Source organism: Triticum urartu, chromosome 5A, assembly GCF_056163025.1.
Source record: "Triticum urartu cultivar PI428250 chromosome 5A, HENAU_Tu73, whole genome shotgun sequence".
Lineage (NCBI taxonomy): Eukaryota > Viridiplantae > Streptophyta > Magnoliopsida > Poales > Poaceae > Triticum > Triticum urartu.
In genome coordinates this window covers 372,486,364-372,630,542 of record NC_141877.1, presented here as the reverse complement: position 1 = coordinate 372,630,542, position 144,179 = coordinate 372,486,364, and positions in this window count along the sequence as shown.

The window sequence follows — 144,179 nt, the reverse complement described above, 5'->3', positions numbered from 1 at the left end:
TCAACTAGGCGTATCAACGGGCTATGGAGATGCCCATCAATAGATATCAATGTGAGTGAGTAGGGATTGCCACGCAACGGATGCACTAGAGCTATAAATGTATGAAAGCTCAATAAAAGAAACTAGTGGGTGTGCATCCAGCTTGCTTGCTCACGAAGACCTAGGGCAATTTGAGGAAGCCCATCATTGGAATATACAAGCCAGGTTCTATAACGTAAAATTCCCACTAGTATATGAAAGTGACAACATATGAGACTCTCTATATGAAGAACATGGTGCTACTTTGAAGCACAATATATGAGACTTGCTATATCATGGTGCTACTTTGAAGCACAAGTGTGGAAAAAAGGATAGTAGCATTGCCCCTTTTTATTTATTTATTATTTTTTTGGGCCTTCTTTTTTTTTCTTTGGCCTTTCTCTTTTTTTGGGGACAATGCTCTATTGAATGATGATCATCACACTTCTATTTATTTACAACTCAATGATTACAACTCGATACTAAAACAAAGTATGACTCTATATGAATGCCTCCGGCAGTGTACCAGGATATGCAATGAATCAAGAGTGACAAGTATGTAAGAATTATGAACGGTGGCTTTGCCACAAATACTATGTCAACTACATGATCATGCTAAGCAATATGACAATGATGGATGTGTCATGATGAACTAGATGGTGGAAAGTTGCATGGCAATATATCTCGGAATGGCTATGGAAATGCCATAATAGGTAGGTATGGTGGCTGTTTTGAGGAAGGTATATGGTGGGTTTAAGGTACCGGCGAAAGTTGCGCGATACTAGAGAGCCTAGCAATGATGGAAGGGTGAGAGTGCATATAATCCATGGACTCAACATTAGTCATAAAGAACTCACATACTTATTGCAAAAATCTATTAGTCATCGAAACAAAGTACTACGCGCATGCTCCTAGGGGGATATATTGGTAGGAAAAGACCATCGCTCATCCCCGACCGCCACTCGTAAGGAAGACAATCAATAAATAAATCATGCTCCGACTTCATCACATAATGGTTCACCATACGTGCATGCTACGGGAATCACAAACTTCAACACAAGTATTCTTTAAATTCACAACTACTCAACTAGCATGACTTTAATATTATCACCTCCATATCTCAAAACAATTATCATGCTTCAATCTTTCCTTAGTATTCAACACACTCAAAAGAAAGTTTCATAAATCTTAAATACCAAGCATATTATTATTAGGCAAATTACCATGCTATTAAGAGACTCTCAAATGAATTTAAGTGAAGCATGAGAGATCAATAGTTTCTTTAAAACATATCCACCACCGTGCTCTAAAAGATCTAAGTGAGGCATATAGAGCAAAATTATCTAGCTCAAAAGATATAAGTGAAGCACATAGAGCAAAATTATCTAGCTCAAAGATATAAGTGAAGCACATAGAGCAAATTTATCTAGCTCAAAAGATATAAGTGAAGCACATAGAGTATTCTATCAAATTTTAATTCATGTATGGCTCTCTCAAAAGGTGTGTGAAAGTGCGTTATATCGACTAGAGGGGGGGGGTGAATAGGCGATTTTTATGAAAGTCTTCAAAACGTGGAAGTTATGAAGACAAACAGTAGAGATATGCCTATTACTATGCAGCGGAAGTTAGACTACACTAGGCAAGCCATGGTCAAGTATCAACAGAGTGAAAGCACAGTGACAAATAGCTGTAGTGTAATTAGGATCAGGTAGTAAGATACTATGAAGCCAAACAGATCATACACTCACGTTGTGAAGACAAAAGATAGAACAGACACGCAATGACTTCACAATGAGAGATCAGTAAGTAAAAGGAAGTGAAGATGAAACCAGTGACTCATTGAAGACAATGATGTGTTGGACCAGTTCCAGTTGCTGTGACAACTGTACGTCTGGTTGGAGCGGCTAGGTATTTAAACCTTAGGACACACAGTCCCCGACACCCAGTCCTGAACATGCAGCTCAGGACACCAAGTCCTCACCGTATTCTCCTTGAGCTAAGGTCACATAGTCCTCGCCCAATCACTCTGGTAAGTCTTCAAGGTAGACTCCCAAACCTTCACAGACTTCGTTCACTGGCAATCCACAATGTCTCTTGGATGCTCTGAACGCGACGCCTAACCGTCTGGGGATGCACAGTCCTCAAGTGTAATAAGTCTTGAGATCACACAGACAAGAAGACTTAAGTGATGCCCAATGTTCTCTGGCTCTGGGTGGTTAGGGCTTTATCCTCGCAAGGAATTCTCTCTCTCAAAGGCTTCGAGGTGGGTTGCTCTCAAACGACAAAAGCCGTGCACTGAAATCTGAGCAGCCAACCGTTTATGGTTGTAGGGGGTGGGCTATTTATAGCCACTTGGCAACCCGACCTGATTTGTCCGAAATGACCCTGGGTCACTAAGGAACTGACACGTGTCTCAACGGTCAGATTTCAAACTCTCATGGCAACTTTACTTGGGCTACAAGCAAAGCTGACTTGTCTGGCTCTGGACAAGATTCGCTCTCATTGTCTTCACTCGAAGACATAGGTTTTTGGTTTAGGCATCACTTCAGTCATTCTAACGAGTTCTCCTGGACCCCACTTAACAGTACGGTGGTTCCTATGACTCAACACAAAAGAAAAAGAACTACGAAAGATCTAAGTCTTCGAGCTCCATAGGCTTCATAACGTGTCTTCTTTTGTCATAGTCTTCAATGTGAATATCTTCATATACCACCCTTGACTTCAATGTCTTCATACAATTTTAGGGGTCATCTCTGGTAGTAAAACCGAATCAATGAGGGACTTCTACCTGTGTTATCCTGCAATTCTCACAAACACATTAGTCCCTCAACTAGGTTTGTCGTCAATACTCCAAAACCAACTAGGGGTGGCACTAGATGCACTTACAATCTCCCCCTTTTTGGTGATTGATGACAAACTAGTTGAAGTTTTCAACGGGAATATAGTCTGTGAAATTGTAAAGGATAAGGAATTGTCTTCATAAGTTGCAAGGGCTCCCCCTGAAGATGTGCATATAAGTTAATTTGTTTTTGGAATGCAAATGCACATGGCAGTTTGTACTTGTGGAGATCCACTTCAACTTATGATGACAATCCACTATGCATGTGAAGATATATGAAGATAATGACATGCATAATGGAAAATGGACGTCTGCAGAATGAGATAAGTGCGGAATTTATCATCGCACATGCGGAATTTATCTTCGCAAAAACAGGGTGGCAAACAAGTAGCAGACGACCATCTGGTTTAAGTGTTACAACTCATAAGAACCAAATGTAGCAAAAAACAAGAGTTGTAAGCACGAAGCAAAATATAAGGCACCCGCCCATATGAACCCGCTTGAAGACTGTCAATCTCATATGCTTCTCCCCCTTTTGTCAGTGATGACCAAAAAGGTTTGAAGACATAGAGCCTCTACTCGTTCCCATGAGGAGTAGATGAAGTAGCAGGGTTGTTGGCATTGTTTGGCGGTGCAGAGGAGCTTGGAGGTGCTGAAGCAGGTGGCGGTGAGGTAGCATCGTCTTCTTCATCAATGATTCTGGCAGTGATTGTGCCAGCAGAGGAAGAAAACTCAGAGTCTTCTAGAGATGGAGTCCCCAGCAGCACAACTCTTCGAGGAGGCGTGGAGTCAAACTTGAATCTCTCAGTGAAGCCATCCTCTTGAAGATCAGCTTCAGAAAGCATCATCGTTAGCCCTTTCCATGTGCGGCGACAGGTTTCATGGGCAATGAAAGCGTTCTTGGTGGCAAGATTTCGGATGCGATTTACATCCACCAAGAGGCTCTTCATCTGTCTCTTCAACCAGTCATGATGCCTATCCTGCTTTTGATGAAGGGCCACAAGAAGCTCTCGGTCGTTGAGAACATGAGTGCGCTTCTTGGGTCTTGAAGCAGTGGCACTGTCAGTGGCTTCAGTTGAAGCAGGGTGTGGTGCACGTGTAGTGCCAGCCAAAGGATACACCCTGGAGATGGCTTCAACACCTTCAACATTCTGAGTGAAGCTCTGGTGTTCTGCATTCTGAAGACTCAAAGGTTGCTTGGCAGGCTTAGGATATATAGCTTCAGCAGAGGCATCCACATCTGGCAAGAAGATCTGATGGTTGCGGGCTGAGGGCTGATATGAGATCACAGAGTGAAGCTTGATCAGTCTCATTACCCAAGGAGCATAGAACTTCAAACCAAGTAAATCTGAGCCTGATGCAGCAAGTTGGTGTAAGAAGAAGTCCTGTGTATTGAAGCATTTGCCATGAAGGATACAAAATATCAGAGTCTTCATTGCACCCTCGATCTTGGCATTTGGAGAGTGCCCTTTGATAGGCCAGAGAGTCCGCCGGATAATGTGATAGATGGTTTTGGGCAGGTACTCAAAGTCTTCAACGAAGAACTATGTTGGATAAGGAGCATCGTGGGGCAATGGCTTCATCATGGAAAGCATCTGACTCATATTCGGTTCAGGCCTCTGGAATATGCTCTCAAGAGCTTCAGTGTGTAGTGGACAGCCTTCCTCGAAGAATTCGCCAGGAGTGGGCAGGCCGGTGAGCTCAATGATATCAAATGCATTGGCTTCGTGATGGACATTGCCGGTCATCCACTCCAGGGCCCAAGTCTTCGGATCTCTGTTGTATCCTTTGATGTGGAGGGTGGCATAGAATTGCAGCAGAAGCTCTTCATTCCAGTGCTCTTCATCAGTTACAAACTGCAGCAGACCCATTTGCTTGAAGCAATCCAACGCTTCCTCTAAACAGGGCAGACTATCAATGGCTTCAACATCAAGGCGCTTGTGCGGGAAGATGCGACCTTGGTTGTATAGGATGCATGAATAGTAGCTGTGCTGAGGATAGCTCCAGAACCTATCTGATGAAATCCTTTCCCTTGAATAGGGGTTCTTGGAGCTGTTGAAGAACGTATTATCTGCCTTGAAGCTATTGATGTTAAAGGAGCCAGGTGCTGATGCAGGACCTGGGAACCTCGGCAGCCTTGGGACTGGCTTCTGGACATGAGGCATGTGCTCAACATGGTAATCAAATTGAGGACCTGCAGCAGACTCAGGAACAGAAGTGTCTGGATCAGTAGCTTCGCTGTCTTCTGAAGCTTTTGGTGGGGAGGGCTCCACATTGGCTTCAGTGTTGGTTGTGGCAGCCTCAATATTTTCAGCCTCCGCTTGACTAGCTGGAGGGTCGGTCACAAGCACGTTCTCCTGGAGAACTGCTTCTTGGTGGAGCATAGGAGTGGGCTCTTGTGGTGCTTCTTCTGCGGCTGATGCAGCCGGAATGTCTTCAGCATAGACTTGAGGCCTTGGACCTTTGCGAAGCCTGCGGAATGCAGACGACGCCTGTGGGGTTGGAGTTGGCTGGGCCTCATTTTCTTCTTCCTCTTGAGGGCGATCCGCCCATGAAGCATCCTGTGCAATTGGCGTCAGTGGACGACCAATGCTGATGAGTTCGCTGTGTTCTAATTAAGGAAGGGCTGCATCATCTCCTACATTGTCACGATGACCAATGTCTTCAGCAGCGATGGGATCAGCTGCTGGAATGTCTTCAGGAACAGGAGCCTCTGTGGAAGCAGGCTCATGCACCGTCAGTTGACGTTCTGCGTCAGGGTGAACCATAGAAATAGGTTCAACTATCAAGGGCTCTGTGGGAGCAGCCCGAGATTTCTTGGTCTTTCTCTTTTTCTTGCTGGGGCAGTAGGAGAGGCTTCAGAGCTTTTCCTCTTCCTGGCTTCAGCCTCAGCAGTTCTTGTCTTCTTGAGCTCTGAAGCCGTTGACCGGCTCTTTGGCTTCGAGCCAGTCGTTGCAGTTGGGAAGACAAGCGGAACTGCTTCCTGCCTTGGTGCCTCTTGTTCAGCTGGAACAGTCTTCTTCTTTTTCTTTGCGGCCATCTTGGGGTCGATGCCAGGACGCCCAAGTGCCTTGCGCTTCTCAGCCTCATTGTAGGCCTGCACACATGTGTCTGCCAGAGTCTTCATTCGCTCCCGCGAACCTTGAGCTTCTGCACGCTTCTTCAGAAAGTTTTCCTTTAGTTCATGCAACATGATCTTGAAGCTCTTCACTTCTTGCACGCTGAGCTTGGCCATATGCTTCTTGAACTGAACCTTTTCATGATCAATTTTCTGCTTCAGTTCAACAATGCGCTGGGTAATTGCAAGTTCTGAAGCAATAGCGCCTTGGAAGGCGACGCTGAGGCCAACGGGCAGCTGCAGATCTTCGAAGCTGATGTTTGGTGTGGCAAACCATTCGTCAATGAAGTTGTGGATGATGGCGACATCAAAGAGAGGCAAATTGTTGAAGATTTCAGCTTCTTCTTTGCTCTTGATGAGCTGCTCGAGAGCGTCATCTCCAAGATCTTCATCACTTGACAGATCAATGGCTTCGCTGCGCAGAATGGCAGCAGCTGTGAGCTCTTTGCCGGTGTGTGGCTGAGGCATCTTGTCGTTCTGGGGCTTGGAGACGCGGGATACGTCTTCAGACTGCACACTGTCTTTAGGAGGTGCAGTTGCCAATGGCTTCGCCCTTGAGATTTTTGGTGAAGGGGCCGGCTTTGAAGCTTTTGGCTTCTTCGACTGCTTTGGCTTCGGTACAGCAGGAGCTTCATCAGACTCAGAGTCAGCTGGAGGGTCATTCACGGCAGTCCCTTGGACTAAGATGCGGGTGATGAGGCCCTCAAGGTTGGCATACGGACCGATGATATTGGGTTCTGCGTCGCGTGTGCCATCTGCCCTTGGAGCTGAGGGACCAGGGTTGAAGTCTAACCCAAATTTCTTCTTGTTCTGCTTCACTGATTGTTGGGCAAACTGGAAGTTGCGCTTGAACAGATTGTCATCACGACACCAGAGTAGTGACGACGGATGTGCATCATCAGGCTGTGGCCCACGAACCATGCATGGATAGAAGCTTTGGGAAATAGCTTCATCTCTGGACCTGGGTACAAGGTTCTTGTATAAGATGTCTCCCCACAGTCTTTTGATGGCACTTTTCTCAGCATACTCTTGGGTTGTGAAGCGGTATTTGAACAACTGTTCTGCCCAATAGCGTCGAATCCATTGGATTCGGGTCTTGCACTGCCCATAATTCTCTTCAGGATCTGTTTTATACATTTCTGCCAGTTCATCAGGCAGATCTTTGGATGTTCCTCCACGTCGCTATCTGCCCCCCTTCCTTGCTGCTGTTTCTGAAGCCATAAACCTTAACTTGGAAGGCTTCAAGACGTTCAAAGGCTTCAACGGCTTTCTTTTGCTGGACCAACAGGAACTGGCTTCAGGAGAATTTATGTGATGCTGTAAGAACTCTGCAAATGAATGCAGACTATGAGAACCAAAGGATTCTCCCATGGACATGTACCTGTGACAGCATTAAGGTGCGAGGGAAGGAGAAGAGGTCATATGCATTGTCAGAAGGTTTTGAAGATTAATCAGTTTAGAAGACATTGACCTCATCGTGCGAAGACATTAACTCATAGATAAGAAGTTGGTTCCAGATTTGTACGAACCCACAGATCAGTACAAGTGAGGAATCTAACTACTTCATGAAGCACAAGTGAATATACTAGGCATGTTATGAGATGCAGATTGAGAGATCTAACTTGTGTGAAGAGAAACTTCTTATGGTAGAAAGTGACAGAACCATGAGATCAAAAGGGGCTGTAAAAATAAGTTTTATTTACCACACTTGGAACTGCTAGACGGAGTGGGAGATGATGCCAAGCAGTTCAATCCTCCGTTCCCTAACTTGGCGACGGAAGACACCTACGGCGACGGCGGAGAGGACAATGTCCGCGAACGGCGTGAAGACGGCGTCGGAGAGGTTGCGGCAGCGAAGCGCTTCGTCGCCGGCATCGTCGAGAGCTAGCGGTGGCGCTAGGGTTCGTGCGAGGGTGGAAGAAGGAGATAATGACCGCGGTAAGTGTGAATTTATAGGCGCAGGGGCGGGACTGTGCTATTACACAGGTGCCCCTGGCGATTCACATTTGAGGAACGCGTGGCTAGTTTGCGGAAGTTTGGGGTTTGTTCCACGTCCCACGCACGCCTGGATTGTCGGGTGGTCGTTCCTGCTTCTACGGATTTTATGTGGAGGAATGAGCATTGAAAACGGACTTTATGGTTGTCTCTATATCTTCTGCTGACAAGGACGCAGTGAAGACATTCGACAGTTTCAATAGAATGCATATGACTTGGAGAGATAGAGTTTGAGATGGAAAGCATAGAGAGGTTGGGGTCCGATCACATTCACTTAGTTCAAAAGATTCAACACGAAGATATAGCTATAAGTGAATGCTGTAGAGGACAGAACACTAGCATATACTCCCTCCGTTCCTTTATATAAGGTGTATTTGGTTTTTGATAAAATTCCAGAATGTAAGGTGCATTTCTTCTTATTCCTCATAATTCCCTTGTTAGCCCTCCAGAAAAAGGAAACTATATCTCTCCTGATTGCCTGTATCTCTCCTTGTAGCAAAAGAAGGAAACTATCTCTATGTCGATTGCATGTATCTCTTATTTTCCTGGACTAATTGATTTACTTGCCACTAACCAATAAATTTGCCAAGGGTAATTTCGTCCTAACACATCTATAATTATGTGCCTTGGTCACCGTGCCAAAAATAATACACCTTAGATAAAGGAACGGAGGGAGTATATATCAACATAGTGAAGATAATCATGAAAATATGTTGAGTTCGAAGCCAAACCAAATGTGAAGACATTGCAAGATAACGCCATGAGTGAAACACTTCAAAATAGAACGTTTGGTGGTGGCGTTACCCACCGTATAGGAAGTATTAGACCCAGACACGGCGCACAATTATCGTGGCGCTCCGAAGTCAAATTCCACATTAATGTATTCACACTTAGAATGTATGTCTTCATTGATTGAAGATATACTTTACTTTGTGTGTTGCACATCTAAGTCATCATATGCATAAGTGTTAGGATGTGTGCCTGATCACAGGACATTTGAGGATTCCAGGATATTTAGCTCACACCATAACTTGCAAAACCTCTTCTCATCCAAGGGCTTGGTGAAGATATCTGCCAATTGCTCTTCAGTGTTGACGTGTATGATATCAATGTCTTCCTTCACAACATGATCTCTGAGAAAGTGATGATGAATTTCAATGTGCTTTGTCCTCGAGTGCTGAACTGGGTTGTTGGCAATCTTGATGGCGCTTTCGTTGTCGCAGTAAAGTGGCACTTGCTTCAGATGAATGCCATAGTCCTTGAGTGTTTGCTTCATCCACAGAAGCTGAGCGCAGAAAGATCCAGCAGCAATGTATTCAGATTCAGCAGTGGAGAGAGATACATAGTTCTGCTTCTTTGAAGACCAACATACAAGTGATCGTCCCAGAAAGTGACATGTGCCTGATGTAGACTTGCGATCAACTTTGTCACCAGCATAATCAGCATCCGAAAATCCAACCAAATCAAACTCTGAGCCCTTTGGATACCATAATCCTAGAGTTGGGGTGTGAGCCAAATATCGAAGAATTCGCTTCACAGCTAAGTGATGCGACTCCTTTGGTGCCGCTTGAAATCGAGCACACATGCAAACACTAAGCATAATATCTGGCCTAGATGCACATAGATAAAGTAAAGAACCAATCATGGAGCGGTATACCTTTTGATCGAACTCTTTACCATTGTCGTCAGGACCCAGATGATGTTTGGCTGGCATTGGAGTTGTGAAGCCTTTGCAGTCTTGCATACCGAACTTCTTCAGGCAATCTTTGAGATACTTCTCTTGAGATATGAAGATGCCATTGCGTTGTTGTCGTATTTGAAGACCAAGGAAGAACTTCAGCTCCCCCATCATGGACATCTGATATTGCTCTTGCATCATATATCCAAACTCTTCACTGTACTTCTGATTGGTGCAGCCGAAGATAATGTCATCCACATATATTTGGCACACAAACAGTTCACCATCATATGTCTTCGTGAAAAGAGTGGGATCCAGGGAACCAGGTATGAAGCCTTTGCTCTTCAGGAAGTATTTGAGTGTGTCATACCAGGCCCTAGGGGCTTGTTTGAGGCCATACAGTGCCTTGTTGAGGTTGTATACCATGTCAGGATGTTTTGGATTCTCAAAGCCAGGCGGTTGTGCAACATACACTTCTTCTTCAATCTTGCCATTGAGAAAGGCACTCTTCACATCCATTTGATATAGAAGTATGTTATGATGATTTGCATAGGCTAGCAGTATGCGTATGGCTTCAAGCCTAGCCACAGGAGCAAATGTTTCATCGAAGTCAATGCCTTCCACTTGAGTATATCCTTGAGCAACGAGACGAGCTTTGTTTCTAACAACTTGACCATGCTCATCTTGCTTGTTGCGGTATATCCATTTGGTGCCTATTATATTGTGCTTCCGTGGATCAGGACGCTTAACCAGTTCCCATACATTATTTAGCTCAAACTGTTGAAGCTCTTCTTGCATAGCTTGAATCCATTCAGGTTCCATGAAGGCTTCTTCAACTTTCTTGGGTTCTGATATTGAGACGAATGCGAAGTGCCCACAGAAATTTGCTAGCTGAGTTGCCCTTGAGCGAGTGAGTGGACCAGGTGCATTGATGCTGTCAATTATTCTATGAATCTACACTTCATTGGTAACACGAGGATGTACAGGGCGAAGACTTTGCTCTTGCTGATCTGTGTTGTTGTTGGGAGGAATGTCTTCAGGCTGAGCATTGTCTTCATGTTGATCAGGTGCTGAGATGATAAGTTCTTCTTCAGGATGAGCTTCAGAAGGTATAATCTCTCCAGTTCCCATTAGCTTGATTGATTCACTAGCTGGAATTTCATCTAGCACATTTGGCAGTTGCTCTCTTTGTGAACCATTTGTCTCATCGAACCACACATCCACTGTTTCAACCACTTTGTAATGAAAGAGATTGAAGACTCTGTAGGAGTGTGAATCCTTTCCATATCCAAGCATAAAACCCTCATGTGCTTTTGGTGCAAACTTTGAGGTGTGGTGTGGGTCCTTGATCCAGCACCTTGCGCCAAATACTCTGAAGTAACTGACATTTGGCTTCTTGCCAGTTAGGAGTTCATAAGATGTCTTGTTCAGAAGCTTGTGAAGATAAACACGATTGATTGTATGGCATGCAGTGTCAATGGCTTCAGTCCAGAATTTTCTTGGAGTCTTGTATTCATCTAGCATAGTTCTGGCCATCTCAATGAGTGTTCTGTTCTTGCGTTCGACGACGCCATTCTGCTGTGGCGTGTACGGAGATGAGAATTCATGTGTGATGCCCAAGGTATCAAGATATGTATCAAGGCCAGTGTTCTTGAATTCAGTGCCATTGTCACTTTTGATGTGCTTTATCTTGGCGCCAAAATTGTTCATAGTACGATTGGCGAAGCGTCTGAAGACATCCTGCACTTCAGTCTTGTAAAGAATTATGTGCACCCAAGTATATCTAGAATAATCATCAACAATAACGAAGCCATAGAGGCAAGCAGTAGTAGTAAAAGTTGAGTAGTGAGTGGGACCAAAAAGATCCATGTGAAGCAGTTCGAAGGGTCGAGTAGTGGTCATGATTGTCTTCGAGGGATGTTTTGCCCTCGTCATCTTCCCTGCTTCATAGGCACCGCATAAGTGATCTTTCTTGAACTTTACGCCCTCGATGCCTATGACATGTTTCTTCTTCGCAAGGGTGTGGAGGTTCCTCATGCCAGCATGCCCAAGCCTCCGATGCCAAAGCCAGCATTCTGAAGCTTTTGCAAGAAGACATACTGCAAGTTGTGGCCCTGCTGAGAAATCTACCACATACAAATCATCTTTCCGATACCCTTCAAACACTAGAGACTTGTCAGATTCCATTAGTACCAGGCAACGATATTTTCCAAATATTACGACCATGTTCAAATCGCAAAGCATTGAGACAGACATTAAGTTGAAACCAAGGGATTCAACAAGCATGACTTTATCCATGTGTTGATCCTTTGAGATTGCAACTCTACCTAGACCCAATACCTTACTTTTACCAGTGTTAGCAAATGTGATGTGGCTCTTATCGGATGGACGTAAGGTTGAGTCCATTAGAAGGCTTCTTTTGCCAGTCATGTGATTTGTACACCCACTGTCAATAATCCATTCTGAAGACTTTGAAGACGCTGGTGTCGTACCCTACAGTGCAGTTAGGGGGATAGGCTTCACGAAGAGAATTGTGAAGCAAAAAAATTTGATGAACCAGTGGGTTATGAAAACTTAGATCCAGATTAGGACTAATAGGGAGAGTAGCATGCGATTCAGGAACGAAGTACATAATGATGCCATTCGGGCATTTTATCTTGCGCCCTACAAGATTTTTAAGGTCCCCAGCAATAGCATCAGAAGATTTTGGTTTTCTGCTGGAGACCTTTCCCTTCAAAAGAGAGTTAAGCCTTCTTAACCACCCACATCTTCAAGGGTGGCTTAGAAGCAATAAGTCTAAGTGCAGCATCTGAGAATTTTGGCTTTGAAGCCTTAGCAAACAGTCTTGCAGGTGGACAATAGTACTCATAAGAATAAGCAGAATAATTTTTGGTCATATGAACATGACGGTTTGATGAACTGCTCTCATATTCATATGCCTGAGTATGGTTTCCTTGCAAAACATTTGCGATGGTGTGACTTAGGTGAGTCCTCTGTTTGTATGAAGCCTTTGGACCGTATGAAGCCTTTGGTCTGAGGTTCGTCTTCTTCAAGTGAGGTGTCATGAAGACATTCACAGGAAGATTTTCCAGACACTTTTTCGGAACCCAGATTTTCTTCATAGGCGGTCCATTCTTGCAGTTAGTACCAATGTACCTGGCAAACACTTCACCATTCTGATTCTCAAACAGTATATAGTTTGCATCAAAGGATTCATCAATGATAATGGGGTTAGCACAAGTGAAGCCATATAAATTGGATGGATCTGCTGAAGGTTCCTTTGCAGCAACCCACTTGGTTTTGGGGTACTGCTCAGGTTTCCAGTAAGAGCCATCTGCATTTATTTTCCTTACGAACCCAACACCCTCTTTCCTAGGGTTTCGGTTCAGAATCTGCTTCTTGAGGACATCACATAATGTCTGCTGTCCTTTAAGATTTTTGTACATCCCTGTTTCAAGCAATGTCTTCAACCTAGCATTCTCATCAGCAATAGCAGTGGTATCCTCAGCAGAGGGGTTAGTTACCACATCAACAGTTGAAGATATTGCAACAGCAGTAGCAGTGGAACATTCAGCAACAGAAGTAGCATTATCACGCTCAATGCATTTAAGACATGGTGGTTCAAATCCTTCCTGAGCGGAACTGATCTGTTCGGCGTGAAGTGACTCGTTTTCCTTTTGAAGATCTTCATGAGCCGCTCTCAATTTCTCAAGTTCTTGCTTCCTTTGAAGATAATCATAGGAAAGCTTTTCATGAGTTGTTGAGAGAGTATCATGACGATCTTCAAGTTCCTGATACTTAACGTGAAGATTTTTTATGTCTTCAATTAAGGATTCAGATTGAGTCATTTCAGCACCCAATAGATCATCGCTTCTATCTAACAGTTTTTGAATATGTTCCATGGCTTTCTGTTGTTCAGTTGCAATTTTAGCAAGTGTTTTGTAACTGGGTTTTGAATCACAATCAGAGTCATCGTCACTAGATGTTTGATAGTGAGTAGTGCGTTTGTTTACCTTGGCACCGCGTGCCATGAAGCAGTAGGTAGGAGTGGAGTAGTCCTTGTCATTTGCATCGGTGTCGGTGATGAAGTCATTGTCTTCAGTGTTGAAGATTGACTTGGCGACGTATGCTGTAGCCAGACTTGCAATGCCAGAATCAAACTCCTCCTCAGACTCCACCTCTGCCTCCTCAGAAGCGGACTCCTCCTCTGAATCCATTTCCTTGCCAACAAACGCACGTGCCTTGCCAGATGAGCTCTTCTTGTGTGATGAAGACTTTGAGGAAGACTTGGAAGAAGACTTTGTGTATTTCTTCTTCTTCTTGTCGTCAGAGTCATATTCCTTGCTTTTCTTCTTCTTTCTGTTCTCATTGTCCCACTATGGACACTCAGAGATGAAGTGTCCAGTTTTCTTGCACTTGTGGCATGTTTTCTTCTTGTAGTCATGAGCAGAAGCTTCATCATTCCTTGAGCTTGATCGTGAAGACTTTCTGAAGCCTTTCTTCTTGGTGAATTTTTGGAACTTCTTCACTAGCATTGCAAGTTCCCTTCCAATGTCTTCAGGATCATCAGAACTGCTATCAGATTCTTCTTCAGATGAGGAGACAGCTTTTGCCTTCAAGGCACGAGTTCGCCCATAGTTTGGACCGTAGATATCTCTTTTCTCCGAAAGCTGAAACTCATGTGTATTGAGCCTTTCAAGTATGTCAGACAGATCGAGTGTCTTGAAATCAGGACGTTCTTGGATCATCAGGGCCAGGATGTCAAACGAACTATCAAGTGATCTTAGCAGCGTCTTGACGACTTCGTGTTTGGTAATCTCAGTGGCGCCGAGGGCTTGAAGCTCATTTGTGATGTCAGTGAGCCGATCAAATGTGTGCTGGACATTCTCATTGTCATTTCGCTTGAAGCGGTTGAAGAGATTGCGAAGGACACTGATTCTTTGATCTCTCTGGGTTGAGATGCCTTCATTGACCTTGGAGAGCCAGTCCCAGACCAGCTTGGATGTCTTCAAAGCACTCACACGGCCATACTGTCCTTTGGTCAGATGACCACAGATGATGTTCTTGGCAGTAGAGTCCAGTTGAACGAATTTCTTGACATCAGTAGCAGTGACACCTTCTCCAGCCTTGGAAACGCCGTTCTCGACAACATACCATAGGTCGACGTCAATGGCTTCAAGATGCATACGCATCTTATTCTTCCAGTAGGGATATTCAGTTCCATCGAAGACGGGGCACGCAGCGTAGACTTTAATTATCCCTGCAGTCGACATAGCTAAAACTCCAGGTGGTTAAACCGAATCACACAGAACAAGGGAGCACCTTGCTCTGATACCAATTGAAAGTGCGTTATATCGACTAGAGGGGGGGTGAATAGGCGATTTTTATGAAAGTCTTCAAAACGTGGAAGTTATGAAGACAAACAGTAGAGATATGCCTATTACTATGCAGCGGAAGTTAGACTACACTAGGCAAGCCATGGTCAAGTATCAACAGAGTGAAAGCACAGTGACAAATAGCTGTAGTGTAATTAGGATCAGGTAGTAAGATACTATGAAGCCAAACAGATCATACACTCATGTTGTGAAGACAAAAGATAGAACAGACACGCAAAGACTTCACAATGAGAGATCAGTAAGTAAAAGGAAGTGAAGATGAAACCAGTGACTCGTTGAAGACAATGATGTGTTGGACTAGTTCCAGTTGCTGTGACAACTGTACGTCTGGTTGGAGCGGCTAGGTATTTAAACCTTAGGACACACAGTCCCCGACACCCAGTCCTGAACACGCAGCTCAGGACACCAAGTCCTCACCGTATTCTCCTTGAGCTAAGGTCACATAGTCCTCGCCCAATCACTCTGGTAAGTCTTCAAGGTAGACTCCCAAACCTTCACAGACTTCGTTAACTGGCAATCCACAATGTCTCTTGGATGCTCTGAACGCGACGCCTAACCGTCTGGGGATGCATAGTCCTCAAGTGTAATAAGTCTTCAGATCACACAGACAAGAAGACTTAAGTGATGCCCAATGTTCTCTGGCTCTGGGTGGTTAGGGCTTTATCCTCGCAAGGAATTCTCTCTCTCAAAGGCTTCGAGGTGGGTTGCTCTCAAACGACAAAAGTCGTGCACTGAAATCTGAGCAGCCAACAATTTATGGTTGTAGGGGGTGGGCTATTTATAGCCACTTGGCAACCCGACCTGATTTGTCCGAAATGACCCTGGGTCACTAAGGAACTGACACGTGTCTCAACGGTCAGATTTCAAACTCTCATGGCAACTTTACTTGGGCTACAAGCAAAGCTGACTTGTCCGGCTCTGGACAAGATTCGCTCTCATTGTCTTCACTCGAAGACATAGGTTTTTGGTTTAGGCATCACTTCAGTCATTCTAACTGGTTCTCCTGGACCCCACTTAACAGTACGGTGGTTCCTATGACTCAACACAAAAGAAAAAGAACTATGAAAGATCTAAGTCTTCGAGCTCCATAGGCTTCATAACGTGTCTTCTTTTGTCATAGTCTTCAATGTGAATATCTTCATATACCACCTTTGACTTCAATGTCTTCATACAATTTTAGGGGTCATCTCTGGTAGTAAAACCGAATCAATGAGGGACTTCTACCTGTGTTATCCTGCAATTCTCACAAACACATTAGTCCCTCAACTAGGTTTGTCGTCAATAGTCCAAAACCAACTAGGGGTGGCACTAGATGCACTTACAGTGTGTACAACAAGGATGATTGTGGCATACTAACAAACAAAGACACAAATAATACAAGACGCTCCAAGCAAAACACATATCATGTTGGTGAATAAAAATATAGCTCCAAGTAAATTACCGATGGAAGTGGACGAAAGAGGGGATGCCTTCCGGGGGCACCCCCAAGCTTTGACTCTTTGGTGTCCTTGGATTATCTTGGGGGTGCCATGGGCATCCCCAAGCTTAGGCTCTTGCCACTCCTTGTTCCATGATCCATCAAAAGAATTCACCCAAAACTTGAAAACTTCACAACACAAAACTCAAAATAGAAAACTCGTGAGCTCCGTTAGCGAAAGAAAACAAAACACCACTTCAAGGTACTGCAATTAACTCATTCTTTATTTATATTGGTGTTAAACCTACTGTATTCCAACTTCTCTATGGATTATAAACTATTTTACTAGCCATAGATTCATCAAAATAAGCAAACAACACACGAAAAACAGAATCTGTCAAAAACAGAACAGTCTGTAGTAATATGTAGCTAGCGCAAGATCTGGAACCCCAAAATTCTAAAATAAATTGCTGGACGTGAGGAATTTATCTGTTAATCATGTGCAAAAATAATTAACTAAATATCACTCTTCAAATAAAAATGACAGCAGTTCTCGTGAGCGCTAAAGTTTCTGTTTTTTTACAACAAGTTCAACAAGACTTTCCCCAAGTCTTCCCAACGGTTCTACTTGGAACAAACACTAATTAAACACAAAAAACACAACCAAAACAGAGGCTAAATAATTTATTTATTACTAAACAGGAGCAAAAAGCAAGGAATAAAAATAAAATTGGGTTGCCTCCAAACAAGCGCTATCGTTTAACGCCCCTAGCTAGGCATAACGAGCAAGAATAGATCTAGGTATTGCCATCTTTGGTAGGCAATCCATAAGTGGCTCTCACGATAGTTTCATATGGTAATTTTATTTTCTTTCTTGGAAAGTGTTCCATGCCCTTTTTTAATGGAAATTGAAATCTAATATTCCCTTCCTTCATATCAATAATCGCACCAACCGTTCTAAGGAAAGGTCTACCAAGAATAATAGGGCAAGAAGGATTGCAATTTATATCAAGAACAATGAAATCTACGAGCACATAATTCCTATTTGCAACAATAATAACATCATTAATTCTTCCCATAGGTTTCTTAATAGTGGAATCCACAAGATGCAAATTTAGAGAGCAATCATCAAAATTTGGGAAATCTAGTAAATCACACAAAGTCTTGGGAATAGTAGAGACACTAGCACCCAAATCACACAAAGCATAAAATTCATGATCTTTAATTTTAATTTTAATAGTTGGTTCCCACTCATCATAGAGTTTTCTAGGGATATAAACTTTCAACTCAAGTTTTTCTTCATAAGATTGCATCAAGGCATCAACAATATGTTCAGTGAAGGCTTTATTTCGACTATAAGCATGTGGAGAATTTAGAACGGATTGCAACAAGGAAATACAATCAATCAAAGAGCAATTTTCATAATTAAATTCCTTGAAATACAATATAGTGGGTTTAGCAACATCTAGATTTTTATTTCTTTCAATCCCACTTTCATCAGTTTCATCATTAAGATCTAAACACTCCGAATTTTTAGAACGCCTTCTAGGTAAAGGAAGATCATATTCAGTTTCATCAAGATTCGTATTGCAAAATAAAGATTTAATTGGAGACACATCAATAACTTTTAGATCTTCATCTTGATTTTCATAGGAATTGGAAGAACACACTTTAATAAAGGCATCTTTGGAAGCACGCATCCTAGCAGTTCTTTCCTTACACTCATCAATTGAAATTCTCATGGCTTTTAGAGACTCATTAATATCATGCTTAGGTGGAACAGATCTAAGTTTCGAAGCATCAACATCAAGAGCAATTCTATCAACGTTCCTAGCCAAATCATCAATCTTAAGCAATTTTTCTTCAATCATAGCATTAAAATTCTTTTGCGAAGAAATAAATTCTTTAAAATTAGATTCAAAATCAGAGGTCATCTTATTATAATTTCCATAAGAGTTGTTGTAGGAATTCCCATAATTATTAGAAGGATTACTAGGATATGGCCTAGGATTAAAATTCCCTCTATAAGCGTTGTTACCAAAATTATTCCTACCAACAAAATTCACATCCATAGATTCATTGTTATTCTCAATCAAAGTAGACAAAGGCATATCATTAGGATCAGAAGAAACACTCTTAGTAGCAAATAATTTCGTAAGTTCATCCATCTTTCCAGTCAACACATTAATTTCTTCTATCACATGCACTTTTTTATTAGAAGTTCTTTCAGTATGCCATTGAGAATAATTAACCATAATATTATCTAGGAGTTTAGTAGCATCTCCTAAAGTGATTTCCATAAAAGTGCCTCCCGCGGCCGAATCTAAAAGATTTCTAGAAGCAAAATTCAATCCAGCATAAAAATTTTGTATAATCATCCATAAATTCAAACCATGAGTAGGGCAATTATGTATCATTAATTTCATTCTCTCCCAAGCTCGTGCAACATGTTCATGATCAAGTTGTTTAAAGTTCATTATATCGTTTCTAAGAGAGATGATCTTAGCGGGAGGAAAATACTTAGAGATAAAAGCATCTTTGCATTTGTTCCATGAATCAATACTATTCTTAGGCAAAGGCGAAAACCAAGCTTTAGCACGATCTCTAAGTGAAAAAGGAAATAGCTTCAATTTAACAACATCATTATTGACATCTTTTTTCTTTTGCATATCACATAAATCAACGAAGCTATTCAGATGAGTAGCGGCATCTTCACTAGGAAGGCTGACGAATTGATCTTTCATAACAAGATTCAACAAAGCAGTATTAATTTCACAAGATTCAACATCGGTAAGAGGAGCAATCGGAGTGCTAAGGAAATCATTATTATTAGTATTGGTGAAGTCACACAATTTGGTAGCATCTTGAGCCATCGCGACAAACAAGCAATCTAACACACGGGCAAACAAAAAGCAAGCGGATAAAAAGAGGCAAATAGAGAGGGAGGATGGAGAGAGAGAGGGCGAATAAAACGGCAAGGGTGAATTGGGGGGAGAGGAAAACGAGAGGCAAATGGCAACGATACAATACGTGCCTTGCTGCCCCTTCTGTCACTGGGTAAGGACACTGCAAGATCGAACCCAAAGCTAAGCACTTCTCCCATGGCAAGAACTACCAATCTAGTTGGCCAAACCAAACGGATAATTCGAAGAGACTTGCAAAGATAACCTATCATGCATAAAAGAATTCAGAGAAGATTCAAATATTATTCATAGATAGACTTGATCATAAACCCACAATTCATCGGTCTCAACAAACACACCGCAAAAAGAAGATTACATCAAATAGATCTCCATGAGAGAGGGGGAGAACTTTGTATTGAGATTCAAAGAGAGAGAAGAAGCCATCTAGCTACTAACTATGGACCCAAAGGTCTGAGGTAAACTACTCACACTTCATCGGAGGGGCTAGGATGATGTAGAATCCCTCCGTGATGACGGCCCTCTTCCGGCGGAGCTCCGGAACAGGCCCAAAGATGGGATCTCATGGATACAGAAAGTTGCAGCGGTGGAATTAGGGTTTTGGCTCCTGTTCTGATCGTTTGGGAGTATGTGTGTATATATAGGAGGAAGGAGTACGTCGGTGGAGCACCGAGGGGCCCACGAGGCAGGAGGCACGCCCGGGGGGGGGGGGGGGGGCGCCCCCCACCCTCGTGACCACCTCTTTGATCCCTTGAAGTAGGGTCCAAGTCTCCTGGATCACGTTCGGCGAGAAAATCACGTTTCTGAAGATTTTATTCCGTTTGGACTCCGTTTGATATTATGTTTATCCGAAACACTGAAATAGGCAAAAAACGACAATTCTGGGCTGGGCCTCCGGTTAATAGGTTATTCCCAAAAATAATATAAAAGTGGAAAATAAAGCCCAATATAGTCCAAAACAGTAGATAATATAGCATGGAGCAATCAAAAATTATAGATACGTTGGAGACGTATCACACACCCCCCGGAGCCGCCCCACCGACGGCCTCTGATCCTCTTCGCCAACACATTCCTCAACCCTACCGGAGCCGCTTCGCTGACACCATCGTCAACCCTACCGGAGTAGCTTCGCCTATACCATTCTCAACCTTATCGGGGCTGCTTTGCCAACTCACAAGTCCATGGCCACAGATCCTCTTCGTCGCACCCTCATCCAACCTACTGGAGCAGCTTCTGACGCCCCGTCCACGGCCACAGATCCGCATCGTCGACACCATCCTTAACCCAACCACCAGAGCAACTTCACCGACGTCCTCATCCACGTCCACAGATCCGCTTCGCCCACACCATAGTTCACCTTACCGAAGCCGCTCCACAAACACCTACTCGGCGGTTCTAGATCTCCTTACCGGACCCCGGCAGCCAGCGCAGCGTCATCACCCTTGACGTTTCTAACCTGATTCCCACCATTTGGCAAGATGCCAACCATGCGCCACGGCCTAGGTACTTGTCACCTTTAAACCTGTCCAGCATCACCTGCCTGATGTACTTCAAATATACTAACAGGTCACTGTTACCTTTATGCAGCTGGCAAAAACTACAAGGACGATGTTTCTTATGGATCTAACAGCTTGGCCAACCAAGATCCTGGACTGAGGCATTGCTATGATCTTGTAAGTGTGTCTCTCTCTCTTGTATTGTTGTGTGCCTGCCAGCGTGCTTTGCTAGGATTTTTGACCAGTATTCCCTTTGTGCAGACAATGATTTCTACTACCGGCTGCAAAATTAGATATGTAGATGTCATACGTGATAATACCTCGTACCTCCGTTCCTAAATATAAGTCTTTCTAGAGATTCCACTATAGGCTACATACAGAGCAAAATGAGTGAATCTACACTCGAAAATGCATCTATATACATCTGTATGTGGTCCATACTGGAATCTCTACAAAGACATGTATTTAGGAACAGAGGCAGTACATTACACAAAATTGTAGGTGGCATGTAGGAATTCCAGTGCACTACATTAGGCTCCCTTAGAGTGCCTGCTAGTCCAGCACACAGAGTCATGGCTAGTTTATGCTACGCACACAATCATTAATAGGTGGTTTAAATATGCGCACGGGATATGCAATGTATTATCATGTAGAGATGTCTGAAATTAGCTGTGTCAACTTGCAGATAGGGTTACACAATGAGAAAGTACAAGATGTATGTGGCAATTTCATGGAACATCGCAAAAAAAGGAGAGGCAGTGGTGAGCCTATACAGTGTGCTATGGTAGGTCACTCCTCCATTGCAATCATCATGACATGTTATTTGTATGTCAGTTCTATTGGCCAAGTTTCTTAGGGACAGTTATTACAAGTTATCCTAAGAAAATAAGCACCTGTGAATATAAGCTCCAGGTAATAAGCCAACCAGTTCTTTTCATTGCCTTTCTTTTCAGCTTATCTTTGGTATGATTAGTGAAAAGTCTAGATTGCATTATATTTTTTTATTTTGCTTCCCATATGAAAATAATTTGACTTGCAAACATCACAAATTGAACCCAGTGGAATAATTAATATGATAGGAAAACAGACCATCACTATTTGTTCAAAATGCAAATACAAATATACCATCTACTTGGCACAATCTACTTTGGTCAATGTCTTCCATAGAGATCCCATTGCCTAATTTAAACAAAGAACGCATGACCCACATTTAAATGAAGAACAATTATTTATTGAAACTCGATGGTCCAAGTGGCTGGTTATTATCATATAGCAGCACCACCTGAAAGCATCATATAGTAGCAGCAGCAGCACCTCATAGCAACTCATCATACAACAGCAGTAGGAGTGTGCAATTCATCATATACCAGCAGCAGCTCATAGCAATTCATCATATAGCAGCAGCAGGAGCAACTCATAGCAATTCATCATATAGCAGCAGTAGGAGCAACTCATAGCAATTCATCATACAGCAGCAGCAGAAGAAGCTTATAGCAACTCATCATATAGCAGTAGCAGCAGCTCATAGTAATTTATCATATAGCGGCAGCAACTCATAGGAATGCATCATATAGCAGCAGCAGGAGCATCTCATAGCAATGCATCATATATCAGCAGCAGGAGCAGCTCATAGCAATTCATCGTATAGTGGATCAGAATGAAAATTTGGCAAAAACTCAGAGGAGATCCTCACCTTGTTGGATGAGCTCATCCTTCAACAGCACCTCAAGGCCATGGCCTGGGAGGAGGGGAGGGGGAATAAGGTGCCTTCTGCTGCAGTGTGGCATCAGCCGTAGTTGTGCGGCGCCCGTCGGAGTAGTGCATTGGACGGACCACGGTGGAGCAGCTGCTGGAGACCATGAGAATGAGGGACGGTGCCAAAGGGAGGAGCAGCCAAGGATATTTGCCCCTACCTGTCGTCCATGTAGCCTAGCTAGATAGAGCATCATCGAGGACCAGGCCAGATGGGACCAGAGGCGACGGCTCGCTGGAGGAACCCTAGGGCTGCAGGCAGGGGATCAAGGTAGAGGGAAAGAGGAGAGGACATGCAAGAGGGCAGGGCAATGAATGCTTGCGTGTTTGTTTTTACTTGAGGGTCAGGTGTGACGCGGGCGTGAGCAGTTGCATTTTGAGTGTAATATAGGCAGACAACAGAGTCATTTCACTATTCCCCTTCCCTTCAATTTCTAGTGAGCTTCTACCCGAAACACCCCCCTCCAAAGCGAAATAAGTTAAGCCCAAGCCCATAACTCAAAAATAACTTCTTTACATCTTTTATGGCTTATTTTGAAAATAAGCCCTGAAAAGGCAGGATCGAACTGGCCCTTAACCTGCAATTCAATTGTGCGTGCAATGATGAATCACTCCTGCCTGCTATAGTGTACATTTAGGCATCATCATACATGGCATAACCTAATACATGTGCATTCCATTGTAGAATCTAGAATATGCAATGTTTATGTTAGTTCATACGTCGCACATGATGTTTAAATGCCCCTTAAATCTGGTCAGTCAAGTGATGGTCTTTAAGCCTCTTACTTTGCTTCTTTTCTTGATATGTAAGATCTGTTCACACATCTGTTCAATTGTTGTTTGCATCAGCCAGCCATACTAGGACTGTTTGCTTTGATTACTTGTTGTTCTTGACCTAACACTCTAACAGAGCTTGTCAACGATTTAAACACTAAGGGCTGCTGTAGTGGGGCCTTGCCTAACTCATAGGTGACATAAAGGTTTGGCTGTACACTAAAGTAGGCTCTCCAAGAGTACCTGGAGATCGAGTTCGAAGGTATGCCTAGTTTTTACATAGTGCGGACATAGTAAATGCTCATTTCATTGTGTGCAAGTGCAAGAGATGTGGCATGTTTCATTATGTGGTATCGTTTTGTTATAATCTCATCCTTTTGTGTTGTTCACAGACTGCAAAGTATGCATATTTATCTTCCAAGGAGACAAGTAACTAGTTTGTGTGACCTTGCAGAGGGGGTGCAATGAAGATAAGATTGAGGATTTCCAAGTACAAGATGTTAGGAAGGAGCCTTGCAAGGGAAGTAGGAGCTGCACTGAGCCTGTTCAACCAATTAAGGTAAGTCACTGTATCCAACTCAACAGTTCAATTCCTTGTTTGTTTCAGGCATAGTTAATTTGCTCTTTCAATTGCTTTATTTGTCCTCAGTTAATGAGATGCCAAAACAATGATGCCTGATGTTGGGTACTTGTATAACTATTAGTTGACATAATTAAAGGCCTTACCATTTAATTACTCTGGCGAAGTGTGCCTGAAGCTTTGAAGTCTATTAACCAACTATTATTGCATGAGGCTCACAATCTAGTTTATACTAGGCTAATGATTGCATAGTTTTGCTTGTTGTAGTAGGTTTGTATGAATCCCTCTACTATTCATTATGCTCCCTAAGACTTTAATTGAGGTACAGAATGGCCAACTGCTTGCTTACTTATACGCATCATGCTATCCAAATTTGTAACTTGTTTGTGTTTTGGATTGGGCCCCAACATCATGCTCCTCTGTGAGCTAAGAGAGATTTTTGTATGCAGGCTGCACAGACTACCTTTTTTATAATTTTAAAAATATCACTTGCTTATGCTTCATGACGTGTAACATTATTGTTAGTCCTGTTTTGCCATGTACAAAATAGTCTGTCTTGCTCGCTTCACTGTTGTAACTATATTTTTGCCCTAGTCATGTGTACTTACAGACACATTTCAGGATGAAGTGACATTAACACAAAGATCTGCGAGCAGTGTGGCATGGCCATTACCGAATCATTATAGGTTGGAATTGGAATGTGCTGATGATCTCAAGCTTCAACTAGAGGTGGCAAGACAACGTGTACATGATTCTCAACATACAATCAACAAGTTGAGACTGGACATGCAGGTATTAGATGTAGGAGTCAAAAAAATGAAACAAGACACTGAGGTAACCACGAGGGAATTGGAGATTTTGCAGAATGAAATTTGTGCTATCTAAATCCGTCCAATCCTTTTTCTGAAGAGATTATAGTTCAAATGTTAAGTTCTGTTGATGCGTGTCCATGATGTATGAGCTTTATTTGGCTAGTGTATGTAATTTGTTGTTTGTGTACGATTTATAATCACTGGTGCCGAACTATAATGCCCAGTGGGTATATTAGGCTGTAATTTCTTTATTGTATAGTGTAGGCTTATTCTATGTTTCTATGCTTTTTATTGTATGGTATAGAGTAGGATATTTGTTGAATATGCTATATCGTTGAAATGGGGGCCAACACGACCAAACATTTCCTGGACGCCATACAAATGAACAAACATGTGCAGTCAAAGCGGGCCTTAATTGGGCTGGTCAAAATAATATTAAGTGGATCCCAAATGGGCCCACCGTAACAACAGCTCTTAGCAGGTCGTCAACAGCCCTAAAGCTCGATAGGGCCGTATAAATGGAAATGGCCTTGCGGGCCTTTAGCGGGCTGAAATAAATGTCAATTTTGTCTCAACCCTTTTACTTTACGGGCCAATAAGAGGCCAAAAGTGTTATGGGCCAGAGGAGGCCCAATTTGCAAACTAGGCTTTTAACATGCCGAAAGTCGCGTTGGGCTGAAATGATGCCCTGCGGAATGTGGGCCCCTAATGGACCTAAATTCAAAGGCCCAACTGTTGTGCGGGCCCTTAACAGGCCGAGAGACAAAATGGGCTAAGAGTTTGCCCCTTTATCGAATGGGCCAAGAATAGGCCTAAAGTCAGAGCGGGCTAGAATTGGCCCAACTGTAGAATGGGCCAAAAAAAGGCCGAAAGACGTTCCGGGCTGTTAACGGGCTGGAACTGACGATGGGCTTCTAACAGGCCGAAAGAAGCTCGGGCCGCAATTGGGCCCAAAAACGTAGCGGACCGTTAACGGGCTTAAACTGACGATGGTGTCATGGGATTGTCACAGCAGATGTTCTAGTGTGAGGACTTAGTCATGGAGCCATCGCAACTAGGTTAGCTTAAAGGGGTTAAACGGGACAAAGGACACAAGGAGTTTATACTGGTTTGGCCCCTTGCGGTGAAGTTAAAGGCCTAATCTAGTTGGAGGTGGTATGGCTTATGTCTCGATTACCAGGGAGCGAATACGCTTGACCTAGCTTTGGATCTCTTGTTTCTTGCCCTATGCCGCCGTTGGGTCGTCCCTTTATATACACAGGTTGATACCTGATGGCTTATAGAGTCCCTGCCGGCTCATAAACAACGTGTCTGACTCGGTGACTAACTATATGTGCCTTACAATACAAGTTATGCTCTTATGGAGGTTTACACCTACGGGCCTTAAGCCGCCTTTGGGCTTTGGGCTCTTCATAGGTCATCCTCATGAACCGCCATCTTCGATTCCTTCACGGGCTTTGTCTTGTGAGTTGCCATGAGTTAACCCGACCCGTTCTGGACGGTTCACTCAGTAGTTATATCCCCAACATTAGGCCCCAGGTTGATTTGAACTTTGTTCACATCAATCTTCAACACTTAGAAAAATTCCTTCTTCATTACCTTCACGAGAATTTGTAACTCGCCATGACATCATCCTCTGGAATTTTGAGCCAAAAATCATTAATGTATCTCCTCCTTTTTAATGAATCTCCGAAAATCGAGGTGTCTATACTGTCACATATCCGTTTTTAGTCTCCTCGATTCTCACGCTTGTCACTTATCCATTTGCCTTATAAATAGAGCCGGGGGTCTCTTTCACTGTCCCCCCGTGCCTCTTCGTTTGTCTTCTTCCTCGCGACGCCCGAGCAAGCGAACTCCACCGCTGCTGTCAACCTTCACCTCTGCTCCGACAACGGCCGCTGCATCAACTTGTTCGGACCAGATCTCATCCGGGCACCTCTGCTGCTCAACAGCTCTGGTAAGTTCTTCTTCTTCCTCCCCTCATAGATCTGTTAGGGTTTTAACGAGGTTCATCAAAGGTCGTTCTTGTTCTTGGCCGTAGGAGTTTTGATTCACCCTTGATACTCCTCCTACACCGCGGCAATCTTTAGCAATCCCTTTTACTATATAGAATATCTCCTTTGTAGATAAAGACCGATCTGGACCCATGAACTATTCCAGCACTGATACTTTTAGGTCTGAATATTTTTGTATTAACTAGAGTGTGCTAGATCCGAAATTGTAGCATCAATCTGTAAAAATTGTTTTTCTGAACACTTAGCCATTTTCCTCATCCATAGATATGTTCTTTCAACATCGGCATAAGTGGCTTAACTCAAAAAATAGTAACCCGCCAGGTATCATTAGTCCCCTCTTAAGCCGCCAATAGTTCTCCGGTAATCTTGAAATATCAATCTCCAGCTTAATACCTAGCCGTGCTTCATTATTATTTGTCCTTTAATCGTAAGCTGGCTTAATCATGTAACCTTAAACCGACATAATCTTCTTTCAGAAATGGCTAAGACATATACTTCTTGCAATTGGGTCAAATCCCAGATTACGGAGGAAGATCTGAATAATCATGTCACCACTGGCGCTTTAGCCAAAAAGGAGGATATCCACCGGAGAGCTCCTGGTGATGAAGTCCTTCCTCAACCCAAAAATGGAGAAGTAATTGTTTTTACTGATCACTTGGATCGAGGGTTCAGCCTTCCCGGCTCAAATTTTTTTCATGATCTGCTTCATTTCCTCCAACTGCACCCTCAAGACATCGGTCCCAACTCCGTGTCTAACCTTTGCAATTTTCAAGTATTCTGTGAAGCCTATCTTCAAGAGGAACCACGGTTGATCTATTCAGGGAATTCTATTACTTAAATCATCAGACTAAATTTGTTGATGGGCCATGCCAAGAACTTGGTGGAGTCATTATTCAGAAGAGGAAAGATGTCAGTTTTCCTCATGCCAAGCTGCATAGCCACCCCAAAGATTGGAACCAAACATGGTTCTATGTTAGAGACACATCCCCTGCTGGTGAGAATCCTCTGCCGAGTTACAGTGAGCACCGGCTTAACAACAACCATCCACTTCCCCAACGTCTTGATGCCAAGGAGCGGGCCAAGTATGCACCTGCTTTCTCAAAACTCAGAGCCTTTATGTCCAACGGCTTAACTGGCGTCGATTTTTTCTGGTGTTGGCTGTCTTGGAGTATCTTGCCATTAAGCCGTTGCTCCGGCTTAATGTGCGAATATACTGGTGATGTAAAAGATCCTCAACGCCATTGTGATATTCAGTTATCTGAGGCAAAAGTTACTGAAGCCACGAAGAAGTTACCGAATGAGCTTGTAAAAGAGTGCAGCAAAACTGGACTTAGTCCCTTCTGCACTGCCAACTAGCCACCAGCTATAAGAATTGCCCAACACCTATTAAATCCATATTCTTAATATCCTCTTATAATCTTTCTGATTTTAACAGGCTGATGATCCATTTTGGAAGAGGAAACCACAGGATAAGCCGGCCAAAGCACCTCTTGTCAAGAACAAGGTCAACAAGAAGCCTACCAAAAAGAAAACCACCAAGTCTGCCGAGTTAAACTTTGATGATGATGATGATGATAATCATGAGTCAGAGGTAGAACTTGATTCACTTGGCTCCTTTTTCATACATCTTATTGACAGTAATTGTTATCAGGATGACATAGAGGCTAGCCGGGCAGGTGACACTGAGGTATTATTCTTTCCTTCGGCTCAGCATCTCTGCCAACACAGAAAACCCGTCAGGCAAGCCAGAAAGTAAGATTTTCTCACCCTCTAGCTTACTTGGATCCAAAATTTCTTTTGAAGAAACAGCAACATGAAGCTCGCCACACGACCCGGCATAGCGGTAATGTGATTACTTCTTCTGGCTTACCAGACGCCCCGCCTCGCAAACACCGTCCATAGGTCTCACATATTTCTGACATACCTTACCCCAAGGCGGGTTATTTTAGACAACCTCTTAACCCGTCTGATTCAAACTATCAGGGGACTTCCCATTCCTCTTCTGGCGAGTCAACACGAACACAAATTCCAGCTTTCAAGACTGTACATGGGTAAGTTTATTTCCAATTATTCCAACTTGCATACTTGATCATCCTCTTGACTTCCATTTATTGTTTATTTTTCAGGGCCCAAGCTAAACCCAGCAAGAGGGCCAGGCTAAATAAGCCGGTTAATGACTCCAATCTGCCTGAGCTGAAAAAACAACAACCAGAGCTTTCTCAGACAATTACTGACAACATTGTTGACGACTTGCCACCACAAGATCATAATTTTGATATTGACCCAATGAATGATAACCCGTCTGATGCTAATCCGCCAAGTCCTATCAGGACAACCAGTCCTGTTAAGCCGGCGGAGGAAAAAGGTGCTGATGTCACCATTACTGGCCATGGTTTCACAACTCCGAGTCATCCTACTACCTTATCTAGGCACGACGCCAAAGAAGAACTTTCTGCTGAAGATAAGGGCAAGTGGAAAGTAGACCTGGAGAGCTACACTCATTTCAGTGCCCAAGACCTCCATTCCGGCTATTTGAATCGCCTATATACCAGCTCTGACTTCAAAGCCGGCTTAGTGAACTTGATGAAGGAATGCTATGAGGTAAGTATTGCAATCCCTTTCATATAAGTATATTTCCCTTAGCCGCCAAGTTTACTGGACATGGTAGAGTAGAATGTGCGGTGAACTTCAATAGTTGCGTAGATAAAACTCAGTAGTCGGTCTTCTGATAATAGTACTTCAACTCTGCATATGTAGCCCCCAAGGATAGGATTAACAATTATGTTAAGCCGGGACTTTTGAATAGTAGAAGTTAACATTGCATCCGTAGCCCCCAAGGGTCGGCTTAACAATTATGTTAAGTCGGGACTTATTTTGTAGGAATTGCATAATGTTGTTCATAGTCTTCACAAGCCGGATTATTACCCCTTGCCTGGGTCAAGCAATATGCTTATATACTGTCAAGAGCAGTATGCATTAGCCCCCAAGTGCTAAGGATAATACGTGTATTGTGCTTGGGACTTCACAATATTTGAAGAAGCGATAGACATTAGCCCCCGAGTGCCAAATATAATACTTGTACTGTGACTGGGACTTTGTATAAATTCATTGCCATCTCACTTATTTTTTGTCGCTGGCAGTCTGAGTTGAATAGTAAAGACTCCCAAATTGCTGACCTTCGAGAAAATATCAAGTCTCAACAAGCAGAAGCCTCCAAAGCCAAGGATGAAGTGACCAATGTTTTATCAGCGATGGAAAAGTTGAAGGAACACTTGAAGGCTAAAGAAACAGGTTGGGATACAGAAAGGTCAGCCCTGCTGAAAAGAGCTAAAGATGTTGAGGCTACGATTAAGCCGGTAAATGATGAGTTATCCGGTCTAAAGCAGAAGATTAATATCATGTCAATAGCCATCTTTGGTAAGAACATATCCCCCTTGTACTGTATGAATTATATTAGAAACGTCTGTCGGCTTATCCATAAGTTCACTGATATAGGTTCTTGGAGCGCTAAGTTGGGCTCAGATATGTGCATTCAGCTTAAAGTGGTCTACACTCTTGTAGAGCAGCTATATACTGGTGGCCAACGAACCATCGGTACGACAATGCATAATAAGACTCCTTCAACACTTATCCAAGACACTCTGGATCAATTATCAGTGCTGCCCAAAAGAATTGAGGACTTAAAATGGGGAGCCGCTAGAGCTGGCGCGTTAACTGCTTTAAGCCGGGCCAAAGCATGGCAGGCCGATCTTGACCCAGTGGATTTGGCCAATGGTTCCCCCAGTGTGAAAGAAGATGGATCGGACTTCAGTGCTGATGACTTCGCAGAAATAGCAAGAACTATGCGTCCGTTGGCAAGCAAACTAGCTGATGAAACCAGCTTATCCACGTACCAGGCGGCTTATGATGCTGACAACAAGAAGATTGGTGCGCTGGTTCATGAGCCAATAGATATTATTTCTCTGATTCGTAAGCACACCTTTGCCCCTGACATTGATCCATCCAATCTTATTGATGATGAGGCTGTGTTTAGAGCGTTGACCGATATCAACTGGGCTACGCCTGACTTCCAGCCGATGGATAAGCAAGGAGTTGAGGACGAAGAAGAGGCGTAAGAAGATCCTGAAGCTTCAACCCGCCAACAATCATAAGTCGGTGTACTTATCAGAATATTTTACTGTATTGATAACTTTGATGAATGCTTTGGGCCATCAGATGCCTTGTAATAGGCTAGCTTAAACTCTTGATCTGCTATGCCATCATGCATATTTTGCTTTGCATGACACTATTGATCCGCCAATTTAAAATCCGCCACTTGTGCTTATGATATTAGCAATTTGAATCTGTTCCTGCATACAGGCAGATTGCAAGTATCCTGGCGGTTTACTGCCGGACGAGTCATAATGCCCAATCTAAAACCATTGGAGACCAAAATAGTTCATAACCAGGGTCAATTTAACCATAACCATATGTAATCATAACAAAATATATTATACCTTTGATATTTGATGACACTGCCGGCTTACCATACCAATGCAGTAAGGGTGATAACCCAAAAATTTGAACACACAATGTTCTTTCTCAACTGTCATATATTTCCGGCTTATAATGTCATAAGTTGGAAGGGGTAATATCCCGAACCTTAGAGCACAAAGCTTCCAAGTAATTTAATATCATCGTATACTGGCGACTCATAGTCCAAAGCTGGGCCGGGTTGATAAACAACGGATATTTCTTATCATATACTGGCAACTTACAGTCCAAAGCCAGTCCGGGTCAATAAACACCAGATATTTTCTTATCATATACTGGTGACTTATAGTCCAAAGCCAGGCCGGGTTAATAAACACCGGGTATTTGCAATCAGTAAAAACCTCATTGGTTTTTAACATGTCATAAAAGATAATTCTCAAAAAAATTCCAATAGAAAACAAAAGAAAAACAAGGCATTTCATAGGACGCCAGGCCTAAAGATCAAGTGCTTTCAAGGGCTGCAGAGCCACTGAGTTAAACCTTCGTACAAACCTTATAAGTCGGACCTCACATAACCAATTGTCATTTTAGCTCTGACAAGTTCAGGGTCTGTATAAGATTGACTTGTCAAAATTACGGCGGGTCATTCCAAGATTACCTGGGCGAAGTGGCAGACTTAAAAAGGTAGGTTAACCCAGATTTTTAGGTGAATACACCTGGCTTCCAAGCCTGGCTTTTAAGCCTATTACAAGGGTCACAAAAACTCTTGTCCGTTGAACAAAGAGCCCCCAAGTAATATTTTTGAGCTGTGCTCAATGGGCACCTATGTTTGAGTTTTACTTTGTAACAGACTCTGTTTGGTCCCTTTAACCTGGGTAGTAAGCCCTATAAAAATGGCATATAAGCCGGATCAAAGGGAAATCATAGCTTCGCTCAATAAGCCGGAAGCCCCCATGTGACCACGTGAAATTTCCATAGACTCATTATTAAAAACAAAAATGACAGAGGCTCTGCTTTATCAGGGATGTCGGCTTTATTATATTTATCATAATATATACATTGTCAAAATATGTACATCAGAAGAGCCTATGGCTCAGGTACAGTAAGGCCGAAGATGAGCAATATCACACGGCTAGCGGGTTTCCTCCTCCGACGTGCGTGAGGCCTTATGATCTCGAACATCGATAAGGTAGTATGACCCATTGTTTAGATTCTTGCTGACCACAAAAGGTCCTTCCCAAGGCGGGGATAGCTTGTGCATATCAGTTTGATCCTGGATAAGCCGAAGCACCAAATCACCTTCCTGAAAGGTTCTGGTCTTAACCTGGCGGCTGTGATAGCGGCGCAGATCTTGCTGGTAAATCACTGAACGAGCCATCGCAAGGTCACGCTCCTCATCCAACAGGTCAAGTGCATCCTGACGTGCTTTTCATTATCAGCTTCAACATAAGCCGCCACGCGAGGCGAGTCATGACGGATGTCACTGGGGAGAACTGCTTCTGCTCCATAAACCATGAAGAAAGGCATGTAACCCGTAGACCTGTTGGGGGTAGTATTGATACTCCATAAGACCGATGGTAAGTCTTCCACCCAACAACCCGGTGTCCTCTGCAAAGGAACCATAAGCCGGGGTTTGATGCCTCTCAAAATTTCTTGATTGGCTCTCTCAGCTTGATCATTAGATTGGGGGAGAGCCACTAGTGACATGTCAAGCCGGATATGCTCACATTGACAAAATTCTTTCATATCACCCTTGGATAGATTAGTGCCATTATTAGTATGATACTGTGGGGAAAACCAAAATGGAAAATCACCTTTTTAATAAATTGAACCGCGTTGGCGCGCCACATTTACTGACCGGCTCTGCCTCAACCCACTTTGTAAATTTGTCAACTTCTACCAGGAGGTGCGTTTTTTATCTTTGGACCTTTTGAAAGGTCCAACCATATCAAGCCCCCATACTGTAAATGGACAAGTAATTGGAATCATCCTCAATTCTTGAGACGACACATGTGCTTGTTGTGAAATTTTTTGACATCCATCACACCTACTGACCAGGTCTTCAGCATCAGCATTAGCCGTCAGCCAATAAAATCCATGACGAAAAGCCTTAGCCACAAGAGATTTAGAGCCGGCATAATGACCACAATCTCCTTCATGAATCTCTCGCAAAATCTCATGGCCTTCATCGGGTGGAACACAACGTTGAAATGCCCCTATGACACTGCAATGATGTAGTTCTCCATTGACAATGGTCATTGATTTGGACCGCCGGGTTATCTGCCTGGCCAAAGTTTCATCCTCAAGTAACTCGCCCCGGGTCATATATGCCAAATATGGAACTTCCCAATCAGGAATTACATGAAGAGCTGCCACCAATTGTGCTTCTGTGTAAGGAATAGCAAGGTCTTCCTCTATAGGCAACTTGACTGAGGGGTTATGCAGAATATCTAAGTATTAGGTGGCACTGGCTTACGCTGAGAGCCTAGCCGGCTTAAAGCACCACTCGCCTCGTTCTTCCTTCGATCAATATGATCAACCTGATAACCCTTGAAGTGACCCGCAATAGCATCAACCTCTTGATGATAAGCCGCCATGAGTGGATCCTTAGAATCCCAAGTACCAGAAACTTGTTGAGCTACCAAGTCTGAATTTCCAAAGCACCTCACCCGACTTAAGTTCATCTCCTTAGCCATCCGAAGACTGTGGATCAAGGCCTCGTATTCAGCTGCATTATTAGTGCAAAGGAACATCAACCGGAGAACATAACAAAATTTATCATCTCGAGGGGAAGCTAGCACAACTCCGGCCCCCGAGCCCTCCAATTGCCTGGACCCGTCAAAGTGAATAGTCCAATACGTGTTATCTGGCTTTTCCTCAGGCACCTACAGCTCCGTCCAATCATTGATGAAATCCACTAGTGCTTGAGACTTGATGGCTGTGCGAGGCATATACTTCAGACCATGAGGTCCAAGCTCAATGGCCCATTTGGCCATCCGACCTGTGGCTTCTCTGTTTTGAATAATATCCCCTAAGGGAGCAGAACTAACCACAGTGATGGGATGACCCAAAAATACTGTTTAAGCTTTCGACTAGCCATGAACACCCCATATACAAGCTTCTGCTAGTGCGGATACCTCTGCTTGGATTCAATAAGTACCTCACCAATGTAGTAAACCGGCCTTTGAACCGGATATTCCTTGCTTGCCTCCTTTCGTTCCACCACAATAGCTATGCTGACAGCCCAGGCATTAGCAACCACATACAACAACGACGGCTCCTTATCAATAGGAGCAGCAAGAACGGGAGGCTCGGCCAGCTGCTTTTTCAAATCCTCATATGCTGCATTAGCAGCATCACTCCAGACAAAATTATCTGTCTTTTTCGTCATCTGATACAGAGGGATAGCCTTCTCTCCCAACCGGCTTATGGACCGGCTTAGAGCCGCAATACGACCCGCCAGACGTTGAACATCATTGATACATGCCGGCTTAGCCAAAGAAGTAATGGCTTTGATCTTCTTTGGATTAGCTTCAATGCCTTTGTTAGAAACCAGAAAATCCAAGAGCTTGCATGCCAGCACACCAAAAACGCATTTGGCCGGGTTAAGCATCATCTTATAAACCCGGAGATTATCAAAGGTCTCCTTTAAATCGTCTATCAATGTTTCCTTCTTTATGGATTTCACCACAATATCATCCACATAAGCATGAACGTTGCGCCCAATCTATTATGAAGAAAATTCCGTACACATCGCTTGTAAGTCGCCTGGGCACTCTTGAGCCCAAAAGGCATAGACACATAACAGAAGGCTCCAAAGGGAGTGATAAAAGTTGTCTTCTCCTGGTCCTTAACTAGCATCTTTTTCTGATGATAACCAGAATAAGCATCCAAGAAACTCAAACACTCACAACCCGCCGTAGCATCAATAATTTGATCAATACGAGGGAGAGCAAAAGGATCAGTCGAACAAGCCTTGTTTAAATCCGTGTAATCCACACACATCCGCCAAGTACCATTCTTCTTAAGTACCAGCACCAGGTTAGCCAACCACTCGGGATGAAAGACTTCAACAATGAACCCAGCCGCCAAGAGCCAGGCCACTTCTTCACCAATGGCCTTCCGCGTCTCTTCATTAAAACGACGGAGAAACTGTTTCACCGGCTTAAACTTTGGATCAATATTAAGACTGTGCTCAGCGAGTTCCCTCGGTACACCTGGCATGTCAGAAGGCTTCCATGCAAAAATGTCCCGGTCTCACGGATGAACTCAATGAGCGCGCTTTCCTATTTCGGATCCAGATTAGCACTGATGCTGAACTGCTTAGACGAATCACCAATAACGGAGTCAACTAGCTTGGTGTCATCCGCCGATTTAAACTTCAAAGTCGGGTCATGCTCTGTAGTTGGATTTTTCAGAGATGTCATGTTAGCCGGGTCAACATTGTCCTTATAGAACTTCAATTCCTCTGTGGCACAAACGGACTCCGCATAAGCCGCGTCCCCTTCTTCCAATTCCAAAGCTATCTTCTGGCTTCCATGCACTGTAATAGTTCCCTTGTAACCCGGCATCTTGAGCTGCAGATAAACATAATAAGGTCGTGCCATGAACTTGGCATAAGCCGGCCGCCCAAATAGAGCATGATACGGGCTTTGAATCTTGACCACCCCAAAGTTTAATGTCTCGGCTCGGGAATCATATTGATCCCCAAAGGCGACCTCCAAAGAAATCTTGCCTACAGGATATGCCGACTTACCAGGCACCACTCCATGGAAAACAGTATTGGACGGCTTAAGATTTTATCAGTCAACCCCATATGACGGAAAGTACCATTATAAATGATATTGATGCTGCTACCCCCATCCATGAGTACCTTAGTGAACTAGTACCCTCCAACCTGAGGTGCCACAACCAAAGCCAGATGACCCGGATTATCAACCCGGGGCGGGTGATCCTCTCGACTCCACACAATGGGTTGCTCAGACCATCACAAGTGGGAATCGCCGGCTCAACGGCATTCACAACCCTTTTATGGAGCTTCTGATCCCGCTTGCATAAACTCATGGTGAAGACGTGGTACTGCCCACTATTCAGCTACTTCGGGTTATTCTGATAACCGGACTGATGCTGCTGCTGGTTGCCCTGGCTAGACTGTTGATGAAAACCGCCCTGATTGCCGTGATTGCCTTGATTACCTTGGAATCCAGAGTTAGAGCCGCCACCATAACCCGGACCATGAGAGTCGGATCCTGAGCCGCCACCTGGCCCATGGCTGTCTTGAAAAAGATTGGAATTTTTGTACTCCTTCATGATGAAGCAATCCTTCCAAAGGTGAGTGGACGGCCTTTCGCGTGTACCATGCCTCGGGCAAGGTTGATTCAGCATTTGCTCAAGATTGAAGCCCGATCCCGCAAGCCATGGGGGCGGTTTACCCTTACGACGCTGACCATTATTCTATGCATTGGTGTTAGCCACGAAGTCCAAATTGTTATCAACCTTGCGCTTACCGTTGCCTCCCTGATTCGCCGGGTTATGCTACTGCTCTCTGGTGTTGCTGCTCTTCTTTCCCTTTCCCGGCTTTTCGTCATCAGACTAGGGGTCCTTGGTACCATCCGAGTCAGCATACTTAACCAGAGCCGCCATCAGCTCCCCCATATTACTGTAGTGGCGCTTGAGCCGCCCCAGCTTCTGTTTGAGGGGCAAAAAACGACAATTCTTCTCCAACATCAAGACTGCTGAGCCAGCGTTGATGTGATCCGAGAAATGCAAGATAGTTGAGACTCGTCGGACCTAACGGGTTGTTGACTCGCCCTCTTCCTGGATGCAGGCGTCCAGATCCACAATTTACATAGGCTCCTTGCATGTATCCTTAAAATTCTGAATAAAACGGGCCTTTAACTCGGCCCATGACCCGATGGAGTTAGCCGGTAGCCCCTTCAACCAGGTGTGGGCCATTCCGTCCAACATCATGGTGAAATATTTAGCACACGCAGCATCGCTAACATCCAGCAGTTCCATGGCCATCTCATAACTCTAGACCTACGCCTCAGGGGGTAAATCGGCCGTATAGTTAGGTACTTTGTGAGGGCCCTTGAAGTCCTTGGAAAAACGCTCATTACGCAGAGCCAGCACCAAACACGGTACACCCAAAGTCCTGAAAGTCACACCTGTCTCCACCGAAGTTGTCGGACGAGCCGGGGAATGCTGATGAGCTGAATATTGAGCCACCAGCTCCGCCTCTCGACGCACTCTTCCTTGATCCACTACGTTCTGGACATTAGCCCCACTGCCTGCCGGGTTATGTCCACGGGGCGGTTTGCGATACCGCCCACTGCTTGATACATCCGGCTCCTCGATATGCCTGCTATAACTTCGACTTGGGCGAGGGGTTGAATCGATCCTCTCACGACTGTGAGAATAAGCTGCCTATTAGGTCAAAGCCGTCTGAAGTAATTCTCCGGCCTGCCGTATCTCCATTGCCACCGGCGACTCACCCTCAACTGGTAGAGCGGCCAATCGTGTCGCCGCAGCAATCATATTATCCAAAGGGTTAGAATAATGACCCGGCAGCGTCAGCGCGTACTAATGCGGAGTCGTATTCTGACGTGGTGGCGTTGTTGTACGCGGCTGAACCGGTGCTCCTGTCCCAAGTGCTTCACCCCGGTTTACCTTTGGCGGGTTGCTAGATCCTGCTCCAGGCGTGTTAAAAAGATTTCTCGCCTCGTAAACCGAAGGTGGACAAGTCTGATGCCTCCTCCTCATGACTTCATTTGAAGCGTTCTGATCCATCATGAGCCGGAAAGACTCCGACTGAATCCGCTGCACCTGAGCATCTAAAGCGGCCCACTCCGTAGCCATCCTAGCATTCTCCGCGTTCAGCTCCTCCTTGGCATGTGCTATCTCATCACGCAATTTTGCAATTTCCGCATTATGCTAATCCTGATCTGCCAGGTTAACCACCGTTCTTAACAATGTTGTTAGTTTATCCAGCAGGTCGGTTACGATTTGAGCCGGTAGGCGCACAGGGCTTCCTGCCCCGGCAGCTGTTGCCGCTACTGACCCGGAGATTATTGCTGCCGTAGTCAAGGAGTTCGGCGCTGATTGTGTATCGGCCATAAAGATCGCAGCTCTGTTCGGCGGTTCATAGGTGTCCGGAATACTGTCGCCATCGAAATAGCCCCCAAGTCGGCCATCTTGTAGTTGGTACAGCGATTTTGTTTCCCTAGATGACTCTCCATCCGAATAAACGACCATCTCACCGCCAGACATAGATCTATCCTCAGGTTCCGCTCCATGGATGAATCCCATGAAGGCACGCTTCACGGCCGGCTGAACTCGGGCAGGTCTCGCACGCTGAGCCGTCTCGATGATGTCGGTGCAGATATCCGGCTCACCGATCTTGCCGATGAACACGTGGATTCCGTCGAAGGGGACCCGGTACCCGTACTCGATTGAGCCGGCCTCGGGGCCCCAGCCTGCGTCATCGATGTAGAGCTTGCCGCGGTGACTCTTCATCATCCGGCCCATAGCGTATCCCTTGATCCCTTCGAAGTTGCCCTTCAAGAACTCGAAACCACCGTGTGCTGGCCCCACGGTGGACGCCAACTATCGTGGGATTGTCACGGCAGATGTCTTAGTGTGAGGACTTAGTCGTGGATCCATCGCAACTAGGTTAGCTTAAAGGGGTTAAACGGCACAAAGGACATAGGGAGTTTATACTGGTTCGGCCCCTTGCGGTGAAGGTAAAGGCCTAATCCAGTTGGAGGTGGTCTTGCTTATGTCTCGATTACCAGGGAGCGAATACGCTTGACCTAGCTATCGATCTCTTGTTTCTTGCCCTAAGCCGCCGCCGGGTCATCCCTTTATATACACAGGTTGACGCCCGGTGGCTTACAGAGTCCCTGCCGGCTCATAAACTATGTGTCCGGCTCGGTGACTAACTATATATGCCTTACAATACAAGTTATGCTCATACGGCGGTTTACACCCACGGGCCTTAAGCCGCCTTTGGGCTTTGGGCTCTTCATAAATCATCCTCATGAACCGCCATCTTCGATTCCTTCACGGGCTTTGTCTTGTGAGTCGCCATGAGTTAACCTGGCCCCTTCTGGGCGGGTTAACTCAGTAGTTATATCCCCAACAGATGGGCTGGAAATTGTCGAATCTAGAATAGGCCTTTGATGGGCCGATTTTATGTAACTTGTATGGGCTGTATTTGTAAATGGGCCTGAGTCAAGTAGGCCGCTAATGGGCTGGCCCGCTTATTTTGACAGGCTCGGCCTTTTCACCGAAATGGGCCTCTGTTGGGCCGTGACACGTGTCAACATATCATAGGCGCCTCCTGTCCAATGAGTGGATGACATCTGTCTGAACGTTGAGCCGACATGTGTTTCCTCTGGCCAATGAGAATTTTACACGTGGAAAATTCGCATTGGTCCGGGCTGTTAACGGGTTATCGAATCCAAAACCAGACGCGATAGCTTAACGGCGTCCCATTACGGTGGATGCCACGTGTCAGTCACCCTTGATGAAAGCACTTCTATGACGCGCGATTTATCGTCATGGAAGTGGACACTTCCGTGATGATAATTTTGGTAATGTCATGGAACACTTCTACGATAGCATAGGTATGACTATCTTGATTCCGTCATAAATTTGTCATGGATGTACATGCATGACAGAATACGTGACCTATTGTGACAAACACGTATCATCACGGAAGTGTATTTTTTTGTAGTGAAGCCACGGCGCAACAAACACAAGCGTCGAAACAAAAATGAAGATACTGAAGATACGGCGGTAAACGCCGGATTCAGTGGCTCTAAACCCGGTCAGCGGAAGAAGCCATTCAAAGGTAACAAAGATGGCCCATCCAGTTTGGACTGAATACTTGATCGACCTTGCCAGATTCATGGCACCCCTGACAAGCCTGCCAATCATACCAACAGAAATTGTTGGGTCTTTAAACAGACCGCTAAGCTAAACACCGAACATAAAGGGAAGGGCCGCCCAGTGAGGACGACGATGAAGAGCCTCGCCCAACGAACACGAGAGGGAGCCCCCCCCCCCCCCCCCCCCCGAGGTGAAAAAAGTGAACATGATCTACGTCACTCATATCCCCAAATGGGAGCGCAAGCACGCACTAAGGGACGTTTATGCCATAGAGCCAGTCGCCCCAAAATTTAACCCATGGTCAGCCTGTCCGATCACTTTTGATCGCAGAGACCATCCGACTAGTATCCGTCACGGAGGTTTGGCAACATTGGTCCTCGACCCAATCATCGACGGATTCCATCTTACGTGAGTCCTTATGGACGGCGGCAGCAACCTTAACCTGCTTTATTAGGACACTGTCCGCAAAATGGGTATTGATCCATCAAGAATCAAACCCACTAAAACGACCTTTAAAGGAGTGATAACCAGCATCGAGGCCTGTTGCATGGGGTCCATAACGCTGGAAGTAGTCTTCGGTTCACCAGATAATTTTCATAGCGAAGACTTGATCTTCGACATCGTCCCCTTCCGCAGTGGATATCACACACTGCTCGGACGAACCGCTTTCGCCTGTTTCAATGCAGTCCCGCACTATGCTTATCTAAAGCTCAAGATGCCTGGACAACATGGAGTTATAACAGTCAACGGAAACATTGAGCGCTCCCTCCGAAATGAGGAGCATATATACCGTGACCCTCGCAGCCGAAGTGCAGGATGGCCTTATCAAGCCGAATACTACATCGGCAGTCAAGCCACCGGACACCGTTAAACGAGTCCGGTCTAACCTGCATAATGGCAGTCCGGCTCGTCCAGAGCTAGATTAACAATTTGGCCTCTGTCCAAGCTCCAAATTGATAGCGACATACGTACCGCGCGTACATAACTACGCACTAAAGATATCATGGGCAAGGCTGGAGGCACACCACAACTAAAGTTCACAATACGGCTCGACCCTATCTGGAGCCTCACATTCTCCCCTTTTTCTTCCTATTTTTATTTTTCACGTTCTTCACAACCCACATCACTTTTCGATGGTACCAAGGGCCCTCTTCTAGGCCCCTCATGTACACTGGATCGTTGATCCTCTCAAAGGATCATACATTAAGGCGAAAAGCAGCGCAGACGTGCGGCAGAGTGTCCAAAGGATCTTCAAGATCATCTTTTCCTTTCTAGGACCCATATACAGCTTTCCCTTGTGTTCGGCATGTAATATAGACTCGATGCTTATCGCATCCTCTGTAAAAATATGTTTTGATGTATCAATCAGACCATAATGGAAATAGTTTCGCCCAACCCTGTTTGGTATTGGCTTATTTCCTAAATATGTATCCCCTCTTTGTGTCCGATTGTCATATGCACCTCGACACGATTTACATCGCCAAGGGCTCTAGTCAGCCACATATATTCTTTTCTCAAAAAAGAAGACAAGTTCAAACACTTTTATGGTATACTTCGGCGTCCCGAATATGGCATTATGTGCATTGGCTCCGAATCATGTCTTTGTTCAATAGTTGGGTTGCCCGGCTCCTGTGGTTACCACCTTACATTCTGCTTGTTCGGCTAAGGTTGTAAAGGGAGAACTGCTGCGATTGTATTTCTGGTTCGTCCTGTCAAACACCTCAGTAGAGAAAGCCGAAAACTGACTGTCATGGTATGGCGTGAGTTGGTCGGCTATTCGGTGAATTAATGTAAATCTCTTGCGATTTTTTTCGTATTACACGAAGGCTGGCTCTTCCCAATCACACGCTTAAGGCATCCAAGTTCAGATAGCCGCATACGCACCAGGGCTATCTTATAGTCCCATTTTCAAACTCCTATGGCTAAGTGAGAGTGATAAAGCCGCATAGTCCGTTTGCCTGGTTCGCCGCACTGACACCTCCTTCATGGACCAAGACATTGGGGCAAGAGTGGTTACGTGCTATCCTGAACACCCCCGTAGTATCTACGTGGGGGCTGAAGCCGACGACTGGCAAACTCTCAGGGATAAAAACGGCCGCACAGGAGGAAAAATACTTTAAGATAAAAGGAACAAATATATTACAAAAGCCTTGGTTTATAATACAACATCTGGGCAGGTCGGATACATTCATTCGAACAAAATATCCTTTGAGCACTGGCCCTCTATCAAGCGGGCACCCTCTAGGACGTCTTCAAAATAGTGCTCCGGCTTGCGGTGGTCCTTGCCTCCGGGCGGACCCTCAACTACCACGACAACGTACTTCATTTTCGCCCAGTGCATCTTGACACGGGCAAAGGCCAACCGCGCACCTTCTATACATGATGACCGCTTGACTACGTCAATTCAGGGCAACGCGTCGACAAGTCGCTGCACCAGGCTAAAATAGCTGCTTGGGACGAGTTCGGATGGCCACAACCAGACTATGACGTCCTCATGGCCAACCCGGACATCTTATGTAGCTCGGCCCACTGCGACATCTGGTCATTCAACAGCGTTGGGTGCTCCTGCGCCGCGAACTGTGACCAGAATAGCTTGTCCGTCGTGTGTCCCTCCTGGGCCTGAAAAAACTGTGCGACATCAGTGGCACTCTTCGGAAGATCCGCAAAGGCATTTGGAACACTCCATAGTCGAGTGAGCAAGGCATACTTTCGATTGCCGAATTTACTCTGTAAGAGAAAGGGCTTACCGGCTGCTATCTGTCCGCACTGCTTGATCTCCTCGCGCGCCGCTTGGGATTCGGCCCGCGCCTCCTCGGCTTCTTGAAGATCCTAGGCAAGGTTGGTCGCCTGGGCTTTATTCTTCTCTTCTAGGGACTCGCACTTGCTAGCAGCGTCCTTGAGCGCTTGCTCCACTTCGGTCACCCGCTCCTCGTAGTGGCGGTGGACGACCTGTTCGAACTTCAAATCCTCGACCGCTTTATCAGTGGCCGCTTTGTTCACCCTTGCCTGCTCCTTGGCTTGGGCAAGTTCACCCCTGAGGGTCTCGACCGCAACAACACTGCCTGCAATCATACACATAGCAGCGCATGAGCTTCGACTTAGAATCTGCATATTAATAAAGGCATGAATGAGATATTCTAAAACATACCTTGCGCTTCATCCATTAGGATTGCCGCTAACAGTGAAGCCTGCTTCTCAAAATAGAAAAGCACATAATCTCCTGTGAATATTACGGGCTACTATCTATATATAGGCATATTTTTCATATGAAAAGCGGCCAAGAATATTACATCGCCTAACTCGTAGCCTATTAGCAGGCTAGTGAAGGCTTCGTTCAGCCCGCTCTTGGCAGACTGAACCTTTTCAACCACCACACCCATTAGGGTGCGGTGCTCCTCCATGATGGAAGAACATTGCAGTGCCTCCATTAGTATGTTCGGCACCTTCCGATTAGTGGAGTTTGTTGCTGGAGTTGGCGCTCCCCCCTCCGAAGGGGGTCACTTATTCGGTTTCGGAGCCACTTGGGTTTTCGGAATGGTGTTCGGCTGGGGGCCACACTGGTCAAGGCTCCCGCCGTCAGTCCCCATGGGGATTGCTTCCCTCATGTTCTCGACAACCAAGGCATTACCCTCTGGCACCGTTTTGGCGGCCTCCCGTACCGCTTTGTTGCCCAGAGAGGCCCTTCGGGAGAACACTTCGGTGACGTCTGTGGCGACATGCGGGAGGCTCGCGGGGGCGACTCGCTCTCCATCATCCCCGGATCCAAAGAATTCCCCTCTGAAGATTGTTGGGGTAGATCGCGGGACGGACTACATCATACAATGTGTTAGACCACAGTTGTAAAGATCGTACTTATGTAAGGCATCCTTGGATACTTACAATGCCGCAAGGGGCTTCGACCTGGGATGCCACTCAGGGATGGCTTTGGTGTCCGAATCCGAGCCGTCTGGGAGGGATATTTTCCCCCTTTTGGGCGCCTCCGCCCTTGGCTCTTCAGAGGCCGCCCTTTTCTTCTTCCTCCCCTTCGGGGGAGAATTGCTTTCTGCCTCCTCCTCCTCTTCATCTTCATCCTCCTCGTGGGAGGAGTGAGTTTCGGTCTCTGCGGACACTGCGTCCAAGGTACCTTTACGGCGGAGGCCATCTTTGGCCTCCTTGTTCTTCTTTAGCCTCCGGATCCGAAGACAGGGGCGGCCGCCCACTTGGTGCCGTGGGGTTCGGTGATATAGAACCACTCTTGCTGCCATATCTTGACAGTCTCTACAAAAGCCCCTCTGGGCCAGATAACTTGGGGGAGTTTTCTCACCATGGAGCCGCCACAATCTGCGTGCTACCCGTTGACCACCTTCGGCTTCATGTTGAAAGCCTTGAGCCATAGGCCGAAGTGTGGGGGGATGCGGAGGAATGCCTCACACACAACGATGAATGTCGACATGTGGATAAAGGAGTTTGGGGATAGATCGTGAAAATCTAGTCCATAATAGAACATGAGACCACGAACAAAGGGGTGGAGGGGAAACCCTATTCCACGGAGGAAGTGAGGGATGAACACAACCCTCTCACTGGGGTCTGGAGTGGGGATGACTTGCTCTTTGGCAGGGAGCCTGTGTTTGATTTCCGCTGTCAAGTACCTCGACTCGCGGAGCTCCTTGATGTCCTTCTCCATCACAAAGGAGGCCACCCATTTTCCTTAAGAGCCGGATTCAGACATGGTTAGAGTGTCTGGTGGTGATGGAAAGGATTGAAGCTTGGGCGCTGGAGCTCGAGAATGGAAGGGCTGAGGAAGAAGAAGGCGTGGGGTAAAAGGATGGGTCCTTATCCCCTTATAAAGGCAGCGAATATCAAGCGCTCCCTCGCAAGCCTTAAAACTCGCCTATTCCCAAGGGATCATGCAAACGGCACGGTTGGATTACCTAAACCCGTATTGATGGGAATCTCGCAATAAGGGGACACGATCTCTGCTTCGACAAGACGTGTCCATAGAGGTTGTGCCTCGAAACGCGAAGCGGGAGGCCACAAAAGAATAATAAGGCCAAACGTAATGTCTCGCCCGAAAAAGTTGTCAGTAGACATGACCTATTTTGTTTAAGTATTTTGCCCTTGTGGTTCAGGGTTGTAACTGTTATACAGATCCAGATATAGTTCTCTTGTTCAATTGCTTTGGAGTATTCGGAGGAGGAACCCGCCTTGCAATGCTGAAGACAATCTGCGCGCCGGACACATCGTCATTGAAGACTAGTTCAGGAGCTACTGAGGGAGTCCTGGATTAGGGGGTCCCCGGGCGTCCGGGCTATGTGGCATGGGCCGGACTGATGGGCCGTAAAGATACAAGATAGAAGGCCTTCCCCCATGTCTGGATGGGACTCTCCTTTGCGTGGATGGCAAGCTTGGTGTCTGGATGTGTATTTTCCTTTCTTTGTAAACCGACTCTATACAACCCTAGGCCCCTCCCGTGTCTATATAAACCGGAGGGTTTAGTCCGTAGAGGCTAAGACAAATCATACAGGATAGACATCTAGGGCTTAGCCATTACGATCTCGAGGTATATCGACTCTTGTAACCCCTATACTCATAAAAGTCAATCAAGTAGGAAGTAGGGTATTACCTCCATTAAGAGGGCCCGAACCTGGGTAAACATCGTGTCCCATGCCTCCTGGTACCTTCGATCCTCAGACGCACAGTTCAGGACCCCCTACCCGAGATCGGCCGGTTTTGACATTGACACTCGGGAATCATTTTCGTCATCCCTTGCATATTATAGTTCATCACGAAGCCTTTGTAGCTTGGTGGTAGTGACTGAAGAACTCTCTCGATAACACACTCAACTGGAAGATCAATTCCCAGCTGAGTCAAGTGGTTATGTGATACGTCTCCAACGTATCTATAATTTTTGATTGTTCCATGTTGTTATATTATCATTCATGGATGTTTTAAAATAAATTTATAGCAATTTTATATCATTTTTTGGGACTAACCTATTAACATAGTGCCCAATGCCAGTTGTTGTTTTCTGCTTGTTTTTTACTTCACAGAAAATCAATACCAAACGGAGTCCAAACGCAACAAAACTTTTTGGAAATTTTTCTAGACCAGAAGACACAAGATGAGCCAAAGAAGTAACATATGGGTGCCCTGAGGGGGGCACAACCCACCTGGGCGTGCCTGGAGGCCTAGGTGCACCTTGGTGGGTTCTGCCCACCACGGTGGCCTCTCGCACCACCTCTTCTCCCTATAAATACCCCAATATTCCAAAAACCCTAGGGGAGTCGACTAAACACAATTCCAGTGGCCGCAAGTTCCAGAACCACGAGATCCAATCTAGACACCATCACGGAGGGCTTCATCATCCTCATTGGTGCCTCTCCGATGATGAGTGAGTAGTTCATCATAGACCTACGGGTCCGTAGTCAGTAGCTAGATGGCTTCCTCTCTCTCTCTCTTTTGATTCTCAATACAATGGTCTCCTGGAGATCTATTTGATGTAACTCTTTTTTGCGGTTTGTGTGTATTGGGATCCGATGAACTTTGAGTTTATGATCAGATCTATATATCCATGAAAGTTATTTGAGTTTCTTTGATCTCTTATATGCATGATTACTTATAGCCTCGTATTTCATCTTCGAATCTTTGTTTAGTTAGGCCGACTAGATCAATTTTTCTTGCCACGGGAAGAGGTACTTTGTGATGGGTTCGATCATGCGGTGTTCTTTCCCAGTGACAGAAGGGGCAACAAGACACGCTTGTATCATTGCTATTAAGGTTAACAAGATGGGGCTATTCCTACATGAATACATCTCGTCTACATCATCTCATCGTTCTTATTGCATTACTGTGTTTCTCCATGAACTTAATACACTAGATGCATGCTGGATAGCGGTCGATGTGTGGAGTAATAGTAGTAGATGCAGGCAGGAGTCGGTTTGCTAATCTTGGACGTGATGCCTATATAATGATCATTGCCTGTATATCGTCATAATTATTTGAGGTTCTATCAATTGCCCAACAGTAATTTTTTACCCACCGTATGCTATTTTCTCGAGAGAAGCCACTAGTGAAATCTACAGCCCCCGGGTCTATTCTTTATCATATTTGCTTTCCATCTATTATTTGCCTTTGAGATCTATTTTTATTTCCTTTTATTTTCATATCTATATTATCAAAAACCAAAAATGCCCCACTGAATTTTATTTGCTGTTATTTGCATCCACCAATCTATCGCAATTTTTATCCCGTCAATTTGACAATTTCTGGCACCATTACCCGTAAGGGATTGACAACCATTTTACACATCGGGTTGCAAGTATTTGTGCTTTGTGTGCAGGTACCATTTACATAGTGTTGCTTGGTTCTCCTACTGGTTCGATAACCTTGGTTTCATAACTTAGGGAAATACCTACCGTAGCTGTGGTGCATCATCCCTTCCTCTTTGGGGAAATACCGACGTAGTTCAAGCGACATCAAAAGGAGTTTCTGGCGCCATTGCCAGGGACATCATCAACATCTATTGTGTTCCTAATCACAAATCTTGTCTCCTTGCAATTTACATTATTTACCATTTGCCTCTCGTTCTCCCCCACTTCACAAAAATTTGTCATCTTATTCGCCCTCTTTTTCCTTCGCCGTTTGCTCGTCAGATCTATTTTTGTCTGCAATATTTCTTGTGTAGCCATGATGACTCGAGAGAATGCCAAGTTGTGTGATTTTTGGAATACCAATAACAATGATTTTATTAGCACTCCGATTTCACCTCCTGCCACTAGTGCGGAATCTTGTGATATTAATGCCGCTTTGTTGAATCTTCTTATGAAAGATCAATTTGCTGGTACTCCTAACAAGGATGTTGTGTCCCATCTTAACACATTCATATAATTATGCGATATGCAAAAAAATGTGGACAATGATATTGTGAAGTTGAAATTATTTCCGTTTCTTTGCGAGATCATGCAAAAATTTGGTTTTCTTCTTTGCCTTGCAGTAGTATCAATTCTTGGGATAAGTGCAAGGATGCTTTTATTACTAAGTATTTCTGCCCATGAAAATTATTTCCCTTAGAACACAAATCATGAATTTTAAGCAACTTGAGCATGACCATGTTGCACAATCTTGGGAAAGAATGAAGTTGATGCTAAGAAATTGTCCTACTCATGGTTTAAATCTTTGGATGACAATACAAATTTTTTATGCGGGATTAAACTTTTCTTCTAGAAATCTTTTAGATTCCTCCACGAGTGGTACTTTTATGGAAATTACTTTGGGTGAAGCCACTAAATTTCTTGATCATATCATGGCAAATTATTCACAATGGCATACCAAAAGAGCACCCACTAGTTAAAAAGTTAATTCAGTTAAAGAAACTAGTACGTTGAGTGAAAAGGTTGATGCTCTTATGAAGTTGGTTGCTAATAAAAGTGCTCCTATTGATCTTAATGATGTTCCTTTGTCTACTTTGCTTGAGCAAAATAGTGATGCCATAGATGTGAATTTTATCTCGCGATTTTTTTTAATAACAATGCTTATAGAGGTAATTTTAATCCTAGGACTTTTTCTGGAAATTCCTCTAATAATTATGGCAATTCCTATGGTAATTCTTCTTACAATAATAATAGAAACACCTCTGATCTTGAGAATAATATTAAAGAATTTATCAATGCTCAAAAATCTTTCAATACTACGATAGAAGAAAAGTTGAATAAGATTGATGATATGTCTAGAAGCATTGATAGAATTTCTCATGATGTAGAAAATCTCAAATTGAAAATTTTTGTACCTAAGGTTGATGGATCCATTAAAGCTTTATATGTTTCTATGGATGAAAGTAGGAAAAGAACCGCTATGCTTAGAGCTAAAAGAATATTTTGAGAAAAAGCATTTTCTAGTGATTGCTTTCGTAAAAATGATGAATACCTTAAAGTGATTGGTGTTTCTTCTATTGATTCCTTGTTTAGTAAAATTAAAATTGATGGTAAAGGGACTGAAGAAGAGTCAACTTTAGCTAGAAGGCGTCCCGATAATTCGGAGGGTGAAAATCTTGTTGAGAAAATAAATAAAAGTGGGTTCGGAGAGGTCGAAACTTTAACTAGTGATGTGCCCACTCTTTTGGATTACAAAGACTTCAATTATGATAATTGTTCTTTGATTGATTGTATTTATTTATTGCAATCCATGTTAAATTCACCCCATGCCTATGAGCAAAATAAAGCTTTTACTAAACATATCGTAGATGCCATGATAAAAGCTTTAGAAGAAAAATTGGAATTAGAGATCTCAATTCCTACAAAATTACATGATGAATGGGAACCTACTATCAAAGTCAATATTAAAAATTATGAGTGTTTTGCTTTGTGTGATTTGGGTGCTAGTGTTTCCACAATTCTGGAATCTTTATGTGAGCTGCTTGGTCTTACCGATATTGAAGAATGTTCTCTTAATTTGCACTTGGCGGATTCTACTATTAAAAAGCCTATGGGAAGAATTAATTATGTTCTTATTCTTGCAAATAGGAATTATGTGCCCATAGATTTCATTGTTCTTGATATTGATTGCAATCTGTCTTGTCCTATCATACTTGGTAGACCATTTTTACTCACTATAGGTGCCGTGATTGATCTGAAAGAAGGGAATGTTAAATTTTAATTTCCACTAAGAAATGGTATGGAACACTTACCTAGAACAAGAATTAAGCCACCATATGAATCAATCATTAGGGCAACTTATGGATCAAGAACCAAAGATGACAATACTTGAATCTATGCATTATGCCATGCTAGGGGCATAAAACGATAGCGCTTGTTGGGAGGCAACCCAATGAATATTATTTTTCTTTTTTTCTACTCTTGATTGTTTGCACAATTATGCTACTATTATGATTGTGTTTTTTATGTTTCAATTACTGGTTGTGCCAAGTAAAGCCTTTGGGATCATGTTTGGTGATAGTTGATTTGATCTTGTTGAAAAGCAGAAACTTTTGAGCCCAGTAAAATAGTTTTCAATATTCACATAAGTGCGAAAAAATCCTGATTCTTGTACAAAACATTTATATACAAATTGCCTACGTTTTCCTAATTTTTCAGAACTTTTGGAGTTACATAAGTATACGAAGGTTTCAGATTACTACAGACTATTGTGTTTTTGACAAATTTTGTTTTCTTTGCGTTGTGTGCTTATTTTGATGAACCTATGATTTGTATTGGATGGTATGAGCCATGGTAAAGTTGGAATATAGTATATATAATTCAAAATAAATATGAATGGGTTTGCAAAAGTACTTAGAGTAGTGATTTTCTTTGTTATACTAACGAATCTCACGAAGGTTTTGTTAAGTTTTGTGTCATTGAAGTTTTCAAGTTTTGGGTGAGATCACGGTGTATGAAGGAATAAGGAGTAAGAAGAGAACAAGCTTGGGCATGCCCCGAGTGGCATACCCTCTTTGTTCTAACAACCATTGGTATTTTACTTGGAGCTAGATTTTTATTCGTCACATATCATGAGTTTTGCTTGGAGCGTCTTGTAATTTTTTTGACTAACGTCTTGTATTATTTGGAGTCTTTGCTTGTTTTGCTTTTTAGTTTGTCATAAGTATCCTTACTGTACACACCTATTTGAGAGAGCCAAAATTATCTATGATTTGTTAGAATTGCTCTTTATGCTTCACTTAAATTTTTTGAGCTATGGAATTGCTCTAGTGCTTCACTTATATCGTTTTGAGCACGGTGTGCTTTAATATTTTTGAAGAAATGCTCTCATGCTTCACTTAGATTTATTTGAGTTAGTAAATTTTTGGAGAAATTCTCTTATGTTTCACTTATATTATTTTGAGAGAAGAAAATTTTTATGCTCATGTTCTTCACTTAAATTTTCTTTTGAGCTTATCAAAAGCAACATATGAAACTAGTCCCAAAGTGATAGATATTCAAGAGGCATATAATAAAAACTTTCAAGAAGATCATTGGACAAAATAAACTTGATTCTTTGTAATAGTTTTGAGATATGATGATAGTGATATGTGGGTCATGTTGGTCAGTAATTATGCTTTAGTAAGAATATTGGTGTTAAGGTTTGTGATTCCCTATGCAAGCAAGAAAGTCAATAGTTATGCAATGAAATTACATCCTACTTGTGGTACATTATTCGGTGTTAGTTATGCTTAATTCTCACTTATGTGATTTTTTGTTTCTTGGTTGGTTGCTTCTAAATCTTTTTGCTAGCCTTCACTTGTACTAAGTAGAAATACTACTTCTGCATCCAAAACCTTTAAAACCAGTTTTGCCATATGGGTCCACCATACCTACCTATATGTGGTACTTCCATGTCGTTCTAAGCAAATTTGTGTGTGCCATCTCTAATTTTCAAAATAAATTTCCTTTTTGTGTGCTCATACCGCTCATGAAGCGGCAGGGGGTGGCCAATATTTTCCATGCTAGATGTGTTATTCTCAAGGTGAGTGTTTATTCACTTGTCATTGCACGGGAGTGTGGCAAAGGTATTAGGGATGCCCAGTCCCGAAATGAAAACAAAATTTACTTTATGTTGTCAAATAATAAATTCCTTGGGAAGTGTTGGTATGGACGGTACCAGTGGATTCGGCTAGCCATGGAATGTGAAAGAATGGTGGAAAAAGGAATAAACTTTATTTTCTGTTTGGGAAGCGCCCATGATATATCTAGCATGGAAAGTGTTGGGAATTACTCGGTTGTTTTCATTGACAGGAAAAGTATGCCTCTCAAAATATTTTATATCTCAATTTAAGCTTTGAGCTCACCAACTAGGGAGCACTCTGATGATACTTGAGCATTGGATGTAGCTAATATGCGAGTGTGATTCATGAATGGATCAATGATTGAGCATGATGGGCTAGGGATAACTTTCTTTAGTGTTGATATTTTGAAAGACATGGTTGCTTGTTGATTTGCTTGAGTATTGAAATCTTCATGTCAAAACTAGACTATTGGTTTGAATCATATTAAAGTCCAAATGTCCATGCTACAAAAGAAAAGAATATGTGATGAACATGTTAGGCAGCATGCCACATCAAAAATTATGTTTTTATCATTTACCTACTCGAGGACGAGCATGAATTAAGCTTGGGGATGCTGATACGTCTCCAACGTATCTATAATTTTTGATTGTTCCATGTTGTTATATTACCATTCTTGGATGTCTTACACTCATTTTATAGCAACTTTATATTTTTTTGGGACTAACCTATTGACATAGTGCCCAGTGCCAGTTGTTGTTTTTTGCTTGTTTTTTACTTCGCAGACAATACAAAATGGAGTCCAAACGCAGAGAAACTTTTTCGAGATTTTTTCTAGACCAGAAGACACAATATGGGCCAAAGAAGTATCAGAGGGGTGCCCCGAGGGGGGCACAACCCACCTGGGCGCGCCTGGAGGCCCAGGCGCACCCTAGTGGGTTGTGCCCACCTCGGTGGCCTCCCGCACCACCTCTTCGCCCTATAAATACCCCAATATTACAAAAACCCTAGGGGAGTCGACGTAACACAATTCCAGCCGCCGCAAGTTCCAGAACCACAAGATCCAGTATAGACACCATCACAGAGGGGTTCATCATCCCCATTGGCGCCTCTCCGATGATGCATGAGTAGTTCATCATAGACCTACGGGTCTGTAGTTGGTAGCTAGATGGCTTCCTCTCTCTCTATTTTGATTCTCAATACAATGGTCTCCTGGAGATCTATTTGATGTAACTCTTTTTTGCGATGTTTGTTGGGAACCGAAGTACTTTGAGTTTATGATCAAATCTATATATCCATGAAAGTTATTTGAGTTTCTTTGTTCTCTTACATGCATGATTATTTATAGCCTCGTATTTCTTCTTTAAATCTTTGGTTTAGTTAGGCCGACTAGATTGATTTTTCTTGCCATGGGAAGAGGTGCCACTTGTGCATATTATCTATGCGTAGACCTAGCTCTGATATATATGGCGCGTCCCCCCTTCCTTACTTGCTCTCGGGGGAAGGAAAGGGGAGGAGAGGGAAGGCAAGGGGAGGCCGACTCCCCTCCTTCCTTTTCTCCCCAAGGCATGTGGCCAGAGGAGGGGCACGCCAGCCCCTTGTGGACTAGTCTGCTCCCCTAGTTTGGCCAATATGGCCCAGTAACCTCCCAGGGCCTCCTGGAACCCCTTCCGGTGATCCGATAATTATCGGGTACATTCTGAAACCTTTCGGGTGACCAAATAGCATTGTACTATATATCAATCTTTTACCTCCGAACCATTCCGGAGCTCCTCGTCATGTCCGTGATCTCATCCGGGACTCCAAACAACATTCGTTCAGCAACTCACATAACTCATATAATACTATATCATCAACGAACGTTAAGCGTGCGGACCCTACGGGTTCAAGAATGATGTAGACATGACCGAGATGCCTCTCCGGTAAATAACCATTAGCGGGGCCTAGATGCCCATATTTGTTCCTACATATTCTACGAAGATCTTTATCGGTCGAACCTTCATGACAACATACGTAATTCCCTTTGTCTGTCGGTATGTTACTTGCCCGAGATTCGGTCGTCGGTATCTCCATACCTTGTTCAATCTTGTTACTGGCAAGTCTCTTTACTCGTTCTGTAATGCATCATCTTGTAACTAACTCCTTAGTCACTTTGCTTGCAAGGTTCTTGTGATGCTGTATTAGTGAGAGGGCCTAGAGATACCTCTGCGATACATGGAGTGATAAATCCCAATCTCGATCCATGTCAGCTCAACAGACACCTTCGGAGATACCTATAGAGCATATTTATGATCACCCAGTTACCTTATGACGTTTGATAGCACACAAGGAATTCCTTCGGTATCCAGGAGTTGCATGATCTCATGGTTGAAGGAATATGTATTTGACATTAAGAAAGTAGTAGCAATAAACTGAACGATCATATGCTATGCTAATGGATGGGTCTTGTCCATCACATCATTCTCCTAATGATGTGATCCCGTTATCAAGTGACAACACATGTGTATGGATAGGAAACTTTAACCATCTTTTGATCAACAAGCTAGTCTAGTAGAGGCTTATTAGGGATACGATATTTGTTTATGTATCCACACATGTATTTAAGTTTCCGGTCAATACAATTCTAGCATGAATAATAAAACTTTATCATGAATAAGGAAATATAATAATAAGCACTTTATTATTGCCTTTAGGGCATATTTCCAACATGAATTAGGGTCTGCGAAGCCCCAAGGGCCCCACAACCCACCAGGGCGCGCCTGGAGCGGGTGGTGCGCCCTGGTGTCTTGTGGTCAGCCAGGGCCCCCCTCCGGTGGCTCTTGGTTCCAGTATTTTTTATTTATTCTGAAATAATTCTCCAAAAAGTTTTGTCCAAATCTGAGAACTTTTATTTCTGCACAAAAACAAGACCATGGTAGGTCTGCGGAAAATAGCGTCAGTCCGGGTTAGTTTCATTTAGATCATGCAAATTAGAGTCCAAAACAAGAGAAAAAGCGTTAGGAAAAGTAGATACGACGGAGACATATCAATCACATCCATGTTCTTGGTAGATCGGGCGAAGTCTTGTTTCTTTGGTCTCATAGACAGATTGAGGAATTCTAGAGAGCAGAGATCTTGTCTATGGGAGCAATTGGGATCAGAAAACACATAATTATGGACAAGTTCATCGGCAAGTATGGCTCCTTTGCTAAGGCGGGGTTTGGGATGAAGGACTTGTATAATCTGTGCTACAAGGAGAAGATGAAACTGCTAGCAAAGGCAATGCTGACACTGCCATTGGCATCATGATAAGCAAGAAGGACAAGTATCTAGATTTTTTGTTTGATTACACTATTGATCCTGAAGGAAGGCTTAAAAACATGTTCTGGTGTGATTCGTAGTCACGTCGAGACTATTTGGACTACAATGATGTGACCTTCTTTGATAGTACGTACAAGATGAATAGGTATGGAATGCCATTCATCCCTTTCGTCGGTCTGAACAATCATCGTTGCACTATGGTATTCGGCTGCTGTTAGGGCATATCTATCTCTAAGTGGTTTTGGTGTTGATGTGTAACATCCCAAATTTTCAAATTGGAATGTTTTACATTAGATCATCATTGCATATCATATTTTATTGCATTTTGGTTTGATCCTAGAAATTCTACGCAACTCAAGGACCCACGGAGAGAGTTGGGGATTTCGTTATTTCCATATTTGAGTTTTCTCAAATTTAGAAAAAAGAGGATCGTTTGAATTGAATTATTTTCTCTTCGAATATTTATTTTATGAAAATAAAATAGAGGGGATAAAATGACTTCCCCAAAATAAAGAAATATTGGAGATTTAATATTAAAATCAAACAAGATTTTATTTGGAATTTTTATCGCTATTTTATTTGAATTAGGAAAAATATGCATTTTTCAAAATTGCATTAGTAGCCCAAGTAAATGTTCACCTTGTCTGCTAGATTTTTAGAGGACGGGGAAAATTTATTTCAGGATTTTTGGAGTCCGTTTAGTATTTCTTTTCTTTCGTTTTCTAAGAGGAATTTTTTTTTAAAGTCAACCGACTTAGTCGGGTCGTGCCCGACTAGGACTCTGACCCGGCCGGCCTTATAAGCCGCCGAGGCCGCCAGCCTCGCCGAACCCTAGCACCAGCCCCGCCCCGCCCCGATCCGCCGCCGCCCCGTCGCCGCTGCACACCACCGCCCCGCTGCACGCGCCGCTTCGCCGCACCACCGCCGGAGCCACCCCGCCGCCGCCGGATCCCCTCGCCGCCGTAGTCGCCGGACCTCGCCAAGGTAGCCGCCACCGCAGTCGCCGGTTTTCTTCGGAAAACCGATCGGGTTTTTTTGTTGTTGTTGTTTTTTGAAACCCTAGATTTTGATCAGTTTTATTTATTTATTTTATTTTCCGGTTTATTTATTTAGCGAACGCCCGTTCGTACGTTCGTTTTAAGAAGGTTTTCGCCCGTTAGCCACAGACAACGAACGTTCGTTCGTTAGCCTATTCGTCAGTTTTTCTTTTTCCAGGATTTTTCCGCGAATATTTTTGATCGCGATTCCTGCCCTAATCTTCGTTCTATTATAACTTTTCACTCCTTTATCGGAATATGGCGATTCAAGCGCCTAGATCTTCGTTTCGAAGCCCTCTTTTTGTTTAACCAAGTTGAATAAGATTTTGCTACTGTAAAATTTGACTTAAGTCCAGATTAGTAAACGGATCTTGTTTCTTTCGCAGTTTGAGTTTCATTGCTTCGTTTGGTTTGATTCTTTTTGCAAACCGGAGTTCTTAAGTTGAATTTTCTGGTTAGACTTCTTATTTGAGTTTCACCCGTGCTTCTAGTTGAGTGCTTATTGTATGCTTGTTTGTTTGCGATAGAGTACCTGAAGTGCGAAGCGTGCTACTACGAGTCTCTAGGTTTCACGGATCATCGGCAAGGCAAGTAACACTTTGATCATACCCTTTTACTACCCAGTTTTATTGCATTAGATCAATCCTCAAAGAATTTCATGGTTAGGATCTGATTAACTTGTGGGTTTTGGGAAGTAGATGAGGTAGTACCTATTCACCTGTTTATTTTCAAACCCTTGGGAGTTACTTCTATGTTATTCTTATACTGCTATGCTATGCTCGTAGAGGTGGATTGGGTTTGAGAGTATTCATTACAGATGTGAGTTATTAATTAATGGTTCAACTTAAGGTGGCAACTTAAATACACATCTCGGTGGATTGCTTGTGGGAACCTGGAGAATCCAGTGTTGTCCTAGGATATCCCGGAGGACCCGTGTGATCATCCTACGACCCGCCACCCAGGCTCAAAGGGATCATAAGATTTTTCATGCTAGAAACTTCCGTGTGCAGCCACAAGCCATTATGGGCTCTGGCATAGTTGAGTAAGTTGCGTGAAGCTCTCGAAGAGGTAGACTAGCAGATGTAGTGGGTTGTAGGTGGCACGGTCTATCCAGAGTAGAGAGTTAATGCTTCAGAAAGACTGTGTCTCGGTCATCCATTTCTCAAACACCATGTAGTGTGAGAAATCCAACGGAGGAGATCGGGTCTTGTGGGGAAAAGTGCGCAAACCTCTGCAGAGTGTATAAACTAATCATGGTTAACCGTGTCCCCGGTTATGGACATCTTGAGTATCTGGTTCTTGGATTATCATGTTGATCTCATCACTCTTAATATAATTTTATTGGGTTTAATGATGATGTTTAATTGGGATTGAGTTGGAGGAACCTTCTCAATGTTTAACAACTACCACGATAGTTAAACAAATTTATTCCTTTGTTGTAGGAAAAAATTGGCTTTCCGCAAAAACATATTAACCATACAGCCTCCACCAGCCAAATATGCATGTAGTGATAGCATTTATTCTGTTCATTACTCTTGTGTTACCTTGCCAACATATTCCATGTGCTAACCCGTTTCGGGCTGCAACGTTCATGTTGCAGACTTTTCAGACGACAAGTAAGGAGCCATAGGTCGTTGTCTTTCACTCAGTGATGTCGTTGGAGTTGATGGACTCATTTTGTCTTCCAAGCCTTCCACTGTTATCATTTTAGATGGCCTTAAGCCATATTTATTGTAATAGTTTCTCTTTTGAGACATTCGATGTAATAAGTGTGTGATTTTCTACTCTGTTATAAATCCTCAAGTATTGTGCGTGTCAGCATTACCAATCCAGGGATGACACTGATGCACAAAGATCAGACTGTTTGAGGTTTGGTTGCTACAAGATGGTATCAGAGCACACACTGACTGTAGGACACGAACATTAAGCTAAAACCCTAGATCACTACTCTCTTCTCATTTCTGACTCCTCTCCCTTTTCTACTCTTTAGGATGGCGGATGCAAGGAACAAGTTCACTCAACCGGATGAAGATACGCCTTTTGGACGACACTTGAAGGAAGTTACTAGATACCTGAACATCGGAATACCAAGCTTCACCGGGACCTACAATGCCACTTTACCAGAAGGGGAGCACTGGATGATTAGAGTTCAAGTTCTAGGAAGGACGTTCACGCCAGTCACCGAGCCATAGAGTTTTCCTTTGATGCACCAGCCTAGAGTCTAGGCAAGAGCATGGCAGCCCACATCACCATGGGACGCATTGGAGAAGTTTACCACAAGGATCTCAAGGATAACATCTACCAGATTTCTGGGTGCCGAGATGAGCAATTGGAGATGATCAACACCAGGAAGGATAGGTCCATTGCATCTTTCATCCGGGAGTTAAATAAGCACATTCGTCGCCAGGAGAACCAGATGTGTGCAGGCATGATAGATCTAAAGAAGGAAATAACTAGGATCATGGAGCTGGAGGAAGAACTGAAGTCTAAACGCAATGGATACAAGGAGGAAATGATGATATTAGTGGAGAAGAATGACGATCTAACAAGGAAGCTAGGAGTATTCATGGGAGACCCCGCGCCGGGAGGAGAAGATGACGGTTCCACTTGCCCGGAGAACTACATCATCATCAATGACACCGACTCGGACCCCAACGATAGCGATGATGACTTTGTTGATGAAGCTGGAGCAGATATTATGGAGTCTTCCACTGACCATTTTTTTACTGGACCACCATATCAGTAGTAGTATTCCACCATGTATATAGTATAGTCCGAGCACTTTTGTAACAATAGTTAGTCCGATTATATGCCCTTGTTTGAATTGATTGAAGTGATATGATTGTGCTTGTCTCATGTGCATATGGGTAGTGTTTTCTCAGTAGACCTCATTCTATTCTATCCTCTTCCCTCTAAACCCTCAGATGCCTCCGAGACGTGACCCCGAATTTACTTTCCCACCGGAGCTCACTCAGTTGATCTAGCTGCATAATGCCTCGATGCAGTTGTTAGTTTAGAACCAAGGCAACAACAACAACAACCCACCACCACCACCTCCAGTTGACAACTTAGCCCGTTTTCTGAGGTTGCAGCCGCCGGTGTTTTCCAGTAGCACGGAGCCGATAGTTGCAGATGATTGGCTCCGCAGGATTGGGAGGGAGTTGACGACTGTAGGATGCACAGATGCTGAGAAGGTGCGTTTTTCCGCGCACCAATTGGATGGACCAGCAACCTCATGGTGGGAGCATTACACAGCCACTTTTCCTATAGCCAATGTCAATTGGGACCAGTTTCAGCAGGCCTTTCGCACTGCCCATGCATCAGCAGGCACTATGTCCATGAAGAAGTGCGAGTTTCGCAACTTATGCCAAGGAGGACGCACCGTTGGCCAGTATGTGGATGACTTTAGTAAGCTAGCATGTTATGCCCCAGATGACGTTGCCACAGATGCCGCGAAGCAGGAGAAGTTTCTGGAAGGACTGAATGATGAGCTGAGCATGCAGTTGATGGTAGCAACTTTCACTAACTACCAGGAGTTGGTAGATAGAGCTCTCATGATTGAAGGGAAGCAGCAGCAGATTGACAACCACAAGAGGATGTATGGACAAGGGAAATAGAATTATGGAGCTCATCAGAGACCCCGCTTTACCCCGAACTCGGGAGAACCCCTTCAACATAACCATGGAGGTCACAACCACAATGGAGGGATTCCGCATAACCATAGTGGCCCCAGGAATGGGAAAGGTAATGGAGGAAGCAACGGCCAAAACTGTACCAACCCGGCAATGCCCGCCAAGAAGGATCTAAGTCACATTACTTGCTTCAAGTGCGGGTGTCGGTGTCAAAACCGGCGGATCTCGGGTAGGGGGTCCCGAACTGTGCGTCTAGGCGGATGGTAACAGGAGGCAGGGGACACGATGTTTACCCAGGTTCGGGCCCTCTTAATGGAGGTAATACCCTACGTCCTGCTTGATTATTCTTGATGATATGAGTAGTAGAAGAGTTGATCTACCACGAGATCAAAGAGGCTAAACCCTAGAAGCTAGACTATGGTATGATTGTTGTTGTTGGTCCTACGGACTAAACCCTCCGGTTTATATATACACCGGAGGGGGCTAGGGTTACACAGAGTCGGTTACAAGGAAGGAGATCTACATATCCGTACTGCCAAGCTTGCCTTCCACGCCAAGGAGAGTCCCATCCGGACACGGGACGAAGTCTTCAATCTTGTATTTTCATAGTCCGACAGTCCGGCCAAAGGATATAATCCGGCTATCCAGATACCCCCCCCAAATCCAGGACTCCCTCAGTAGCCCCTGAACTAGGCTTCAATGACGATGAGTTTGGCGCGTAGATTGTCTTCGGCATTGCAAGGCGGGTTCCTCCTCCGAATACTTCATAGAAGATTTTGAACACAAGGATCGTGTCCGGCTCTGCAAAACAAGTTCCACATACCACCGTAGAGAGAATAATATTTCCATAAATATAATATGCTGACGTACCCCATAGTGTGACATCATACCACATCCAGGTCTTTATTCGAATCGTTTTTCATAACCAATCTCAGCGTGTTTCGCGAGGCGGTTTCCTTGGCACGTCTTGTCGAAGCAGAGATCATGTCCCCTTTATTACGGGATTCTCATCAATACGGACGTGGGTAACCCAAGCCGTGCCTATTGGTAGGACTCCTAGATCTTAGGCAAGTCCCAAACGTTCATGAGGGGGACGCTTGATATTCACCCTCTTTATAAAGGGGACAAGGCTTTTTCTTTTTTCCCTCTCGTGCTCAATCAAATCCTTCCCCCGCCTCGAGTTCTAACACCCAAAACTCAGGTCAGGTGCTTCATACCTTCAACTATGTCCGGATCCAACCTTCAAGGTCGGTGGATTCCTTCCTCCGTCACGGAGGAGGACATCAAGAGGTTGAGAGAGGCCACATATCTGACCGCCGAAATTTTGCATCGGCTGCCCGCCCGAGGGCAGGTCGCCCCTACCCCCGAACCCAACGAGAGCGTCGTGTTCGTCTCCCACTTCCTTCGAGGACTAGGCCTCGCTCTGGATCCCTTTGTTAGGGGTCTTATGTTCTATTATGGGCTAGATTTTCACGATCTGGCCCCGGATTCCCTTCTTCACATCTCAACATTTATCGTCGTATGTGAGGCCTTCCTCCGCATTACCCCTCACTTCGTCCTGTGGCTCAAGACCTTCGATGTGAAGCCGAAGATGATCGAGGGGCAGCACGTAGCGTGCAGAGGCGCTTTAATAAGCAAAATCACTGATGCTCAATGGCCTGAGGGTTGCTTCCCAGAGGTGTCCGGATTGTGGCAGCGGGAGTGGTTCTACATCACAGCTTCGCAAAGTGCCAAGTGGGTAGCTGCCCCCACCTTTCACTCAGGCCTCCCCACCACAACTGATGTCATGGATCAGCAGGGGGCTGAGCTGGGGTCCAGTCAAGGACGTGCCAATACTGCAAAGCCGTATCCGAGATCTCTTCGAGAGAGATTCAGTCTGGTTATGGTAGTGCAAGTCATGCTAGTTCGTCAAGTCCAGCCTTGCAAATGCCGGCCCCTTCGCATGTGGGAATTCAACTCGGAAGGACCGCGAGCTATTCAACATTTCCTCGTCATGACTCATGAAGAGATGTACAAATTGTTCTTCGGACCACAAATAATGTGTCCGGACATCACCGAGGAAGCAGGTCTGAGCTGCAATCGCCCGGATACCCAAGTAAGTAGCCCCGCATCCGAACACACTGTCCGTTTATTTATAGCATCGTTGCCCTAAAAAGCCGCTCTTTGTCCAGGATTGGATGGCGAAGGCAAAGTTGATCAGGTGTCCGGCCCCCCTCCCTGAGACCTCACCAAATCCCGTGCTAACCAGGATGCTGGAGATCGCGCCTTATCAAGCGCCCTCAGGAGAGGATAAAGGGGGGAACAAGGAGCCTAGCACCTACACGAAGGAGGTTAGCTGGGGAGGAGGAACTGAAACTTCTTCTCCCCAGGGAAGGAAGAGAACCGCCTCTGAGGACCCGGAGACAATGGTCTCCAAACGGGGGAAGAAATCTCCGCCGGAGGGTCCTGCCCTGGGGGATACCCTGGCCGCACTATGCCCTCAAGGGGACCAGCCCTCCACCGAGCTGTAAGTAAAAGGGTACTTAATAATGAAAATATCCCGTTTTACTTCTGAGAAAAATAATCAAAGCATTTATCTTGCAGTTCGGATCTTAGCCCTTCTCAGCAGAGCTCGTCTTCAGGGGATCTTCTTCCAGAGATGATGGAGAGTGAAACGCCTCCCCCTGCCACACCGCCTCATGAGGCGGGCGGCCCCGAGGTGTCGTCGCGGAGGGTTTCTCCTGATCCGGCAAGGCCAGAAGGTAATCCTATGGCCACCCGAAGTCCTCAGTATCCGGCTCTCGAAGAGAGCAATCAAAAGAGTCCGGCACCGTCTGGTGTGCGGTCGGACGTACTGAGGGATCTGCTGGAGCAAGCGACTATCTCAGAAGAGCACCGCACGTTGATGGGTATGGTGATTGAAAGGATTTCGTCCGCCGAAAGCGGGTTGCATGGAGCCTTTATGAGTCTACTGACGGGTTTTGAGGTACGTGAAATGATGTACATTTTTGACAGTACCGCACATTTTTAGATGTGCCCTATGTAGATAGTAGCCCCTGAGACTCTGGTTGTCGTCGGAAACGGTGGCAAACAGAGGATCATAGTCCCGGGGAATAACCAGACCGCCTGTATGTGCAGGTGGTTGAAGCTCCGGTGGCTAGTTGGACTGATGGGTTTGCCGAACTAAAGCGGCAGCTGGATGCGGCACATGCCAACATCGTGCTTGTCAACAAGCGGCTTGACGAGGCACAGGGTAGGTGATTTTTCTGGTGATTGTCACATAATAAGAGCAGCATGATGCCAGTATCTTTAATATGTTGTGACTGCAGATGGATCTGCCACTGTTGAGACCCTTCGGGCGGAGCTTGCCCGAGCCAAGGAGCAAGCAAGGAGTAGCAATGCGGCCGCTTTAAAGGCGGCCGAGGGTTTAAGGGCCGAACAGGCCGCACATTGCGAGAGCAAAGAAAAAATTTCCCAGATGGCCGTGGAGTTAAAAGATGCTGCTGACCGTTACCGGCTTCTTGAAGAAGAAAACCGGGCGAAGGCGACGGACCTAGAGAAGGCTTGGGTGGCTGCCAAGGAAGCCCGCTCCAAAATTAGAGCGACGAAGGAGGAGCTGAATCAAGTTGCGGATATCGTTTCTAGGAAGCCCTTCTTTTTGCGGGCTAAGTTCGGAGATCCGAAATATGCTTCTCTGGACCGGCTATGGAGTTCTGCGGACGAGTACATGGATTTGGCTGCAAGTGCTGCTGATGCGGCCGAGTACTTCAAGGATCAGAAAGGTCCTGAAGTGGAGAAGCTATTCTGGTCACAGTTTCACGCTCCAGTCCGTCCGCTGTTGCTGAATGAGCGATTGACCGGTTGGGCCGAGCTCCATAGATTATCCGGACTTGCCATGAGGTCCGCTGTGGATCATCTTTGGCCAGGAGCGCCAAGGCTGAATAGCTACTTTAGCTTAGTGCAACAATTCCTTGGTGTTGTGCCATGCATCGATGCTGTAAAGAGGTCGGCGTGCATAGAAGGCTCGCGGATGGCCCTTGCCCGTGTCAAAACATACTGGGCGGAGATGGATGCCACCACTGTTGCGGCACAGGATTCGTCCATAGGCCGAGTGGCTGCCGAGCACTACTTTGAAGAAGTTCTTGAAGGCGCTCGTTCGATAGAGGCTCAGTGCTCGAAGAATATTATGTTTAAGTGACATGTATGCCCATTGTAAAAACAATGTTTTATTGAGTTTATCAAGGCTGTATTTATACTTTTGCCCGAAAGTACTATGATGCCTCCTGTGCGGCCGTTTATGTATATATGTATATAACCTGAAAGATGGCAGTCGTCGGCTTCAGCCCCCACGCATATAATGCGGGGGTGCTCGCAGAAGACACATGTTCACACTTGATCCAACGTCTTGGTCCATTAAGGAGGTGATAGTGCAACGAACTAGGCACTCGGACTATAATGCTTTAACACTTTCACTTAGCCAGAGGAGTTTGACAGTGGGGCTACTATATAGCCCCTGGTGGCTTCGCACTCATCCAAGTTCGGGGCGCATACATGCCTGGCCGGGAAACGGCCCTTCGTTAAGGCGGAGGAATCCCGAAGATTCCGCTAGGTCATCGAGTGGTTGACCAGTCTCACGCTATATCATGACAGTCAGTTTTTGGCTTTCTCTACTGAGGTGCTCGTCCGGATGAACCAGGGCACCATCGCAGTAGTTCTCCTGGTGCCGCCCTAGCCGATAGATCGGAATGTAAGGCAGCAAAACACAGGAGCCGGGCAAACCCAACATTTGACCAAAGACCTGATTCAGAGCTGATGCATATAAGGCTAAACTCGCGACGCCGAACACTCCCTAAGGTATTCGGTATTTATGATGTAAACCGGGCTTAAATAGTGCCCTTTGTAATAAGCCCCTGGTGTCCAGGTATGTGCAATATTCTGACGTGGCCACATGCCAATACGTTAGCATCCTTCTCAATTGTACTGAGAATCCGGGGGATGTGTATCAACAAGAGACAGTAAAAAATGTTTGCGCAGGGTCTTAATCTAAAAAGAATCCTTGGAACGGGTCCCTGCTGCACGTCTGCGCCTGTGTCTCCGTTGTGTCGTATCCTGGACGGGTGTAGCACGATGGTCATCTGTAAAAGAGAGGAACTTAGTTGAAAAGTTGTCATGCAAAAAGGTAGGTTATACTAAATAAACCATGTACAGTTCAAGATGAGTAAAATTGAGCCTAATTGTCACTCGTTTACACGCGTTGAGCCCCTTGTACTGTTATAGGGGTATAGCCATCAAACCTGTATCAATTATATATAGTTGCACTGGACTCGTCTAACCGTGTCCGTGGTCTTAACGACCTGTTAGATGCTCTAGTTGGTGAGGCCGTCTAGTGTGCGGCTGCCAAGGCGGCCGCACGGTCTTCCGCGCGCAAGGAGCGCTGAATATTTCCATTTACTGTAATGATGCCACATGGACCGGGCATCTTAAGCATGAGAGAAGCGTAATGCGGTATTGCGTTAAAGCGTGCGAAAGCTTCACGTCCAAGTAGTGCTTGATAGCCACTTTGGAACGGAGCGATGTGGAAGGTTAAATTTTCGCTGCGGAAGTTATCGGGAAAGCCGAATATAACCTCTAGTAGCAGGGAGCCCGTGCAGTGGGCTTCTGGGCCTGGCGTTACTCCTTTAAAGGTTGTATTTCTATGGCTAATTTTTGTTGGGTCTATCCCCATTTTGCGGACTGTGTCCTGATATATCAGGTTTAAACTACGGTCGCCGTCCATCAGGACTCGTGTGAAGTGGTATCCGTCAATTATCGGGTCTAACACCAAGGCAGCCCATCCTGCATGCCGGATACTTGCCGAGTAATCCCGATGGTCAAAGGTGATCGGTTGGGACGACCAGTGGCAGAACTCCGCGGTGATAGGCCCTGGGGCATGTGTCTCTAGGAGTGCCGCTTTATTTCTCCCCTTCATCACGTGTAATACGTTTACTATTTTGACTTCTGGTGGGAATTTCTTCTGTTCCCCAGTTCTTTGCTTGCGAGGCTCGTCCTCTTCTTCGCTTGGTGTATCCCGCCCCTTGTGTTCGGCGTTGAGCTTGCCGGATTGCTTGAAGACCCAACATTCTCTATGGGTATGATTTGCAGGTTTATCGGGGGTGCTGTGGATCTGACATATTTTGTCCAGAATCTTGTTTAGGCTGGACAGTTCGTCTCTGTTGCCTTTGAAGGGCAACTTTTGCTGACCTGGCCAAGAGCTTCTGAATCCGGCGTTTACCGTCGTTCTCTTCGGGCTGTCTTCTTTATTCTGGCGCTTGTTTTTGTTGCGTCGTGGCTTCCCGTTTCCGTCCCTGACTTCGGATGTACTTGGGTCGCTGGTGCTACATCGGGCTAACCAGTTGTCCTCGCCCGCGCAAAAGTGGGTCATGAGGCTTGTTAATGCTACCATTGTTCTCGGTTTTTCTTGGCCGAGGTGTCTGGCAAGCCATTCGTCTCGAACGCTGTTCTTGAAAGCTGCTAAGGCTTCGGTGTCCGGACAGTCGACTATTTGGTTCTTTTTAGTGAGAAACCTGTTCCAAAGCTTTCGGGCTGACTCTCCGGGCTGTTGAGTTATATGACTTAAATCGTCTGCATCCGGTGGTCGGACATAGGTCCCTTGAAAATTTGCCTGAAAAGCGTCTTCGAGCTCTTCCCAACTTCCAATGGAGTTTTTGGGGAGGCTTTTAAGCCAGTGTCGAGCTGGCCCTTTGAGCTTGAGGGGTAAGTACTTGATGGCATGGAGATCATCTCCTCAAGCCATGTGGATATGGAGGATGTAGTCCTCAATCCAGACCCCAGGGTTTGTCGTTCCGTCGTACGCCTCTATGTTTACGGGTTTGAATCCTTCTGGAAATTCATGGTCCAGCACCTCATCGGTGAAACATAGGGGGTGTGCGGCACCCCTGTATTTGGGTGTACTATGGTGTTCGGATTTTTGTTGTGTTGCATTGCGTGCTGGAGCGCGCCTGCTTGGCCCATAGATGGATATGGTTGCGCCGTCCTTTTGATGCGAGCCCTCACGTGGATTGCGTACTGGCTTGTGTGCGGCGTCGTTTGCCGCTCTATGTTGGCCACGAGGTCGTCTATCCGACTGGATGGCTGTTTTGTTTTTTGATTGCGAGGGATCTAAGGCCTCCTCATCGAATTCAGGTAGCAGCTTTCGCGTCGGGTAGCTTTTTATGTGGCGACTACCGCCGTACTTTGCTATAGTATTGAGTACTTTACTCCATCTAATTTCGAGTCTGTCTTGTGCAGTCCTGAGCCTTTGCTTCTGCTTTTTTAGACTCCTCGCAGTGGCGACAAGCCTTTGATGGGTATTCTGTTGCTCCGGGTGCCTGTCCGGTGTGATGTCATTCGGACTGTTATCTTCACGGGAGACGGGTTGTTCAGTTTGATTATCCGTGTTGCCGTGGTCGGACGGTGTTTCAATGTCGTGTTTGTCGTCCGCTAGCACACCCTTCTCTATCGCTGGGTCTGTATGATCGATGTTTCTGCCGAGGCGGGATTTGGAGCAGCGCTTACGCCGCCGCTTTGACTGCTTATCGAGGGAACGATCCTTCACTGTGTCCTTCCGTTCCTCGTCGTCGTTTTCTTTGGGTTGTGTCCACCATGTATACATCATATGATGAAGTGGGCGTCCAGTGCCCTGTGGGCAGTGGCTCCTGTTCGTCTCCTGCATCGTTGTCCATACCGTCAATGTCTTTGGAGTCGAAGTTGAGCATGTCGGTCAAATCGTCGACAGTGGCTACTAAGTGGGTGGTGGGTGGGCGGCAAATTTCTTCGTCATCCGCATCCCAATTCTGCCGGACATAGTTCGTCCAGGACTCTCCTGACAAGGAGAATGACCTTAATAAGTTTAGTATGTCGCCGAAGAGCGAGCGCTGAAAGATATCCGCGGAGGTGAACTCCATGATCGGCGCCCAGTTGGATTCGATAGGCACGGGCGCAGGCGATTCGGAGTCCGTGGCCGGGGAAGAATCCGACAGTTCAGCGGCCCGGCTCCCGTGAAGGGTAAGGTCGGTATTAGGCTCGATCGCCGCTGAAGATGCGGCCTCCGTGGCGAGGTCTATCCACCCGTCCCTGGATGGTGCAACTGGCTCCGAATTGAGGGTCGGAGCGGCCGCCGGTGCGATCTCCCGAACACTGTCCGATGGTAGAGCTAAATCATGCTCATCGTGACCGTGCGGCGCACTCGGCAAGGGCTCGAATCCGTCGAAGATCAAGTCTCCGTGGATATCGGCCGTGTGGTTTATGATTCCAAACCTGACCTGGTGGCCAGGGGCGTAACTCTCGATCTGCTCCAGATGGCCAAGCGAGTTGGCCCGCAGTGCGGAGCCGCCGAATACAAAGATATGTCCGGGGAGAAAGTCTCACCCTGGACTGCATCACTATCGATGATTGAAGGAACCATCCAGCCTAACGATGATGACACAGAGGAACTCTCAATGAAAGCACCAATGTCGGTGTCAAAACCGGCGGATCTCGGGTAGGGGGTCCCGAACTGTGCGTCTAGGCGGATGGTAACAGGAGGCAGGGGACACGATGTTTACCCAGGTTCGGGCCCTCTTGATGGAGGTAATACCCTACGTCCTGCTTGATTATTCTTGATGATATGAGTAGTACAAGAGTTGATCTACCACGAGATCGAAGAGGCTAAACCCTAGAAGCTAGCCTATGGTATGATTGTTGTTGTTGGTCCTACGGACTAAACCCTCCGGTTTATATAGACACCAGAGGGGGCTAGGGTTACACAGAGTCGGTTACAAGGAAGGAGATCTACATATCCGTACTGCCAAGCTTGCCTTCCACGCCAAGGAGAGTCCCATCCGGACACGGGACGAAGTCTTCAATCTTGTATTTTCATAGTCCGACAGTCCGGCCAAAGGATATAATCCGGCTGTCCGGATACCCCCCAATCCAGGACTCCCTCAGTGGGAAGAATGGACATTATGCCACGGAATGTTCTGAAGCAAAGAATGGGAATGGCAATGGAAGCTCTGGGAAGAAGCCCAACCCTTTCAACAGGGGACAAGTGAACCACGTGAACGTGGAAGAGGTTGAAGCGCAACCGGATGCAGTAATAGGTAAGTTTATGATTAAGTCATTTACTGCAATCGTTCTTTTTGATAATGGTGCATTGCATTCATACATATCAAGGGGATTTGTGGAAAAGTTTAAACTGCCAACCCAAGCCCTTAGGACACCCATGTTAGTAACTTCGCCAGGAGCGGAGTATATGGCTAGCCTATGGTGTGATCGGTTACCATTAAGGATTGGTAGCTACATGTTCCCCTCAGACCTAATAGTATTGGAGTCACAAGGACTGGATGTTATATTAGGCATGGATTGGTTATCGAAGTATGGAGGGAACATTGACTGCGCCAGTAAATCAATTTTGCTTACCACCCCAGAAGGAAGAAAGATCAAGTATGTATCCCAGCATGTGCCGAATAGGACTCACGTGAATTCCTTATCAGGAGTTGTACAGGAGGAAGTACCAGTGGTGAAGGATTTCCCGGATGTATTTCCAGAAGAGTTGCCAAGCATGCCACCGGATAGAGACATTGAGTTTTTGATCGAGCTTTTGCCAGGCACAGGGCCAATATCAAAGAGACCGTATAGGATGCCTGCTAAGGATTTAGAGGAAATTAAGAAACAGATTAAGGAGTTACTGGATAAAGGCTATATTCGCCCATGCTCGTCACCTTGGGGATCACCAGTGCTTCTAGTGGAGAAGAAGGATGGATCGTTGAGGATGGTTGTTGATTATCGAGGATTGAATGAAGTGACGATCAAGAACAAGTACCCACTGCCGATGATAAATCACTTGTTTGACCAACTACAAGGAGCTAAGGTGTTTTCCAAGATCGATCTGCGATCAAGGTACCACCAGCTGAAGATTCGAGAGCGGGATATACCTAAGACAGCTTTTACCACAAGGTACGGGCTATATGAGTATACCGTTATGTCATTTGGTCTGACTAACGCACATGCCTACTTTATGAACATGATGAAGAAGGTGTTTATGGAGTTTTTGGATAAGTTCGTCGTGGTGTTCATCGACGATATCCTGGTCTACTCGAAGAATGAAGAGGATAATAAGGAGCATTTGTGTTTGGTACTTGGGAAGCTCAGAGAACATCGGCTATACGCCAAGTTCAGCAAGTGTGAGTTTTGGTTGAAGGAAGCTGGATTCCTCGGACATGTTATATCCGAAGAAGGAATAGCCATAGACCCTACCAAGGTCATCACAGTGATAAATTGGGAAGCCCCCACGTCAGTTGGAGAGATGCAGAGTTTTCTTGGACTCGCAGGATACTACCAGAGGTTCATTGAGAATTTCTCAAAGATTGCAAAGCCCATGACGGAGTTGTTGAAGAAGGACACCAAGTTCAAATGGACTGAAGAATGTGAGGCCAGCTTTCAAGAATTGAAGAAACGCTTGGTTGCAGCTCCAGTGTTGATTCTCCTAGATCAACGCAAGGATTACCAGGTGTATTGTGACGCTTCTCGTCGAGGACTTGGAGCAGTGCTTATGCAGGATGGATGAGTTGTTTCTTATGCCTCACAACAGCTTAAACCCCATGAGTTGAATTATGCTACCCATGATTTGGAGTTAGCACCCGTAGTCATGCATTGCAGACATGGAGACATTTTCTCATCGGAAACCATTGTGAGGTGTACACAAATCACAAGAGTTTGAAGTATATCTTCACGCAGAAGGAGTTGAATCTCAGGCAAAGGAGATGGTTAGAGCTCATTAAGGATTATGATATGAAGTTGCATTATCATCCCGGAAAGGCTAACGTAGTAGCTGATGCGTTGAGCCGCAAGAGTCATGTCAATACACTCATGACCGGAGAGTTACCCAAGGAGTTAGCAGAGGATCTTCGTGAGCTATGTTTGGAAATAGTTCTGAGGGGTTATGTGACAACATTGGAGATTCAGTCTACTTTGATGGTTAAGATCAGGGAAGCTCAGAATACAGACAAGGAGATTGCCGAGATAAAAGAGAGGATGAGCAAAGGAAAAGCTAAGGGATTTCATGAGGACGAGCACGATACCCTATGGTTTGAGGACCGCGTATTTGTGCCAAATGATCCGGAGATCGGGAAGTTGATTCTGCAAGAGGCCCACGATTCGCCGTATTCGATTCACCCAGGAAATACCAAGATGTATCTGGATTTGAAGGATAGCTTCTGGTGGACCGGAATGAAGAAGGATATTGCGGAGTATGTAGAAATTTGTGATGTATGTCAGAGAGTGAAGGCAGAACATCAGAAGCCAGCTGGATTGCTACATGACATCCATTGCCGATACCCGAATGGAAGTGGGATAAACTAGGCATGGATTTCATCACGGGATTACCCAGGACTTGTTCAGGCTATGACTTGATATGGGTTGTAGTCGATCTTTTGAAGAAGGTAGCTCATTTCATCCCAGTGAAGACCACCTACACCCGTGCTAAGTTGGCGAAGATATACATGACCAGGATCGTATGTCTACATGGAGTTCCGAGGACCATTGTATCACATAGAGGAACCCAGTTTACCTCAAAATTTTGGAATCAGTTGCATGAGACTTTGGGAACTAGGCTAGAGTTCAGTACAACCTTTCACCCACAGACGGATGGACAGACTGAGAGAGTCAATCAGATTCTGGAAGACATGTTGAGAGCTTGTGCGCTAGACTATGGATCTAGTTGGGATGACAATTTGCCTTATGCAGAGTTCTCTTACAAGAAAAGCTATCAAGCCAGTTTGAAGATGGCCCCTTCCGAAGCATTGTACGGAAGGAGGTGCAGGACACCGTTGTTGTGGGATGAAGTTGGAGACTGTCAGTTGTTTGGACTAGATTTGATTAAAGAGTCTGAAGAGAAGGTTAAGTTGATACGCGATAGACTCAAGGTAGCCCAATCCAGGCAGAAGAGCTATGAGGATTATAACGCAAGGAGACAGTTTACAAAGTCGGAGACAGAGTGTATCTTCGAGTATCACCACTTCGAGGAGTGAAGCGTTTTGGAGTTAAAGGAAAGTTAGCACCATGTTTTGTGGGACCATACAAGGTTTTGGAACGTATGGGACAAGTTGCTTACAAGTTGGAATTGCCCGAAGGATCGTTAGGAGTTCATGGTGAGTTCCACGTTTCTCAGTTGAAGAAGTGCCACGCAGAGATGGCTGAGATTCCTCTGAGAGATACAGTGCCACTCGAAGTGATTTAGTTGGATACCGATTTGACCTACGAGGAGAAACTAGTCAAGATTCTTGAGTCTGCCAGTCGTGTCACACGCAGCAAGGTTATCAAGTTCTGCAAAGTTCAATGGAGCCGCCATACCGAGGAGGAAGCTGCCTGGGAACGAGAGGAAGACCTACAGAAAGATCACCCTCACCTATGTTCTAGCCAACCCGAATCTCGAGGGCAAGATTCATCTTAAGGGGGGTAGGTTTGTAACATCCCAAATTTTCAATTTGGAATGTTATACATTAAATCATCATTGCATATCATATTTTATTGCATTTTGGTTTGATCCTAGAAATTCTATGCAACTCAAGGACCCACAAAGAGAGTTGGGGATTTCGTTATTTTCATATTTGAGTTCCTCAAATTTTGAAAAAAGAGGATCGTTTGATTTTAATTATTTTCTCTTCGAATATTTCTTTTATGAAAATAAAAGAGAGGGGATAAAATGACTTCCCCAAAATAAAGAAATATTGGAGATTTAATATTAAAATAAAAACAAGATTTTATTTGGAGTTTTTATCGCTATTTTATTTTAATTAGGAAAAATATGCGTTTTTGAAAATTGCATTAGAGGCCCAAGTAAATGTTCACCTTGTCCGTTAGATTTTTAGAGGACGGGGAAATTTTATTTCAGGATTTTTGGAGTCCGTTTCGTATTTATTTTCTTTGTTTTTCTGAGCGCAATTTTTTTAAAGTCAACCGACTTAGTCGGGCTGTGCCCGACTAGGCTCCGACCCGGCCGGCCTTATAAGCCGCCAAGGCCCGCCAGACCCGCCGAACCCTAGCGCCAGCCCCGCCCCGCCCCGATCCGCCGCCGCCACCCCGTCGCCGATACACACCGTCGCCCCGCTGCACGCGCTGCCTCGCCGCACCGCCACCGGAGCCACCCCGCCGCCGCCAGATCCCCTCGCCGCCATCGCCGCTAGCCACCGGAGTCGCCGCACCTCGCCGAGGTAGCCGCCGCCGGTTTTCTTCGGAAAACCGATCGGTTTTCTTTGGTTTTTTTTGAAACCCTAGATTTAGATTGGTTTATTATTATTTTTTCCGGTTTTTTTATTTAGCGAACGCCCGTTCGTACGTTCATTTTAACGAACGGTTTTCGCTCATTAGCCACAGACAATGAACGTTCGTTCTTTAGCCTGTTCATCAGTTTTTCTTTTTCTAGGATTTTTCCGTGAATATTTTCGATCACGATTCCTGCCCTAAACTTCGTTCTAGTATAACTTTTCGCTCGTTTATCGGTATCAGGCGATTCAAGCGCCTAGATCTTCGTTTCGAAGCCCTCTTTCTGTTTAACCAACTTGAACAAGATTTTGCTACTGTAAAATTTGACTTAAGTCCAGATTAGTAAACGGATCTTGTTTCTTTCGTAGTTTGAGTTTCGTTGCTTCGTTTGGTTTGATTCTTTTTGCAAACCGAAGTTCTTAAGTTGAATTTTCTGGTTAAACTTCTTATCTGAGTTTTACCCATGCTTCTAGTTGAGTGCTTATTGTATGCTTGTTTGTTTGCGATAGAGTACCCGAAGTGCGAAGCGTGCTACTACGAGTCTCTAGGTTTCACGGATCATCAACAAGGAAAGCAACACTTTGATCATACCCTTTTACTACCTAGTTTTATTGCATTAGATCAATCCTCAAACAATTGCATGGTTAGGATCTGATTAAATTGTGGGTTTTGGGAAGTAGATGAGGCAGTACCTATTCACCTGTTTATTTTCAAACCCTTGGAAGTTACTTCTACGTTATGCTTATACTTCTATGCTATGCTCGTAGACGTGGATTGGGTTTGAGAGTATTCATTATAGATGTCAGTTATTAATTAATGGTTCAACTTAAGGTGGCAACTTAAATACACATCTGGGTGGATTGCTTGTGGGCACCTGGAGAATCCAGTGTTGTCCTAGGATATCCCGGAGGACCCGTGTGATCATCCTACGGCCCGCCACCCAGGCTCAAAGGGATCATAAGATTTTTCATGCTAGAAACTTCTGTGTGCAGCCACAAGCCATTATGGGCTCTGGCATAGTTGAATAAGTTGCGTGAAGCTCTCGAAGAGGTAGACTAGCAGATGTAGTGGGTTGTAGGTGGTACGGTCTATCTAGAGTAGAGAGTTAATGCTTCAGAAAGACTGTGTCTCGGTCATCCGTTTCTCAAACACCATGTAGTGCGAGAAATCCAACGGAGGAGATCGAGTCTTGTGGGGAAAAGTGCGCAAACCTCTGCAAAGTGTATAAACTAATCATGGTTAGCCGTGTCCCCGGTTATGGACATCTTGAGTATCCGGTTCTTGGATTATCATGTTGATCTCATCACTCTTAATATAATTTGATTGGGTTTAATGATGAAGTTTAATTGGGATTGAGTTGGAGGAACCTTCACAATGTTTAACAACTACCATGATAGTTAAGCAAATTTATTCCTTTGTTATAGGGAAAAATTGGCTTTCCGCAAAAACATATTAACCATACAGCCTCCACCAGCCAAATATGCATGTAGTGATAGCATTTATTCTATTCATTACTCTTGTGTTACCTTGCCAGCATATTCCATGTGTTGACCCATTTCAGGCTGCAATGTTCATGTTGCAGACTTTTTAGACGACGAGTAAGGAGCCATAGGTCATTGTCTTTCACTCAGTGATGCCGTTGGAGTTGATGGACTCATTTTATCTTCCAAGCCTTCCACTTTTATCGTTTTAGATGGCCTTAAGCCATATTTATTGTAATAGTTTCTCTTTTGAGACATTCGATGTAATAAGTGTGTGATTTGCTACTCTATTATAAATCTTCAAGTATTGTGCATGTCAGCATTACCGATCCAGGGATGACACTGATGCACAGAGATCAGACTGTTTGAGGTCTGGTCGCTACATGGTGACAATCTGTTTTGCAGACTAACCATGTGCATTGTGCATTTTAGAGATTCATATCTATTGCACAAGACGGTTTGGTTCCCCTCAGATAAGCAAAGAGCGAAGATGGTTTTTCGGCGTTTCTTTTCATTTCTTTTCAGTCATGAATTCACACTATTAAGAGGGGGTCCGTGTTGGAAGGTATGGGTGGAATCAACACGTACACAACCTAAATGCACCCACATTCCCTTCCCCAACTTTGGAGAAGTTCATCCATTGTGTTTTGGTCCACCTCGCAGTTACCAAGCAGTAGTACCGCTGGTACCCAAATCGGCATCGCTTGTGCGGTACTTCCGTTGGTTGTACCGTGGCTACTACCGTTTGGTTCTCTATTAGGCCTCTAGGAATTCATGGTAGTACTGCTTGCACCTGGCAGTACTTCCGCTGATGTATCGCGGGCACTGTCGTGCGGTTCTCTGTTAGGCCTCTAGTAGTTCGCGGTGGTATCTCTGGCGCTAACAGTAACACCACTTCTGCAGTACTTCGCTCTTGGGCCACGCCTACTACCACTGGATTCACTATAGTCCATTGATAATTCACAGTAGTACCACTTATGTTTGCCGATAGTGTAGGGTAACGCAGCAGAAAACAAAAAAAATTGTCCTACTCTCCAGCCCAGGACCACTATGAAGATGCATACAAGGTTTGATCTGATCGTTACCAACTCGTAGCGCAACGGAAGTAGGGATGGCGAAGATCATCGGTGCAGATTGCTGCATCTAGGATTTTATGACCTTCCAACCACACGGAATTCTCCCTCAGACAACCCTTCGAGAGGCCCTCGAATAGTCCCACAGACAAAAGATCGAACATACGACCGATACGTCTCCAACTTATCTATAATTTTTTTTATTGTTTCATGTTATTATATTATCAATCTTGTATGATTTATATGTCATTTTATATCATTTTTTGGAACTAACTTATTAACTCGGTGCCCAGTGTCAGTTCATGTTTTTTTGCCTATTTCTTTGTTTCGTAGAAAAACCTTAACATACGAAGTCCAAACACGATGAAACTTTACAATGATTTTTTATGGACAAGAAGAGACCCTAGAAGCTTCTGGGGAGGGCCAGAAGACCCACAGGTAGGTCACGAGGGGCACGCCACCTGAGCTTGTGGGCCCCACAGACCTCCATCCAAAGTAATTCTAGTGCTATTAAATTCACTAAATTCCAAAAACCCTAGAGCGAGACTAAAACCCATTTTATCATCGCGACAAGCCTTTTTCTTCCATGATCAAATCTGGAGGCTTCAGTCGGTAATCTGTCAAAGGGGGAATCGATCACGGAGGCCATCTTTCATCAACCTTGTTGTGTCCATGATGATGTGTGAGTAGTTCCTACAGGCCCTACGGGTCCATAGCAGTAGCTAGATCTCTCTCCCTCTCTCTCTATGATCTTCAATATAATGATCTCTTCCAAGATCCATTTGATGTAATTCGATCAACGAAGAAGTCCCCAACGATCACCGGAGGAGGCCCCGGCGATCACCAGTGAGGAGTCCACGACGATCGCTGGTGAGGAGTCCCCGACGATCGTCAGAGGAGTCCCCGCTGATCTTTAGGTGAGGAGTCCTCGATGATCGATGGAAATGTGAATTTGTTTTAATAATTTTTTTATAGCATTGAAATAACTTGCAAGTCTTTGCAGAAACTATGGAACACGGCAGAGACGAAGAACAAGAAGACATGTTGGGGGAAATAATCCGCAACAGAGATGTTATCACCTCATAATTTCTGAACGACTCTAGTGAGGGAATGGAGGGAGAAGATGACGGCTCCGGTGTTGGAACCTTAATTATTACAAAGTCCAGTGAGGTATATTAATTAAGCCTCTGCTGACTAGATGCATTAATTGATTTGTATATACATATATTAACGCTTCTTTCTTCTTTTAGCCCTCAAGATCGAGCCAATCATCTATAAAGAAACGAGTCCCAAAAAAAAGGTTGGGCAATAATGAAAGGTTCAAGATCAAAGAAGTCGCTGAAGATGGCAAACCGATTGCTCCTGCACAGAACGCAAACCGATTTGTAAGTCAGTGCAGAGTTATTGTTAGGGACAACATCTTGATCACCATTTGAGAACGGAATAAGCCAAAGGCGGATGGAGTTACTGCAGGAAATATGCCCTAGAGGTAATAATAATTTTTTTATTTTATATTTCCTTATATCATGATAAATGTCTATTATTCATGCGAGAATTGTATTAACCGGAAACTTGATACATGTGTGGAAACATAGACAAAACACCGTGTCCCTAGTAAGCCTCTACTAGACTAGCTCGTTAATCAAAGATGGTTAAGTTTCCTAACCATAGACATGTGTTGTCATTTGATGAACGGGATCACATCATTAGGAGAATGATGTGATGGACAAGACCCATCCGTTAGCATAGCGTATTGATTGTTCGGTTTTATTGCTATTGATTTCTTCATGTCAAATACATATTCCTTCGACTATGAGATTATGCAACTCCCGGATACCGGAGAAATGCCTTGTGTGCTATCAAACGTCACAACGTAACTGGATGATTATAAATATGCTCTATAGGTATCTCCGAAGGTGTTTATTGATTGGCATAGATCGAGATTAGGATTTGTCACTCCGAGTATCGAAGAGGTATCTCTGGGCCCTCTTGGTAATGCACATCATAAGAAGCCTGGAAAGCAAAGTGACTAATGACGGATTTCAAGTTCCAGCAAAACCCTTGTCGTTCGAACACTGGGGTGCTCACGAAGATCTCTACTCCCCCTAGCTCTCGCTCTCACCGCAATCTCAAAGCTCAACACGTCAAACTCACAGAACAAAGGACACAGGGTTTATACTGGTTCGGGCCACCGTTGTGGTGTAACCCTACCCTAGTGTGGTGTGGTCGATTGCCTTGTAGGCTGAGGATGAACAAGTACAAGGGATGAATAGCCTCCTGAGGAGAGGTGTTCTTGAGCTCGATGAGTTTGTGTGGATGAGGATGATCTGAATGGCCTTGGATCAGTCCCAAGATCAGATGCCTCCCTACGGTGGTGGATAGTCCTATTTATAGAGGCCCTGGTCCTCTTCCCAAATATTAGGCGGGAAGGGATCCCACAATGGCCAGTTTGAAGGGGGACAACTAGTACAAGTCATCCTGACAAAAGGTCGTCTTCGCATGCCAAAGGTTCTGCTGGTGACGCCGTCCTGGGCTCCATGATGACCTCCTTCCTGCCATCCTGCTGGCCTTGGTCTTGTTGCACCGATATGGAAACCTTTGCCTGATGCCTCAGGACTCCTCGTCTGCGTCTGCCTCTTTAACACCAAAGAGGAAACAAGGACACTGTGCGCATTGGCGCCCGCCTGGCACCCGCCTGCCCCCGGTCATCATGGCTTGCGTCACAGGAACCTCGCGAGGTGCCCCTTGCCTTGATCTCTCCGCCCCTCGCGAGCCAGCCTGGTGAGGCTGCTCCCGAGGAGGTCTTGCGTCATCTGCCTCGCGAGGCTCGGCCCCTCGCGAGGATCTTGAGTGTTTGCTGGTGAAGATGGGTCGTACGGGGCCGCTGTTGGAGCCATGCCGTGGGCCGCAGGCAGGCAAGTCTGGGGACCTCCGTTCCCAGGATGCCGACAGTAGCCCCCGGGCCCAAGGCGCGCTCGGACTTGGCTGTGAGGCGAAGCCAAGGGGCAAGTGCAGAGCGCCGCGGGCCCCAACAGCCTGTGACCTCGATTGACGCATGGCAATTGATGGGACGTGGGCGTCTCCGCTTCCCCATGCTGCCTTGGCAACTGCCCGACTTGACGAGTCCCTGCCGCATGCAGAGTAAAATCATCATTACCTATGATCATGGGGATCGCCGGTTGGCCTTCTCCCGCTATAAATGAGGAGGGGGCGGAGCCCCCGTTGCTCATCCCTTCCTACTCTGCTCGCTTCTTCTCCCTTGCTTCATCGCTAGCAGTGATACCCATGGTGCATGGAAAGAGGTTCTCGACCACAAAAAAGGGGAAGGCCCACCAGGAGGGGCTCGGCTCACCGCCGCCTAAGAGGGGGCGCGGTCATCCCCTCAAGCACACTGCGGCCCCTGCTGTGGCCCCTCATGGCCGCGACGGCGCCTCTTCGCGCGGTGGGTGTTTCCCGGGTCATGGCAGCCCTGTCGATGATGGGAGGCACGCCATGGTCGCGTGGCCTCCCCAGCCATGCTTCCACTCAGCGGAGGTGCTGCCGGAGTTTGTTGTGTGGTCGGAGAACCCGGCTGGCACCTGGCTTCAGCTTCCGCGCTTCTTTGCCCGCGAGCTGCCAGCTATGGGTCCAAGCGGTCTTTGGAAGCAGGCGGACGGCTACTGCAGAAAGGCTTCATGGGTCGCGGTCGAGGTCTCTGTTGCGGGAAACGCAGCCTTGGCCCACGGCTGGCAGACGTTTGCCTGCGCGCGTGGCCTGGGCCGGCGGTGAACCCTCCACTTCAAGTACGATGGCAACGTGACCCTCTATGTGAGGGTGTTCGGGGAAGATGGTCGTCGCGTCGGGTGCTGCCCTAAGGACAACGACGGTGGTGAGGTGCTCAGCCTCGGCGACAGCCGCGATGAGGGTGAATGCCGGCTTGTCCTTGGCGCTGGCCACGGCTCGTCCAGCTACGGTGGCTCTTCTTCCGGCGGCAGCTCTAGCAGCGGCAACTACGACTAGCCACCACGCCGCCGCACCCGTTTCGAGGGTGGCAGCGGGACATCTTGTCGCCGCGCTCCAGTGAAGCACGAGGAGGGGTCTGGCTGAGCCCAGGAAAGCGCCATGGGCCCATCCTCGCGAACTGCTGCGGGGGCACGTGCCACTTTTGTTTTGTTCTTCCTTTTCTTCATGCATTAAGAGAGAGACAAGTATGGGGCCCCGCAGGGGCGTGCAACGAACCATGATTTCCAAGTTGCTATGCTATGTTTATCGTTCCTATGTCGCGTTCCAGCATTGGCATTTTATGTAGGCGCGCAGAAATAACTTATCTTGGCGCGCTTGAAGTAGTTTCCGCCTCGTGAGGCACGCATTTCCCAGTGCCTGGCGAGGCCTCCTTGGCTCGGGAGGTGTCTAGGAACTGCAAAAATTCGTTAGGAAACTCTTATTCTTCCAAGCCCTGGTCGCAGGTGTAGCTGTCCACGACCCAGCGCTTCGCATCGTGGTACCCGAGGGGCGCGGATTGAGAGAGGTGCGCCAGCTTGCAAGCTTGAGCGAGGGTGCCTCGCGAAGAATAGGAAAAAACACTCACGAGGGCACCTGTCCAGCCCCCTCGCAGGGCATGCGAGGGAGAGCACGGGCCAAAACAAGGAACCGAGGGCAGAAATGAAGGCAAAGGGCGATGGAACCAAGCCGGTAAGGAACACCAGAAAAGCAAACTTCCATTAAGAAAAGGGCAAGCCAACTACGGAAAGCAAATGAAAAGCCGCGTCCAACACCTAGTCTAGTCTTCTCACCAGCGCGGAGCTAAGTGCTGCCACTAGGACGTGGGAGGGAGCCCCCGAGGCCCGAGGGCGGCACTCTTGAGACTCCGAGGCGTGTACAACCCCACTCATTATTATGTGAGAGTGTCACGAGCGGAGACCTTCACAGGCACGGGGCCTTGCTTCATGGGTAGAACTTCCGGAGGTGCTGGATGTTCGAGGCAATCTAGATGGGGATCCCGTCCTGCGTCTCCAGGTGTGTGGCACCAGGCCTGGAGACGCGGGCGATCCTAAACGGGCCCTCCCACATGGGTGAGAGCTTGTGCAACCCTTCCCTGGAGAGCACCCGCCTCAAGACGAGATCACCCACCTCGAGCGTCCTGGAGCGGACGCTGCGACAGTGGTACCGTCGCAGCGCCTACTGGTACCTTTCCGCTCGGAGCGAGACTTCACGACGGCGTCCCTCCCCCAGCACAAGGTCCATCCCCCGCATGGCGTCCTGCTGCATCTCATTAAATGTCAGTACCCGCACGGAGCTATGCTTGACCTCGTGAGGGAGAACCGCTTCTGCTCCGAAGATAAGCAAGAACGGGGTCTCGCCTGTTGGCTTGTTGGCAGTGGTGTGGATGGACCACAGCATAGACTAGAGCTCATCGTGTCATCCCTTGCCGCAGGCCTCAAGCTTCTTCTTGAAGGTCCTGGTCTTGAGGCCTCTCGGGACCTCCGCGTTGGCGCTTTCGGCTTGACCGTTGCTCCTGGGGTGTGCCACCGAAGCGTAGCAGATCTGCGTTCCAAGGTTAGCACAATATGTCTTGAAGAGGTTGCTAGTGAACTGCGAGCCATTGTCGGTGATGATACGATTAGGGACCCCGAACTAGCTCACCAGACCCTTGATGAACTTGACCGCAAATCCGGTCGGGATGGTGCGCACGGCTTCTACCTTCGCCCATTGGGTGAACTTGTCGATGGTGACGTAGAGGTAGCGGTAGCCCCCAGGCGCTCGAGGGAACGGGCCTAAGATATCCAGCGCCCAGACTGCGAACAGCCACGAGAGCGGGATGGTCTGTAGGCCCTGAGCTGGCTGATGGATCTGCTTGGCGTGGAATTGGCAGGCCTCGCGGGACTTCACCAGCTCGGGTGTGTCGTTGAGCGCCGTAGGCCAGTAGAACCCGCTGTGGAACACCTCGCCGATGAGGGTTTGTGACGACGAGTGGTGCCCGCAGTATCCGCCATGTATGTCATCTAGCAACTCGTTCCCCTGTTCCCTAGTGATGCATTGCAAGGAAACATCATTTGGCCGCTTCCTGTATAACTCACCGTCTTGGATGCAGTATGTCGTAGCCTGTCGGGCTACGCGCTCCGCGTCCTCCTCTTTCTCCGGCAGCGTCCCTTGCGTCAGGTATTCCTTGAACTCCTTGGTCCAACACCCCTCCTGAGGCTTGAGCGCCAGGAGTAGCGCGCTCCTGAGGTCGGGCCGCCGGACAGGGCTCCCGAGGCAGGTGGTTGGGGGAGCTCCTCCCGAGGCGGCGCCGGCCCCGAAAGCGGAGGTGCTACCGATGGCTTGAAGTGTCGCTCCTCAAAGATGCCAGGCTCTTGGGGTTGTCGCTTGGACGCCCTTTTGGCGATGTCGTCGGCCTCCTTGTTGGTTCCACTGGGCACGTGCTGCAACTCTAGAGCCAGGAAATGCTTTTCCATTTTGCGTACCTCCGCGAGGTATGCTTCCATGTGCTCGTCCTTCGGCTCGTATACCTTGTTGGAGAAGTTGACGAGGAGCTGCGAGTCACCCCTAATGGTGACGCACTTCACCCCCAGGGCCACCGTGGCCTTGAGGCCAGTGATGAGTCCCTTGTACTCCGCGGTGTTGTTTGAGACCTTCTTGTCTTGCTGGAAGCAGAGATGCATGGTGTAGTAGAGCTTGTCCTGAGTGGGCGAGATGAGCACTGCTCCAGCTCCCGCGCCCTGGCGTGCGAACGCGCCATCGAAATGCATGACCTAGCCATCTGGTGCTTCACTTCCCGTCAAGAGAGATTGGTCCTCGCCTGCTTCAAACCCAGGGGCATCAGTCCATTTTGCCATGAAGTGGGCGAGCGTGGCCCCCTTGATGACCCTAGTTGTGCTGAACTCCAGCTGGAATGCTTTCATCTTGGTGTTCCATTCGGCGACTCTTTCGGCAATTTTGGGGCTCCTGAGTACCCTCTCTTGCGGGTAGGCCAAGACGACCTTGATTGGGTGACCCTGGAAGCAGTGCCACAGTTTACGCGAGGCCACCAAAAGCGCGAGCAAGGACTTTTGAGGCATGCGGTACCATGCCCTTGCATCCCGTAGTACCATGCTGACGAAATACACTGGGTGCTCGACGAGGGCGGGAACATCGACGGAGCTTGCGCCTGCCAGAAGTTGGGGCATCTCCTGAGGTGATGGGACCCCAAGAGCCTGATCGCCCATTGGGGCCTCTGCCGGCCCGCGAACGCCGACTTGCTGGGCCCGGTCACTCGTTGGTGTTGCTGCAGCCTTTGCGGAGCCCTCTGGGTCCTGTATCGCCTCGGCTGGTGGTGCGGCATGGCGCGGCAGCCCCTTGGCTTGGCGCTCTTCCCGAACCGCCACTAGAGCTGCGCTAGCGAAGTAGGGAGTGGCGGCAAGGTAAAGCACCAGGGGCTCGAGAGGGCGAGGCGCCACCATCACCGGAGGGCTGGTCAGGTATCCCTTGAGGTCTTGAAACGCTTGGTCAGCTTTCAGGGTCCACTCGAACGGGCCCTTCTTCTTCATCATCTTGAAGAATGGCAGGGCGCACTCTCCCAGCTTGGAGATGAAGCGCCCCAGCGAAGTCACGCAGCCAGCAAGTTTCTGCATCTCCTTGAGTGTTTGCGGTGGGCTCATGTCTTCAATTGCCTTGACCTTCTCCGGGTTGGCCTCGATCCCCCTATGGGACACGGGGAAGCCCAACAACTTGCCGGAAGGGACACCAAACACACACTTTCTGGGTTGATCCGCAAGTCCACCTGGCGCAGGCTCGCGCAGGTCTCCTCCATGTCCTGAATCAAAGTTCTTGCCTCCCGAGACTTTACCACAATGTCGTCGATGTAGGCTTCAGCGTTCCTCCTGAGCTGCTGACCCAGGGCGATGTGCATCAGCCGTTGGAAGGTCACGCCTGCGTTGCGCAGCCCGAACGACATGCAAGTGTAGCAGTACACATCGCACGGGGTTAGGAAGGCCGTCTTCTCCACATCCTCTACCGCCATCTTGATCTGATGATAGCCCGAGAACGCGTCCAGGCAGCATAGCAGGTAGCACTCGACGGTGGAGTCAACGATCTGGTCGATGCGTGGATGTGGGAACGGATCTTGGGGACAGGCCTTGTTGAGGTTGGTGAAGTCGACACACATGCGCTCCTTCCCACCTTTCTTTAGCACGATGACGGGGTTCGCCAGCCACGCGGGGTACCGAACCTCGCAAATGACACCTGCCGCCTCTAGCTTGCGGGTTTCCTCGATGATGAAGGACTGCTTCTTCGTGGATTGTCGTCGTGCTTTCTACTTCACAGGGCGCACATTGGGGCACACCCTCAAGTGATGCTCGATCACCCCTCTTGGGACCCCTACTAGTTGTTTGGGTTCCCATGCGAATACTTCCTCGTTTGTGTGCAAGAACTTCACCAATGCCTTCTCTTGATCCGGGTCGAGGTTGGCACCTATGGTGAAGGTGGCTCCAGAGGACTCGTCTTCCTTGACCGGCACCTGCTTGGTTTCTGCCCGATCTTGAGTGAACAATTACTTCTTCTTAGCTGGTGCGGCCTCCTTGACTCCGGAGGTGATCTCGTCGGCTGGTCGTGCTGCCGCAGCGGCTTTGAGGGCAAGCCTGAGTGCTATGAGAGCTTCCTTGGTATCTCCGACTATGGTGAGGATGTCCTTGCTCCCGGGCATCTTCATGAGGTTGTAGGCCGGATGGGTTGCCGCCATAAAGTGAGCCAGTGTCGGGTACCTAAGGATGGCGTTGTATGGGAGGCCAATATTGGCGATGTCGAAGTCGATCAGCTCAGTGCGATAGTTGTCACGAGTGCCCAGGGTCACGGGAAGACGGATCTGCCCCAGGGGGGCTGGCGGAGCCGCCGCCGACCCCGGAGAAGGGCTTGCTAGGGCGGAGCCGCTCGAGAGGCACATGAAGGAGGCTAAAAGACTCCACAAAGAGCATGTTGAGGCCGGCGCCGCCGTCGATGAGGGTCTTGGTGATAGCTACGCTGCAGATGGTGGGCGTGCAAAGCATTGGGAGCACGCCCGAGCCAACAGTGGTGACTGGGTGAACCCGCGAGTTGAAGGTCAGGTCGGCCTTGGGCGCCGCCCAACCCGGGGGAGGCCCCTACCGCGCGGAAGCGATGCCGATCTGGCGAAGGAACGGCTTGGTGTGACGGCCCGAGGGCGGCACTTGCGAGCCGTCGAGGAGGGTTGCAACAGCGAGGGGCGCCGGTGCCGCGAAGCGCGTAGCGAAGAGGCTGCGCAGCTCCTCCCAAGATGCCTCTGCAGATCCTGGGAGGTTGAGCAGCCAGGCGCGCGGTGCACCAGTGAGGGCCATGGGAAGCCAGTTGGCCATGACCTTGTCGTCGCCCCCAGCCTTTAGGGCGGCCTCTTCGTACGCCAGCAGGAAGGCCAACGGGTCCGCTACGCCGTCGTAACGCGGTGGCATCTTTGGCTTGAACTTGGGTGGCCACTGCACCCGCTGCAAGGCGGGGGCTAAGGCTCGGAGCCCCCTGGCCCCGCCACAGGCATCCGTCAATGCAGCAGGAAGAGCAACGCCGGCCATGGGGGCAAGGCGCGGTGATGGAGGAGCGTGGATCGATGGAAGGAAGGCTTCGGCGCACCCCTACCTGGCACGCCAAATGTTGGATTTCGGGTTCCGGCAAAACCCTTGTGGTCCGAACACTAGGGTGCGCATGAAGATCTCTCCTCCCCTAGCTCTCGCTCTCACCGCAATCTCAAAGCTCAGCACGTCGAACTCGCAGAACAAAGGACACAGGGTTTATACCGGTTCGGGCCACCGTTGTGGTGTAATACCCTACTCTAGTGTGGTGTGGTGGATTGCCTTGTAGGCTGAGGATGAACAAGTACAAGGGATGAACAGCCTCCTGAGGAGAGGTGTTCTTGAGCTCGATGAGTTTGTGTGGATGAGGATGATCCGAATGGCCTTGGATCAGTCCCAAGATCAGATGCCTCCCTATGGTGGTGGCTAGTCCTATTTATAGAGGCCCTAGTCTTCTTCCCAAATATTAGGCAGGAAGGGATCCCACAACGGCCAGTTTGAAGGGAGACAACTAGTACAAGTTATCCTGACAAAAGGTGGTCTTCGCCTGCCAAAGGTTCTGGTGGTGACGCCCTCCTGGGCTCCATGGTAACCTCCGTCCTGCCGTCCTGCTGGTCTTGGTCTTGTTGCACCGATATGGAAACCTATGCCTGATGCCTCGGGACTCCTCGTCTGTGTCTGCCTCTTTAACACCAAAGGGTAAACGAGGACATTGTGCGCGCTGGTGCCCACTTGGCCCCGGTCGTCATGGCTTGCGTCACAGGAACCTTGTGAGGTGCCCCTTGCCTTGATATCTCCGCCCCTCGCGAGCTAGCCTGGTGAGTCCGCCCCCGAGGAGGTCTTGCGTCATCTGCCTCATGAGGCTCGGCCCCTCGCGAGGGTCTTGAGTGTTTGCTGGTGAAGATGGGCCATACGGGGCCGCTGGCGGAGCCACGCCCTGGGCCGCAGGCAGGCAAGTCTGGGGACCCCCGTTCCCAGGACGCCGACAACTAATGAGTTAGTAGCGGGATGATGTATTACGGAATGAGTAAAGAGACTTTCCGATAACGAGATTGAACTAGGTATGAAGATACCGACGATCGAATCTCGGGAAAGTAACATACCGATGGACACAGGGAATTACATATGTTGTCATAATGGTTCGACCGATAAAGATCTTCTTAGAATATGTAGGAGCCAATATGAGCATCCAGGTTCCGCTATTGGTTACTGACCGGAGAGGTGTGTCGGTCATGTCTACATAGTTCTCGAACCCGTAGGGTCTGCACACTTAACGTTCGATGATGATATTATATTATATGAGTTATGTGATTTGGTTACCGAATATTGTTCGGAGTTCCAAATGAGATCACGGACATGACAAGGAGTCTCAAAATGGTCAAGAGGTAAATATTGATATATAGGACGATAGTATTCGGACACTGGAAGTGTTCCGGACTGTATCGGGTAATTATCGGAGTACCGGGGGGTTACCGGAACCCTCGGGGGGAAGATATGGGCCATATGGGCCATAAGAGGGGAGCACACCAGCCCACAAGGGGTGCCCCCCCTTAATTAGGCAGGAGGCCTAATTGGAGAAGGAAAAGGAGGGGTTCGGACCCCCCCTTCCTTTCTCTCTTCCCCATTCGCTTTCTTCTCCGGTGGAAAAAGGAAAGGGGGGCGCCACTTGGGGAAACCCCAAGTAGGATTCGGATCCTACTTGGGGCGCCCCTGGCGGCCTCTCCTCCCCTCCCACCTATAAATATGTGGGGAGGGGGTGCCTCGAACACAGAACATCAATTGTTAGCCGTGTGCGGCGCCCCCCTCCATAGTTTACACCCCCGGTGATATTCTCGCGGTGCTTAGGCGAAGCCCTGCGCGGATCACTTCACCATCACCGCCACCACACCGTTGTGTTGACGGAACTAAACTACTTCCTCGACACCTTGCTAGATCAAGAAGGCGAGGGACGTCATCGCGCTGAACGTGTGCAGAACTCGGAGGTGCGGTACGTTCGGTGCTTGATCAGTCGAAGGTAGAAGAAGTTCGACTACATCAACCGCGTTGTCAAACGCTTTCGCTTTCGGTCTACGATGGTACGTAGACACACTCTCCCCTCGTCGCTATGCATCTCCTAGATAGATCTTGCGTGAGCGTAGGAGTTTTTTTGAAATTGCATGCTACGTTTCCCAATAATGGTATCAGAGCCAGTTTATGCATAAATCATATGCACGAGTAGAACACAAAAAGTTGTGGGCGGTGCTCATCATACTGCTTACCACGAATGTCTTATTTTGATTTGGCAGTATTGTTGGATGAAGCAACCTGGACCAACCTTACATGACCACATTCATTTGACCGGTTCCACTGGTAGACATGCAACTAGTTTTGCATAAAGGTGGTTGTCGGGTGTCTGCTTCTCCTACTTTAGTTGAATCGAATTTGACTGTGGCCGGTCCTTGTTGAAGGTTAAAACAGCAAACTTGATAAATCACCATTTGTGGTTTTGATGCGTAGGTAAGAACAGTTCTTGCTAGAAGCCCGTAGCAGCCACGTAAAACTTGCAACAACAAAGTAGACGACGTCTAACTTGTCTTTGCAGGGCATGTTGTGATGTGATATGGTCAAGACATGATGTGATATACATTATTGTATGAGATTATCATGTTTTGTAAAAGTTATCGGCAACCGGCAGGAGCCTTATGGTTGTCTCTTTATTGTATGAAATGCAAACGCCATGTAATTGCTTCATTTTATCATTATGCGTTAGCGATAGTTGTAGAAGAAATAGTTGGTGAGACAACCACGACGCGACGATGGAGATCAAGGTGTCGAGCCGGTGATGATGGAGATCATGACGATGCTTTGGAGATGGAGATCAAAAGCACAAGATGATGATGGACATATCATGTCACATATTTTGGTTGCATGTGATGTTTATCTTTTATGCATCTTATTCTGCTTAGTACGGCGGTAGTATTATAACATGATACCTTCACTAAATTTCAAGGTATAAGTGTTCTCCCTGAGTATGCACTGTTGCAACAATTGTTCGTGTTGAGACACAACGTGATGATCGGGTGTGATAGACTCTACATTCAAATACAACGGGTGCAAGACAGTTTTGCACATGTGGAATACTCGGGTTAAACTTGACGAGCCTGGCATGTACAGACATGGCCTCGGAACACTGGAGACCGAAAGTTCGAACATGAATCATATAGTAGATATGATCAACATAAAGATGTTCACCACTGATGACTACTCCATCTCACGTGATGATCGGACATGGTTTAGTTGATTTGGATCACGTATCATTTAGATGACTTGAGGGATGTCTATCTAAGTGGGAGTTCTTAAGTAATTTGATGAATTGAACATAATTTATCATGAACTTAGTCTTGATAGTATTTGCATATTTATGTAGTAGATCATAGCTCGCGATATAGCTCCTATAATTTTTTGATATGTTCCTAGAGAAAAGTTGAAAGATGTAGTAGTAATGATGTGGAATGGGTCCATAATCTGAGGATTATCCTCATTGCTACACAGAAGAATTATGTCCTTGATGCACCGCTACGTAACAGACCTATTGCAGGAACAAATGCAGACGTTATGAACATTTAACGAGCTCGGTATGATGACTACTTGATAGTTTAGTGCGCCATGCTTTACGGCTTAGAACCGGGACTTCAAAAACGTTTTGAACACCACAAAGCATATGAGATGTTCCAAGAGTTGAAATTGGTATTTTAGACTCATGCCCATGTCGAGAGGTATGAGACCTCTCACAAGTATTTTGACTACAAGATGGAGAAGAATAGCTCAACCAGTGAGCATGTACTCAGAATGTCTGGGTACTACAATCGCTCAAGTGGGAGTTAATCTTCCAGATAAGATACTGATTGACAGAGTTCTCTAGTCACTATCACCAAGCTACTAGAACTTCGTGATGAACTATAATATGCAAGGGATGAAGAAAACAATTCCCAAGCTCTTCGTGATGCTGAAATCAATGAAGGTAGAAATCAAGAAAGAGCATCAATTGTTGATGGTTAACAAGACCACTAGTTTCAAGAAAAAGGGCAAAGGGAAAGAAAGGGAACTTCAAGAAGAATGACAAGCAAGTTGCCACTCCCATGAAGAAGCACAAAACTGGACTCAAGCCTGAAACTGAGTGCTTCTACTGCAAAGGAAATGGTCACTGGAAGCGGAAATGCCCCAAACATTTGGCGGATAAGAAGGATGGCAAAGTGAACAAAGGTATATTTGATATACAGATTATTGATGTGTACCTTACTAGTGTTCGTAGTAGCCCTGGGTATTTGATACTAGTTCAATTGCTAAGATTAGTAACTCGAAACATGAGTTGCAGAATGAATAAAGACTAGTTAAAGGCGAGGTGACGATGCGTGTTGGAAGTGATTCCAAGGTTGATAAGATCACCATCGCACACTCCCTCTACCTTCGGGATTAGTGTTGAACCTAAATAAATGTTATTTGGTGTTTGCGTTGAGCATGAATATGATTGGATCATGTTTATTGCAATATGATTATTCATTTAAGTCAGAGAGTAATTGTTGTTCTATTTACATGAATAAAACCTTCTATGGTCATACACCCAAAGAAACGGTTTATTGAATCTCAATCGTAAGTGATACACATATTCATAATATTGATGCCAAAAGATACAAATTTGATAATGATAGTGCAACATACTTGTGGCACTGTCGTTTAGGTCATATTGGTGTAAACCACATGAAGAAACTCCATGCAGATGGACTTTTGGAATCACTTTATTATGAATTATTTGATACTTGTGAGCCATGCCTCATGGGCAAGATGACTAAAACTCCATTCCCTGGAACAATGGAGTGAGCTAATGACTTATTGGAAATAATACATATCGGTGTATGTGGTCCGATGAGTATTGAGGCATGCGATGGGTATCGTTATTTTTTGACCTTCACATATGATTTAACCTGATATGGGTATATCTACTTAATGAAACACAAATCTAAAACATTTGAAAAGTTCAAAGAATTTCAGAGTGAAGTGGAGAATCATCGTAACAAGAAAATAAAGTTTCTACGATCTGATCGCGGACGCGACTATTTGAGTTATGAGTTTAGCCTTCATTTAAAACAATGTGGAATAGTTTCACAACTCACGCCACCTGGAATACCACGGCATAATGGTGTGTCCGAACGTCGTAACCGTACTTTATTAGATATGGTGCGGTCTATGGTGTCTCTTACCGATTTACCACTATCATGTTGGGTTATGCATTACAGACAGCGGCATACACGTTAAATAGGGCACTGTCTAAATCCGTTGAGACGATACCGTATGAATTATGGTTTGACAAGAAACCTAAGTTGTCGTTTCTTAAAGTTTGAGGTTGCAAAACTTATGTCAAAAGGCTTCAGCCTGATAAGCTCGAACACAAATCGGAGAAGTGCGTCTTCATAGGTTACCCTAAGAAAACAAGTGGGTACACCTTCTACCACAGATCCGAAGGCAAGATCTTTTGTTGCCAAAGATGGAACATTTATAGAGAAGGAGTTTCTCTCGAAAGAAGTGAGTGGGAGGAAAGTATAACTTGATGAGGTAATTGTACCTTTACTCAATTTGGAAAGTGATAACCCACAAGTATAGGGGATCGCAAGAGTTTTTGAGGGTAGAGTATTCAACCCAAATTTATTGATTCGACACAAGGGGAGCCAAAGAATATTCTTGAGTATTAGCAGCTGAGTTGTCAATTCAACCACACCTGAAAGACTTAATATCTGCAGCAAAGTATTTAGTAGCAAAGTAGTATGGAAGTAATGGTGACGGTGGCAAAAGTAATAGTAGCAGTTTTGTAGAAATCGTAATAGTGGCAACGGAAAAGTAACTAAGCAAAGATCAATATGTGAAAAGCTCGTAGGCAATGGATCCATGATGGATAAATATGTTGGATGGCATTCATCATGCAACGGTTATAACATAGGGTGACACAGAACTAGCTCCAGTTCATCAATGTAAGGTAGGCATGTATTCCGAATATAGTCATACGTGCTTATGGAAAAGAACTTGCATGACATGTTTTGTCCTACCCTCCCGTGGCAGTGGGGTCCTAGTGAAAACTAAGGGATATCAAGGCCTCCTTTTAATAGAGTACCGGACCAAAGCATTAGCACTTAGTGAATACATGAACTCCTCAAACTACAGGCATCACCGGGAGTGGTCCCGACTATTGTCACTCCGGGGTTGCCGGATCATAACACGTAGTAGATGACTATAACTTGCAATATCGGATCAAGAACACAAATATATTCATGAAAACATAACAGGTTCAGATCTGAAATCATGGCACTCAGGCCCTAGTGACAAGCATTAGGCATAGCAAAGTCATAGCAGCATCAATCTTAGAACATAGTGGATACTAGGGATCAAACCCTAACAAAACTAACTCGATTACATGGTAAATCTCATCCAACCCATCACGGTCCAGCAAGCCTATGATGACCCACAAGTATAGGGGATCTATCTTAGTCCTTTCGATAAGTAAGAGTGTCGAACCCAATGAGGAGCGGAAGGAAATGATAAGCAGTTTTCAGTAAGGTATTCTCTGCAAGCACTGAAATTATCGGTAACAGATAGTTTTGTGATAAGGTAATTTGTAACGGGTAACAAGTAATAAAAGTAAATAAGGTGCAGAAAGATGGCCCATTCCTTTTTGTAGCAAAGGACAAGACTGAACAAACTCTTATATAAAGGAAAACACTCCCGAGGACACATGGGAATTATCATCAAGCTAGTTTTCATCACGTTCATATGATTCACGTTTGGTACTTTGATAATTTGATATGTGGGTGGACCGGTGCCTGGGTACTGCCCTTCCTTGGACAAGCATCCCACTTATGATTAACCCCTATTGCAAGCATCCGCAACTACAAACGAAGTATTATGGTAAACCTAACCATAGCATGAAACATATGGATCCAAATCAGCCCCTTACGAAGCAACTCATAAACTAGGGTTTAAGCTTCTGTCACTCTAGCAACCCATCATCTACTTATTACTTCCCAATGCCTTCCCCTGGGCCCAAACAATGGTGAAGTGTCATGTAGTCTATGTTCATATGACACCACTAGAGAAAAGACAACATACATCTCATCAAAATATCGAACGAATACCAAATTCACATGACTACTTATAGCAAGACTTCTCCCATGTCCTCAGGAACAAACGTAACTACTCACAAAGCATATTCATGTTCATAATCACAGGGGTATTAATATGCATAAATGATCTGAACATATGATCTTCCACCAAATAAACCAACTAGCATCAACTACAAGGAGTAATCAACACTACTAGCAACCCACAGGTACCAATCTGAGGTTTTGGAACAAAGATTGGATACAAGAGATGAACTAGGGTTTGAGATGAGATGGTGCTGGTGAAGATGTTGATGGACGTTGACCCCCTCCCGCTGATAGGATCGATGGTGATGACGATGGTGATGATTTCTCCCTCCCAGAGGGAAGTTTCCCCGGCAGAACAGCTCCGCCGGAGCCCTAGATTGGTTCCGCCAAGGTTCCGCCTCGTGGCGGCGGAGTTTCGTCCCGAAAGCTTGCTTATGATTTTTTTTAGGGCAAAAGACCTCATATAGCATAAGATGGGCACCGGAGGCCTGCCAGGGGGCCCATGAGGCAGGGAGCGCGCCTAGGGGGTAGGGTGCGCCCCGCACCCTCGTGGATGGTGGGTGGCCCCCCTCTGGTACTTCCTTCGCCCAACACTTTTTATATATTATGAAACGTGCTCCCGTGAAGTTTCAGGACTTTTGGAGTTGTGTAGAATAGGTCTCTAATATTTGCTCCTTTTCCAGCCCAGAATTCCAGATGCCGGCATTCCCCCTCTTCATGTAAACCTTGTAAAATAAGAGAGAATAGGCATAAGTATTGTGACATAATGTGTAATAATAGCCCATAATGCAATAAATATCGATATAAATGCATGATGCAAAATGGACGTATCAACTCCCCGAAGCTTAGACCTCGCTTGTCCTCAAGCGGAAGATGATATCGAAAAGTATGACCACATGTTTAGAGATAGAGGTGTCGATAAAAATAAAATACGGACATGAGAGCATCATGATCATTCTTAGAACAGCAACATGTATATATTGTCATATGATCTCTTTTGCTAAAGTAACAATTCATTCACAGTTTCAAGTATGAATCATAAACTTCATTGAAAACTAAGAAATTATAATCTCAGTCATTGAAGCAATTGCAATTTATCATAACATCGGAAAGACTCAATATAAGAGCCTTTCAGCAAGTCCACATACTGAACTATCATTTAGTCTTTCACAATTGCTAACACTCGCGCAATATTTATGGGTATGAAGTTTTAATCGGTCACAGAGAAAGATAGGGGCTTATAGTATTGCCTCCCAACCTTTTACCTCAAGGGTAATGTCAACAATAATAGTTCATGAAACTCACATCCAATTAGCTATAAATATCAGGATCTTTCCAACACATTGTGCTTGCCAAAGGATAAAATGTAAAAAAGCAAAGGTGATGATCACCATGACTTTTGTATGAAGTATAAGACAAGAATAAAAGATAGGCCCTTCGCAGACGGAAGCAGAGGTTTTCATGTGCTTTTATGGTTGGATGCACGAAATCTTAATGCAAAAGAACGTCACTTTATATTGCCACTTGTGATATGGACCTTTATTATGCAGTCCATCGCTTTTATTTCTTCCATATCACAAGATCGTATAAATCTTATTTTCTCCACACTAATAAATCATACATATTTAGAGAGCAATTTTTATTGCTTGCAACAATTACAACTTACTTGAAGGATCTTACTCAATCCGTGGGTAGATATGGTGGACTCTCATGGCAAAACTGGGTTTAAGGGAAGCACAAGTAGTATCTCTACTTGGTGCAAAGAATTTGGCTAGCATAAGAGGGAAAGGCAAGCTCAACATGTTGGATGATCCATGACAATATAATTTATTTAGGATGTAAGAAAACATAACCCATTACGTTGTCTTCCTTGTCCAACATCAACTCTTTAGCAAGTCATATTTGAATGAGTGCTCACAATCTTAAAAGATGTCCAAGATAGTATATTTATATGTGAAAACCTCTCTTTCTTTATTACTTCTTATTAATTGCAACGATGACCAAAACTATGTTTGTCAACTTTCAACAACTTTTATTCGTCATACTCTTTATATGTAAAGTCATTACTCTCCATAAGATCCATACGATCTCTTTATTTCTTTTTATTCTTTCTCTTTTATTTTTATTCCCTCAAGATCATAGCAAGATAATCAAGCCCTTGACTCAACACTAATCTTTATTATATAGCTCACGGACTCGATTACGTAGAAGGATCATAAAGCAAAAACTCAAAACTAGATCATACTAAAACTTTATTCTACTAGATCAAGATATTACCAAAAGGATCGAACTAACAAAACGGTAAAGATAAAAGTGTGATGGTGATACGATACCGGGGCACTCCCCCAAGCTCGGCAGTTTCTAAGGGGAGTGCCCATACCCATGTGTTTATGTCTCCTTCCTGGGAGGTGGTGATGATGGAGTTGTTGATGATGTAGGCTTGTCGTCCATCTTCCAAGGCATAGGCTCACCATCATAGAAGGATGATCGAGTCTCCGGGATCCTCGAATCTGCAGCCAAACTCATCCTCTTGAATCTATATTCATACTCACAGATTTGGTTTTCCAGGTCATAGATCTGGGCTTGGAGATGCTCGATTTTCTCGTGAAACTTCAAGATGGTCTCTCCGATGTTTCTGGCATCTAGCTTGGCGGTGTTGGTGAACTCCTTGATCATTATGTGGTTGGTGTCGAGTCCACGTTCCACCATATCCTGGCACTTGAAAACTTGTTGCTCCATTGCTTCGAGTCTTGTCTCCATGCTTTCGGTCCTCCTTGGTCCCTCAACATCGCGAATGTGCAGCAACCCCTCACGCATCTCAATGATTTGAGGGTGTTGCAGCACCTCCACGAGGTAGGGGTTGATGACCCTCTCGAATTGTTGGGGAACGTAGCAGAAATTCAAAATTTTCCTACGTATCACCAAGATCTATCTATGGAGAGACTAGCAACGAGGGGAAGGAGAGTGCATCTACATACCCTTGTAGATCGCTAAGCGGAAGCGTTCAAGTGAACGGGGTTGATGGAGTCGTACTCGTCGTGATTCAAATCACCGATGACCAAGTGCCGAACGCACGGCACCTCCGCGTTCACCACACGTACAGCCCGGTGACGTCTCCCATGCCTTGATCCAGCAAGGAGAGAGGGAGAGGTTGAGGAAGACTCCATCCAGCAGCAGCACAACGGCGTGGTGGTGATGGAGGAGCGTGGCAATCCTGCAGGGCTTCGCCAAGCACCACGGGAGAGGAGAAGAACTTGGGAGAGAGGGAGGGGCTGCACCAAAGGCATAAGGTGTGTCTAAGAGGCCCTCCTACCCTCACTATATATAGGGAGCCCAAGGGGGGGTGCGCCAGCCCTAGGAGATCCAATCTCCTAGGGGGCGGCGGACAGGGGAGGAGTCCCTCCCCCCCAAGGCACCTAGGAGGTGCCTTGCCTCCTTAGGACTCTTCCTTAGGGTTCCCCCTTCACCCTAGGCGCATGGGCCATAAGGGAAGTGGCGCCCCAGCCCACTTTGGGCTGGATCCCTTCCCACTTCAGCCCATGGGACCCTCCGGGATAGGTGGCCCCACCCGGTGGGCCCCCGGGACCCTTCCGGTGGTCCCGGTACAATACCGATGACCCCGAAACTTGTCCCGATGGCCGAAATAGGACTTCCTATATATTAATCTTTACCTCCGGACCATTCCGTAACTCCTCGTGACGTCCGGGATCTCATCCGGGACTCCGAACAACATTCCGTAACCACATACAAACTTCCTTTATAACCCTAGCGTCATCGAACCTTAAGTGTGTAGACCCTACGGGTTCGGGAGACATGCAGACATGACCGAGACGTTCTCCGGTCAATAACCAACAGCGGGATCTGGATACCCATGTTGGCTCCCACATGTTCCACGATGATCTCATCGGATGAACCACGATGTCAAGGACTTAATCAATCCCGTATACAATTCCCTTTGTCTATCGGTATGTTACTTGCCCGAGATTCGATTGTCGGTATCCTGATACCTTGTTCAATATTGTTACCGGCAAGTCTCTTTACTCGTTCCGCAACACATCATCCCGTGATCAACTCCTTGGTCACATTGCGCATATGATGATGTCCTACCGAGTGGGCCCAGAGATACCTCTCCGCTTACACGGAGTGACAAATCCCAGTCTCGATTCGTGCCAACCCAACAGACACTTTCGGAGATACCTGTAATGCACCTTTATAGTCACCCAGTTACGTTGTGACGTTTGATACACCCAAAGCATTCCTACGGTATCCGGGAGTTGCACAATCTCATGGTCTAAGGAAATGATACTTGACATTAGAAAAGCTATAGCATATGAACTACACGATCTAGTGCTATGCTTAGGATTGGGTCTTGTCCATCACATCATTCTCCTAATGATGTGATCCCGTTATCAACGACATCCAATGTCCATGGTTAGGAAACCGTAACCATCTATTTATCAACGAGCTAGTCAACTAGAGGCTTACTAGGGACATGGTGTTGTCTATGTATCCACACATGTATCTGAGTTTCCTATCAATACAATTATAGCATGGATAATAAACGATTATCATGAACAAGGAAATATAATAATAACTAATTTATTATTGCCTCTAGGGCATATTTCCAACACGAATAACTTGTCCTTGGGGGCACTTGAAGACGCCATCGCGATCTAGATCTGTCAGAAAAACAGCTCGAAACAAAGACAGAAGATATTTGCGTGATACGGTGGTCAAAACCTTCGGGAGATTATATAATGAATTTTTACCGACCAAAAGAAGTATCGTGCAAGAAATTGGAGTCCGGAGAGCACACGAGGTGCCCACGAGGCAGGGGGCGCGCCCAGGGGGTAGGGTGCACCCTCCACCCTCGTGGACGCCTCGTGTCCTTCCCGGACTACTTCTTATTTTCCTATTTTCTTAAATAATCCAAAGCAGAGAAAAATTGCTACTAGAACTGTTTTGGAGTTAGTTTACTTACCGTACCTTATACCTCTTCCTTTTCGGAGTCTGAAACATTCTGGAAAGTGTCCCTTATGTATTCCTCCAGGGTTACGGTTTCAATGACATTAGTTTCAACATTTATGGGATTACCTAAAATATAATGTTTGATTTTTATGGCACCGGAACGATAGACCTCCTCAACGACGTAAGGACCTTCCCATTTAGAAAGGAGTCAATAATCTAGTTCACATCGCCATGTAATTAACACTCACAGGTCACATCGCCATGTGACTAACACCCAAGAGTTTACTAGAGTCAGTAGTCTAGTTCACATCACTATGTGATTAACACTCAATGAGTTCTAGGTTTGATCATGTTGCTTGTGAGAGAGGTTTTAGTCAACGGGTCTGAACCTTTCAGATTCGTGTGTGCTTTACAAATCTCTATGTCATCTCCTAGATGTAGCTACCATGTTCTATTTGGAGCTAATCCAAATAACTGTTCTACTTGGAGCTATTCTAAATTGTTGCTCCATTATATGTATCCGGTATCTCTACTCAGAGCTATCCGGATAGGTGTTAAGCTTGCATCGACGTAACTCTTTACGACGAACTCTTTTACCACCTCCATAATCGAGAAACTTCCTTAGTCCACTAGTTACTAAGGATAACTTTGACCGCTGTCCTGTGATCCATTCATGGATCACTCTTGTACCCCTTGACTGACTCATGGCAAGGCACACTTCAGGTGCGGTACACAACATAGCATACTGTAGAGCCTACGTCTTAAGCATAGGGGACGACCTTCGTCCTATCTCTCTATTCTGCCGTGGTCGAGCTTTAAGTCTTAACTTCATACCTTACAACTCAGGCAAGAATTCCTTCTTTGACTGATCCATCTTGAACACCTTCAAGATCATATCAAGGTATGTGCTCATTTGAAAGTACCATTAAGCGTTTTGATCTATCCTTATAGATCTTGATGCTCAATGTTCAAGTAGCTTAATCCAGGCTTTCCATTGAAAAACACTTTCCAAATAACCCTATATGCTTTCCAGAAATTCTACATCATTTCTGATCCATAACATATACTCATCAGAAATTCTATAGTGCTCCCACTCACTTCTTTGGAAATACAAGTTTCTCATAAACTTTGTATAAACCCAAAATCTTTGATCATCTCATCAAAGCATACATTCCAACTCCGAGATGCTTACTCCAGTCCCTAGAAGGATTGCTGGAGCTTTGCATACTTATTAGCATCTTTCAGGATTGACAAAACCTTCCGGTTGTATCACATACAACCTTTCCTCAAGAAAATCGTCGGGGAAACAATGTTTTTGACATCCTATCTGCAAGATTTCATAAATAATGCAGTAATCACTAATATAATTCCAACAGACTCTTAGCATCACTATGAGTGAGAAAGTCTCATCGTAGTCAACTCTTTGAACTTGTCAGAAAACATCTTAACGATAAGTCGAGCTTTCTTAATGGTGACATTTACCATCATTGTCCGTCTTCCTTTTAAAATCCATCTGTACTCAACAGCCTTACGACCATCGAGCCATTCTGCCAAAGTCTACACTTTGTTTTCATACATGGATCCTCTCTCGGATTTTATGGCCTCAAGCCATTTATCGGAATCCGGGTCCACCATCGCTTCTCCATAGCTCGTAGGTTCATTGTTGCCTAGCAACATGACTTCCAAGATAGGATTACGTACCACTTTGAAGTAGTACGCATCCTTGTCATCCTACGAGGTTTGGTAGTGACTTGATCTGAAGTTTCATGATCACTATCATAAGCTTCCACTTCAATTGGTGTAGGTGCCACAGGAACAACTCTTTGTGCCCTGCTATACACTAGTTGAAGTAACGGTTCAATAACCTCATCAAGTCTCCACCATCCTCCCACTCAATTCTTTCGAGAGAAACTTTTCCTCGAGAAAGGACCCGATTCTAGAAACAATCCCTTATTGCTTTCGAATCTGAGACAGGAGGTATACCCAACTGTTTTGGGTGTCCTATGAAGATGCATTTATCCGCTTTGGGTTTGAGCTTATCAGCCTGAAACTTTTTCACATAAGCGTCGCAGCCCCAAACTTTTAAGTAATGACAGCTTGGGTTTCTTTAAACCATAGTTCATACGGTGTCATCTCATCGGAATTACGTGGTGCCCCTTTTAAAGTGAATGTGGTTGTCTCTAATGCCTAACCCATAAACTATTGTGGTAATTTGATAAGAGACATCATGGTATGCATCATATCCAATAGGGTGCAGTTATGATGTTCGGACACACCATCACACCATGGTGTTCCAGGCTGTATCAGTTGTGAAACAATTTCCACAATGTCTTAATTCTGTGCCAAACTCATAATTCAGATATTCATCTCTATGATCATATCATAGATATTTTATCCTCTTGTCACGACGATCTTTCAACTTCACCCTGAAATTACTTGAACCTTTCAATAATTCAGACTCGTGATTCATCAAGTAAATATACTCAACATCTACTCAAATCATCTGTGAAGTAAGAACATAACGATATCCACTACATGCCTCAGCACTCATTGGATTGCACACATCAAAATGTATTACTTCCAACAAGTTGCTTTCTAGTTCCATTTTACTGAAAACGAGGCTTTCAGTCATCTTGCCCATGTGGTATGATTTGCATGTCTCAAGTGATTCAAAATCAAGTGAGTCCAAACGGTCCATTTGCATGGAGTTTCTTCATGCATATATACCAATAGACATGGTTCGCATGTCCCAAACTTTTCAAAACGAGTGAGCCCAAAGATCCATCAACATGGGGCTTCTTCATGCGTTTTATACCGATATGACTTATGTGGTAGTGCCACAAGTAGGTGGTACTATCATTACTATCTTTTGGCATGAACATGTGTATTACTACGATCGAGATTCAATAAACCATTCATTTTAGGTGTAAGACCATTGAAGGTATTATTCAAATAAACAGAGTAACCATTATTCTCCTTAAATGAATAACCGTATTGCGATAGGCATAATCCAATCATGTCTATGCTTAACGCAAACACCAAATAACAATTATTTAGGTTTAACACCAATCTCGATGGTAGAGGGAGCGTGCGTTGCTTGATCATATCAACATTGGAAACACTTCCAACACATATCGTCAGCTCACCTTTAGCTAGTCTCCGTTTATTTCGTAGCTTTCATTTCGAGTTACTAACACTTAGCAACTGAACCGGTATCTAATACCCTGGTACTACTAGGAGTACTAGTAAAGTACACATCAACACAATGTATATCCAATATACTTCTATCGACCTTGCCAGCCTTCTCATCTACCAAGTATCTAGGGTAATTCTGCTCCAGTGGCTGTTCCCCTTATTACAGAAGCACTCAGTCTCGGGTTTGGGTTCAACCTTGGGTTTCTTCACTAGAGCAGCAGCTGAATTGCCGTTTCATGAATTATCCCTTTGTTCCCTTGCCCTTCTTGAAACTAGTGGTTTCACCAACCATCAACGATTGATGCTCCTTCTTGATTTCTACTTTTGTGGTGTCAAACATCGCGAATATCTCAAGGATTATCATATATGTCCCTAATATATTATAGTTCATCACGAAGCTCTAGCAGCTTGGTGGTAATGACTTCGGAGAAACATCACTATCTCATCTGGAAGATCAACTCCCACTTGATTCAAGCGATTGTTGTACTCAGACAATCTGAGCACAAGCTCAACAATTGAGCTTTTCTCCTTAGTTTGCAGGTTAAGAAAATCGTCGGAGGTCTTATACCTCTTGACGTGGGCACGAGCCTGAAATCCCAATTTCAGCCCTCGAAACATCTCATATGTTTTGCGATGTTTCAAAAACGTCTTCGGTGCCTCAACTCTAAACCGTTTAACTGAACTATCACGTAGTTATCAAAACGTGTATGTCAGATGTTCGCAACATCCACAGACGATGTTCAAGGTTCAGCATACTGAGCGGTGCATTAAGGACATAAGCCTTCTAAGAAGCAATGAGGACAATCCTCAGTTTACGGACCTAGTCCGCATAATTGCTACTATCAACTTTCAACTAATTTTTCTCTAGGAACATATCTAAACAGTAGAACTATAGCATGAGCTATGACATAATTTGCAAAATCCTTTTGACTATGTTCAGGATAATTAAGTTCATCTTATGAACTCCCACTTAGATAGACATCCCTCTAGTCATCTAAGTGATTACATGATCCGAGTCAACTAGGCCATGTCCGATCATCACGTGAGACGGACTAGTCAACGTCGGTGAACATCTTCATGTTGATCGTATCTTCTATACGACTCATGCTCGACCTTTCAGTCTTCTGTGTTCCGAGGCCATGTCTGTACATGCTAGGCTCGTCAAGTTAACCCTAAGTGTTTTTGCATGTGTAAAACTGTCTTACACCTGTTGTATGTGAACGTAAGGATCCATCACACCCGATTAACATGTGGTGCTTAGAAACGACGAACTGTAGCAACGGTGCATAGTTAGGGGAGAACACTTCTTGAAATTGTTGTAAGGGATCATCTTATTTACTACCGTCGTTCTAAGCAAATAAGATGTATAAATATGATAAACATCATATGCAATCAAATAATAGTGACATGATATGGCCAATATCATATAGCTCCTTTGATCTCCATCTTGGGGCTCCATGATCATCTTGTCACCGGTATGACACCATGATCTCCATCATCATGATCTCCATCATCGTGTCTTCTTGAAGTTGTCTCGTCATCGACATGCAAGTCGTGATTCCCTTGACAAGAACATGATCAATCTCATACATCACATATATCATTCATCACATCCTTTTGGCCATATCACATCACATAGCATACCCTGCAAAAACAAGTTAGACGTCCTCTAATTGTTGTTTGCATGTTTTACGTGGCTGCTATGGGTTTCTAGCAAGAACGGTTCTTACCTAAGCAAATACCACAACGTGATATGCCAATTGCTATTTACCCTTCATAAGGACCCTTTTCATCGAATCCGATCCGACTAAAGTGGGAGAGACAGACACCCGCTAGCCACCTTATGCAACTAGTGCATGTCAGTCGGTGGAACCAGTCTCACGTAAGAGTACGTGTAAGGTCGGTCCGGGCCGCTTCATCCCACGATGCCGCCGAATCAAGATAAGACTAGTAACGGCAAGCATATTGAACAAAATCAACGCCCACAACTACTTTGTGTTCTACTCGTGCATAGAATCTACGCAATAGACCTAGCTCATGATGCCACTGTTGGGGAACGTAGCAGAAATTCAAAATTTTCCTACGTATCACCAAGATCTATCTATGGAGAGACTAGCAACGAGGGGAAGGAGAGTGCATCTACATACCCTTGTAGATCGCTAAGCGGAAGCGTTCAAGTGAACGGGGTTGATGGAGTCGTACTCGTCGTGATTCAAATCACCGATGACCAAGTGCCGAACGCACGGCACCTCCGCGTTCACCACACGTACAGCCCGGTGACGTCTCCCATGCCTTGATCCAGCAAGGAGAGAGGGAGAGGTTGAGGAAGACTCCATCCAGCAGCAGCACAACGGCGTGGTGGTGATGGAGGAGCGTGGCAATCCTGCAGGGCTTCGCCAAGCACCACGGGAGAGGAGAAGAACTTGGGAGAGAGGGAGGGGCTGCACCAAAGGCATAAGGTGTGTCTAAGAGGCCCTCCTACCCTCACTATATATAGGGAGCCCAAGGGGGGGTGCGCCAGCCCTAGGAGATCCAATCTCCTAGGGGGCGGCGGACAGGGGAGGAGTCCCTCCCCCCCAAGGCACCTAGGAGGTGCCTTGCCTCCTTAGGACTCTTCCTTAGGGTTCCCCCTTCACCCTAGGCGCATGGGCCATAAGGGAAGTGGCGCCCCAGCCCACTTTGGGCTGGATCCCTTCCCACTTCAGCCCATGGGACCCTCCGGGATAGGTGGCCCCACCCGGTGGGCCCCCGGGACCCTTCCGGTGGTCCCGGTACAATACCGATGACCCCGAAACTTGTCCCGATGGCCGAAATAGGACTTCCTATATATTAATCTTTACCTCCGGACCATTCCGTAACTCCTCGTGACGTCCGGGATCTCATCCGGGACTCCGAACAACATTCGGTAACCACATACAAACTTCCTTTATAACCCTAGCGTCATCGAACCTTAAGTGTGTAGACCCTACGGGTTCGGGAGACATGCAGACATGACCGAGACGTTCTCCGGTCAATAACCAACAGCGGGATCTGGATACCCATGTTGGCTCCCACATGTTCCACGATGATCTCATCGGATGAACCACGATGTCAAGGACTTAATCAATCCCGTATACAATTCCCTTTGTCTATCGGTATGTTACTTGCCCGAGATTCGATTGTCGGTATCCTGATACCTTGTTCAATATTGTTACCGGCAAGTCTCTTTACTCGTTCCGCAACACATCATCCCGTGATCAACTCCTTGGTCACATTGCGCATATGATGATGTCCTACCGAGTGGGCCCAGAGATACCTCTCCGCTTACACGGAGTGACAAATCCCAGTCTCGATTCGTGCCAACCCAACAGACACTTTCGGAGATACCTGTAATGCACCTTTATAGTCACCCAGTTACGTTGTGACGTTTGATACACCCAAAGCATTCCTACGGTATCCGGGAGTTGCACAATCTCATGGTCTAAGGAAATGATACTTGACATTAGAAAAGCTATAGCATATGAACTACACGATCTAGTGCTATGCTTAGGATTGGGTCTTGTCCATCACATCATTCTCCTAATGATGTGATCCCGTTATCAACGACATCCAATGTCCATGGTTAGGAAACCGTAACCATCTATTGATCAACGAGCTAGTCAACTAGAGGCTTACTAGGGACATGGTGTTGTCTATGTATCCACACATGTATCTGAGTTTCCTATCAATACAATTATAGCATGGATAATAAACGATTATCATGAACAAGGAAATATAATAATAACTAATTTATTATTGCCTCTAGGGCATATTTCCAACACGAATAACTTGTCCTTGGGGGCACTTGAAGACGCCATCGCGATCTAGATCTGTCAGAAAAACAGCTCGAAACAAAGACAGAAGATATTTGCGTGATACGGTGGTCAAAACCTTCGGGAGATTATATAATGAATTTTTACCGACCAAAAGAAGTATCGTGCAAGAAATTGGAGTCCGGAGAGCACACGAGGTGCCCACGAGGCAGGGGGCGCGCCCAGGGGGTAGGGTGCACCCTCCACCCTCGTGGACGCCTCGTGTCCTTCCCGGACTACTTCTTATTTTCCTATTTTCTTAAATAATCCAAAGCAGAGAAAAATTGCTACTAGAACTGTTTTGGAGTTAGTTTACTTACCGTACCTTATACCTCTTCCTTTTCGGAGTCTGAAACATTCTGGAAAGTGTCCCTTATGTATTCCTCCAGGGTTACGGTTTCAATGACATTAGTTTCAACATTTATGGGATTACCTAAAATATAATGTTTGATTTTTATGGCACCGGAACGATAGACCTCCTCAACGACGTAAGGACCTTCCCATTTAGAAAGGAGTTTGCCTGCAAAAAATCTTAAATGAGAGTTGTATAACAATACATAATCACCTACATTAAACTGACGTTTTTGTATCCTTTTGTCATGCCATCTTTTAACTTTTTCTTTAAACAATTTGGCATTCTCATAGGCCTGGGTTCTCCATTAATCAAGTGAGCTAATGTCAAAAAGCCTCTTCTCACCAGCAAGTTTAAAGTCATAATTGGGCTCTTTAATGGCCCAATATGACTTATGTTCTAGTTCAAGAGGTAAGTGACATGCTTTTACATAAATCATTTTATATGGAGACATACCCATAGGATTTTTGTATGCAGTTCTAGAAGCCCATAATGCATCATCAAGTTTCTTGGACCAATTATTTCTAGATCTATTAACAGTCTTTTGCAAAATTAATTTAAGCTCTCTATTACTTAATTCTACTTGACCACTAGACTATGGATGATATGGGGATGCAATTCTATGATTAACATCATACTTAGCAAGCATTTTACGAAAAGCACCATGAATAAAATGTGAACCACCATCAGTCATTAAGTATCTAGGGACTCCAAACCTCAGAAAAATAACTTCTTTAAGCATCTTAATAGAGGTGTTATGATCGGCACTACTAGTTTGAATAGCTTCTACCAACTTAGTAACGTAATCAACAGCAACTAGAATATGTGTATACCCATTAGAGGAAGGAAACAGTCCCATATAATCAAAGCCCCAAACATCAAATGGTTCAATAACAAGTTAATAATTCATAGGCATTTCTTGACGTCTACTAATATTACCAATTCTTTGACATTCATCACAAGACAAGACAAACTTACGGGCATCTTTGAAGAGAGTAGGCCAATAAAAACCGGATTGCAATACCTTATGTGCAGTTCTGTCTTCAGCATGGTGTCCACCATAAGCCTCGGAATGACACTTGCGTAGGATCTGTTCTTGTTCATGCTCAGGTACACAATGTCTAATAATACCATCTACTCCTTTATAAAGGTGTGGGTCATCCCAGAAGTAATGTCTTAAATCATATAAAAACTTTTTCTTTTGTTGGCATGTGAAACTAGGTGGTATAATAGCAACAATGTAATTAGCATAATCAACATACCATGGAGCAGTACGAGAAGCATTTATGACAGCTAATTGTTCATCAGGAAAGCTATCATCAATAGGTAGTGGGTCATCAAGAACATTCTCTAACCTAGACAAGTTGTCTGCAACGGGGTTCTCAGCTCCCTTTCTATCAATAATATGCAAATCAAATTCTTGTAGCAAGAGAACCCATCTAATAAGTCTAGGTTTAACATCTTTCTTTTCCATGAGATATTTAATAGCATCATGATCAGTGTGAACAGTTACTTTAGAATCAACTATATAAGGTCTGAACTTATCACAAGCAAATACAACTGCTAAAAATTCCTTTTCAGTAGTAGCATAATTTCTTTGGGCATTATCTAGAGTTTTACTAGCATATTGGATAACATTTAATTTCTTATCAACTCTTTGTCCTAGAACAGCCCCTACAGCATAATCACTAGCATCACACATAATTTCAAATGGTAAATTCCAATCAGGAGGCTGAACAAAAGCTGCAGAAATCAAAGCTTTCTTAAGTATTTCAAATGCTTCTACACAATCATCATCAAAGACAAAAGGAACATCTTTTTGTAAGAGATTAGTCAGAGGCCTGGAAATTTGGAGAAGTCCTTAATGAACCTCCTATAAAAACTGGCATGACCAAGGAAACTTCTTATACCCTTAATGTCCTTAGGACACGGCATCTTTTCAATAGCATCAACCTCAGCTTTATCAACTTCAATACCTCTTTCAGGAATTTTATGCCCCAAGACAATACCTTCATTAACCATAAAGTGGCACTTCTTCCAATTCAAGACAAGATTAGTTTCTTCACATCTCTGCAAAACTCGATCAAGGTTGCTTAAGCAATCATCAAAAGAAGTTCCATATACGGAAAAATCACCCATGAAAACCTCAACAATCTTTTCACAAAAGTCAGAGAATATAGCAGCCATACATCTTTGAAAGGTAGCAGGTGCATTGCATAAACCAAAAGGCATACGTCTATAAGCAAAGGTACCGAAAGGGCAAGTAAAAGTGGTCTTTTCTTGGTCCTCTTTTGACACAGGTATTCGAGAGAAACCAGAATAACCATCTAGAAAGCAAAAATGTGTATGTTTAGATAATCTTTATAGCCTTTGATCAATAAAAGGTAAAGGGTAATGATCCTGTTTAGTAGCTTTATTTAATTTGTCGAAATCAATTACCATTCTATAACCTGTAACAATTCTTTGTGGGATCAATTCATCTTTATCATTAGGAACAACAGTAATACCTCCCTTCTTAGGGACACAATGGACAGGACTTACACACTGACTATCATCAACGGGATAAATTATACCTGCCTCCAGAAGCTTTAGTATTTCTTTTCTTACCACTTCTTTCATCTTAGGATTTAACCGTCGTTGGTGATCAACAACCGGTTTCGCGTCTTTCTCCAATTTTATTTTGTGCTGGCATAGATTGGGACTAATGCCCTTAAGATCATCAAGAGTATATCCAATAGCAGCACGGTGCTTCTTCAGAGTCTTCAATAATTTCTTTTCTTCATGCTCTGAAAGGTTAGCATTAATAATAACAAGATATATCTCTTTCTCATCAAGATAAGCATATTTAAGAGTATCAGGTAAAGGTTTAAGCTCAAACACAGGATGACCCTTGGGTGGAGGAGTATCCCCTAAGATTTCAACAGGCAAGTTGTGTTTCAGAATAGGTCCCTGGTTAAAGAATACTTCATCTATTTCCCTTCTTTCATTCATAAACATATCATTTTCATGGTCCAGCAAATATTGTTCTAAAGGATCATTAGGAGGCACGGCCATAGAAGCAAGATCAATAATTTCATCCTTAGTAGGCAATTCTTTATCATGGGGTTGTCTACGAAATTTAGCAAAATTAAACTCATCAGACATATCCCCCAAACCAATAGTAACAACATCCTTTTTGCAATCTATATTCTAGCATTAACAGTATTCAAGAAGGGTCTACCAAATATAATGGGACAAAAGTTATCTTGTGGGGAACCAAGAACAAGAAAATTAGCAGGATATTTAACTTTCCCACACAAGACTTCAACATCTCTAACAATCCCAACTGGTGAAATAGTGTCTCTATTGGCTAGTTTAATTGTAACATCAATCTCTTCTATCTCAGTAGGTGCAATATCATGCATAATTTCTTCGTATGAGGAATGAGGTATTGCACTTGCACTAGCACCCATATCACATAAGCCATGATAGCAATGATCTCCTATCTTAACAGAAATAACAGGAATGCCTACAACAGGTCTATGATTATTTTTACTATCGGGTCTAGCAATTCTAGCAGCTTCATCAGAGAAGTAAATAACATGCCCATCAATATTATCAGCCAAGAGATATTTAACCATAGAAATACTAGGTTCAACTTTAACTTGCTCAAAGGGTGTAGGTGTTCTAGTATTACTCTTACGAACCACAGTTGAAGCTTTAGCATGATCCTTTATTCTGACAGGGAAAGGTGGTTTCTCAATATAAGCAGTAGGAACAACAGAATCATTATGAGTGATAGTCTTTTCTTCAACTTTAATAGGTACGACTACTTTTACTTCAATGGGAGGATTATATTTAAACCACTTCTCCTTAGGGAGATCAACGTGAGTAGCAAAGGATTCACAAAAAGAAGCTAGTATCTCAGAGTCAAGTCCATATTTAGTGCTAAATTCACAGAAAACATGGGTATCCATAAAAAGACTTAACACAATCAAACTTAGGTGTTATACCTGACTCCTTACCTTCGTCGAGATCCCAATCTTCAAAGTTTCGCTTAATTCTTTCCAATAAATCCCATTTGAATTCAATAGTCTTCATCATAAAAGATCCAGTACAAGAAGTATCGAGCATGGAGCGATTATTGAGAGAAAGCCGAGCATAAAATTTTTGAATAATAATTTCTCTTGAGAGCTCATGATTGGGGCATGAATATAACATTGACTTAAGCCTCCCCCAAGATTGAGCAATGCTTTCTCCTTTGCAAGGCCAAAAATTATATATATAATTACGATCACGGTGAACAAGATGCATAGGATAAAACTTCTGATGAAATTCCAATTTCAATCGGTTGTAGTTCCATGATCCCATATCATCACATAACCTAAACCATGTCAATGCCTTTCCCTTCAAATATAAAGGGAAGACCTTCTTCTTGATAACACCCTCGGGCATACCTGCAAGTTGAAATAACCCGCAAACTTCATATACATAGATTAGGTGCAAATCGGGATGTAATGTTCCATCACTTTTGAAAGGATTAGCTAGCAGTTTCCTATCATACCCGAGGGAATTTCAAAGTAAACATTTTCAGTAGGTTCAGTAGGTTGAGGAGCACCTCTTTGCTCTACTAGTCGGGGTGAAGATACCCCGAACAAGCCCCTCAAAGGATTATGTTCCATAGTAACAAGTGACAGTAAATTTCAGCACACTATATAAATTTTTCCTTACCAAATTCCACCTACCAAAGGCGCTTCACTCCCCGGCAACGGTGCCAGAAAAGAGTCTTGATGACCCACAAGTATAGGGGATCTATCGTAGTCCTTTCTATAAGTAAGAGTGTCGAACCCAACGAGGAGCAGAAGGAAATGATAAGCAGTTTTCAGTACGGTCTCTGCAAGCACTAAAATTATCGGTAACATATAGTTTTGTGATAAGGTAATTTGTAACGGGTAACAAGTAATAAAAGTAAATAAGGTGCAGCAAGATGGCCCAATACTTTTTGTAGCAAAGGAAAAGCCTGAACAAACTCTTATATAAAGGAAAACACTCCCGAGGACAGATGGAAATTATCGTCAAGCTAGTTTTCATCACGTTCATATGATTCGCGTTCGGTACTTTGATAATTTGATATGTGGGTGGACTGGTGCTTGGGTACTGACCTTCCTTGGACAAGCATCCCACTTATGATTAACCCCTATTGCAAGCATCCGCAACTACAAAAGAAGTATTAAGGTAAACCTAACCATAGCATGAAACATATGGATCCAAATCAGCCCCTTACGAAGCAACTCATAAACTAGGGTTTAAGCTTCTGTCACTCTAGCAACCCATCATCTACTTATTACTTCCCAATGCCTTCCCCTAGGCCCAAACAATGGTGAAGTGTCATGTAGTCGACGTTCACATGACACCACTAGAGGAAAGACAACATACATCTCATCAAAATATTGAACGAATACCAAATTCACATGACTACTTATAGCAAGACTTCTCCCATGTCTTCAGGAACAAACGTACCTACTAACAAAGCATATTCATGTTCATAATCAGAGGGGTATTAATATGCATAAAGGATAAACCAACTAGCATCAACTATAAGGAGTAATCAACACTACTAGCAACCCACAGGTACCAATCTGAGGTTTTGGAACAAAGATTGGATACAAGAGATGAACTAGGGTTTGAGATGAGATGGTGCTGGTGAAGATGTTGATGGAGATTGACCCCCATCCACTGAGAGGATCGATGGTGATGATTTCCCCCTCCTGGAGGGAAGTTTCCCCGGCAGAACAGCTCCGCCGGAGCCCTAGATTGGTTCCGCCAAGGTTCCGCCTCGTGGTGGCGGAGTTTCATCCCAAAATCTTGCTTATGATTTTTTTCAGGGCAAAATACCTCATATAGCAGAAGATGGGCACCGGAGGCCTGCCAGGGGGCCCACGAGGCAGGGGCACGCCCGGGGGGTAGGGCGTGCCCCCCACCCTCGTGGATGGTGGGTGGCCCCCCTCTGGTACTTCCTTCGCCCAATATATTTTTTACATTCTGAAACATGCTCCCGTGAAGTTTCGGGACTTTTGGAGTTGTGCAGAATAGGTCTCTAATATTTGCTCCTTTTCCAGCCTAGAATTCCAGCTGCCAGCATCCCCCTCTTCATGTAAACCTTGTAAAATAAGAGAGAATAGGCATAAGTATTGTGACATAATGTGTAATAACAACCCATAATGCAATAAATATCGATATAAAAGCATGATGCAAACTGGACGTATCATCCTACGATGGAATTACTCACGAACGGCAGTGAGCATCATGAAATTGGTGATGGGGGATGGCTGATGATGACGATGGCGACGGATTCCCCTCTCCGGAGCCCAAAACGGACTCCAGATCTGCCCTCCCGAGGTAGAACAGGGCTTGGCGGCGGCTCCATATCGTAAAACACGATGAATCCTTCTCTTTGATTTTTTCCTCCCTAAAAGTGAATATATGGAGTTGGAGTTGAGGTCGGTGGAGGTCCAGGGGGGCCACAAGGTCGGAGGGCGCACCCCCACCCTTGTGGGTAGGGTGTGGTCCCCCTGGCGTTGATTCTTTCGCCAATATTTTTTATTAATTCCAAAAGTTATCACCGTGAAGTTTCAGGTCATTCCAAGAACTTTTTATTCTGCACAAAAATAACACCATGGCAATTTTGCTGAAAACAGCGTCAGTCCGGGTTAGTTTGATTCAAATCATGCAAGTTAGAGTCCAAAACAAGGGCAGAAGAGTTTGGAAAAGTAGATATGTTGGAGACGTATCAACTCCCCCAAGCTTAAACCTTTGCTTGTCCTGAAGCAATTCAGTTGACAAACTGAAAGTGATAAAGAAAAACATCTACAAACTCTGTTTGATCTTGCTGTTGCAAATATGTAAAGCCAGCATTCAAGTTTTCAACAAAGATCATGAACTAACCATATTCACAATAACATTTAGGTCTCACATTTACTCATATCAATGGCATAATCAACTAGCGAGCAATAATAATAAATCTTGGATGACAACACTTTTCTCAAAACAATCATGATATAATATAACAAGATGGTATCTCTCTAGCCCTTTCTGAGACCGTAAAACGTAAATGCAGAGCACCCTTGAAGATCAAGGACTGACTAGACATTGTAATTCATGGTAAAAGAGATCCAGTCACAGTCATACTCAATACAAATTAATAGCAATGCATACAAATGATAGTGGTGCTCTCTAACTGGTGCTTTTTATAAGAGGATGATGACTCAACAATAAAAGTAAATAGATAGGCCCTTCGCAGAGGGAAGCAAGGATTTGCAGAGGTGCCAGAGCTCGAGTTTTGGAATAGAGAGGAATAATATTTTGAGTGGTATGCTTTCATTGTCAACATAACAACTAAGAGATCTCAGTATCTTCCATGCTACATACATTATAGGCGGTTCCAAAACAGAATGGTAAAGTTTATACTCCCCCACCACCAACAAGAACACTCCACGGCTGGTCTGAAACAACGGGTATCGTCCAACTAACAACAATCATGGGGGAGTTTTGTTTGCAATTATTTTGATTTGATTTGCTTTGAGCATGGGCTGGGCATCCTGGTTACCAGCCATTTTCTTGTGAATGATGAGCAGAGTCCACTCATCATGAGAATAACCCACCTAGCATGGAAGATATTGACAGCTCTAGTTGATACATGAGCTATTCGAGCATACAAAACAGACTATTATTTGAAGGTTTAGAGGTTGGCACATGCAAATTTACTTGGAACGGAAGGTAGATACCGTATATAGGTAGGTATGGTGGACTCATATGGAACAACTTTGGGGTTTATGGAAGTGGATGCACAAGTAGTATTCCCGCTTAGTACAAGTGAAGGCTAGAAAGAGACTGGGAAGCGACCAACTAGAGAGGGACAACAGTCATAAACATGCATTGAGATTAACCAACATTGAATTCAAGCATGAGTAGGATATAAATCACCATGAACATAAATATCATGGAGGCTATGTTGAGTTTGTTTCAACTACATGTGTGAACATGTGCCAAGTCAAGCCACTCGAATCATTCAAAGGAGGATACCATCCTATCATACCACATCACAACCATTTTAATTTCCATGTTGGCATGCAAGGTAAACCATTATAAACTCCTAGCTAATTAAGCATGGCATGAGTAACTATAATCTCTAATTGTCATTGCAAACATGTTTCATTCATAATAGGCTGAATCAGGAACGATGAACTAATCATATTTACAAAAACAAGATAGGTCGAGTTCATACCAGCTTTTCCTCATCTCAATCATTTCATCATATATCGTCATTATTGCCTTTCACTTGCACAGCCGAACGGTGTGGATAAATAATAATAGTGCAGTGCATTGGACTAAGCTAGAATCTGCAAACATTTATTCAAAGGAGAAGACAAGGTAATATGGGTTCTTTGTTAGATCAACAATAATGCATATGAGAGCCACTCAACATTTTCATCGTGGTCTTCTCCTCTCGACCCCCAGAGAAAACAAAAGAATTTCAAAGAAACACACAAAAATATTTTTGGAGTTTTTTTGTCTTTTTCTAAAGGAAGTAAAACAAGAACGAGAAAAACAATTTACACAGGAAAGCTCCCAACAAGCAAAAGAAGAAAGGAAATATTTTGGGGTTTTCTTTTATCACTACTACTAAGTATGCATAGAAAGTAAACTAACTACAACTAATTTTTTGGTTTTTCTTAAGGTTTATCAAACACACAAGAAGAATGCGAGAAAAAGAATAAACTAACATGGATAATACAATGAAAGAGTATGAGCACTGACAACTAGAATGAGTGTGTGAACATGAATATAATGTCGGTGAGAAATACGTACTCCCCCAAGCTTAGGCTTTTGGCCTAAGTTGGTCTATGTCCATGGATCAAAATAGCCCTCTTCGGTGTACTGCGGAGGATCTTGGGGGTTCCACTGGTTAGCGAGCTCTTGTGGTTCCCACTGATAAATAGACTCCTGATATGGATCAGGTGATGGCTCTGGCTCAGGAGGTGGGGATTGTGTCCCCACCCAGTATGCATGAATGTTCGCGGGCAAAACGAAGTACCTGCCTGAATGGATATCAAACAAAACATGTGCATGCAAGGTAATAATCTGAACAGTATTCTCGCTAAATACCAGGTTATAAATAAGTCTCTTTTCCTCATCATGGTGAATAAACTTATGTGCTACCATGCTGTCATAATCTAAATATATAGTGGGTAGCAATTTATCCTCTTTTTCATGGTGCCTAATGGGTATCTCAAAGTGTTTAGCAAGGCGGGAGGCAAAGATGCCTCCGAAAATAGGACCCTTTGCACGGTTCATACTCAACCGTCTAGCAACCATATCACCCAAACTGTAAGTTCTATCTCTATGTAAAGCGTGGCGCAAAATAGCGAAGTCAGGGGCACTGAGGCCTCCACTCTCTCCACGACCAATTAAACATCTCCCAACAAATAATGAGTAATAGTGTAAAGCAGGAAGATGTATACTAGATACTCTCGCTCCCGACACTCCTCTACCTTCCCCTACGGTAATTTCATGAATAAGGCCGTCCACATCACTAGGACGTGGTTCCTTGACGCTACCTTCATAAGGTAATTTACAAACCTCACAAAAGTCATAAAGCGTCATTTCTTTGTATTGATCGTATAAGTGAAAGTCTATCGTGGGTGGTGATTTCCTAGCATGAAAGTGAAAATTTTGCACGAAAGTATAAGTGAGTAGGAGATACCGATTACACCGGTCGAGGAGGAAGTCGGTGATGTCGGCAATCCCAGCCAAATAATAGAACTCGTCATAAATCCCGGTTGCTTGTAAGAATGCATCACATGGCCAATTCACACGGCCAAATTTCCGCGGACTAAGGAAGATTATACTTGGGCCTTTCCTTCTCTTCATTTTCTTTTCCCTTCGAGCCATGGCTCGAGGAATCCCTCAACAATCTCCTCATCATTTTCTCCCTCTGAAAATTTCTGAAATTTTTAGTGACTCAAAATAAAAGTGAACCAAACTCCACAAGATTAATAGCAACTACTCCTACAAGTGCCTAGAGGCTATAACATGAAGGAAATATGCCCTAGAGGCAATAATAAAGTTGTTATTTATATTTCCTTATATCATGATAAATGTTTATTATTCATGCTAGAATTGTATTAACCGAAAACTTAGTACATGTGTGAATACATAGACAAACAGAGTGTCCCTAGTATGCCTCTACTTGACTAGCTCGTAAGTCAAAGATGGTTAAGTTTCCTAGCCATAGACATGTGTTGTCATTTGATGAACGGGATCACATCATTAGAGAATGATGTGATGGACAAGACCAACCCGTTAGCTTAGCATAATGATCATTTAGTTTTTCTGCTATTGCTTTCTTCATGACTTATACATGTTCCTCAAACTATGAGATTATGCAACTCCCGAATACCGGAAGAACACCTTGTGTGTTATCAAACATCACAACGTGACTGGGTGATTATAAAGATGCTCTATAGGTGTCTCTGATGATGTTTGTTGAGTTGGCATAGATCAAGATTAGGATTTGTAACTCCGTGTATCGGAGAGGTATCTCTAGGCCCTCTCGGTAATGCAAATCACTATGAGCCTTGCAAGCAATGTGCCAAATGAGTTAGCCACAGGATGATGCATTATGGAATGAGTAAAGAGACTTGTCGGTGACAAGATTGAACTAGGTATGATGATACCGACGATCGAATCTCGGGCAAGTAACATACCGATGACAAAGGGAACAACGTATGTTGTTATGCGGTTTGACTGATAAAGATCTTCGTAGAATATGTAGGAACCAATATGAGAATCCAGGTTCCGCTATTGGTTATTGACCAGAGATGTGTCTCGGTCATGTCTACATAGTTCTCGAAGGGTTCGCACGCTTAACATTCGATGACGATTTGTATTGACTGAAGGTTGTTCGGAGTCCCGGATGAGATCACGGACATGATGAGGAGTCTCTAAATGGTCGAGATATAAAGATTCATATATTGGAAGGTTACATTTGGACACCGGAATGGTTCAGGTCATTTCAAAGTACCGGGGGTTAGCAGACCCCCCCCCCCCCAGGAAGTTATTGGGCCTCATGGGCCTAGTGGTGGAAGAGACGAGGCCGCCCAAGGAGTGGCGCACGCCCCCCAAGCCCAATCTGAATTGGGTTAGGGTTCGGGGCAGCCCCCCTTTCCTTCTCTCCTCCTTCTCCTTCCCTCCTTCTCCTACTAGGAATAGGAAAGGGGAGGGGAATCCTATTTGGACTAGGGAGTCCTAGTAGGATTCCCCACACCTGGCGCGCCCTCCCTTGGGCCAGCCACCTCTTCCCTCCACTCCTTTATATACGTGGCCAGGGGCGCCCCATAGACACACACGTTGATCTTTTAGCCGTGTGCGGTGTCCCCCTCCACAATTACACACCTCGGTCTTACCGTTGTAGTGCTTTAGGCGAAGCCCTGCGTAGGTAACGTCATCATCACCGTCACCACGCCGTCATGCTGACGGAACTCTCCCTCGGCCTCAACTAGATCAAGAGTTCAAGGGACGTCATCGAGATGAACGTGTGCTGATCGCAGAGGTGCCTTGCGTTCGCTACTTGGATCGGTTGGATTGCGAAGACGTTCAACTACATCAACTGCGTTATTAAACGCTTCCGCTTTTGGTCTACGAGGGTACGTAGACACACTCTCCCCTCTCATTGCTATGCATCTCCTAGATAGATCTTGCATGATCGTAGGTAAATTCTTTGAAATACCGCGTTCCCCAACAGTGGCATTCGAGCCAGGTCTATGCGTAGATGTTATATGCACGAGTAGAACACAATGAGTTGTGGACGATAATAGTCATACTGCTTACCAGCATGTCTTAATTTGATTCGGCGGTATGGTTGGATGAAGTGGCCCAGACCAACATTACATGACCGCGTTCATGAGACTGGTTCTATCGACGTGCTTCACACACACGTGGCTAGTGGGTGTCTGTTTCTCCAGCTTTAGTTGAATCGAGTTTGACTACGCCCGGTCCTTGTTGAAGGTTAAAACAGCACACTTGACGAAAAATCGTTGTGGTTTTGATGCGTAGGTAAGAACGGTTCTTGCTAGAAGCCCGTAGCAGCCACGTAAAACTTGCAACAACAAAGTAGAGGACGTCTAACTTGTTTTTGCAGGGCTTGTTATGATGTGATATGGTCAAGACGTGATGATATAAATTGTTGTATGAGATGATCATGTTTTGTAACAGTTATCGGCAACTGGCAGGAGCCATATGGTTGTCGCTTTATTGTATGAAATGCAATTGCCATGTAATTGCTTTACTTTATCACTAAGCGGTAGCGATAGTCATAGAAGCAGTAGTTGGCGAGATGACAATGATGCTACGATGGAGATCAAGGTGTCAAGCCGGTGACGATGGTGATCATGACGGTGCTTTGGATATGGAGATCAAAGGCACAAGATGATGATGGCCATATCATGTCACTTATTTTGATTGCATGTGATGTTTATCCTTTATGCATCTTATTTTGCTTAGTATGGCAGTAGCATTATAAGATGATCTCTCACTAAATTTCAAGGTACAAGTGGTCTCCCTGAGTATTCTGCTTGTGCCAGTGCATTGGACTAAGCTGGAATCTGCAAACATTTATTCAAAGGAGAAGACAAGGTAATATGGGTTCTTTGTTAGATCAACAATAATGCATATGAGAGCCACTCAACATTTTCATCGCGGTCTTCTCCTCTCGACCCCCAGAGAAAAGAAAAGAATTTCAAAGAAACACACAAAAATATTTTTGGAGTTTTTTTGTCTTTTTCTGAAGGAAGTAAAACAAGAACAAGAAAAACAATTTACACAGGAAATCTCCCAACAAGCAAAAGAAGAAAGGAAATCTTTTGGGGTTTTCTTTTATCGCTACTACTAAGCATGCATAGAAAGTAAACTAACTACAACTAATTTTTTGGTTTTTCTTAAGGTTTATCAAACACACAAGAAGAATGCGAGAAAAAGAATAAACTAACATGGATAATACAATGAAAGAGTATGAGCACCGACAACTAGAATGAGTGTGTGAACATCAATATAATGTCGGTGAGAAATACGTACTCCCCCAAGCTTAGGCTTTTGGCCTAAGTTGGTCTATGTCCATGGATCAAAATAGCCCTCTTCGGTGTACTGCGGAGGATCCTGGGGGTTCCACTGGTTAGCGAGCTCCTGTGGTTCCCACTGATAAATAGACTCCTGATATGGATCAAGTGATGGCTCTGGCTCAGGAGGTGGGGATCGTGTCCCCACCCAGTATGCATGAATGTCCGCGGGCAAAACGAAGTACCTGCCTGAATGAATATCAAACAAAACATGTGCATGCAAGGTAATAATCTGAACAGTATTCTCGCTAAATACCAGGTTATAAATAAGTCTCTTTTCCTCATCATGGTGAATAAACTTATGTGCTACCATGCTGTCATAATCTAAATATATAGTGGGTAGCAATTTCTCCTCTTTTTCATGGTGCCTAATGGGTATCTCAAAGTGTTTAGCAAGGCGGGAGGCGAAGATGCCTCCGAAAATAGGACCCTTTGCACGGTTCATACTCAACCGTCTAGCAACCATATCACCCAAACTGTAAGTTCTATCTCTATGTAAAGCGTGGCGCAAAATAGCGAAGTCAGGAGCACGAAGGCCTCCACTCTCTCCACGACCAATTAAACATCTCCCAACAAATAATGAGTAATAGTGTAAAGCAGGAAGATGTATACTAGATACTCTCGCTCCTGACACTCCTCTACCTTCCCCTACGGTAATTTCATGAATAAGGCCGTCCACATCACTAGGACGTGGTTCCTTGACGCTACCTTCATAAGGTAATTTACAAACCTCACAAAAGTCATAAAGCGTCATTTCTTTGTATTGATCATATAAGTGAAAGTCTATCGTGGGTGGTGATTTCCTAGCATGAAAGTGAAAGTTTTGCACGAAAGTATAAGTGAGTAGGAGATACCGATTACACCGGTCGAGGAGGAAGTCGGTGATGTCGGCAATCCCAGCCAAATAATAGAACTCGTCATAAATCCCGGCTGCTTGTAAGAATGCATCACATGGCCATTCACACGGCCAAATTTCCGCGGACCGAGGAAGATTATACTTGGGCCTTTCCTTCTCTTCATTTTCTTTTCCCTTCGAGCCATGGCTCGAGGAATCCCTCAACAATCTCCTCATCATTTTCTCCCTCTGAAAATTTCTGAAATTTTTAGTGACTCAAAATAAAAGTGAACCAAACTCCACAAGATTAATAGCAACTACTCCTACAAGTGCCTAGAGGCTATAACATGAAGGAAATATGCCCTAGAGGCAATAATAAAGTTGTTATTTATATTTCCTTATATCATGATAAATGTTTATTATTCATGCTAGAATTGTATTAACCGGAAACTTAGTACATGTGTGAATACATAGACAAACAGAGTGTCCCTAGTATGCCTCTACTTGACTAGCTCGTTAATCAAAGATGGTTAAGTTTCCTAGCCATAGACATGTGTTGTCATTTGATGAACGGGGTCACATCATTAGAGAATGATGTGATGGACAAGACCAACCCGTTAGCTTAGCATAATGATCGTTTAGTTTTTCTGCTATTGCTTTCTTCATGACTTATACATGTTCCTCAAACTATGAGATTATGCAACTCCCGAATACCGGAAGAACACCTTGTGTGTTATCAAACGTCACAACGTAACTAGGTGATTATAAAGATGCTCTATAGGTGTCTCCGATGATGTTTGTTGAGTTGGCATAGATCAAGATTAGGATTTGTCACTCCGTGTATCGGAGAGGTATCTCTAGGCCCTCTCGGTAATGCACATCACTATGAGCCTTGCAAGCAATGTGCCAAATGAGTTAGCCACAGGATGATGCATTATGGAATGAGTAAAGAGACTTGTCGGTGACAAGATTGAACTAGGTATGATGATACAGACGATCGAATCTCGGGCAAGTAACATACCGATGACAAAGGGAACAACGTATGTTGTTATGCGGTTTGACTGATAAAGATCTTTGTATAATATGTAGGAACCAATATGAGAATCCAGGTTCCGCTATTGGTTATTGACCAGAGATGTGTCTCGGTCATGTCTACATAGTTCTCGAAGGGTTCGCACGCTTAACGTTCAATGACGATTTGTATTGACTGAAGGTTGTTCGGAGTCCCGGATGAGATCACGGACATGATGAGGAGTCTCTAAATGGTCGAGATATAAAGATTCATATATTGGAAGGTTACATTTGGACACCGGAATGGTTCGGGTCATTTCAAAGTACCGGGGGTTAGCAACCCCCCCCCCCAGGAAGTTATTGGGCCTCATGGGCCTAGTGGTGGAAGAGACGAGGCCGGTCAAGGAGTGGCGCGCGCCCCCCAAGCCCAATCTGAATTGGGTTAGGGTTGGGGGCGGCCCCCCTTTCCTTCTCTCCTCCTTCTCCTTCCCTCCTCCTACTAGGAATAGGAAAGGGGAGGGGAATCCTACTTGGACTAGGGTGTCATAGTAGAATTCCCCACACCTGGCGCGCCCTCCCTTGGGCCGGCCACCTCTTCCCTCGACTCCTTTATATACATGGCCAGGGGCGCCCCATAGACACACAAGTTGATCTTTTAGCCGTGTGCGGTGTCCCCCTCCACAATTACACACCTCGGTCTTACCGTTGTAGTGCTTTAGACGAAGCCCTGCGTAGGTAACTTCATCATCACCGTCACCACGCCGTCATGCTGATGGAACTCTCCCTCGGCCTCAACTAGATCAAGCGTTCGAGGGACGTCATCGAGATGAACATGTGCTGATCGCAGAGGTGCCGAGCGTTCGCTACTTGGATCGGTTGGATCGCGAAGACGTTCGACTACATCAACCCTGTTATTAAACGCTTCCGCTTTTGGTCTACGAGGGTACGTAGACACACTCTCCTCTCTCATTGCTATGCATCTCCTAGATAGATCTTGCATGATCATAGGTAAATTTTTTGAAATACTGCGTTCCCCAACAGTGGCATTCGAGCCAGGTCTATGCGTAGATGTTATATGCACGAGTAGAACACAATGAGTTGTGGACGATAATAGTCATACTGCTTACTAGCATGTCTTAATTTGATTCGGCGGTATGGTTGGATGAAGCGGCCCATACCGACATTACATGACCGAGTTCATGAGACTTGTTCTATCGACGTGCTTCACACATAGGTGGCTAGTGGGTGTATGTTTCTCCAGCTTTAGTTGAATCGAGTTTGACTACGCCCGGTCCTTGTTAAAGGTTAAAACAGCACACTTGACGAAAAATCGTTGTGGTTTTGATGCGTAGGTAAGAACGGTTCTTGCTAGAAGCCCATAGTAGCCACGTATAACTTGCAACAACAAAGTAGAGGACGTCTAACTTGTTTTTGCAGGGCATGTTATGATGTGATATGGTCAAGACGTGATGATATAAATTGTTGTATGAGATGATCATGTTTTGTAACAGTTATCGGCAACTGGCAGGAGCCATATGGTTGTCGCTTTATTGTATGAAATGCAATCGCCATGTAATTGCTTTACTTTATCACTAAGCGGTAGCGATAGTCATAGAAGCAGTAGTTGGCGAGATGACAACGATGCTAGGATGGAGATCAAGGTGTCAAGCCGGTGACGATGGTGATCATGACGGTGCTTTGGATATGGAGATCAAAGGCACAAGATGATGATGGCCATATCATATCACTTATTTTGATTTCATGTGATGTTTATCCTTTATGCATCTTATTTTGCTTAGTATGGCAGTAGCATTATAAGATGATCTCTCACTAAATTTCAAGGTACAAGTGGTCTCCCTGAGTATGCACCGTTGCTACAGTTCGTCGTGCCGAGACACCACGTGATGGTCGGGTGTGATAAGCTCTACGTTCACATACAATGGGTGCAAGCCAGTTTTGCACAAGCAGAATACTCAGGTTAAACTTGACGAGCCTAGCATATGCAGATATGGCCTCGGAACACTGAGACCGAAAGGTCGAGCGTGAATCATATAGTAGATATGATCAACATAGTGATGTTCACCATTGAAAACTTCTCCATCTCACGTGATGATCGGACATGGTTTCGTTGATATGGATCACGTGATCATTTAGATGACTAGAGGGATGTCTATCTAAGTGGGAGTTCTTAAGTAATATGATTAATTGAACTTTAATTTATCATGAACTTAGTACCTGATAGTATTTTGCATGTCTATGTTGTTGTAGATAAATGGCCCATGCTACTGTTCCTTTGAATTTTAATGCGTTCCTAGAGAAAGCTAAGTTGAAAGATGATGGGAGCAACTACACAGACTGGGTCCGTAACTTGAGGATTATCCTCATTGCTGCACAGAAGAATTATGTCCTGGAAGCACCGCTAGGTGCAAAGCCCGCTGCAGGAGCAACTCCAGATGTTATGAACGTCTGGTTGAGCAAAGTTGATGACTACTCGATAGTTCAGTATGCCATGCTTTCCGGCTTAGAATCGGGACTTCAACGATGTTTTGAACATCATGGAGCACATGAGATGTTCCAGGAGTTGAAGTTAATATTTCAAGAAAATGCCCGGTGTAAGTGCATCTAGTGCCCCTTAGTGATTTTGGTGTATTGAAGACTTATAGGTTAAGGGACTAATGCGTTTGTGAGTGTACACAGGTCTATAAGTCTATGAGGAGTTTGATATTTACAGGAAAAGTCGACCCCTAAAAATGAATATCTTCGAGTGAAGATTTTGGTATTTCTGAAGACTTTCATGAAGACTTTGAAAGTGAAGAAATTGGTGTGTCCGTGAAGACTTGATATTCATGCAAGGAATATGAAGCCTGAAGACTTTCATTTTCATAGTTTTGTTTTTTCTCTTTCTTGAGTCATAGGAAACACCGTACTATTAAAGGGGTCGAGGAAATACTAAGGAAAAATTTCCATGTGATGCTCAACTCAAAATCCTACACCTACCAATCCCTTCGAGTGAAGCCATTGAAAATCTCATACAGTTCAGTCAATTTGTTCAGTGACAGAGATGAAGTTCTTCTGGTCTCTGAGGAATCTGTCCTGACTGAGGAGTTAGGAATTCGCCAGTGCGGATTGCCTACACAGTGAGGAACATGATAGCCCTGAGGATTTTACTACTCAAAATTCCGACCGTTGTTGTGCTATGCGCCAGCTGTCCCAAAATATCTATCCACCTAACGGTCATATCATTGAAGGGCATTTATGTATTATCATGTCGGGCCGCTCCCTAGGCTATAAATAGCCGCCCCCTACAACCACTAGCTGGTTGGCTGCTCCAAGAGAAACCGACACTTGTCATTTGAGAGCAACCCATCCTCTGAGGACTTTGAGCGAAAATCATCAAGTGAGGAAAAACCAAAAACCCCAAACCCAAACACCTACAAACCCCAAGTGATTGAGCATCACTGAAGAGATTGATCCTGAGTGGATCCGACGCTTGTTACCTTTGAAGACTGTGCTTCTTCCAGATGGTTAGGCGTCATGGTCTAGAGCATCCAAGAGGAATTGTGGATCGCCGAGTGACCAAGTTTGTGAAGGTTTGGAAGTCGCCTGAAGACTTACCACGAGTGATTGGACGAGGTCTGTGTGACCTTAGTTCAAGGAGAATACGGTGAGGACTGGGTGTCCTGAGCTGCGTGTTCAGGACTGGGTGTCCAGGACTGTGTGTCCTCGAGTTTAAATACTCAGCCGATCCAACCAGACATACAACTGAGACAGCAGTTGGAACTGGTCTACCAAATCTTTGTCTTCACCAAGCTTACTGGTTCTATTTCCTCAACTCTTTTATTTCCTCATAACTGTGTTGTGTGTTTGTTCATATCTGTGTTTGAAGACTTTGACTGAAGACTTTCTCAAATTTCCTCAGTTCAATTTGTTCAGTCTGTTTGTCTTCATCCTGTGTTATCCTGTGATTACGCTTCCTGTACTCTGTGCCCGTCTTCATTTCATCATGATGACTATGATTGTATTCTGTTATGTTTACTTTTGAGTACTCATTCCGCTGCCAGTAGTTCTTCGCTAAGGAATTTCCTCACCGGCAAATTCCTCAGTGAAGAATTTCATAAAAATCGCCTATTCACCCCCCCTCTAATCGATATAACGCACTTTCAATTGGTATCAGAGCAAGGTACTCCCTTGTTCTGTGTGATTTTGGTTTAACCGCCTGGAGTTTTAGTTATGTCGACCGCAGGTATGATCAAGGTCTCTGCTGGGTGTCCTACCTTCGATGGGACGAACTACCCCTACTGGAAGAATAAGATGTGAATGCATCTTGAAGCAATTGATAACAATCTCTGGTATGTTGTGGAAAATGGTGTTCCCTCAGACACACCTTCTCTGAATGATGCTGATGTGAAGAGATTCAAGCAACTCGACTCTCAAGCGAAGAATATCATATGTGGCCATCTGAGCAAAGGACAGTATGGCAGAGTGAGTGCTTTGGAGACAGCAAAGCTTATCTGGGACAGGTTGTCCAAAGTGAATGAAGGAGTCTCAACTTAGCGTGACTCTCGAGTTGATGTTCTTCGCAATCTCTTCAACCGCTTCAAAAGACTCGACAATGAAAATGTTCAACAAACCTTCGATCGCCTCACTGACATCTCAAATGAGCTTCAAGCACTTGGTGCCACTGACATCACCGACCATGAGGTGGTGAAGAAATTGCTGAGATCGCTTGATTCTTCATTTGACACTCTGGCATTGATGATACAAGAATGTGCTGATTACAAGTCACTTGATCCCGCTGATATTCTCGAGAGGCTAAATACTCATGAGTTCCAACTTGCTGAAAAGAGAGATCTCTATGGTTCAAGCTATGGCAGAACACGTGCACTGAAGGCCAAGGCAGTATCTGAGTCCGAAGATGAAGACTCTGATAGAAGCCTTGGTGATCCTGAAGAACTGAGCCATGATCTAGCTCTGCTTGTGAAGAAGTTTCAAAAGTTTTCAAGACGTGGTCGCCTTGGAAGATCCTCAAGGAGCAATGATTCCTCTCCCAGTGACTACAAGAAGAGGCTCTGTCACAAGTGCAAGAAACCTGGACATTTCATTCAAGATTGTCCTCAGTGGGAAAAGGAATCAAAGAAGAAGAAATACAAGGATTACAGTTCTGATGATGCGAAGAAGAAGAAGAAATCCACAAAATCTTCATCATCAAAATCCTCAAAGTCTTCATATCACAAGAAGAGCAGCTCCAAGAAGGCTAGGGCATTCATTGGCAAGGGAATGGATTCTGAGGCTGAATCTGAAGAAAATGAGGAAGAGGAGACATCTAAGGAGTCCGAATCCGGAGCGGCGAGCCTAGCTCTCGCTACTACATTCGTCAGCAAGTCTATCTTCAACACTGAAGAAAATGACCTCACCAACAAGGCTGATGAAAGCGATGATGACTACGCTCCCACCTATTGCTTCATGGCAAAGGGTGCCAAGGTACTCAAATATACCTCCTCTGAATCAAGTGAGAATGAATCTGATGAAAACCTTAAGCCCAGCTATTCTAAACTTGCTAAGATTGCTATAAAACAACAAAGGGCTTTAGAAAAGGCTCAAAACATGCTAAATAAAAGTGATGATATGTTGGGTGAAGAAATGGATCGCACTGAAACTTTGACTGAAAATCTTCAGAGACTTCAGTCCAAGATTGACAAACTTCAAAGTCATCATAACACTCTCTTATCGGATCATGAGAAGCTTTCTTATGAATTTATTCAAAGAAAGCAAGATCTTGAAAAGCTAAGAGTGAGTTATGAAGATCTTCAGAAGGAGCGCGATTCATTACTTGCTCAACAAATCAGCGATTCTCAGGAAGAATTTGTTCCTCCATGCTTGAAGTGCATTGAACGTGAATCTGCTAATTCTTCACCTGAATGTTCAAATGCTGCTAATGTTTCAAATTCTTCACATGCCTCTGTTATCACTAATTCCTCATCTGAGAACATTGCTAGTATCACTGATGATGCAGGGCTGAAGGAATTGTACACGACAGGCATGTACAAAAGCCTCAAAGGGCATCAGGCTCTTTGTGATGTGCTTAAAAAGCAGATCCTCAACAGGAACCCTAGGAAAGAGGGTATCGCCTTTGAGAGGAAACTCAATGCTGATGGTACATATTGGAAGCCTGAGCAGTACCCCAAAACCACATGGGTTGCTGCAAAGGGACCTCCAGTTGATCCATCTAACTTATCTGGATTTGCATGTGAATCTCCTCATTCTGATGATGAGTCAATTGACTCCAACTATAAACTGTTTAAAAATCAGAATGGTGAAGTATTTGCTAGATATGTTGGCACTAACTGCAGGAACGGCTCCCCTATGAAGAAAATCTGGGTTCCCAAAAGATGCCTTGAAAATCTTCAGGTGAATGTCATCATGACGCCACCTGTGAAGAATAGGAACCCCAGATCAAATTCTTCATACGGACCAAATTCCTCATATGGATCAAAGTCCTCATATGAACATCATCATGCTAACCCGTCTGTTTCGTAGGGAAGATCTAAGGATTATGGATATGTGCATTATTCTTCAAATCATTATGTCCATAAGTCCTCGAAGAATTTCTCTGCTTACTCTTATGCTTACTCTAACCCCTCTTATGTGAAACGAAATGGACTGGCTTCTATGCCATCCTTCTCGTATGGAGCTCACAGAATGATGAACTCTTTGCCACCCCTTCAGATGTGGGTGGTGAAGAAAAAGAACTAATCTCTACTGCAGGGTCAGGTCTCCAGACGCACGTAATCGTCTGAAGAATTTGCTGGAGACCTGAGCAATGCCTGAAAGGACGCAGGCTAACCATGAAGAAATGAACTTTCATTTCTCACATCCTCATATTGTGTTATTAGTTCTTTTACTTGATGAAATTGATCTGATGAATTGATGTCATATTCTTCACTGATGAAGTATATGAGTTTGTAAGATGCACTAATTCATCTGTAGGATGATAAACCCAAAGCCACTGAGTGGGTCCTCGATAGTGGATGTACAAACCACATGACTGGTGACAAGAATCTATTGATGGATGCTCCATTATCTCTGTCGCATCTGAAGCATATCATCTTTGCCGACAAAGGCAAAAGTCAGGTATTGGGTCTAGGTAAGGTTGCGATTACAAAGGATCGACACATGGACAAAGTCATGCTTGTTGAGTCCTTAGGATACAACCTTATGTCTGTCTCAATGCTTTGTGATCTTGATATGGTTGTTGTCTTTGACAAGTACCATTGTGTTGTGGTTACGGAAGCTGACAATTCCAAAGTCTTCGAAGGCTTTAGGAGAGGAGACCTGTATATTGTTGATTTCTCTACAGGACCACAACCAGTCGTGTGCTTGCTTGCAAAAGCTTCGGAAGGCTGGCTCTGGCATCGACGACTTGGTCATGCAGGCATGAGGAATTTGCACACGCTTGCAAAGAAGAAGCATGTCATTAGCATCGAGAATGTCAAATTCCTCAAGGATCACCTATGTGGAGCCTGTGAAGTTGGGAAGATGACGAAGGCCAAGCATCCAGCGAAGACTATCATGACCACCACTCGCCCGTTTGAATTGCTTCACATGGATCTCTTTGGTCCTAATCATTATTCTGCTATTTCAAATGAAGCATCTCAATATGGCTTTGTTATTGTTGATGATTATTCTCGCTACACATGGGTACACCTTGTTACTTACAAACATGAAGTGCAGGAAGTCTTCAAACGATTTTCCTCAAGGGCTTCAACCAACTTTGGTGTGAAGATCAAGCACATCGGAAGTGACAATGGCAATGAGTTCAAGAATTCTGGTCTCGATGACTATCTTGATGAACTTGGTATTACACATGAGTTATCTGCTCCTTACACTCCTCAGCAGAATGGCGTCGTGGAGCGCAAGAACGGGACTCTTGCTGAGATGGCTCGCACTATGCTTGATGAATACAAAACGCCTCGTCGTTTCTAGACTGAGGCAATTGATACTGCGTGCCACATCATCAACAGAGTATATCTTCACAAATTCTTCAAAAAGACTGCCTATGAACTCCTCACTGATAAGAAACCCAATGTAAGTTATTTCAAAGTCTTTGGTGCTAAATGTTGGATTAGAGATCCTCATCACAACTCAAAATTTGCACCGAAAGCACATGAAGGTTTTATGCTTGGTTACGAAAAGGACTCGCACACCTACAGAGTCTTCAACAACGTTCTTCACAAAGTTATTGAAACTGTAGATGTGCGGTTCGATGAAACTAATGGTTCGCAAAGAGAGCACCTACCTACTGTGATAGATGAACCAGCACCTGAAGAAACTATCAAGTTCAAGGCTACTGAGGATGTCATTCCTACTGAAGAATCTGCTGAAGAATTCATTCCAGAACATGAAGAACGTCGAGCTAATGCACCTGAAGAAAATGCTGAAGAAAATGGTGCTGAAGAAAACGCTGATCAAATTCTTCAACAGCAACCAGCTCATCCTCGCATTGCAAAAGAAGTGCAAGTTGAAAAGATCATCAATGACATCAAAGAGCCAGGTCCTCTCACACGCTCAAAAGCTTCACATTTGTCTAACTTTTGTGGGCAGTATGCTTTTGTCTCTATTACAGAGCCCACTAAGGTAGATTAAGCATTTCTGGAGCCTGAGTGGATTCAGGCCATGCAAGAAGAATTACATCAGTTCGAGCTCAACAATGTCTGGGAACTGGTCAAACGTCCAGATCCTCGCAAGCACGATATCATCGGCACAAAGTGGATCTACCGCAACAAGCAAGGTGAAAATGGCCTTGTGGTGAGGAATAAGGCACGGCTTGTAGCTCAAGGCTACACATAGGTTGAAGGAATTGATTTCGATGAAACTTTTGCACCTGTTGCTAGACTTGAGGCTATTCGCATATTACTTGCTTATGCTAACCATCATGATATCACTTTATATCAAATGGATGTGAAAAATGCATTCCTCAATGGTAAGCTTGAGGAAGAAGTATATGTTGCTCAACCCCCAGGTTTTGAAGATCCAAAGAATCCTGACAAAGTCTTCAAACTCAACAAGGCCCTCTATGGCCTCAAGCAGGCCCCATGGGCTTGGTATGATACCTTGAAGGAACTCCTCATGAAGAAAGGCTTCAAACTCGGTTCACTCGACCCTACTCTTTTCACTAAATATTATGATGGTGAATTGTTTGTGTGCCAAATATATGTTGATGATATTATGTTTGGATGTACTGACCAACGTTATAGTGATGAATTTGCCTATATGATGAGTGAAGAATATCAAATGTCTAGGATGGGAGAGTTGAAATTCTTCTTAGGTCTTCAAATTCATCAACAACACAATGGCATATTCATCTCTCAGGAGAAATACCTCAAGGATGTACTGAGGAAGTTCGGCATGCAAGATTGCAAAGGCGTCAAAATTCCTATGCCCACAAATGGCCATCTGTGCACTGATGAAAATGGTATTGACTTCGATCATAAGGTATACCGCTCCATGATAGGTTCCTTATTGTACTTATGTGCATCTAGGCCAGATATAATGCCTAGGGTTTGCATGTGTGCCCGATTTCAAGCTACACCGAAGGAATCACACCATAAGGTTGTGAAGCATATTCTTCGATATCTAGCTCACACACCAACACTTGGATTATGGTACCCCAAGGGCTCGGCTTTTGATATTGTTGGATATTCTGACTCTGACTATGCTGGTGATCGTGTGGATCGCAAGTCAACATCCGGTACATGTCATTTCCTCGCACGATCTTTGGTCTGTTGGTCCTCGAAGAAACAGAACTGCGTATCACTATCTACTACTGAAGCTGAGTACATTGCCGCTGGTTCTTGATGTGCCCAATTGCTATGGATGAAGCAAACTCTCAAGGACTACGGCGTCAACATGAAGAATGTGCCTCTCCTCTGTGACAATGAGAGTGCCATCAAGATTGCTCACAACCTAGTTCAGCACTCGAAGACAAAGCACATTCAGATTCGTCATCATTTTCTTCGTGATCATGTGTTGAAGGGCGACATTTCTATTGAGCATGTGAAGACTGAAGAACAGCTAGCCAATATCTTCACAAAGCCCTTGGATGAGAAGAGATTTAGCAAGTTGCGGTGTGAGCTAAATATCCTAGAATCTTCGAATGTTCTTTGAAAAGGACACTCATCCTAACACTTATGCAAAATTGATGACTTAGATGTGCAACACATGAAGAAACGTTTTTCTTCAATCAATGAAGAATAACACTCTTATGTGAAGAAATTAATGAAGAATTTGATTCTCAGAACCCTACGATAATTGTACGCGGTGTCTGAAATCATCATTCTTATACGGTGGGTCACGCCACCACCGAAAGTTGAAATTCCTCAAATTATTCATATTCTTCAACTTTGCATAGTCTTCACTGGTTCGTCGTTTTTCTTCATTGGCTATATATATATGAGTTTATGTCCTCTACAACATTCACTTATTGCTATTTCTTCAAGTTGGTTTTTTGCTAAGTGAATGTGATCGGACCCTTCCCCTCTATGCTATACTCAACCCAATCTGTTCACAAATTCTTCATGTGCGTTCTATTTGAAACTCGTTCAAAATCTTCACTGTGTCCTTGTCAGCTGAAGAAATTGCGAACAGAACTTTAAAACCTATCTTATCTAAATTTTCGGCTTTGCCGCTCAAACCGTTCCGCATCCCACGATACACTTATCCACTCACCCACGATCTAACACGATCTTCACCTCTCACTACATGGGTGACACATGTCATGCGAATGAGAAGGGTCAGGGGCACGTTCGTCCAATTTCTTCGGGCGAGCAGTTTTTCACCGTGGCTATAAATACCCCTCCTTCCCTTCCTCGCTTCTTTTACTCCGCTCGACCTCTCTCTCCAGCTCGAGCTTCTCAAACCCTAGCGCCGCCGCTACTTCATCGCCGCCGGTGAGGAAGAGCTTCACTGCCTCGACCTCGTCGCCGACGTACTCGCGCCGACCGCGGACATCTTCACTCCGCCGCCGCCGTAGCCGTCTTCCTCCGCCAAGTTAGGGCGTGGAATATCTGCACAGACGAACTTCACATCTCCTCACTCCAGTTCGTCGTGTTCTTCGTCCAGGGTAATTAAAAGTTACTTTTACTGCCCTCGTTGATTCGAATGATTATCTACAAAATCTTCAAAAGTGTTTTTCTTCACATCTTCACACACTGAACACCTCACAAGTCATCTATTCTTGATTCGTTTCTCTAAGCATCATTTTTCTTCAAGATTCCTCAATTGTGTGGATCTTCGATCTATACAACTCTGGAACCTAAGACAAAGAACTCTTAGTGAAAATCTTCAAGACTCGTCTGGTCAAATTCCTCAAACTTGTTCCTTTTGAAAAACCTTCTGAGAACGCATATGACCTCTCCAAATTCCTCGCAACTATACTCTGTTCACAGGTACACATGTCAGCTGCTGAATCACTAGGTTCTCATCAACTTAACTCATTTGCAGCGTTCCTCGAAGAAAAGTTGCATACTTCTTCAGGGAATTCAATTGTTCAAATTCCTCAACTGAAGAAAATGGCTGATGGTAAGAAGCCACAGAAGTGAGGAAAGAGGCCTGAGGTAAATACAGCGTTTGAGATCCCTGATGACATATATGCTAGGTACTGCACACCTACTGAGGAAACCAAGAATGAGCGCAAAGTGCGAAAACAGAGGATAGAGAGGAGATGGACAAGAGAATGGAGGGAGTACAGATATGTCACTCCTAAGTACATGAAGAAATTCGCACTCAATCCTCCATGCCCAAGAGCTCCATTGGCACCTGGCCAAATAGCAGATCCCACCAGCCTCAAGCGCGGTGAGGACTATCCTGATGAATGGGCCAAGCGCCAAGCCAAGCTGGCTAAGCAAGCCAGAGAAGCAGTGAGGAAATTCAATGAAGACTCTGCTGCTGCTGCCTCTGCTGAGGCCTCTGCTGTCAAGCCAAAGAAGGCTATGTCTAAGAAGCCTGCGCGCAAGCCAAGCTCCTCAGCAATGCCCTCACAGCCAGAATCATCAAAGCCCTCACGTCCAATTCCTCATGCTGCTCCTGTTCCTCCAAAGTCCTCAGCTCCCCCGCCAAAGCCTTTAGCTGTTCCGCCTAAATCCTCAGCACCTGTGCATCTCGCCTTGTGCCAAAGGACTGCCGGCATCTCCATTGCCTCAGGTGTCTCAGCTAGTTCCTCAGCTGCACCAAGTTCCTCAGCTGGCCCCTCACTGCTGAAGACAAAGGCCACTGCTGGACGAGGTCCTCGCCCAAGTCCTCAAAAGAAGCAAGTCGCTTTCCAAGTGTCGTCTGATGAAGATGAAGCTGATGATGATGAACTTGCAGAAATCATCAGAGACAGGCAAGTTAGAGCCGCTAGAGCCAAGGGATCAGAGGTGCCACTGCTTTTGGATCCCAAGATGATCCTCGACTACATTGATGATTGGCACAAGGACCCCAACACTCCCTTGCCTGACTTCAAGCTAACTCCTGGCCAGAGTCACATGCTGACCCACTTCATTCAAGAAGAAAGTGGAAATTTGAGAAGGCCGGGCAGATCAAGAAAGTGCAGTACAAGAAAGAGCGCTATCTGAAGAAAAACGTTGTCTCTATGACAACTGAAGAACTTGTCACTATTCAGACTGAGATTAAGAAACTCAGTGATGACTTTGATGCATATCGCTCTGATTGGCTTGGAGCCAAGGTTCGTTTTGTGAAACTTGCGAATAACTTCACTTCCAATATTGCAACCCCAACGCAACAGGAAATTCCTCAGGCTGAAGCATCTGCTCAGCCTACTGAAGAAAATGCCAGCACCGCTGATGACAATCAGGCTGCTGAAGGTAATATGAGTTCTAGGGCTGATGACTGCATTCCAGCCGCTGAAGAAATTGCCAGGGCACCCACTAGTGGTGTGCCTGAAGAAACTGAAGAACTCAGGGCAACTGCATCAGTTGTGCCTGAAGAAAATCAACCAGATTCCTCAGCTGCTCCTGCACCAACTTCAACTCCAATCCTTCCATCTGCATCAGATGTGAAGAAGACCAAGGCTGCAGAGCGTGCTACAGTGAAAAAAGGAAAGCATCAACTGCTTCATATTCTTCAGCTCCGAGGAAAACGAAGCCTGTGACAAGCTCATTTGCAAATCCGATTGATGTCGTTCCCATCTCAACCAGGCCATCAAAGGACCTTGTTCCTTTTTATGAAGAATATGTGATCCCCAGCGGATCTGATGAAGAAACTCCTTCTGCTACTTCGTCTGAACCGTTGGATGAAGAAATTGAAGTGGATGCGATCCCTTCAACACCTATCATCTCCTCGCCTATGCCTTAGTTCACAGCTGAAGAGGCTGGCGCTGAAGAAATGGAAGATGAAGATGTGGACATTGGCTGCTCCACACCTGTAATCAGTGATGAATTCTGGGAAGGTCAGCATCCAAATTCTCCAATGTTCACCCCTCTACAGCAAATTCCTTGGTCCCCCACACAAACTGTTCACATGGGCTCTGAAGAAACTCATCCCACTGCATCTGTCCATGAGGAAATTCCAGCCACTAGCTCTGAAGAAACTGCTGCCGCTGAACAACCAACGACGCAGACTGCCACTGAGGAGGAACCAGAAATTCCTCAACCTGAAGAACCTGCGATTGAGATTCCTGAGGTCGTGATGCAACTCACTGACACTCCTCTGCCGAAGCCAAAGGATCCTTTATCATGCAAGCAAAAGTTCAAATCTGATGATTTCTTCGGCGAGCACGTATTCTTCGAAGATTACAACCCATATGACTCTGCTCGCATTAGGAAGAGGCGTTTCTGGACTGCCAGTCAAGCAAATTTCTATTCCTCAGTGCTGTTCAACAAGGAGAAAATCTTCTACCATGAGCATATTCTTCACGTGGATATGGAATCTCTGCCGTGCTTCGCACCAGTCCTCAGTGTTCTTCACGACGCTGGACTGCTGAACTTTGGCTCTGACATCTGCGATTGGAATGAAGAACTGATTCTTCAATTCTATGCAACGCTGCACATCACCGAAGATGCTGAAGATGTGAATTCATGGGTGCTGGACTGGATGTCTGAAAACACTCACTACACTGCACGAGCCTCTGAATTGCTTCGTGCTCTACCACTCAGTCCTCCCCTTGAAGAAGCTCGCTGCATCTACAGTGAACCTGAGCTCACACATCATTACATGCAGGTGCTGATGAAAACCTTTGAAGCCAGGTCAAGCACCAAGAACCAAATTCCTCGTGAAGGAATTGTTGTACGTGCCCAGAACCGTCTATCGTATTCTTACGAGGACAATCAGTCCCATCAAAGGCCACGACTCATCTGATGAGGAAATTGTTGGCATCATGAAGAATCTGGTATTCAACATCGTTCATCGCACGACACTGATGAACATGAAGATTTGGACAACACTGCGGCAGGCCCTACATCAACAAACGACCCCAACAACGCTAGCGCTCCTTCATCAACATGATTATCTTCAGGGGCGTTAGTCCTCATTTTCGATCCTTTTGGTCATTCGATGACAAAGGGGGAGAAATATGAGTTAGTCTTCAAGCGGTTCTACTATATGGGCGTTTTTTATTGCTAAGTTACAACTCTCGTTCTTCTGAAACTTTATTGGATCGAGTTGTAATCTTAAACCCGATGGTGCTCTGATACTTTTGATGCACTGTGCCCTGATACTTTTGATGCACTATTCTGCATGTTTATTCCTCGTTAATATTATTGCACGCATGCTGAATTTCATCAGGCACCATATTTCGTCATGCATTTCAAATTCTTCATATTATATGTTAAATGCATGTATGAATTACAAGATATAGGGGGAGATCTCCATGATTCAACTCTTCAAGTGTGCATTGCTTCAAAGGCAAATTCCTCACTATGCACATCTTCAGGGGGAGTTCTTCTATATCTTGCAATCAGATTCCTTAATATCAGTAGTTACACTTCATATGTTTATCCCCGTTGAAAACTTAACCTATATTGTCATCAATCACCAAAAAGGGGGAGATTGTAAGTGCATCTAGTGCCCCTTACTGATTTTGGTGTATTGAAGACTTATAGGTTAAGGGACTAATGCGTTTGTGAGTGTACACAGGTCTATAAGTCTATGAGGAGTTTGATATTTACAGGAAAAGTCGACCCCTAAAAATGAATATCTTCGAGTGAAGATTTTGGTATTTCTGAAGACTTTCATGAAGACTTTGAAAGTGAAGAAATTGGTGTGTCCGTGAAGACTTGATATTCATGCGAGGAATATGAAGCCTGAAGACTTTCGTTTTCATAGTTTTGTTTTTTCTCTTTCTTGAGTCATAGGAAACACCGTACTGTTAAAGGGGGTCGAGGAAATACTAAGGAAAATTTTCCATGTGATGCTCAACTCAAAATCCTACACCTACCAATCCCTTCGAGTGAAGCCATTGGAAATCTCATACAGTTCAGTTAATTTCTTCAGTGACAGAGACGAAGTTCTTCTGGTCTCTGAGGAATTTGTCCTGACTGAGGAGTTAGGAATTCGCCAGTGCGGATTGCCTACACAGTGAGGAACATGATAGCCTTGAGGATTTTACTACTCAAAATTCCGACTGTTGCTGTGCTATGCGCCAGCTGTCCCAAAATATCTATCCACCTAACGGTCATATCATTGAAGGGAATTTATGTCTTATCATGTTGGGCTACTCCCTAGGCTATAAATAGCCGCCCCCTACAACCACTAGCTGGTTGGCTGCTCCGAGAGAAACTGACACTTGTCATTTGAGAGCAACCCATCCTCTGAGGACTTTGAGCGAAAATCATCAAGTGAGAAAAAACCAAAAACCCAAAACCCAAACACCTACAAACCCCAAGTGATTGAGCATCACTAAAGAGATTGATCCTGAGTGGATCCGACGCTTGTTACCTTTGAAGACTATGCTTCTTCCAGACGGTTAGGCATCATGGTCTAGAGCATCCAAGAGGAACTGTGGATCGCCGAGTGACCAAGTTTGTGAAGGTTTGGAAGTCGCCTGAAGACTTACCACGAGTGATTGGACGAGGTCTGTGTGACCTTAGTTCAAGGAGAATACGGTGAGGACTGGGTGTCCTGAGCTGCGTGTTCAGGACTGGGTTTCCAGGACTATGTGTCCTCGAGTTTAAATACTCAGCCGCTCCAACCAGATGTACAACTGAGACAGCAGTTGGAACTGGTCTACCAAATCTTTGTCTTCACCAAGCTTACTGGTTCTATTTCCTCAACTCTTTCATTTCCTCATAATTGTGTTGTGTGTTTGTTCATATATGTGTTTGAAGACTTTGGTTGAAGACTTTCTCAAATTTCCTCAGTTTAATTTCTTCAGTCTGTTTGTCTTCATCCTGTGTTATCCTGTGATTACGCTTCCTGTACTCTATGCCTGTCTTCATTTCATCATGATGACTATGCTTGTATTCTGTTATGTTTACTTTTGAGTACTCATTCCGCTGCTAGTAGTTCTTCGCTAAGGAATTTCCTCACCGGCAAATTCCTCAGTGAAGAATTTCAAAAAAATCGCCTATTCACCCCCCCTCTAGTCGATATAACGCACTTTCACCCGGATTGAGAGATATGAAGTCTCCAAATAAGTTCTATAGTTGCAAGATGGAGGAGAATAGTTCTGTGAGTGAACATATACTCAGAATGTCTAGGTACCACAACCACTTGACTCAACTGGGAGTTAATCTTCTTGATGATAGTGTCATTGACAGAGTTCTTCAATCACCGCCACCAAGCTACAAAAACTTCGTGATGCACTATAATATGCAAGGGATGGATAAGACAATTCCCAAGCCCTTCGCAATGCTAAAAGTTGCAGAGGTAGAAATCAAGAAGGAGCATCAAGTGTTGATGGTCAACAAGACCACTAGTTTCAAGAAGAAGGGCAAAGGGAAGAACAGGAACTTCAAGAAGAACGGCAAGCAAGTTGTTGCTCAAGTGAAGAAACTCAAGTCTGGACCTAAGCCTGAGACTGAGTGCTTCTACTGCAAAGGGACTAGTCACTAGAAGCGGAACTGCACCAAGTATTTGGCCGATAATAAGGATGGCAAGGTGAAAGCTATATTTGATATACATGTTATTGATGTGTACCTTATTAATGCTCATGGTAGCGCCTGGGTATTTGATACTGGTTCTGTTGCTCATATTTGCAACTCGAAACAGGGGCTACGGATTAAGCAAAGATTGCCTAAGGACGAGATGACGATGTGCGTGGGAAATGGTTCCAAAGTCGATGTGACCGTGGTCGGCACGCTACCTCTACATCTACCTTCGGGATTAGTTTTAGACCTGAATAGTTATTATTTGGTGCCAGCGTTAAGCATGAACATTATATCTGGATCTTGTTTGATGCGAGATGGTTGTTCATTTAAATCAGAGAATAATGGTTGTTCTATTTATATGAGTAATAACTTTTATGGTCATGCACCCTTAATGAGTGGTCTATTTTTACTGAAACTCGATAGTAGTGATACACATATTCATAGTATTGAAGCCAAAAGATACAAGTTTAATAATGATAGTGCAACTTATTTATGGCACTGCCGTTTAGGTCGTATTGGTGTAAAGCGCTTGAAGAAACCCCATGTTGATGGGGTTTTGGAATCACTTGATTATGAATCACTTGATGCTTGCGAACCATGCCTCATGGGCTAGATGACTAAGACTCCGTTCTCCGGAACAATGGAGCGAGCAATAGACTTATTGGAAATAGTACATACTGATGTATGCGGTCCAATGAGTGTTGATGCTCGTGGCGGGTATCGTTATTTTCTGACATTCATAGATGATTTGAGCAGATATGGGTATATCTACTTAATGAAACATAAGTCTGAAACATTTGAAAAGTTCAAAGAATTTTAGAGTGGAGTGGAAAATCATCGTAACAAGAAAATAAAGTTTCTACGATCTGATCATGGAGGTGAATATTTGAGTTATGAGTTTGGTCTTCATTTGAAACAATGTGGAATAGTTTCGCAACTCACGCCACCTGGAACACCACAGCGTAATGGTGTGTCCGAACGTCGTAACCGCACTTTATTAGATATGGTGGAATCTATGATGTCTCTTACTGATATACCGCTATAGTTTTGGGGTTATGCTTTAGAGACGGCTGCATTCACGTTAAATAGGGTACATTGAAATCCGTTGAGATGACACCATATGAACTGTGGTTTGGCAAGAAACCCAAGTTGTCGTCTCTTAAAGTTTGGGGCTGCGATGCTTATGTGAAAAAGCTTCAACCTGATAAGCTCGAACCCAAATCGGAGAAATGTGTCTTCATAGGATACCCAAATGAGACTGTTGGGTATACCTTCTATCACAGATCTTAAGGCAAGATATTCGTTGCTAAGAATGGATCCTTTCTAGAGAAGGAGTTTCTCTCGAAAGAAGTGAGTGGGAGGAAAGTAGAACTTGATGAGGTAACTGTACCTTCTCCCTTATTGGAAATTAGTTCATCACAAAAATCAGTTCCAGTGATTCCTACACGAATTAGTGAGGAAGCTAATGATGATGATCATGAAACTTCTGATCAAGTTACTACCGAACCTCGTAGGTCAACCAGAGCAAGATCCGCACCAGAGTGGTACAGTAATCCTGTTCTGGAGGTCATGTTACTTGACCATGACGAACCTACGAACTATGAGGAAGCGATGATGATCCCAGATTCCGCAAAATGGCTTGAGGCTATGAAATCTGAGATGGGATCCATGTATGAGAACAAAGTGTGGACTTTGGTTGACTTTCCCGATGATCGGCAAGCCATAGAGAATAAATGGATCTTCAAGAAGAAGACTCACGCTGACGGTAATATTACTGTCTACAAAGCTCGACTTGTTACAAAATGTTTTCGACAAGTTCAAGGAGTTGACAACAGTGAGACCTTCTCACCCGTAGCGATGCTTAAGTCTGTCTGAATCATGTTAGCAATTGCCGCATTTTATGATTATGAAATTTGGCAAATGGATGTCAAAACTGCATTCCTTAATGGATATCTCAAAGAAGAGTTGTATATGACGCAACCAGAAAGTTCTTTCGATCCAAAAGGTGCTAACAAAGTGTGCAAGATCCAGCGATCCATTTATGGACTGGTGCAAGCCTCTCGGAGTTGGAATATACGCTTTGATAGTGTGATCAAAGCATATGGTTTTATACATACTTTTGGAGAAGCCTGTATTTACAAGAAAGTGAGTGGGAGCTCCGTAGCATTTCTGGTATTATATGTGGATGACATATTGTTTATCGGAAATGATACTGAATTTCTGAATAGCATAAAAGGATACTTGAATAAGAATTTTTCAATGAAAGACCTCGGTGAAGCTGCTTATATATTGGACATCAAGATCTATAGAGATAGATCAAGACGCTTAATTGTACTTTCACAAAGCACATGCCTTGATAAAGTTTTGAAGAAGTTCAAAATGGATCAGTCAAAGAAAGGGTTCTTGCCTGTGTTACAAGGTGTGAAGTTGAGTCAGACTCAATGCCCGACCACTGTAGAAGATAGAGAGAAAATGGAAGTCATTCCCTATGCCTCAGCCATAGGTTCTATCATGTATGCAATGCTGTGTACCCGACCTAATGTGTGCCTTGCTATTAGTTTAGCGGGGAGGTACCAAAGTAATCCAGGAGTGGATCACTGGACAGCGGTCAAGAACATCCTGAAATACCTGAAAAAAGTACTAAGGATGTGTTTCTCGTTTATGGAGGTGACAAAGAGCTCGTCGTAAACGGTTACGTCGATGCAAGTTTTGACACTGATCCGGATGACTGTAAGTCACAAACCGGATACGTATTTTTATTGAATGGTGGAGCTATCAGTTGGTGCAGTTCTAAGCAGAGCGTCGTGACGGGATCTACGTGTGAAGCGGAATACATAGCTGCTTCGGAAGCAGCAAATGAAAAAGTCTGGATGAAGGAGTTCATATCTGATCTAGGTGTAATACCTAGTGCATCGGGTCCAATGAAGATCTTTTGTCACAATACTGGTGCAATTGCCTTGGCAAAGGAATCCAGATTTCACAAGAGAACCAAGCACATCAAGAGACGCTTCAATTCCATCCGCGATCAAGTCAAGGAGGGAGACATAGAGATTTGCAAGATACATACAGATCTGAATATTGCAGACCCGTTGACTAAGCCTCTCTCATGAGCAAAACATGATCAACACCAAGACTCCATGGGTGTTAGAATCATTACTATGTAATCTAGATTATTGACTCTAGTGCAAGTGGGAACTGAAGTAAATATGCCCTAGAGGTAATAATAAAGTTGTTATTTATATTTCCTTATATCATGATAAATGTTTATTATTCATGCTAGAATTGTATTAACCGTAAACTTAGTACATGTGTGAATACATAGACAAACAGAGTGTCCCTAGTATGCCTCTACTTGACTAGCTCGTTAATCAAAGATGGTTAAGTTTCCTAGCCATAGACATGTGTAGTCATTTGATGAACGGGGTCACATCATTAGAGAATGATGTGATGGACACGACCCAGCCGTTAGCTTAGCATAATGATCGTTTAGTTTTTCTGCTATTGCTTTCTTCATGACTTATACATGTTCCTCGGACTGTGAGATTATGCAACTCCCGAATATCGGAGGAACACCTTGTGTGCTATCAAACGTCACAACATAACTGGGTGATTATAAAGATGCTCTACAGGTGTCTCCGATGGTGTTTGTTGAGTTGGCATAGATGAAGATTAGGATTTGTCACTTCGTGTATCAGAGAGGTATCTCTATGCCCTCTCGGTAATGCACATCACGATGAGCCTTGCAAGAAATGTGTTTAATGAGTTAGCCACAGGATGATGCATTACGGAACGAGTAAATAGACTTGTCGGTGACGAGATTGAATTAGGTATGATGATACTGACGATCGAATCTTGGGCAAGTAACATACCTATGACAAAGGGAACAACGTATGCTGTTATGCAGTTTGACCGATAAAGATCTTCGTGGAATATGTAGGAAACAATATGAGCATCCAGGTTCCGCTATTGGTTATTGCTACCTCTTGAGCACTGCGTTGGTTTTCCCTTGAAGAGGAAAGGGTGATGCAGCAGAGCAGCGTAAGTATTTCCCTTAGTTTTTGAGAACCAGGGTATCAATCCAGTAGGAGGCCACGCACGAGTCCCTCGCACCTACACAAACAAATAAAATCCAAGCAACCTATGCGATAAAGGGGTTGTCAATCCCTTCACGGTCACCTACGAGAGTGAGATATGATAGATATGATAAGATAATATTTTTGGTATTTTTATGATAAAGAGATATAAAGATGCAAGGAAAATAAATGGCAAAGGAAATAACTAAGTATTGGAAGATTAATATGATGGAAAATAGACCCGAGGGCCATAGGTTTCACTAGAGGCTTCTCTCGAGAGCATAAGTATTACGGTGGGTGAACAAATTACTGTTGAGCAATTGACAAAATTGAGCATAATTATGAGAATAACTAGGTATGATCATGTATATAGGCATCACGTTCAAGACAAGTAGACCGACTCCTGCCTGCATCTACTACTATTACTCCACACATCGACCGCTATCCAGCATGCATCTAGAGTATTAAGTTCAAGAGAATAGAGTAACGCTTTAAGCAAGATGACATGATGTAGAGGGATAAACTAATGCAATATGATATAAACCCCATCTTGTTATCCTCGATGGCAACAATACAATACGTGCCTTGCTGCCCCTACTATCACTGGGAAAGGACACCGCAAGATTGAACCCAAAGCTAAGCACTTCTCCCATTACAAGAAAGATCAATCTAGTAGGCCAAACCAAACTGATAATTCGAAGAGACTTGCAAAGATAACCAATCATACATAAAAGAATTCAGAGAAGATTCAAATATTGTTCACAGATAAACTTGATCATAAACCCACAATTCATCGGTCTCAACAAACACACCGCAAAAGAAGATTACATCGAATAGATCTCCACAAGAGAGGGGGAGAACTTTGTATTGAGATCCAAAAAGAGAGAAGAAGCCATCTAGCTAATAACTATGGACCCGTAGGTCTGAAGTAAACTACTCACACTTCATCGGAGAGGCTATGGTGTTGATGTAGAAGCCCTCCGTGATCGATACCCCCTCTGGCGGAGCTCCGGAAAAGGCCCCAAGATGGGACCTCGTCGATACAGAAAGTTACGGCGGTGGAATTAGGGTTTTGGCTCCATATCTAGTAGTTTGGGGGTACGTAGGTATATATAGGAGGAAGGAGTACGTCGGTGGAGCAACGTGGGCCCCACGAGGGTGGAGGGCATGCCTGGGGGGTAGGCGCGCCCCCCTACCTTGTGCCTTCCTCGTTGATTGCTTGACGTAGGGTCCAAGTCCTCTGGATCATGTTCGTTCCGAAAATCACGTTCCCGAAGGTTTCATTCCGTCTGGACTACGTTTGATATTCTTTTTCTGCGAAACCCTAAAACAGGCAAAAAATAGCAATTCTGGGTTGGGCCTCCGGTTAATAGGTTAGTCCCAAAAATAATATAAAGGTGTATAATAAAGCCCAATAATGTCCAAAACAGGATATAATATAGCATGGAACAATAAAAAATTATAGATATGTTGGAGACGTATCAAGCATCCCCAAGCTTAATTCCTGCTCGTCCTCGAGTAGGTAAATGATAAAAACAGAATTTTTGATGTGGAATGCTACTTGGCATAATTTTCAATGTTATTCTATTAATTGTGGTATGAATATTCAGATCCGAAAGATTCAGGACAAAAGTTTAATATTGACATAAAAATAATAATACTTCAAGCATACTAACTAAGCAATTATGTCTCTTCAAAATAACATGGCCAAAGAAAGTTATCCCTACAAAATCATATAGTCTGGCTATGCTCCATCTTCACCACACAAAGTATTCAAATCATGCACAACCCCGATGACAAGCCAAGCAATTGTTTCATACCTTTGGTGTTCTCAAACTTTTTCAATCTTCACGCAATACATGAGCGTGAGCCATGGACATAGCACTATAGGTGGAATAGAATGGTGGTTGTGGAGAAGACAAAAAGGGAGAAGATAGTCTCACATCAACTAGGCGTATCAACGGGCTATGGAGATGCCCATCAATAGATATCAATGTGAGTGAGTAGGTATTGCCATGCAATGGATGCACTAGAGCTATAAATGTACGAAAGCTCAACAAAAATAAACTAAGTGGGTGTGCATCCAATTTGCTTGCTGACGAAGACCTAGGGCATTTTGAGAAAGCCCATTGTTGGAATATACAAGCCAAGTTCTATAATGAAAAATTCCCACTATTATATGAAAGTGATAGCATAAGAGACTCTCTATCTTGAAGATCATGGTGCTACTTTGAAGCACAAGTGTGGAAAAAGGATAGTAGTATTACCCCCTTTTTATTCTTTTTTTGGGCCTTCCTTTTTTTGGCCTTTCTCTTTTTTTATTGGGACAATACTCTATGAATTATGATCATCACACTTCTATTTATTTACAACTCAATGATTACAACTCGATACTAGAACAAACTATGACTCTATATGAATGCCTCTAACGGTGTATTGATATAGCAATGATGCATGAGTGACTTATATGAAAGAATTATGAACGGTGGCTTTGCCACAACTAAAATGTCAACCATGATCATGCAAAGCAATATGACAATGATGGAGCGTGTCATAATAAATGGAACGGTGGAAAGTTGCATGGCAATATATCTCGGAATGGCTATGGAAATGCCATGATAGGTAGGTATGGTGGCTGTTTTGAGGAAGGTATATGGTGGGTTTATGATACCGGCGAAAGGTGCACGGTATTAGAGAGGCTAGCAATGGTGGAAGGGTGAGAGTACGTATAATCCATGGACTCAACATTAGTCATAAAGAACTCACATACTTATTGCAAAAATCTATTAGTTATCGAAGCAAAGTACTACACTCATGCTCCTAGGGGGATAGATTGGTAGGAAAAGACCATCGCTCGTCCCCGACCACCACTCATAAGGAGGACAATCAATAAACACATCATGCTCCGACTTCTTATCATAACCCATACGTGCATGCTACGGGAATCACAAACTTCAACACAAGCATTTCTCAAATTCACAACTACTCAACTAGCACGACTCTAATATTACCATCTCCATATCTCAAAACAATTATCAAGTTTCAAACTTCTCATAGTATTCAACACACTCATAAGAAATTTTTATTATTAATCTTGAATGTCTAACATAATTAAAGAAAATTACCATGCTGTTTTGTAGTACTCTCAAAATAATCTAAGTGAAGCATGAGAGAACAATGGTTTCTATAAAACAAATCCACCAACGTGCTCTAAAATATATAAGTGAAGCACTAGAGCAAAAACTATATAACTCAAAAGATATAAGTGAAGCACATAGAGTATTCTAACAATTTCTGAATCATGAGTGTCTCTCTCAAAAAGGTGTGTGCAGCAAGGATGATTGTGGAAAACTAACAAATAAAGACTCAAATAATACACGACGCTCCAAGCAAAACACATATCATGTGGTAAATAAAAATATAGCTCCAAGTAAAGTTTCCGATAGAAGTAGACGAAAGAGGGGATGCCTTCCAGGACATCCCCAAGCTTTGGCTTTTAGGTGTCCTTAAATTATCTTGGGGGTGCCATGGGCATCCCCAAGCTTAGTCTCTTTC